The 144179-nt window shown below is 35.3% G+C and overlaps 12 protein-coding genes and 2 non-coding genes across 20 annotated transcripts; 4 read left to right on the top strand and 10 right to left on the bottom strand.

Annotated features, from left to right (window-relative positions):
* The first annotated feature begins 1651 nt into the window (after positions 1-1651).
* Positions 1652-4759, top strand: LOC121811313 (receptor-like cytosolic serine/threonine-protein kinase RBK2). Of its 3 annotated transcripts, none has more exons than XM_042212151.1 (8): positions 1652-1953; positions 2475-2867; positions 2954-3205; positions 3317-3471; positions 3714-3793; positions 3901-4036; positions 4134-4283; positions 4377-4759. In XM_042212151.1, exons 2-8 carry the CDS (start codon positions 2492-2494, stop codon positions 4527-4529), a joined length of 1302 nt encoding a protein of 433 aa, XP_042068085.1. In that variant the 5' UTR covers positions 1652-1953; positions 2475-2491; the 3' UTR covers positions 4530-4759. The 3 variants fall into 3 exon arrangements, with proteins under 3 accessions (XP_042068085.1, XP_042068086.1, XP_042068084.1); XM_042212152.1 differs by having other exon boundaries at positions 2472-2867; XM_042212150.1 differs by having other exon boundaries at positions 1652-2867.
* A 1639-nt stretch (positions 4760-6398) lies between these two features.
* LOC121741633 (autophagy-related protein 18g-like) lies at positions 6399-12333 on the top strand. The gene is made up of 10 exons (XM_042134484.1): positions 6399-6542; positions 6669-6937; positions 7479-7937; positions 8400-8819; positions 8959-9195; positions 9305-10129; positions 10206-10366; positions 11106-11239; positions 11472-11933; positions 12021-12333. The coding sequence occupies exons 2-9, from the start codon at positions 6773-6775 to the stop codon at positions 11930-11932; spliced, it is 2862 nt and encodes a 953-aa protein (XP_041990418.1). The 5' UTR covers positions 6399-6542; positions 6669-6772; the 3' UTR covers position 11933; positions 12021-12333.
* A 15522-nt stretch (positions 12334-27855) lies between these two features.
* LOC121810997 (LRR receptor-like serine/threonine-protein kinase ERL1) lies at positions 27856-29694 on the top strand. Its single transcript, XM_042211745.1, has one exon. The coding sequence runs from the start codon at positions 28190-28192 to the stop codon at positions 29384-29386; it is 1197 nt and encodes a 398-aa protein (XP_042067679.1). The 5' UTR covers positions 27856-28189; the 3' UTR covers positions 29387-29694.
* Positions 29695-34496: 4802 nt separating this feature from the next.
* Positions 34497-36402, bottom strand: LOC121741894 (gibberellin receptor GID1B-like). The gene is made up of 2 exons (XM_042134841.1): positions 36140-36402; positions 34497-35774 (listed from the first exon to the last, which is right to left on the bottom strand). The coding sequence occupies exons 1-2, from the start codon at positions 36176-36178 to the stop codon at positions 34776-34778; spliced, it is 1038 nt and encodes a 345-aa protein (XP_041990775.1). The 5' UTR covers positions 36179-36402; the 3' UTR covers positions 34497-34775.
* Positions 36403-53836: 17434 nt separating this feature from the next.
* On the bottom strand, positions 53837-65000 carry LOC121741832 (nodulin homeobox-like). 2 transcript variants are annotated; one of them, XM_042134759.1, is made up of 18 exons: positions 64837-65000; positions 64480-64561; positions 63860-63985; positions 63618-63776; positions 62782-62865; positions 62574-62705; positions 62211-62429; positions 61263-61391; positions 61006-61101; positions 60403-60564; positions 59203-59303; positions 58992-59083; positions 58784-58906; positions 58637-58706; positions 58323-58386; positions 55163-55675; positions 55008-55042; positions 53837-54856 (listed from the first exon to the last, which is right to left on the bottom strand). In XM_042134759.1, the coding sequence occupies exons 2-18, from the start codon at positions 64549-64551 to the stop codon at positions 54058-54060; spliced, it is 2976 nt and encodes a 991-aa protein (XP_041990693.1). In that variant the 5' UTR covers positions 64552-64561; positions 64837-65000; the 3' UTR covers positions 53837-54057. The 2 variants fall into 2 exon arrangements, with proteins under 2 accessions (XP_041990693.1, XP_041990694.1); XM_042134760.1 differs by having other exon boundaries at positions 64483-64561.
* A 3462-nt stretch (positions 65001-68462) lies between these two features.
* LOC121742025 (sister-chromatid cohesion protein 3-like) lies at positions 68463-76499 on the bottom strand. Of its 2 annotated transcripts, none has more exons than XM_042135037.1 (22): positions 76249-76499; positions 75953-76145; positions 75296-75408; positions 75109-75201; positions 74734-74894; positions 74418-74654; positions 74144-74288; positions 73872-74050; positions 73547-73692; positions 73350-73477; positions 72570-72743; positions 72224-72385; positions 71914-72114; positions 71703-71840; positions 71423-71626; positions 71157-71301; positions 70643-70755; positions 70159-70293; positions 69792-70054; positions 69388-69512; positions 68816-69106; positions 68463-68721 (listed from the first exon to the last, which is right to left on the bottom strand). In XM_042135037.1, exons 1-22 carry the CDS (start codon positions 76291-76293, stop codon positions 68708-68710), a joined length of 3405 nt encoding a protein of 1134 aa, XP_041990971.1. In that variant the 5' UTR covers positions 76294-76499; the 3' UTR covers positions 68463-68707. The 2 variants fall into 2 exon arrangements, with proteins under 2 accessions (XP_041990971.1, XP_041990972.1); XM_042135038.1 differs by having other exon boundaries at positions 68816-69100.
* Positions 76500-82670: 6171 nt separating this feature from the next.
* Positions 82671-87183, bottom strand: LOC121742564 (RNA-binding protein BRN1-like). Of its 2 annotated transcripts, none has more exons than XM_042135737.1 (9): positions 86848-87183; positions 86616-86698; positions 85152-85203; positions 84857-84982; positions 84656-84735; positions 83932-84108; positions 83432-83774; positions 83208-83351; positions 82671-83130 (listed from the first exon to the last, which is right to left on the bottom strand). In XM_042135737.1, exons 1-9 carry the CDS (start codon positions 86990-86992, stop codon positions 83003-83005), a joined length of 1278 nt encoding a protein of 425 aa, XP_041991671.1. In that variant the 5' UTR covers positions 86993-87183; the 3' UTR covers positions 82671-83002. The 2 variants fall into 2 exon arrangements, with proteins under 2 accessions (XP_041991671.1, XP_041991672.1); XM_042135738.1 differs by having other exon boundaries at positions 83432-83726.
* Positions 87184-89893: 2710 nt separating this feature from the next.
* LOC121810262 (mitochondrial substrate carrier family protein ucpB-like) lies at positions 89894-93363 on the bottom strand. The gene is made up of 9 exons (XM_042211039.1): positions 93235-93363; positions 92900-93004; positions 92371-92432; positions 92023-92259; positions 91791-91958; positions 91636-91685; positions 90721-90853; positions 90349-90386; positions 89894-90263 (listed from the first exon to the last, which is right to left on the bottom strand). The coding sequence occupies exons 1-9, from the start codon at positions 93257-93259 to the stop codon at positions 90167-90169; spliced, it is 915 nt and encodes a 304-aa protein (XP_042066973.1). The 5' UTR covers positions 93260-93363; the 3' UTR covers positions 89894-90166.
* Positions 93364-94965: 1602 nt separating this feature from the next.
* Positions 94966-98269, bottom strand: LOC121810947. Its single transcript, XM_042211694.1, has 4 exons — positions 98204-98269; positions 96564-97427; positions 96358-96477; positions 94966-96262 (listed from the first exon to the last, which is right to left on the bottom strand). Exons 2-4 carry the CDS (start codon positions 97386-97388, stop codon positions 95342-95344), a joined length of 1866 nt encoding a protein of 621 aa, XP_042067628.1. The 5' UTR covers positions 97389-97427; positions 98204-98269; the 3' UTR covers positions 94966-95341.
* A 2063-nt stretch (positions 98270-100332) lies between these two features.
* On the bottom strand, positions 100333-104938 carry LOC121811333. The gene is made up of 8 exons (XM_042212170.1): positions 104800-104938; positions 104116-104440; positions 101673-103819; positions 101307-101576; positions 101146-101226; positions 100842-100950; positions 100656-100722; positions 100333-100503 (listed from the first exon to the last, which is right to left on the bottom strand). The coding sequence occupies exons 2-8, from the start codon at positions 104414-104416 to the stop codon at positions 100464-100466; spliced, it is 3015 nt and encodes a 1004-aa protein (XP_042068104.1). The 5' UTR covers positions 104417-104440; positions 104800-104938; the 3' UTR covers positions 100333-100463.
* Positions 104939-105054: 116 nt separating this feature from the next.
* TRNAP-AGG lies at positions 105055-105126 on the top strand. Its single transcript has one exon. It is a non-coding gene; the product is annotated as a tRNA-Pro (tRNA).
* A 1477-nt stretch (positions 105127-106603) lies between these two features.
* On the bottom strand, positions 106604-106675 carry TRNAP-UGG. Its single transcript has one exon. It is a non-coding gene; the product is annotated as a tRNA-Pro (tRNA).
* Positions 106676-107195: 520 nt separating this feature from the next.
* Positions 107196-111594, bottom strand: LOC121810875 (bifunctional 3-dehydroquinate dehydratase/shikimate dehydrogenase, chloroplastic-like). 2 transcript variants are annotated; one of them, XM_042211598.1, is made up of 7 exons: positions 111198-111594; positions 109173-109278; positions 108321-108947; positions 107940-108195; positions 107719-107867; positions 107473-107635; positions 107196-107364 (listed from the first exon to the last, which is right to left on the bottom strand). In XM_042211598.1, the coding sequence occupies exons 1-7, from the start codon at positions 111395-111397 to the stop codon at positions 107321-107323; spliced, it is 1545 nt and encodes a 514-aa protein (XP_042067532.1). In that variant the 5' UTR covers positions 111398-111594; the 3' UTR covers positions 107196-107320. The 2 variants fall into 2 exon arrangements, with proteins under 2 accessions (XP_042067532.1, XP_042067534.1); XM_042211600.1 differs by having other exon boundaries at positions 109242-109278.
* A 10897-nt stretch (positions 111595-122491) lies between these two features.
* On the bottom strand, positions 122492-124165 carry LOC121741045 (probable indole-3-pyruvate monooxygenase YUCCA10). The gene is made up of 4 exons (XM_042133728.1): positions 123513-124165; positions 123097-123330; positions 122877-123002; positions 122492-122771 (listed from the first exon to the last, which is right to left on the bottom strand). Exons 1-4 carry the CDS (start codon positions 124116-124118, stop codon positions 122601-122603), a joined length of 1137 nt encoding a protein of 378 aa, XP_041989662.1. The 5' UTR covers positions 124119-124165; the 3' UTR covers positions 122492-122600.
* Positions 124166-144179: the final 20014 nt, after the last annotated feature.

Genomic DNA, 144179 nt, shown 5'->3' with positions numbered 1-144179 from the left:
CGACCCGAGGCTGGTCTAGTTCTTTTTAGACCACCACCGTTTCCGCGTCAGCAAGCCAAGCAGGACGACACCTCGTCAATATGACGCGGTAAAGCCAACGTGGCTGACACGTGATGAAGTCCACGTCGTGAGCGAACCTAGACGCATAAGCGTGTCCCGATACGTTCGTCCAGGATCAACCTCTCAGCTCATAAATAGGCTAGTCATTTCATGCATTCCACACACATTCAAAAGCATCATTTGCATCATAAGCTCTCTCCCTCTATGCATTGTCTTTCTGTCGAAGCTCTGACATCTCCTACATCCAGTTCGCCGGAGCTCTGCTGATAGCGGTGCTGCTTCACCAAAGACGTAGCCGTTTTATCTTTGGGGACGAAACGCCAATCCGAGAGCACTACCGGGGCGTATCTCGTCTTGCGGAAAGAGGACTCATCGACTCGGCAAACAACTTATTCACGGTTTACTGTTTCTTTTTCAGTTGTAATTTCGTTTCAATTTTTCCATTTTATATTACTTCTTTTGGGTTTCATTACGCCCGACTTTTATATCTTGTAATCCAAAAACCAAAAATATTATCATTTAATTTTACATTCCAATATATTATTACTCTTATTATAACATCCGATATAAATTCTAAATAAATTTGACAGCCTATGGATCAGAACAATTCATAAAGTTGGTCCTTTTCAAAAGGCATTATATTGAAACACTAACATGAATGCGTAATCTGTAAGACAACAAAATCGACTTTCCATACCCACCGATATAAAATAAAGCTATATAATATAACAATGATAAGAAGAAGAAAAAAACAACTGCGTTATTCAGCTAGAACAAGTATTGCTGAAATTAAAACAGTGGAAATAGTTATATTTAAGGATCATACAGATTTTTTAAACCGCGCGCGATATATACATATTTTAATGCTCCTATGTTGGTGAAATTCATATTTTTGACTCTAGATACGATTCGACAACTATATACTAAATTGTTCCCATTTGCGTTAGCGAAAATAATTAAGGAATATTAAGAAGTCAATAATTAACTCGATCAAATTTTCAATTTATTAACTAGAGAATTAGCGTTTGTTTTTCAATAGCTTGCTATAATTAAGGTTCCAAAGAGCTGTGTTATCATGTTACTTAGTTTTGTTAAATTCATTAATAGACTGAAATTCAAATCCTAATTGCTAAAAATGTGACAAAATTAACAATTGGACCGTTGCCTCTATTTAAAAACATATTCCAAGAATTGACATTTAATTTAAAAAACGAGCTCAATAAATTTGACTCAAAATAGAAGCAGAAATAGCACGTGGGCGGTTTTCAGACTCGGTCTGACTCCACCGATCAGTTGTTAGGTTGCTGACAAATCCAACCGACCATATAAAAATCGGATAAACACACAAAATAAAAAACATAGTAAAATCATATTAACAAAATATTAGTACTACTATTACAAATATATTTTCCTCAAGATGAAACCAATTTTAGTAAAATATTATGTTGATATTGATTAGTTGACTATAAGTAATTTTTTTTATATAAAAAAAAAGAAAGTCTGGTTTAAAAAAGGGAAAATTGCACGAGGACTAAAAACAGTAAAAAAATTACTACTGCTACAAAGAAATAATGAAGGTGGGTAGTGAAGCAAGCGTAGCAGCAGCTTATCTTGGAAGAATAACATCACATAATCATCACCATCACTCTTCTTCCTTCATGCACACATTCTACCACCTTCACCAATAATTTTAACCCACAAATTTATAGAATTATAAAAAAACGATCTTGATATTTTGTCGGCGTTATGAAAACTGAGAAGCTATAGATAATTTTTTGGTTTTGTCACAACAGAGCAAGAAAACCTCTGTTTCTGATAAATCTCTGTCTTGGCTTTCTTTCTTGTCCGAGATTCTTCAATAAATTCCGACAAACTGTCAGCTTCCATTCTGTGGTATGCGTTTCTCTACACTTTTCATACGCAGTCCGTACGTATTGCAGCAAATCATGCTACTCTCTCTCAGTCCCATCAAGAGTTCTTGTTAAAGCTATGAGCTGTCGTTGTTTGATGGAGGCGCAACGTTGATTCTTTCTTTAATCATACTGAAAATAAAGATCCCTTTTAGATCTGAGCCATAATTATGCGAAATAAATACGTTTTGTTGTGTTCCCTTTTGTAATTAGCACAAGGTGTTTGATAAAAAGTGGCAACCATTTCCATTTGCAAATCCAATTCTGTGTTTAGCTTCAAAATTGCTTGCTCTTCCTATTATATTATGCTTCCATTCCTGTAAATTTGTTTTTCCTCATTTTTCGTTCTATTTTTGGTGACTTCTTCATTTTGCTGAAAGAATTGTGCTTTTTGTTGTTTGTTTCTTCACTTTCAAGCGATGAATGTGCTAATTTTTCAGTGAATTATGCATACACTAGTGCCTCATTTTCAATTTTGCTGAAAAGTAGTGTTATTTTTAGTAGATTTGTGTTGTTCAAGTATGGAGAAGGAGAAAGAGATAGAGAAAGCAAATCCTAGCTCACCAGACACTGTTCTTGAGGATTTCTTGAGAAGTGCAGAATCTCAAACTGATTCCTCAAAAGCAAGCACCTCTGAATCCCTAGTAGAGATTGATCCTAAGCCAACCTCACGGTTGGCCTTATTTTTCAAGCTGTTAAGATTCAAATCCAAACGGCAGCTAGCCACATTGCAGCCCCTCAATGCGCTTAAATTGTCGAAAAGATTTAGTAGCTTTAGGGAGCAAGTTAGTAGCGCGCCAAATGCCCTTCTTGATCCTAATATGAACTATTTTAAGCCTCAATGGAAGAACTTTAGCTTGTTAGAACTCCAAACCGCGACCAGCAACTTTTGCCAAGGTTAGCTAGCTTTACCCTTTGAGATTTGCAAAAGATTGATCTCTTTTTAATCCTCGAATGGTGGTGTTTGATGGTATTCTGAATAGGTTATCTGATCGGCAAGGGTGGTTATGCTGAGGTGTATAGAGGGCGTTTGCGTGGGGGTCAGCTTGTTGCCATCAAACGCTTGACAAAAGGGGCTATGGAAGAAAGAATTGCAGATTTCCTCACAGAACTTGGGATAATGGCGCATGTGAATCATCCTAATACTGCTAAATTGATTGGTTATGGTGTTGAAGGTGGAGTGTACCTTGTTCTCGAGTTATCTCCCCTTGGAAGCTTGGCTTCTATGCTTCACAGTTAGTGCATCATTGCAAAATTCCTATAATTTTCTTTCTAGCAGTATTTGTATGACTGTCTAATTTAGATCAACCTACGTTGTTTCCCTGTCCTTTTTTATAACGAAACAGATCCGGTGGAAAAGGTGGAGTGGAGTACTCGTTACAAGGTGGCGTTGGGAATTGCTAAGGGATTGCTGTACCTTCATGAGGGCTGTCAAAGGAGGATCATTCACCGTGATATTAAGGCTGCAAACATATTGCTTAGGGATGACTTTGAACCTCAGGTAGTATATCAAGAAAGTGTGCAGTTTTCTTTTATTTGCTTTGTTTGTTAGGCCAATATCTCTTTTTTACATCTTTAATATTGATTAATGATTTGCATATATACTTGGAGGATCTATTTTACCAGTAACGGATATGACACAAGTCAGATTACCTAGTTTCGACATAAATGAACAGCCCATCGTAATTTTGTAGGTTTGTCATGTGTTGAAGATTTAGTCCTCATGGCTTAGTTTGGTTTCAGATATGTGATTTTGGCCTCGCGAAATGGCTGCCAGACCGATGGACTCACCTCACTGTTTCAAAATGTGAAGGCACTTTTGGGTACGTATGTGCACCATGAGACGGCCTAGAATTTGATCAATTTTAGTTCACCACTCTTGTCCAATTTTCAAGAAACATTGGTCCTAATTCTCATGTCTGCTCTGCAGTTATCTAGCTCCCGAGTTTCTAATGCATGGAATAGTCGATGAGAAAACTGATGTATTCGCCTTTGGCGTACTGCTATTGGAACTCATCACCGGGCGTCGAGCCCTTGATTATTCACAGCAAAGCCTTGTTATTTGGGTAAGCCTCCAGTTTGAGTTTGAGTTTGAGTTTGGACCATGCTTTGGCTATTAGTCCAGTATTTAATGACCTGTTATTTCCACTTACCTTTTGCTAGGCTAAGCCTCTGCTGAAGAAGAACAAAATCCAGGAGCTCATCGATCCATCGCTTGCAGAAAACTATGATGCTGTGCAAATGAATCTCGTGATCCTAGCAGCTTCGCTGTGTGTCCAGCAATCCTCAATCAAACGTCCACGGATGAGCCAGGCATGCCTCTTTAAATTTTTGCATTCTCTTGAACTGTATAGTGCTCGTGTCATTATCGTGTGATAACCGACACAATATGACAAAAAAATGCAGATTCTGTTGCTTCTGAGAGGGAGCTGCGGCAGCCTAGAGCTGATCAGGAAATGCAAGAAACTGTCAATCTGGAAGAAGTATTACAAGGAGCTCTTCAGCACGGAGAAGTACGGAGGACTGGACGGACGACCGCGGTGGGCCAGTGAAGCTTAAACCGGTAAACAACAATATTGTTGAATTGGTGCATTAGGTAGAGAAATTAGGCACGTTGTGGGACATCCGAATATACCAAGTATATGTGATTAAAGAGTTATAGGATCAAAGTAGCAATTAATGTTACAGAGAGAGAGAGAAAAGTAATATGGCTGTAAATTGTACATATGATTTTGTTTTATATTAGTAGACTATTTATAAGTTGGATAGTATATTCGATTCGAGATCCATGTGAAGTTCGGGTTGGTTACACCTTACTAAAGTGGATGTGGATGTCGCCATTTTTGCACACCCCACCCCACCCCACCCCAGAGAGTGGATGTAGATCATAGTAATATTTTTGTTAATAACACCAATGTTCACCTATTTGATGTTAGTTACTAGTATGTTCTACTATTGAAGATGTATCTTTTTGTTTTTCTGAGGGAATCTATTGGGAATATCTTAAAATGGTAGTTGGGGCATGTTTAACAATATTATTGAACTGTCATATTTTGTTGTGCAAATTAATTATATGCACGACTTTCTGAGATATTGTATTAGGGCGGTAGTACTAGTAGATGTCGTTATATTGTGTTCTTTTAATGTGTCAAATACGAGAGGCGAACTTATGGGTTGTTAATCCTGTATTGTTTAGAATTGACGATAAAAAATGGTGGAGGTTTTCAAGATTTATAAGCATAGATCAACTTAAATAGTAGTACTTATTTGGTTTCAATTATAGTCCGTGAAATAGACTATAACACTTTATTTGTGCACCTACACTAAAAATTAGGGACGGGGGTAGTTTCGTTTCTGTACTCAATATTTACTCGTGCGTACATGTTCAAGATCTATCAATTAATTCAAAATCAAAATGAACTTAATGTGATATTGTCCAACTCAAAATTAAAAAAAAACATGGGGATACATATATATTTGTGATTATTGCATTTAGTGACAATATATCATTAAATTGTTGGTATGTAGTCATAAAAAGAGTTGTATAATATACTCCCTCAGTTCCAAGTTATTTGGAACATTTCTTTCGGACACGAGATTTAAGAAATTGATTTGTTAAAATTTAAAGTAGAGAGAGGGAGAGTGAGAAAGTAAAAGAGTGAATAAAGTTTTTACAATAAAAGGAAATGACTCAACTACTTTGGGACAAATTAAAAATGAATACGACTCAACTACTTTGGGTCGGAGGGAGTATTGAAATACCTTTATATCACTTTATATTATTGAACAAATATTTTGAATATCAAAAGTATACTATACTACTAGTTACTAGTACAATATGATATCGTACTGAAAGATTTTGATACGATAATAATATAAACATTTTTATATTGCTATATCGAATTCGATGTATGTCATAAAATACGTTATGCTGAAAAAGTTAAAACAATTAAACAAATGTAAAACATAAATAATTTTAATTAGATGTTATCTAAATATTCTGAACATTATTTTCTATATATCCCATATGAAATAAGATTTTCGGTATAACATATAGACTAAAGTTTATTCTATATACAAAACATGTTATTTTTAGGTATTAATATCTTTAGTTATATAGTACTACTAGTAATAGATGACTCTAAAAAGACTTTGCTAGGTTCTTTAAATTACATTACACGTATAAATATAAAATGATCCATACCCATACGTGAATCGTGATATTGCATCATAATGGTTCACGCCACGCTAAACTAAAATAATAAGATTACATGATATATATAATCCAACAATGATAAAAAAAAAATCCTCTTTATATATAAGTGACTACAATCCATATGCATCTTACCAAAAAAGGATACAGTCCAAAGTTATGACACTAAAATAAGAAACCAACAATTATAATTATCACTTCATTTGAAATTTCAATTTTGGTGCAAGAATAGATTTGGCCAACCCCAAAACAAGCATTTGAAGGAAGAGGAGGGAATCGCGTGCGGCTGCATCTCTCTATATATATACACACATAAGCACAACTATATAATCGAACCGAGCCCATTCACAGTAAACAAGGTATTTCTCGCTTCCAAGTCAAACCCCACAAATTTCACCAATTTTTTTAACAAAATTATTGCTGCTGTTTCGCTTTGCTGTCGTCATTTCTCTCCGGCGATCGTACAAATTGATGATCGACGGCAGCTCGGCCTGTACGCGACGGTGGTGGAGCGGTTTCCGACCTCTGCAGCGAGGTGGTGGTGCTTGGGAAAGGCTGATTGAGGATAGGAAGTATCTCTATTTGAGCAATGAAGAAAGGCAAGGGGAAGAGCAGCAAATTGCTGCCTAATTCGTTGAGGATTATCTCGTCCTGCATCAAAACGGTGTCGACGAATGCTAGCACCGCCGTGCGCTCTGCCGGCGCCTCCGTCGCCGCCTCCATTTCCTCCCCTGGAGACGATCGGAAGGAGCAGGTCGATATTCCTAACTTCGTTTCTTGACTGTGTTGTTGTCTCTGCCGCGTAATCGTTTATCATCTTGCTATACGGGACTCTGGTTTGAAGTCGATTCTGTTATTGTATGATTTGTATCTAGTCCTTTTCCTGTTCTTGATTGAATCCGAGACGGCAGTTACTTGTTTATTTGTCGTATAAGTTTGGAGAAATGACCAAACTTGGTTTTTTCGCCGAAAGTTGATCCGAATATTTAATGGTCATTACTAACGGTTGCGTGAAGTAGATCTTTCATTTTCTGGATTGGTTTAATGCCTTGCCGTATTTTAGGTTTTCTAAGTTGATTTCTATCTATGAATTTAGTCGTACTAATTTCTTGATTTATAGATTTGACCAACTTGTCATTGTTGTTTTATTTCTTGTTTGCTGAACATCAATTTTTTTTTTTTTTGCTTTGTAGTTGAAATTACCTTGTTTATTTTATATGTCAGTTTTCTTGAAGTATTTGTTGAACTAGAATTTGGAACCATTGATCACACATAAGTTTTTTTTTTTAAATCAGGTTTTGTGGGCTGGTTTTGACAAATTAGAACTCAGTGCTACTTCCGTCAGATGTGTGCTATTACTTGGTTATCTGAAAGGTTTTCAGGTCTTTGATGTTGAGGATGCATCTGGTATAAGGGAATTGGTATCTAGGCGTGATGGGCCAGTTACCTTCTTGCAGATGCTTCCAACTCCTGCAAAGAGTGATGATAATGGAAAGTACAAATCATCACATCCTACACTGGTGGTGGTTGGTGGGAATGAGAACGAAAGAACGGCATCAGCTCAGTATACTGGGCAAGGCAATAGTAGACGTGGTTCGACAGATACGTCACTTGGGATCCCGATCGAACTCCCTACTGCTGTTCGATTTTACTCAATGAAGTCAAATGAATATGTAAAGGTTATTGACTTCAAATCAGCAGTATTCATGGTTAGATGCTGCCCCCGAGTAGTAGCTATTGGTCTCGAAGAACAAGTAAGCACCCATGGACATAAGATTTATTGTTTACAATTTGCACCCGAGGGCACCACAATCCCCTGCCCCCAAGAAAAGGAAAAAAACAAGAAGCAAGGCTGCCATTAACAATTGCATGAATTAACATGGCAGTGTAAATAGTGATTGAGTAAAAAATGATATTCAATTGCTTGATTGGTGGAATTTGCATTTTCTTCCCCTTTCAGTTATGTGATGTGGGTCGGACTAGGTACTTTTCTTTTGGCAAGCCTGCCTTCTGTCAGAGGAACTTGGGATGATTTCATTCAAATGGGAAAGTTACTTAAATTGGCGGGTCCTAGTATATGCAATATATAAATGATTGTTATAATGAAATTCTTTGCAAGTATGATTTACCAGATGATTGAGCACTAATGTCCTTACTTCAAATTTTTCATGAACCTGATATCTTAGGGATACTTAACTTATATGTTATTTTTGCAGATTTACTGCTTTGACACTCTTACTCTTGAGAAGAAATTCATAGTTATGACGTATCCTGTACCGCGAGTTGGAGAGCAAGGATCATCTGGAATCAACATGATTTATGGTCCAATGGCTCTAGGTTCAAGGTGGTTGGCTTATCCCCCTAATCGCCCATTTCTGTTAAATACGGGGCGGGTGAGTCCAAAAAGCCTTGCCTCTAGTGTAAGTCCATCAACATCTCCAGGTAGTGGCACCATAATGGCTCGCTACGCAGTGGAGTCTAGCAAAAACTTAGCTGCAGGATTGCTCAACCTGGGGGACATGGGATTCAAGAAATTTTCCAAGTATTATCCAGAGCTGCTTCCAGAGAGTCCTAGTGGTTCTCCTGGCTGGAAAGCTGGGAAACTAGCAGCATCTGAACCAGAGAATGCAGGAGTGGTAAGTGCAAATTAGTGATATCTTGGTATTTAATTAAATTTGGTAAAGTTAAGGTTTGTATTTAGTATTCCATCATTGAGAGATATTGAGTTTCTATATCTACTCAATTGTTTTCCCTCGCTGTATTAAATTATTACAGATTGTTGTTAAGGATCTTGTTTCCTCGGATGTCATAGCACAATTTAGGGCTCATACAAGTCCAATACTGGCTTTGTGTTTTGACCCAAGTGGAACCCTTCTGGTTACTGCCTCTGTGCATGGAAATAACATGAACATCTTTAGGATAATGCCTCATAAAGGTGGGGCATCAGGTTCTGGTGACTGGAGCACTTCCTATGTGCATCTTTACAAGCTTTATCGTGGCATAACAAGTGCAGTAAGTATATGCATGCCGATCGTCGTCTACTGTTCACTGATTCCCTCCTCTCATTCGTAACCCATTTCTTAACCTTCCCACCTATGTTTTTCCCTGTCTCATTCATCAGGTCATCCAAGATATCTGCTTTAGTCATTGTAGTCAGTGGATTGCTATTGTATCAGCAAGAGGAACTTGCCATATCTTTGCTCTATCTCCTTATGGAGGAGATGAAGGTTTTCATACTTTACATAAACCCGGACAAGGTACCTCTCTGTATTTAGCTTCCACTCAGCCATGGTGGTCTACATCATCATTGACTGTAAATGAGCAGCCTTCTTTGCCTCCACCTACGTGCACCCTCTCCGCCATCACCAGGATAAAGTGCAGTGACTCTGGCTTACTTAATTCAGTAAGCAACACTGCTGCTTCAATGGTGGGTAAGTTATGGGTGCCTTCTGGAGCTGTTGCTGCCATCTTCCATAATTCTAACTCTTCTGGCTCCACTGGTTCTCGGGATGTTAAGTCGACTAGTACATCACTGGAGCATATCTTAGTTTATACCCCATCAGGCTTTGTGGTTCAGCATGAAATCCTATCCTCAATGGGCCCTGAACTGATTGAGAGTAGAACCGGATCTTTGTCAGCACCACAAGCTAACCCTCAAAATGAAGAGTTAAGGGTGAAGGTAGAACCCACTCAATGGTGGGATGTATGCAGAAGATTGGAAAATACGGAAAGAGAGGAGTGTATATCTGGAAGTATCTTTGATGGACTGCATGATGCGGAAATTGACAAGGATTCCAAAATGGTTTCTCAGGAGAATGCAAGTTCTGGTGACAAGAAACTGGCTAAGTCTGATTCTCTGAAGTCACCCGATAAATCTCACTGGTATTTGTCAAATGCAGAAGTACAAATAAACTCTGGCAGGTTACCATTATGGCAAAAGTCAAAGGTATGCATTTATAGATCACTGGCATTTTTGTGATTAATGATGCTCTTGTTTAACTCAATATGCATTCTTGATCTAGATGCATTTCCACGTAATGGACTCTCCAATCGAAGAATGTGGTCCAGGTGGGGAGTACGAAATTGAGAAGGCTTCGTCAGATGAGCTTGAGATAAGGCACAAAGATTTGGTGCCAATAATTGATAATTTTCCTAGAGCAACAAGATCTGGCTGGATTGACAGGTCGGTACCTCATACTTGGCTATTATTCTCTCAGTTACATCTAGTATGTTCTTTTTTCCCTCACGGATCATATTCAAAAATACAATCTACAAATGTTGGATCTGTCAGTTCCCAACTTCCCGGCAAACTCCTTGTAGGCTTGTTAGAGGAAAGGAAACTACCCACTGCTCTAAAAGAATTTGAGATAAGCAGCAACAAAGGTTACTGCATAGTATAGTGACCACGTCTTTGATTGAAATACTCTTAGAACTCTACCACATCTCAAGTACGTGAAATGCGATCTTTTTGATATACGAAATTTTTTAAGTATATTTTGTTTGTGCGCTGACAGTCTCATTAAATCGTCAACTTTCCGCGTTGCATTTTCATGAGTGAATAGTATGGATGGATGGCATGTACATAGGGTTAGATGGGTATGTTAGTGTTTCTAAATGCAATCTCTCAGAAGATGCAGTCTATATTAAAGAGGTACTGCTGAAACCTTTAGATGGTTACGGCTCTCATTTCTCAATCGTTTTCCCATGAAATGCAATTGACAGCCTCTTTGATCTATCCTTTTAGTGGAATGCTAGTCATCCATTCGCTGCTGGCACAACATTAAACAGCTCTTTATGATGGTTATTTGGTTAGCTGGTACATAAGTCATTTTCTCCTGTAATTTGTTTTTTGTACTCTGATACAAGGTTAGCTGCAGTATATATTGTTTCCTATCGGCATTTCACTTGGTTATTTTATGCAGTTCTATACCTTCTGACGGGAAACATCTTAGTGATTCCGGGAATAGTGATCAAACTAAAGAAAAAACTGATGGAGCAAGTATTATTTCTCATTCCAAGCCGCCCTCTTTTAGCTCTACAGAAAGCTCAGAAGGAGGTAAGATGCATTACCATTTAAGTTTTGTGATAACCGTGTGTTTCCCCCTATGGAACTTTGATTTGTTTTGGGCCCTGCTTAAAATGTGAAGATTTGTAGTTTATAGTTTGCAGTGATACTACTTCCGGATGATAGTTCCATTTTCGTCCATTTATTGAGATTATGCGTTTACAGTATCTTTCATCTTGAGTTATGTCACATGATTAACACAAGGTCTGTACTTTTACACCAGGGTCATCCAGACGAATGGAGAATTTGCTTGATTTGGATCACATGGCCATTGATAGACCTCAGACTCTTGGTGGTCATGCTGAGGATAAGACCGGTCTCAAGGGGGAGTCTAGGGCAATTATTCCATACCCTTCACTAAACACCTGCAGCAGAAATCTTCTTGTTGATAATGCTGCAATCAGTAGGTCATCCTCACTGGGGAATGAGATGCAGTCACTGCATATTGACAATCCCAACTCAGACATCCTTATACCTAAGAGGATCGAATCAACTGTAGATTTTGGTCCGTTGTTTAAGGAGGGATACTATAACAAACCAGAGCTCCTCGATCGCTGCCAGTCAACTGAGGTTACTACCCATGAAGCAAAGGCTGGTGATGACACCCCTGAGGAGAAGTTGGAAGACGAGGAAGGGCCTCGAGAGGAAGGTTGGATTAGTGGGATGTTCGATTTCTCTGAATAAGGTAAGACTGCTAGAAAATCAAAGCTGCAGACATCCTTGATGCCTTTCTTGTGCTGATGTTAAATGTGTTTCTCTGTGTTAATCGCAGGTTAGTTGCTTATTCAGAAACGGGATCACAGCTATATACCAGATACTACATGATAAGCATCTGCACCCTACTATGTATACTGTTGTAAATATAACATTCTTGCTGTTTCTGGAGAAGGGTTGATACAAGAAGATGAATTTGGGGATATGGTTTTCTCACGTTTGCTGTATTATCGATGTTTTTGATCGACCGATCTTTTGTACAGATGACATAACCCAGTTCCAATCTGTGTAACATTTGTTTTCCATGAAAAGAAAAAAGAATGAAATGGAATTACAGAAAAGTAATGGAATCAATATTATGCTTTTTTATCTGCCATTTTGTGTTGGAAAAAATGAAATATTTCATGATTTTTATGGCTGATTTTTAAAGCCTCTTTCTATCTTTGTTGTTCCTTACTTATACATGGATTGCATGAAGATAAGCATTTGAGATTCCAAAGCTTTAAGTATTTTTCTTTAACGTTCCTTTTATTTTGTTTCTATCTTCCAAACCATAAACAAGCCATAACCCTTTAAGTATTTTCTCTTTACATGCCTTTCTCTTTTGGATCCAATTTCTAGTCTTTTCTTTTTAAATCTCTTTTTAAGGAGTAGTCTAGTTATTGATAGATACCTTTATTATATAGAGTTGCAAAATTCCATATGAATCAGAGTAATATTTCTTTGTTTTGTGTAAGAGAGATTATATGCAAGTGCAGTTGTGCTGTGAATGTGAATCTTTTGTTTTTATCTTTTTATAGCATGCTCAGTTTTGCGAGACTTTTGCAATTTACAGCTACAATTGTACCTACTTTCCCCTACAATTTTTCCATTCACGTTAATCCCATTTTAAAAACTACTACTATGCAGTTTTGTGATAGTCTTCGAATCCAAGTAAATGTTACATTTAGATTAAATATCTCGAATTCAAATTTCATCAATATCTTTTAAATCGAACTATATGACTCTTCATAAAAAAGGGATTCTTGAATACTAGTACTACTTCATTACTCATTAGTATTTGATTATCATTGGTACCACCAAACTCGAGCCATTTTCACTATTTAAAGGAAAACTTTAATCTCTTTTGTTGTACGCATTAATCATTAGTATTTGATTACTATAATATTCATTTGTCCCCAAAAATAGTATACACTCTAGAATGTTACATATCTTAATATACATTAGATATTGAGTTTTTTTTTAACTGAAAAAAGAGTTTTGTTTTATTAATTTCTATGTTAGTTAATACATATGATAAGCCACATTTGTTTTTGTTAAATATAATAATGATGGTAAAGTATAAATTAAATGTGCCATAAAGATAGAAATTAAGAAGTAGGACTGTGTAGGAGTACTACATATATACGATTAGAGAAATGTTTTAGAGACATAATGGTCATGTCATAACGAGGTTAAAATAGTCATTTTAGATTGTTTTATGTTTTTATTTAAATATATGTTTTGTACATATACCATACTACCCTTATGCATATAAAAACATTTATTTATATTTAAGAATTACTTGCTTAGGAAAGTTGTGTGTATTTATATGGATGGCTTGATTTAAGCAAATTATATTCAAATTGTATGAAGTGTATTAAATACTCCAATGATGCTAAGTCACGAATTTTTTTTAAATATAATTTTAAATAATGAATTTAAACTTTATTTAAATAATACATTATAAATTAAGTATATAACATATTTATACTACTACTATTTTACAATTTAGAATTTTACACATTATTTATAGAAAAAAAATAATTGTATGTGAATGACTATTATTATTTCATTGGACGACAACACTGAGAAATTAAGCATGTATATGCATGTAATCATTTTTACGGTTCAGAATTTTAATAAATATTTAATACTAATAAAATAATTTGATGAGAATGACTATTACTATTTCGTTGGATGATAACAATTAGAAATTAAGTGCATATACACATGTAATTATTTTTATGACTTAGAATTTTAATAATTCTTTGATACTAATAAAATAATTTGATGCGAATGACGATTACTATTTCGTTGGACGATAACACTAAGAAATTAAGTATGTATATGCATGTATTCATTTTAATGACTTAGAATTTTAACAATTATTTAATATTACTAAAAAAATAATTTGATGAGAATGACGATTATTATTTCGTTGGACGATAACACTAAGAAATTAAGTATGTATATGCATGTAGTCATTTTTATGACTTAGAATTTTAACAATTATAATATTACTAATAAAATAATTTGATGAGAATGACTATTACATTACTATTTCGTTGGACGATAACACTAAGAAATTAAGTATGTATATGCATGTAGTCATTTTTATGACTTAGAATTTTACTAATTATTTAATACTAATAAAATAATTTGATGCAAATGACTATTACTATTTAGTTGGACGATAACACTAGAAATTGAATATCTGTACTCATTTTAATGACTTTTATATGCAACTTTACGGCCAAACAAATTGTCTTTCATAAGCTTCCAACAAGAAGCCGCTAAGACTTTAATACACACTCACATGTCTCACCTATATATATAATCATTGAATGAATAATAATTTAGTTCACACCGTTTTCTTCCATGATTTGATCCACACCTTCCTAAGAAGATCGTCATATAATTTAGTTCAATTTATTGTGTCAACCCGAGGCTACCGAGCTACAGATATATGCACACACAGTTGACCATTTCTGTAATTACTGCACTCTCGTAAAAATATTAATCCATGTATTCGTTGTATGTTAATATACGTGTATTGCGCAAAATACAAATAAAATACGATTGTTATTTGCTTAGTTCAAGTATATATATAAATATACATATAGGGGAGTGATCAAAGTATAACTAATTTTAAGTGTATAACTAGAGACCAAATCTCAGCCACACATCTTAATACTCCAAATTAATACTATGGCTTAAACAAACTTTCAGATTTTTATAAAAAAAAACTTGTCCAAGGGCATTGATGTGAATTCTATGGAATTCACATCAATGTGAATTCATGAATAACATATAATCATTGTGAATCCATGCGCCGCGCTAGCTGTCTCTGTAGCGGAGCTGCCGCAGGCTCCGCCCACTCCGACGCCTTCTCAGATGGCTTCGGCGGCTGCACCGCCGTCGTCGTTGGTGATCTCGTCGACTTCTTCGGCTCCGGCGCTGTATGCATCGTCCGTCCGTCGGTGGCTGTACCTAAATGTCGGACTCACCGGGATCAGCGCCGGCGGGAAATCTCCGAGGATCCGTCTTCTTGCGACAAGACGATGATCAAAGTTGTGTTGAATCATCTCACCAAAATGGAAAGTGAGAGCGATGATCAGATGAGCTGTGTTGGTGGCATGAAATCGGTCTAATACATGTAGCACCAACTAAGTTTTGAATTTTAACATTTTTTCGTTTTTCTTCTAATTTTAACTATTTTTCAGATTAAGATTTACTAAAATCTAATTTGAAAAACTCCACTTAAATTCCAATTTTTGAAAGTCATGAAATAGATCCACTCATTTGAGAAGAAGATAATGATGACATAATTTAGAATAATAGTTGGGTTTTTTCTCGATTACTAGCTAATTTACAAACATTATATTGATGAAGTGTAAAAAAGTAAATCAATGAATCTCGTTCGAATCGAATAAATAATATATATAGGAAAAACATTGGATACACTCGGAATCATAAATCAACCCAATGATTTAACAACCCTGTCTATTATTAATTGTGACTGTCAATTTTAAACGTTTTTATAAGTATTTTAATTTACAATAAATTATGCGTTGCATGTACTAACTCTTAGCATGATTTTACTTAACTATTGTTTTCAAAACACATCACTCTTAGCATGATTTTACTTCACTCTTGTTTACAAAATACATCACTCTTAGCATGATTTTACTTCACTATTGTTTTCAAAACACATCACTCTTAGTATGATTTTACTTCACTCTTGTTTACGAAACACATCACTCTTAGCATGATTTTACTTCACTCTTGTTTACGAAACACATCACTCTTAGCATGATTTTACTTCACTCTTGTTTACGAAACACATCACTCTTAGCATGATTTTACTTCACTCTTGTTTACGAAACACATCACTCTTAGCATGATTTTACTTCACTCTTGTGTACAAAACACATCACTCTTAGCATGATTTTACTTCACTCTTGTTTACGAAACACATCACTCTTAGCATTTTACTTCACTCTTGTTTACCAAACACATCACTCTTACTTCACTCTTGTTTACGAAACACATCACTCTTACCAAACAAAATATAATTAAAATCTTGCCATCTACCAAATTTCTATTTTCAGGAAATTTTCAGGGGATGAGACAACATGAAATATAAATAACATTTGAAATTTTATGTTATTTTATTCAGTTTGAGGACGTATTCTAGTTGTAGACATGCACAAACCAAACCGGCCCGGCGGTTAACCGCCGGTTCGGGCCCGCCGGTTCATGAACCGGAACCGGAACCGGAACCGGCGGTTTGAACCGTCCGGAGGGTTGCCGGTTAACACGGGCCGGTTCAGGGTCGGCGAATTGTGAACCGTGAACCGGCGGTTCAAAACCGGCGGTTCGGCGGTTTGAACCGCCGGTTCAACCGAATTTAAAAAAAAAATTATTTATAAAAATTGATTTTTATATTTAAAATCAATTTTTACAAACAAATGAATACAAGAAATTCGTAATAGCCCATATATATTTGATGGGCTTACGAATTTATGAAACCATTCTTGGTTATTTTTCTTTTATAGAAACATCCTTGAATGTTTTATGTTCCACTTTCGATGTGGGACAAAATCATTCTTGGTTGTTTCTCTTTTATAGAGACATCGTTGAATGTTTTATGTTCCACCTTCGATATGAGACAAACTCATTCTTGGTTGTTTCTCTTTTATAGAGACATGCTTGAATGTTTTATGTTCCACTTTCGATGTGGGACAAACTCATTCTTGGTTGTTTCTATTTTATAGAGACATCCTTGAATGTTTTATGTTCCACTTTCGATGTGGGACAAAATATGTTGAAGTACTTTCTTTTATAACTACATGTTTAGAACATTCATTCATCTTTTTCCAATGTGGGATACAAAACTTTCTTTTGTCTTCTACTTTTCTTCATATTTTGTATGATATATATAAACAAAATTATTATTCAAATATATTTTTGATTGATAAAAATAAAGAATTATTGAGAAATATGATTTGTATATAGAAAATATTTATTTGTATAATAATTATTGTTAGGTTTATACAATTTGTATAAGAATTATTCTTTCAATGTGTATAATATTATTTATTAGTTAACATATACATAAATTTATAAACATAAGCAAATCATTAATGATAAATAACTAATGAATAATAGTTTATGTAATAATATTTGTTATTATTACATAAACTATTATGTCCTATTAAGTATTGATATTTTTTTAAGTATTGATAATAATATTGGACATAATAGTTTATGTCCAATATTATTTATGTATTTATAAACTATTATGTCCAATAATATTCTATAATAAATTTATGTATTTATGATCAAAGCAAATTATTCTATTTCATTAGTTATTTATGTATATATTTATAAAATATCAATACTTAATATTGGATATAATAGTTTATGTAATAATAACAAATATTATTACATAAACTATTATTCATTAGTTATTTATCATTAATGATTTGCTTATGTTTATAAATTTAGGTATATGTTAACTAATAAATAATATTATACACATTAAAAAAATAATTTTTATACAAATTGTATAAACCTAACGATAATTATTATACAAATAAATATTTTCTATATACAAATCATATTTCTCAATAATTCATTATTTTTATCAATCAAGAAAAATAGAAGACAAAAGAAAGTTTTGTATCCCACATTGGAAAAAGATGAATGAATGCTCTAAACATGTAGTTATAAAAGAAAATACTTCAACATATTTTGTCCTACATCAAAAGAGAAACATAAAACATTCAAGGATGTTTCTATAAAAGAGAAACAACCAAGAATGAGTTTGTCCCACATCGAAAGTGGAACATAAAACATTCAAGGATGTCTCTATAAAAAAGAAACAACCAAGAATGATTTTGTCCCACATCGAAAGTGGAACATAAAACATTCAAGGATGTTTCTATAAAAGAGAAACAACCAAGAATGAGTTTGTCCCACATCGAAAGTGGAACATAAAACATTCAAGGATGTCTCTATAAAAGTGAAACAACCAAGAATGAGTTTGTCCCACATCGAAAGTGGAACATAAAACATTCAAGGATGTCTCTATAAAAGAGAAACAACCAAGAATGAGTTTGTCCCACATCGAAAGTGGAACATAAAACATTCAAGGATGTCTCTATAAAAGAGAAACAACCAAGAATGGTTTCTTAAATTCGCAAGCCCATCAAATATATATGGGCTATTACGAATTTATTGTATTCATTTGTTTGTAAAAATTGATTTTAAATATAAAAATCAATTTTTATAAATAAAAAATATTTTTTTTTAAATTTTGGTTGAACCGCCGGTTCATGAACCGGAACCGGCGGTTCAGTCAAAAAACCGGCGGTTTTGAACCGCCTGGTGAACCGGCGGTTTTTTGAACCGGAACCGGAACCGCCGGGAGGTAGGCGGGCCGGTTCAGGTTCAAGCGTTTCTTGAACCGTGAACCGCCGGTTCATGAACCGGAACCGGCGGTTCGTGACCCTTGTGCATGCCTAATTCTAGTTGGAAATCTTGTCTCAATTAGTGATCGAAGAGAATAAATGATTTAGTAACTAGTAATATCGTTCTAACTTTTATTTTTTTTTCAACAAGCTCGTGCTAGTGTGAAGACACAATGCATATTTTAATATTTATAATATCATCGTACAGTTTCTATTGTTGGATTTTAGTTGTAAAAGACCAACAAATTTAGAAGTTTCATTCTTTAACTTATTTTTTGTTTCCCTCAAAATGAAAAAAAAAAGTTCAGGCATGGACAAAATTGATGTTGTCTTTACATTTTCTACCAATTACAATGAAATCAATTTCAAACTGTTATAAATGTTTAGGCTTACAATTGAATGCATAATTTATGAAGCCGACGTTGTAACGAATTAAAAGATGATTGATTTCAAACTGTTATAAATGCCGCTATACTGGTTTCGAGCATATGAAAAAAATTAAAAGATGATTGATTCAAATCTTCAATGAGCAATACCAAGTCCCAAACATGGTATATATTTGTATTCAAGACCTCATTTTCAATTTCCCATCTAAAACCCCAAATCCAAATAATAGTATTCTCTTTTTGTCCCATAAAAAATAAAATACTTTTATTTTTGGACTATCCCATAAAAAATGAAACGTTTATTAAAGCAGAAACAACGTCATCTCTACTTTTTTCCCTCTCTTACTTTACCATATTTTCAATAACTTAATGAACAACACTACAAAAAATCACGTGACATAAACCAAATGTTCCATATTAAATGGGACGGATGGCGTAGTATACCACTTTCCTCTATATTATTAGTGTATTTCATTTTTATTGTATGTAGTAGTAATTCCCCCGTCTCAAGAAAAATGATCCCATTGTTAGACGACTCAAGATTTTGTACAGTGTTATTTTATGTGTTAGTGGATACAGAATACAATAAAGATATAAATATTTTTATTTTTAATAATGAATCATCTTATTGAAATAAATAAATAAAAAGAATCATATTCGTTGAGATAAATAGAGTAGATTTTATATCAATCTTGAAATCTGAGCCATAAAAGTACGACATTAATTATAGACAAATGCACATAATATAATACCTTCTTCGTCCTAATTTAGTTGAGGCGCTTTTTTTCAAAAGAATTGAAAATTTGTGTGAAATGAAATTAATACAGATAAAACAAAATATGAGGGATAATAAAGTAGATGAGATAAGAAAAAGTAAAGTATAAGATAAAATAAAGTAAAAATAATTTGATGTTTTATTTATTGTCATAGAGGAAAATGACTCGACTAAATTATAACATCTAAAAAAGTAATATTAGAGCATCCACAATGGCGGCGAGCGGACCGGCTAGCCGATCTCCGGCGCTCGCCGGTTCGCTCGCCGAACCATTGTAACCGCGAGCGCTGGGCGATGCGCTAGCCGGTCCGCTCACCGCCATTGCAGGCTCCGGACCAGCGAGCGATCGGCGAGCGAAATTTTCTTTCTTTTTTCTATTTTCGAAACACTATATATACGCGCTTTGCACGTCATTTTCATTCGCACCACTTGTTTTAACGAGTACTCTCTCTATCTTAATTTTTGTACAAGATCAACAACGTGAAATGGAGTACAACAACGAAGGTACTCCAATGACGAGTGGGTCTCAAACTCCCCCGGTACCCGTGGGAGGTGTATGGGGTCCGATGCTCGGGTACTACAACATGTACCCGTGGCAGCAGATGATTCCCGGGATGGCAGCCGGGGGGAGATCGCCGGGGGGGTGTATGCCAGGGGGTTACCGGTGAAGCCGGGGTAGGCACCCGGTATGCAGATGATGTCGGGGTGGGCACCCGGGATGCAAATGATACCGGGAGAGGTACCGGCGACGCAGGGGACGCCAGGGGGGGGGAACGTCTATCGCCCCAGTTTTGATTTTTCGACTGCTTCTTCGCACACATTGACCCCAGCGGAGGCGCAGTTCACGCAATATGAGACTTTCTCCTTAGAGGAGTTGGGGTTTGATCTTCTCGGTGTTCCAGAAACTCCTGTTCAAACGGGGGGAGTAGGGCGGGGTCGGGGCCCCCCAAAGAGGAAGGGCAAGAGGGTCGGCGAGTCGTCGCAGCCGGTTGAGGACGACTGCTCGGTACGGAGGAGGTGGACGGATGCGGAGAACGTCGCGCTGTCCAAGGCGTGGGTGAGTGTTTGCGATGATCCCCTCACTTCGAACAATCAGAGGATCGTCAACATGTGGGCCAAAATAGCAGCAGCCTAAAAGGCATTTTGCCCGGAGGGGAGGCCGCGCAACGGGGAGGAGTGCTGGAAGGCGTGGGACCGAATCAGGGCTGGGGTCTCCTGATTTTCGGGCTTGTACGCCAACGCCCTCGGCATGCAGAGCAGTGGCCAAACGGAGGATGACTGCAGGAGGATAGCGGAGAAAGCCTTCTCTCAGCCCGGGTTGTATAAGGAGTTCACCTACTGGAACTGCTATGAGGTGCTGAACGACTCCGAGAAGTTCCGGGCAGGTGTCGACGCTGGTTGGCCGAAGAAGCAACGACTGAACTATACCGGTGATTACAGCGGCAGCAGCGGTGGTTCCCACAACCTCCCCGAGGGTGCTCAGGAGCTCCCGTCCCCTCCATCGTTCGCTAGCCGAACTCGCCTAGTTGTTCAAAGGCGGGCGCAACGGGAGGCGAGGGGGGGCACCGGGGGGTCCCAGGAGGTCCAGTAGGCATCCCCCCTTGGCCAGTCGACAGAGGATCTCAAATTCTTCGCGCGTCAACAAACGCGTGCTCAGATTGTCAAGATCTTAGCCGATTGGAAGGCGGCAGAGGATCCCGAGGAGAAGAGCTTTCTTCACGCATTGCTCGTGAGCATGCGTGACGATTTGAAGACCGGGGGGGACGGAGACGAGTGGTGAGGCGGAGGTCGGGGTTTTTTTTAAATAATGTAATTTTTTTTTAAAATTAATGTATTTTTTTAATGTACTTTTTTTTAAAATTAATGTATTTTTTAAATTTAAATAATATTATTGAATTTTTGCTTATCTGTGCCGTAAATTTAATTCTGTATTTTGTGTGATTGTCAATTATTTGTTTTATATAATTAGGAGTTATGTGGCTAGGCTATTGCTGGGCTATTTGCTTGTCCTGATGATGTGACAGGAGAATTTTTAGTACTGATGATGTGGCAGGAGAAGTTTGTGGTTGGGATATGGCTGGGCTATTGCTGGGCGAAAGTCATTGTGGATGCTCTTACGACTCAATCATGTTGGAACATAAAATAATACTTTTAAAAGATACTCATTTCATTTCCTCATAATTGAGTCATTTTCATTTCGGGAAGTTCCTTATAGTTGAGTCATTTCCATAGTATTTTACTCACTCTTACTTTATTATATCTACTTTATTCACTTTTTACTTTATTCTCTTTCTTACTTTTTTATCTATTTACTAACACATTCAACATTCATTTCTTAAACTCTGTGCTGGAAAGTTTCGCTTCAACTATGAGAGTGTCCACAATGGTGGCCACCATTTGTGGCTCTCTTGTGGCCCTCCGCAATGGTAAATTAACAAAATTAAACAAAAACAAAGAGGGCCACGAAATGTGGCTCTCTAAAAAAAATAATTTGATTGCCTTTTTAAATGATATTTTTAATTTAAGTTCAATAAATTTTATTAGACTACAATTTATTATATTTATAATTTTAATTAAAATAAAATAATTTGGAATCAAAAAAAAATTCATAACCTAAAAAAAAATTAACAAGAACTTCGTTGTATTATATTAAAATAGAAAAATTATACAACGAAAGTTTTCTACGGTTCCAGACCTATTCAACCATATCAGCCTGCATTGATGTATGCGGTATTTGGCTCCGCATATCGGTGTACCGCTGGATCAAGTATTCATTCGTACGTGGTACACCCATCTGCAGGGGCTCCATGGCAGTACCCGAGCTCGAACTAGCACCATCTTCCGGTGTCCATTGCTCTGCAGCAAATCCTTCGTCAGCTATTATCATATTGTGCAATACTCCCTCCGTCCCGGGCTACTCGCTCCTTTCCTTATCGGCACGGAGATTAAGGAATGAGTGTATAGGAAAGTAAAAAATGACGGCTGTAGGTGAAAATTTTTACTAAAAATGAAAAGAGTGCAAGTAACTTGGGACGCCCAAAAAGGAAATAAGTGCGAGTAGTGCGGGACGGAGGGAGTATGATACATGCAGTCATGATGTCTGATACATCATTTTCGTGCCATTGTCGAACCGGGCACCGTATGATGGCCCATCGCGCTTGGAGGACACCAAAAGCTCGCTCAACATCCTTCTAGCACCCTCTTGTTTTTTCGCGAAGTAGGTTTGCTTCGGCCCAACGGGTTGTCGGATCGACTTCACAAACACGGGCCAGCGAGGGTATATCCTATCAGCCAAATAGTATCTCATGTTGTACTGCGTGCCGTTGGCCATGAATCTAACTTGCAGACCCTCACCCCGGCTCTCGTCATTGAACAGGTGGGACGAGCGTAGAACGTTGATGTCGTTGTTCGACCCAGCGACCCCAAAATACGCATGCCAGATTCGCAAGGGATAATCAGCAATGGCTTCCAGGATCATCGTGGGATGTCGGCCTTTGAAACCAGAAGTGAACTGCCCCTTCCAAGCCACCGGGCAGTTCCGCCACTCCCAGTGCATGCAATCGATGCTCCCCAACATCCCTGGAAAATGATGTACCGTCCCGTGCATATCAATCACTTGCTGGCAATCATCGGCCGTTGGCTTCCATAGATACTCCCCTTTGAAGATATCCTTAATGCCCCTACAAAACTGCCTCAACGTCTGTAGGGCAGTCGTTTCGCCCATCTGTAGGTATTCGTCGAACATGTCGGCGGGCCCGGCATAGGCAAGCTGCCTAATTGCCACCGTACACTTCTGGTATGTCGACAAGCCGGGTCGGCCGGTGGCATCATATCGCAAGTTGAAGCACTTGAACCGCTGCGCCAAACAGGTCGCTATATGGACGAAGAGATTTTGCGACATTCTGAATCGCCGACGGAAAATTTCTGGCCGATAACGGGCGTTCTCGTTGAAGTAGTCTTCCATCAACCAGCGGTCAGCCCCGACATGGTCACGGTCGATATACCGCCGATGATAGAACGGCCGAGGGACCGCCACCACCGCCGCCTCCGCCTCGTCAGCTTCACGTTGCACCGCTGCAATAAGGTTTTGGAACTCCAAATCTAACACTTCTTGGAACTGTTCATCGTCGGAATCCATAATTCAAAAGTTGAATTGAAATAGATTGGAAAGATTGGAAAGAGTGGTGTTTGAATTGGGGATTGGAAGTGTAAAATGGAGTGGAAAAAATGGAAATGGAAGTAATATTTATAAAATAATTTTTGAAAATTAAAAAAAAAATTATATCGCGGCCCAGCCGCGAAACGTGGCCCGTTGTAGTGGAGGGCAGCGGCTCACACGGCTCAGCCGCGTGAAGGCCGCGGCCGTGGCTCTCTCTCGGCTCTCGGCCCTCAGCCGCGTCTCTCGGCTCTCTGCAGTAGGGGGCCGCGCACCGAGCCGCGAGCCGCGGCTCCCCCACTGTGGACACTCCGAGAAAACGGATTGAGTAGTAAATCAATATGCACATATAGTATATTACTCCACAAGTTTAAAGACGTCAAATTTCAGTGAAGCTCTGAGCATCTCCAATGGCGGACGTCAGGTCGGACATCCGGTCGGACGTCGCGACGGGCGATCGGGACGTCCGCCATTGTGGCGTTTAGGGTCGGATACGGACGTCCCGTGAGGACGTCGGCGCGACTGGCGGGCGGACGTCCGCCATTGTGGCGTCCAGTCGGACGTCCCGTTTTTAAATTTTTTTTTAAACTCTATATATACGTCTCGTCGATATCATGTACGCATGTATCATAATGCACAACATGATTGTCGAAAATGAAGCTGCGGAACTGACTCAGTGGACCAACGAAGATGATACGGGTGCAGGTCCAAGTCACGGTGTGGCCACCGCGAATGTGAATATGGGGGTACCTCATGGAGAGGTCGCGCGGCTGCGTGCATTTGCCGACATGTGGCAAACAGATGCCCATGTTCGACTTCAGCAGGATATCATCGAAGAGGTTTGGACTCGGAGGGGTTGACGTGATAATGTATGAAGTTTTTTTTTATTAGTATGCAATTTTTTTTTTCGAATCATGTATATTTTTTCCGATGAAGTTGTTAATTTTTCCGATGAAGTTGTTAATTTTTCCCGTATTTTTTTCGTATAATGTATGAGGTTTGGACTCAGAGGGGTTGACGTCAAATTTTATTTCCGTAAATGTAAATTGTTTTATTTGTAAATGTATGATTTTTTTTTATTGCGGGATGTTTTAGTGGGAAGGGCGGACATAGGAGGGGATGTCCTAGTGACGTGGCAGTGGGATGGGAAGTCCTAGTGACGTGGCAGGAGGTGTTTTTGGGATGTCCTAGTGGATGTCCTAGTGGGATGTCCGCCCACTGGAGATGCTCTCACACATACTTGACAGTCAAGTCTGTCAAACTTGACAGGAAATCAGTTAAGTCAATAAACAAACAAAAGGTACAAAACTGCAGTTGTACCATAACACAAATACTCAGTTCTATCCTGCACCGCGATACAGAAGATCACAGCAGAGCTGAAGCGGGACCACCTCCAGCTCTTCTCCCTCTTCCAACGTGGCACCATCTAGGCAGCGGTCATATTTATTACGTGCCTCTACACGTCACCATCATCCCACCCCAAATCTAAATTAATTTAATTTTTCCATTCAAAAAGTTGAGATTATGAAACTAATTCGGAAAAGGATTAAACGGAAAAGCCAATAAGACCATCAACAATAGGCGCCCAGCGACCGCCCAGCCGAGTGCTGGCGCTGGGCGGTTCGCTGGGCGGTCTATTGCAGCCGCCCAGCGGCTGAGTGGAGAGAGAAACCGCGCAGCGCTGGGCGGTTATGTGGCGCTGGGCGGTCGGCTGGGCGGTCCGTTCGGCGCTATTGCAGCGCCCGGATCGCTCAGCGCACCGCCTAGCGCGAAAATTATTTTTTTTTTCCGAAACACTATATATACGCGCTTTGCTCGTCATTTTCATTCGCACCACTTGTTTTAACGAGTACTCTCTCTATCTTAATTTCTGTTCAAGATCAACAACGGGAAATGGATCTCAACAACGAGCCTAGTTCCGGGAGTAGCGGGTCACAAACTCCGACGATCCCTGTGGGAAGTGGATGGGGTCAGGTGCCCGGGTACTACAACATGTACCCGTGGCAGCAGATGATGTCCGGGGCCCCAATGGGGGGGAGTCCGCCGGGGGGGTTTCCGCCGATACCGGGGTGGGTACCCGGGATGCAGATGATGCCCGGGGGAGCACCGGCGACACAGTGGACTCCGGGGGTCGTACCGGCTACACGGTGGACTCCGGGGGTAGTACCGGCTACACAGTGGACTCCGGGGGTCGTACCGGCGACACAGTGGACTCCGGGGGTCGTACCGGCTACACAGGGGACTCCGGGGGTCGTAACGGCTACACAGGGGACTCCTGGGGGGTCCCCGGCGACGGCGGGGGATGTCTATCGCCCCAGTTTTGATTTTTCGACTGGGTCTTCGCACAAATCGACCCAAACACCCTTGGGGTTTGATAGTTTCTCCTTAGATGAGTTGGGGTTTGATACTCTCGGAGCTCCGGAGACTCTATTTCAAGGGGGGGCAGTGCCGGGGCGTGGCGCCCCAAAGAAGAAGGGCAAGAAGAAGGTCGGCGAGTCGTCGCAGCCGGGTGAGGAGGAGGTACGGAGGAGGTGGACGGACGACGAGAACGTCGCGCTCAGCAAGGCGTGGGTGAGTGTTTGCGACGATCCTCTCGTTTCGAACGAGCAAAGGATCGTCAACATGTGGGGCAAGATAGCAGCAGCCTACCAGAGATTTTGCCCGGAGGGGAGGCCCCGCAACGGGGAGGATTGCCGGAAGGGCTGGAACCGAATCAGGGCGGCGGTCTCCCGATTTTCGGGTTTGTACACCAACGCACTCCGCATGATGAGCAGTGGCCAAACGGAGGATGACTGCAGGAGAATAGCGGAGAAAGCCTTCCCACTGAAGGGTTTATACAAGGACTTCACCTACTGGAACTGCTATCTTGTACTAAGCGAGTCCGAGAAGTTCCGAGTAGGTGTCGACTCTGGCTGGCCGAAGAAGCAACGACTGAACTACACCGGCGATTACAGCGGCAGCAGCGGAGGTTCCCACGACCTCCCCGAGACGACGCAGGAGTTCCCCACGCCGCGTTCGGTCGGTGGCCGACCTCGCCCGATTGGGCGCAAGCGCGCTCAGCAGGCGGCGAGAGGGAACGCCGGGGCTTCCCAGGAGGTCCAGTCGGCATCCCCCCTTGGCCAATCCACCCAGGAGCTCAAATTCTTCGCTCGCGCCCAAACGCGCGCTCAGTTGATCAAGACGATGGCCGAATGGCGGGTGGCGACGGATCCCGTGGAGAAGAGCGTGTTTCAAACCTTGCTCATGAGCCTGCAGGACGAGTTGGAGGCTATACGGAGGGAGACCGGTGGCGGCGGCAGCGGAGGCGACGGCGATGGTGGCGGCGGCGATGGTGGCGACGGAGGCGACAGCGACGGAGGCGACGACGACGGAGACGAGGAGTGAATTGTCACTCTCTTTTATTAATGTATTTTTTTAAAAATTAATGTACTTTTTTTAAATTATTGTACTTTTTTAAATTTTAATAGTATTATTAAACTTTTCCCGTATATGTCTCGTAAATTAAATTCCGTATATTGTGTGATTGTTAATTATGTCATTTTATATAATTGTTATTAGTGATGTGACTATTGATGTGGCTGGGCTATTTATGATGTGGCTAAGCTATGGCTGGGCTATTTATGATGTGGCAGGAGGATTTTTAGTACTGATGATATGACAGTGACTAGGCTATGACTGAGCTATTCCTATTGTAGATGGCCTAAAATGACGCACCGTCCATCCAACTATCAACACTTTGACTCTAATCTATTCCACACGCCTAAACCCTTTCGAATTAATTTCACCCCTAAACCCAAACATTTACTATAATCAAATTTGTCTCTCTTTGTATGAAAAAACTCCACTGCATCCATTTTTCACCTTCTTCCATAAGCTTCATATACCCAACAAAAACAATCAAAAATCTCAAATTCCAACTTGAAATCTTCTTAATCTCTCTCTCTCTCTCTCTCTCTCTCTCGAGTTTCTTTCATGTGAAGCCACTTTTTCTTTTTCCTCAACCACAACCACCGTGCCTGTATTTACACTTATCTGCAACTTTTGATGCTGTCTCCATTTAAGATTCACGGAAAAGCAATTCCGCCACTCCTTTATAACTCATAACCCACCATCTTCTGCATTGTGCTGCGGCGGCGCAAATTAGCAGCATTTTCAAAACCCCCAGCCGAAAAAATGAAGCGTTTGTTCACGAAGGCCTGCGCATACGGCATCGTATTAATGGTATCTCATTTGATCACGACCTATGCGATGCTCGATCCGATCGATTTCCTCACCTTGCAATCGATTCGAAAGAGCATGGATGATTTGCCCGGCTCCAACTATTTCGCCTCTTGGGATTTCACGTCGGACCCCTGCAATTTTGCCGGCGTCTACTGCGACGCAGATAGAGTGATCGCCCTCAATCTCGGCGATCCCCGGGCCGGTTCTCCCGGCCTCACGGGTCGGATTGACCCGGCCATCGGCAAGCTCTCCTTCTTAGCCGTGTTCACCATCGTTCCGGGGCGAATTTTCGGGGCATTGCCTCACACTCTGTCTCAGCTTAAAAACTTGCGTTTTCTAGCAATCAACCGGAATTTCCTCTCCGGAGAGATTCCAGCAGGATTAGGCGAGCTCCGCACGCTACAGACGCTCGATCTCAGCTTCAATCGGCTCACCGGCAGTATCCCCTTCGTCGTTGGAACTTTGCCGTCGCTATCCAACGTTATCCTCTGCTACAACCGCCTCTCCGGTTCGGTTCCTCCGTTTGCATCTCGAGCCCTAACTCGACTCGATTTAAAACACAACGATCTATCCGGCTCTCTCTCGCCGGATGGTCTGCCGCCATCTCTCCAATACCTCTCATTATCGTGGAACCGGATCACCGGCCAGGTCGATGGAATTCTATCTCGATTGAACCGTTTGAACTACGTGGACCTGAGCTCGAATCGGTTCACCGGCAGCATTCCGGGAATCGTATTCAGTTTTCCGATCAGCAATCTCCAGCTTCAGAGAAACGAATTCTCCGGTCCAGTCCAACCATTAAATGAAGTGACAATCCCTACCGTCGATCTCAGCTTCAACCGTCTCTCCGGCGGAATTTCGCCGCTGTTCGCTACGGTTTCAAATCTGTATCTGAATAACAACCGGTTCACGGGGGAGGTGCCGGGCAGCTTCGTGGAGCGGTTATTATCTGCCAGCATAGAAATTCTTTACTTGCAGCATAATTATCTGACCGGGATCGAGATTGATCCGACGGTGGATATACCGGTGAGCACCTCTCTATGCCTACAGTACAACTGCATGGTGCTGCCCGTGGAGACGCCTTGCCCGTTCAAGGCAGGGAGGCAGAAAACAAGGCCAACGACGCAGTGCATTCTATGGAAAGGGTAAGATGGGGATTTCATCTTTTTTTGCGTAACTGAACGCTTTTTCCTATTTTGGAAATAAATATTTTTTTGGGATAAAAAGATTTATTTATTTTGGGTATGGTATTAGTTACATTTCAACTGTGGATAATGACGGTCACAGTCTTGTTGGCACTGACTTTTTTTTTTAATTATGTGTATCATTATTTCATTTTCTTATTGCGTTTTCATCTCATACTTACTAATGTTGCTTCGCTCCTAAAGAAGTTACATTTGCTCCTTAAATTTGTAATTTTCTTATTTGTGTTATTATATTATACTCGTATATTATTATATTCGTGTGTATTTTGTATTTGTCTTTATTGGTATGATTTTAGAAGAAGTGGTTGATAAGAGGAATAGGATGATGTGGTGATAAAATAACAAATATACAAAGCCTTCTTTATGGAGAATATACTTATCTCTTTTGCTTTACATTAAAATAATAATTCATAGAATTTGATGACAAAAAGTTTATAGGTATCTCCTTGTTGTCTTCACTCAATCATTTGTTAATGACGATCTAGACGGTCAAAAAAGAGATTATTGGATGAAGGGGAATTGCCTTAGCAACTAAATTAAGAAAGAATAAAATTCTAAGAAAAAGTTAAACACTAATGCGTGTAATTACAGTTTCACTCTGTTTAATTGAAAAGGGATTGTATGAGAGAGTTAAAGGCTTGATAAAAACAATTTAAACTCTTAAATAATTAATTAATGTACAATTAAAGTCCTACAAGTAGTTGAACCGATGCTCGTTCACGTGAGTAACACGAGATTAGCATAACTCGTCTTTAGCTTTTGCATTATCTAAGCAAAAGATAACTCGGTAATTCATCTTTACCTTTTGCATAACTTCTCTTTAGCTTTTGGAGTATATAAGTAATTTAGTTGTCTATGCCTTCATGTCGTTTTAAAATGTTATGTTTATAATGTTTTCAAGATTAGATAAAAAAAAATACTACAATTTGTAAATATGGAACACCCCAAAAATTATACTACTCCATATACTATTGATCAAACAGTAAAATTGGGACAGTTATGTAAAACAAGAAAGACTATAATTAAATATGGAAATAAAACTATCCCTTAGGCCTCGTTCGGTTGGTTAGATTAAATAGTCGTGAGATATAGTACTATGAGATAGCTCAAGATGGCTTTGTCTAGGATAAAATTAGTATTGATTTTGATATTATTGTTTGGTTGATAAGATAATTAATTATATTTACCATGTTAATTAATTATGAAATAGTAAATTCTTATAAATGATTCAGGTGATTAGTAAATTATGTGACTGATCAGTTTATGTTATAACTAAGAGAGAGAAGAGGGGTGAGATGAGTTAATCGGAGGGTTAGTGGTGCGATGAATTGTCTGCCTTAAACACTGAAAATGGCATCATTGAGATGGGCTTGACACGGGCTGAGATTAATTTGGATGGCAGAAACCCAACATTGAATTAGTGAGTAGGCGAAGCACAATCTAGTCTCCTTAAACCAAGTGCTCTAAGATGGGATTAGAAATGGAAATCAACAAATATAATTTCTCCAATATTCTCATTTGATTTGAACAATTTGGACACAACTCTAAGATTTACATCGGAAATAGTTGTAACTTGTAAGTAAATCAAGCAAAAAAATAGTAATATATTCCATTCATCCCACTTTAGAAGTTCCCATTAAAATATTTTATAAATGTCACATTCCATTAACCTATATTTTATTATAGAACTAATATATAAAAATGAGATTTATATTTTATTTCCTAATTCATCCCACTTTAAGAGTATTTTTTTTACCAACTTTCATTTATATTTTCTTAAAATGCGCACTCAATTCAATGGGGACTGCCAAAGTGAGACGGATGGAGTAGTGCTATGAATTTAAGAAACCTAAACTCCTCTTATCCAAACATTTGTAAAATAATGAGATGATGATGAATGCCATTTACTCATGATTTTTGGGTTATGTAAACTCCTTGAATCATTTCACGGTTGGGTAGAGAACCAGTCACCTCACCTGCCCTTAACCAACATAAATAAAAAAGGTGGAGGTGCATATCTGAGCACAGAGTCAAAAATTATTTGATGCAGCTGTTATCATAATTACTTCAACAAACATGTCAAATAAACATGAGAAAATCAAGCTCATATTCTCAAATCTCAAGATATGTGGACACTTAAAACTTAAAATGGGCTGGACTGGGCCAGACTCTTTATATATATAGCTGGGTCTAGTCCAAGTCCACTTGATAAGTAAGTTGGATTAGATTGGGCCGGGTTTTGTTTCTATATAAATTGATATAACCTAAAAAAAATCTCTAGCTCAGTTGTTAATGGTTAGAAAAGTGATTTTTTTTAAGGTGAAGAAGTTTAATAACAACTTAAAAGGCGCATCGAATGCCAAAAATGGTTGTAGTCTAACTTGAAAACCAATATTTCGGACATGCTAAAGTGATACAAGTAACATGCTAGAACAAGTAGCCCACCCCAATTTAAATATGCATCAAACAAGAATGCAAGAGTTTGAATTAATATGTATGGCTTGGCTTTGGCCAAGACCACTTTCAACAAATTCAAAAGAAAATTAGAAAAACTAATCTAAGCATGGGTACACTTCTGAATTCTCTTAGCCCATTGATAATTAGTACACATATTTTTGTGAAAAGGGTTCGGGCCATCCAGTTTCATCGTGGGCTACGTCGAAATAAATATTGGGCTTTGTCAACCCAGTTCTGAATGGTAGTATAATAATAATTGGGCTAACAAGCACTCATAGATGATAGAACTGCACCAGCCAATATTAGTACAAATGAATGAACTAGTTAGGAATGAAATTAATTTAGAAATATGAAATGAACATGGGAATTGAATAGAAAATTTTCGGATCTTATAAATTTAAATTTAAATAAAATACAATATTTCGATTTTATTTACAGGTAAAGAGACAATTTAAGTAATTGTTTTATAGTGTCGACACTTGACCTTCTCTAATTAATAAACCAACGTTTCTCCAACGACAAAAGTCATCGAAAGAAGATAAAAATGAAGTTAAATTAGATCAAAATAAGTATTTCTTCCTCACCACCCAAGTTCAAAAGGCCTCAAATATATCTTTTTCGCTTTTTTACGTTTATTGTTTTTTTTTGGTTTTTGCTATTAAATTTTTTATTTATTTTCATTCCCATTTAATTAATGTAATTGATTTTTTTTTTAAATTTGTATTGGTTTCAAATGGAGAAAAATATTAAGTAATTTAAAAATGCTATATTTTTCAATTGTTCGCATTAATTTAAGATATACACAATATTATTAATTATACGAAACAAGATAGAACTTTTAGTAGTAGTATGAAATAAGAAAGAATTTAAAAAGCTAAAAATGAGACTCATAAATAATGATAAAAGACGAAAAAATTAAAGACATTGTGTACATAATGTCCCAGTCCCATCTTGTAGTTGTATTTGTAGTTAAGGTGTATTTGATTTTTTTTATCCTCCCATTACAGTTGAATTATATATATATATTGAGGAAAAATGGTATTTAATTATTTATTTTATTCTCTTCATTTATCTATTATATCTTTTTTAATAATACTTTATTTATTATCTATTTAATTCATTAAATATAATATCTTATTTTACATGTGTAAAAGAAACAGCTTATATACAGTGGGATGAAGGAAGTATAGGCAAAGATTGAGAGTGTCGTGGACGTTCCAAGAACATTAATCCAAGAAAAAGTGAAACGTGTTTTTATCATTTGTTGTCATTGTCTAAGCTTAGCTGTTTCTCTTGCCATTTAGTACTCCTAACACTCACGATTAAAGCAATCCCAACAACCATAATTTTAAAGGATTTTATGGGGATTTCAATATCAATGTGGTCCTAATTATGTGTTCAAGTTTTTTGTTATCAAGAAACATACAACTGTGTGCATGCTTTCTCTTTTATTTTCTTTTTTTTTTCATTTCACTTGATTCATATGCACATCCCAAAGCCCTAATAATTTTATATGGATTCCATGTCAAATAATATTTTAATCGAATATGATTAATAGAGATGATCGTAGTATAATTGGATCACAAATATGTGAATAATTACTATAGTCTCGAGATTTGGTCTAAAAATATAGTATCAATTTTTCAAGAAAAATGTCCTATTTTTTTTAATTGTGTTTACCAAATTAATTTGAAAATTGTGGATTGGCTCAGTAAGCATATCAATAAAGCATTTAGCACCTACTAAAAATCGATTGAAATTAAAGAACTTACTACTACTATGATTCAGTGATATCTTAGTTTGTGCAAGGCAAAAAGATAACAATGAAAAATAGGATTGTGATTTGTTAGCAATGAAAAGGGGCAAAATCATCTAGAAGAAACCATCAAGAATTAATCAAATCAGGGGCTGATGATTGTGAGATCCCATTATTTGGACTAATGTCCAATCAAACTTTATTTAATTTTCCATTTCATATAAATTTATCATTTTTGTTTTTGGCATGATGAATCAAGATGGCGATATGTTCTCTTCTTTGGTGGACGGGGTTCGTTGCTTTTAGTTGTGGGGGTTCCTTGGTCCACCACTTCTTTATTACGCTGTTGTGAATTTTATAGCAGCCGCCCATTTATACATACATACATACATACATACATACATACATAAAACAAACAAACCATAAATAAAAACAAACAAAATACTACTCCTACTATATCTATACGTCTTCATTTGTTGGTTTTAAGGTAGTGCGCTGAGGCTATTAATCCATCATGGGATACACTAATCATTAATAAGACATGGTTGAATTCATATAAATCTTCAACAAATTCTCTTTCTATCTCTGTGAAAAACAGTTTATATATGCAGGAGAGGGGAGATGATACCTTGACAGTTCTGAGAGTTGGAGACTTTGTAAGAAACAGACACAGTTACACAACAACGAATGAAACATATGATACTCTACTTTTATGGCAAGCTTGGTCCCATCCCCATTTTCCCATTTCAGGAAATTTTATACTATAATCATACAAATTTGGAACACCAATTTTTATAGATTCATCATATATACTAAGGCCTACATATTACATAGTCAGATGTAGATCAAAAATATAACATGCCCTTCTAAATTACTCCATATTTACTGACATACAAGTGGAAACCAAAGTAGGCTTACTAGTTACATAAAGGCAAACAATACTAGTATAGATTTCTATAGTACACAAGATTATAACACCATGGATTTGCCTAATCCATGTTGCCCAATTAGCTTCGCCCCCATCGATAAATCGCCACGATGTCATGACTTATGGTTATCCACCAAAAAAGGGGGGAATGGTGTAAACTAGACACCAATGTATTAACAATAGTAGTTAGGCTTAGGAGTGGAGAAAGGCCTTCATCTCCTCCATCAAGCAATGGAAATGGTCATTGTTTGGCAAGAAGTAGAATCCAATGGTGGCCTTTTCAAGATACAGCAATTTCACCTCATGCCCCGACTCCTCCAATCCTTTAACATACCCTAATTGCCAGTCTTGGACGAGATCGAGCCCGGCCACAACTACGAGGCTCTTCGGGAAGCTCAGCCCCTCGATGCTCCGGCTGCGCCCTCCAAACACGTTGCACGCCGGGTGATCCCGATCCTCACCCTCGGGCAAATACGCCCGCCAATACCAATCCCGATCCTGAATCCGAACAAAGTACTTCCCGTCCAACCGCATCTCCGACTCCGTCCGCTCCTGGCCCCCGAAGAGCGGGTGGAGGAGGATGTTCCCGAGCACCTCGACGCCCTCCTCGGCCGCGCGGACGGCCACGTGGTGGGAAATGTTCCCTCCCGAGCTGTCCCCGGCTAGGTACACGTGGACCCTCGCGTCGTCGTCCTCGGCTCCGCTCCGGAGCCACGACCGCGAGTGGACCCACTTGAGGGCCGCCCACCCGTCGTCGTACGCGCACGGGTAGCGGTGCTCGGGGGATCGGCGGTAGTTCACGGAGACCACGGCGGCGCCGCACGTCCGCACGAGGCGGCGGCAGAAGGTGTCGTAGATGGCGCTGTTGGCGGACGAGTGGACGAAGCTGCCGCCGTGGAAGAAGACGATCACCGGGACGATCGCGGTGGTGCTGAGGGGCTTCTCGAGCTCGGCGATCCCCCAGGGGGCGTCGGTGTCTCCGGCGGCGAGGTAGACGCGGTTGACGAGGCTGGTGGCGCGATCCACGACGTCGAAGGAGTAGACGCCGTCGACGGGGACGGCGTTGGCGGGGACTTTCCGGTCAAGAAATTCGTTAAGGTCACGATTGAAAGTGCCGTCCGATCGGCGGAGCATGTTGTAGGCGAGCTTGAAATTGGAAATCAAGATCCATGTATTCAGGGGAACCACTCGCTGCAGCGGGAATTAAACGGTTTTTACTGTGAGATTGATTGATTGACAAACATAAACTGAAACAGAGCTAAGCTAATCACAATCATCAATTTGGGAAAAAGGCTAAAAGAGAAACTGGAAACAGAGGAGATTAAATTGGACGTACATAAAAAGAAACGAACCACCCGAAAAAACCCAACACGCGGGCGTAAAATCGAGTTATGGGGGCTGCTAAATTGGTACAAATAAGCAAGAGAGAGAGAGAGCACAGCCAAAGCCCTCAAAATCAAATGTAAAAATCGAGTCTTTACGACACAAATCAGAGCCCTAAAAAAATCAATTCTTCACCACAAACCCTCGTGATTAATCGCAGAAAATGAAATTACCTTTGATTCATTAGCATTTACTTCATTACTGCCCGCCATCAGAGGAATTACACTCGCTGATGATCGAATATCTTTATGAATTTTTGACGAGCTCGCTGCTATTTCTTCTCCCGAGTGTATACAGTTTCGCTGTACTTGAAGACAGAAAGAGGGATTGAGCAGCTCGGCCACCCAAAGAGAACTAGAAAAGATCCAAAAGAGAAAACATAACAAGAAGGAGAGAGAGAGAGAGAGAGAGAGAGAGTGATATATAAACAAGCATTTACCAATTAAACAAATACAGATGGTGGATAAAGAAGAGTGGAAAATTGAAGGTAGCGTGCGAAATTACCATAATAGAGCAGAGAGAGGGTCAAAGGCAAAAGAACGACGGAGCGAAAGGAGGAGCCGAGAGAGACGACAAATTGGGGCGGCCGAGAGAGACTGTGTAGGTGGGGCCCTTATTTTAAATATTTATTCCCAATTATGCTCATCATTTCTTTTCATTATTGTCTTTATTATTATTATTATTATTATTATTATTATTATTATTATTATTATTATTATTAAGGTAAACTGTTAGAAGAAAAAAAAAACTAAAGTCGGATAAAAAAATTTCATCCAGTAATTTTAAAAATCACCTAAAATTATGAAATTTAAATTTATTTTTAATTATCAAATTATGAAAAAATCTGGTCTTACTACTATTTATATATTTTTCAACCAAATGGTGTTGTTTTCTTTATTAATAACAGATTATTTAATCAGTCTGGTCACATATAATTTTTTAATTGTAATATCAAATACTCCACATTAACCAAAAAAAATTATACAGTATAATTGAAAATTGAAAAATAAATTTAAACTCATAGTTTATCTGACGAATTTAACCAAATTTTCTAATTTTTCAACAGCCATTACTATTATTATTATTACCTTCCGTCCGCAAAATATTGTCCACATTTGACTTGACGCATGTGTTTAAAAAAATTGAGAGGTAAAAAGTTGGTGAAATGTGGATTCCACCTTTATAAATTAGTTTTATAGAGTAATATAGAATATGAGTGTAATGAGTTAATGGAAGAGGAAGTGGACTCTATTTACTAAAATGGAGAAAAGGTAAACTGGAGTATAATTTTGCAGACGGACCGAAATAACAAAAGTGTACAACATTTCACACACAAGTGGAGTATTAAACTCCTAAGCTGATTTTTCTAGTTGTAATTCGTAATCAGTACTTCCTCCGTCCCCAGTGGCGGACACAGCCAAAGGAGGAAGGGCTTAAGCCCTCTCCAAATTTCTTTTTTTTATAAATATTTTGTATTTCAAAAAATTTTGAAATTTCTGAAAAATGTCTTTAGCCCTCACCAAACTAATGTATTTGAAGTCTAAAATGTAAAAAATTGAACAAGAAGGAGGGGCTGAAAGTTGAAATTGCATTAGGAATTTTTTTTAAAAATGGCTATCGTTGCTGCTTGAGGAAGAAGATGAGATGAGATAACAAGACTAATTAAATTAATAAGAATAGTAAAATTGGCAAATGTGAAGTCCCCTACCTATAGGCTACGCCTATATCACGTGTTCTACTTCTATTAGTACTTTTTTAGTGTATTAAAAATGTTTAATTGTTGCACTGTAATTAAAAAATGTACTAAACATGTTTTTACTACTCTTATAAATACAATAAGTTCAAATATTTATCATTTTGATTCATTAGTTATTTTAAAATTTTAAAAATCTTTGCATCACTTATTATACTACTAATGATGTAGATTTCACTACCACTAATACTAATTCAACTAGTTTATCAATTTTTGTTTCTAACTATACCAGTTTCACTTTAAAACTCGTGCCGCCATAAAAATTTCCACTCTTAAAAGACGAAAGAAGTGTATGTTAACTAAAAAAATTTATTATACAGCCTCTGCCATAAAATATTTTTGTGTCTGCCACTGTCCGTTCCTAAATAATATGCATTTTTAGTTCGGCAAGAGATTTAATGTAAAATTAGTAAAGTAAGAAAGAGATAGAGAGAAAAAAATAAATTAAAATATTGTTAGTGAAGATTGAGTCTCACTTCATTAGAGATAAAGACTTTCCAAATTTTGAAAGTACATATTAATGAGGGACGGATGGAGTAGTATATTACTACAAAACCGGAGCTATGTTGTACTGGTACATGAAAATAAATAAGAACGAAAATAAGAACGATTGTCTTATTTTGGATTAAAAAAATTATAGCCTAACTTTCTAGTTGTAAATACTACTCCACTTCTTATTAGATTTGATTTGGAACACATAATTCAGTATCAGAAAGTCTGAAGCTACAAGTTTTATGCATTTGTCAACAATATTTTTTTCATTACCGAGATTTTAGTAAAATGCTGCAGATATGTGAAAACTCTAAAGAGCCTATATTCTTTGAGTGATTATGTATTGTAAATTACTACTAGTACTATGTTAATTTTTTAACTAAAACATTATTTGTCTTATGTTTCTTAATTTCGTCAGTGCTTTTGTTTGAATTGCGGCCCTTACTTTTGTGAATAAAAACTAAGTCCTTTTTATAAACTTTTGTTTATGTTAAAAATTCATCTTTATATTTAGAAAACATAACATAATTTGGCTATAAGTCAAAGTGTAAAGATTAAATTCAATATCATGAATCTAACTTCTGCACAATATCTAAGACGACTATATAATTTAGCAAAAAAAGTACTCCACATGATAATATATAAAAAATATTAGAAAGTACAGAAGTTAAATGGTTTTAGGCAGAAAAAATAGCAATAATAGTACCTGTGACCTCACTTTCTATGAAATAATAGTGGCAAATTGTAGTAAAAATATAATGTAAAATATTGTTAAAGAAGTTATCTTTGCCGCAAGCAAAAAAGTTTATTAAAAAGTAATTTAAAAAAGGGCTAACGCCAAACTAACTTTTGGCAATTTTGTTTTTAGCGTGTTACTAGTTGCACCCATTTTTGTTTCATTTTTGTATATTTTCTCAATTTCTTCTAGTTTTCTTAGCCATTTCAATAGAAAAGACAACTCAATAGAATAGAGTATCAATTTCGAAGACAAATTGTTTTCCACCATGTAATAGATTGCTATGACTAATCGAAAGAATGTAATATTGTTCGTGAAGTTCAATAAAAATACATTTCCCCCATTGTCGATTACTATGATTTATGAACATAGAATTTTCTAATAAGTAATTAATTAATAATTGAATTACTCCATATTTCCTTGTGTACCTATCTATTTGTCTAATTTGCAAAGTTCGTCTCTACATAGACGATGTCGAATGTTGATGTCTTAACGCCACATAATAGGCATTGTCTTTTCGTAGATTATAAATATGGAAAATTAAAAAGTACTAAGAAATATAAAAAGAAAATTACATGCCTCCTAGCTCCTAATAATACAGTGGAAAAAGATGATAGAAATATAAGTACGACTAACAAGAGAAAATACCCTATTCTAGCCAAAGGCATATTGTAAAAGGAAAGTATATAAATCCAAAATACCCTATTCTATCAAAGGTAAATTTTATAAGGAAATAATTCAATTTTATAGTTTATATATATTATGTATATACATTCGGATAAAAGTTAAAATTATGAAAATGGTAGTCATTGTTCCCAAAATACCCTTGCAGCAACACTTCATGTTATTTTATATGTTGCGGAAATTATGCACTACTAACATTTTATTTTACATTGATATGCAATTTTGTAAAAATCTTAGTAAAAAGACAAAACGACGACACAAAAAAATGGTGCAATAATGCTAAATATACCTTATATTTGGAGAATGCTCTACACATATAAGAAATGATGCTACATCCATCAACAAATGATTGGCTTAACGGCTTAAAAGTGCTAGATGATTTTTAATAAATTTGATTTAAATATTGTGAGTGACAAAATAGTTTTTTTTCTTTTTTGTTAATGTTGATAGAAATTCATGGGATATATCCTAAAATCATTTCATGATAGGAGAGATCCATGAGATTTATATAGTACTCTAATTTTAGTTCTCTCTTTAGATAACATGGAATAGTTACATTTTTACATTTTAGTTTCAATTGCCAACACCATCCCTCTCAAACCTTCAAGGTGAATCTTAGAGCGATGAGATCTTTCAATCAATTGTACCAGTAGCCTAAATTTAAAGCCTAGATATATTGTTAGAACAATCATTTTTTTGTTTCAATTTAGATATATTATTGAATTAGTTAAGTTTGGTCCACAGTCGTCAACTCGCTCTGATACCATCTTGAATGCTATAGACATCATTAGGGTTTTTTTACCATTAGGTGAAGGAAGAATGTAATTCACGGTAATAGCTTGATGATTTTATTTAATGATATGTACCATGTATAGGGTATTACAAAGTATGTACACATGGTAAGACTTGTTCCATGGAACAAATTTAATTCTAGTATGTAATCAACCTATTCTTGGACTCCAAGCTAAAATCTTTCTTGGGCACCAAGCTAATATCTTTATTTTTTCCAACAAATGTTATAAATCATTAATTTCTATGAATGGTTGAAATATTATTTTTATCTTCGTTGCTAATACTATTTCTTTTTTAGAATGAACCACTATGCCCCTAAACTCATAACGTAAAAATAAACTAGTAGAATGATAAATTAATTAGAGACACTGATAACGAAATATCCAATCCTTATGAATTTGCAACTATGTCTACATAAAAATAATAACTCTACAGCTCCTAATATCGTGACACTACCACGCAACATTTTAATTCGTTATCATGTGAGAAATAATATTTCTCCCATTTAGTCGGCCTAGCCTATATATTTCTAAGACTTGGTCTATCGTTTTCCCTCTCAATTAAATCAATTGAATTTACACCTATAGTATGTGGTTTTCAATGAATATATGTCCTATAACTTATGTAGTGGTCAAAAGTATTGATATTGGATCTCGTATTTATTTTCAATCTACAAGTGGAAAACCAATTAATATTGTAGACTTGTCTAACATGTATTATAAGGCTCTTGGACTCCTATGGTCTAGGCAATTTAAGGTGGCGGAGTTGATTCACTTAAACCATGACAAACCATGACAAAAAATTTGGTCTCTTGTCATACCAAATTCAAAAATTGATATGCAATTCATGATATTAAGTAGTAGTATTATTTTTTCTTTACATGCTAATAACCCTAAAAGAAATGGAGTATTAGCCTAGCTAACTTATGGGTACAATAATTTCCATGTAAATTATTTAGGAAAGTAAAACTAAGAGCGTCCACTATAATGTGGACGCGGCGGACGCCGCGTTTGGGGCGAAAGCGGGGTGGAAGCGGGGCGCCTTATAGTGGCGGAGTTGTCCGCCCCGGAGGCGGACGCGGCGAGGGGGGAGGGAGGCGGCGGATGCAGGATAGCCGCGTGCGGGGCGAGGACGCGGCTGAGGGTGGCAGAGAGAGAAGGAGTGGGGCTATAGCCGCGGCTGTCTATTGCAGTAGCCGCGGCTGACGCGGCAGCGCGGCGGTGGGAGGGGCTGTCCGCCCCCATAGTGGACACCCTAAAGATGGCCTAATTTTGAATCCAAACGCTCCAAATTGTCACATGGTAACCACGAGGAATTTCCCGAATAATTCCAAAAGGTAAAAGAAAAAGATGTTTTGGAAGTAGCCAAAAGGGCTTGTGCATTCACACAGAAAAATACGTAAATAAAAGCGCAAATTCCACCCTTCGGACGCACACGTGGCATCAGGGCGGAGCTCCTCGTCTGTACTGACCATTATGCCCTTCCCTATCGCCGGAAATCACAGCACGCGACACGTCTTTTGTCGCGTAGCGCCAAACGCGTGACGGCATGTTTTTTGTCAGAAACCCGGACGTGGGGCCCACGGCCTTTATTTTCGCTCCTCTCTCGCCGCCCCCATTCACACTCACACCCCCCAGCTTCTATTTTATTTATTTGTTTGTTTTTTCTTTTTTTTTTAATTCCTGAGAGGTGCTTTGAATTTTGTCGTGCTCTGGGATTGGATTGTCAAAATTTAAAATCGAAAAATATATAAAAAAAAAAAAAAGAAGAAAATTTTGACTGACACGTGCTGGACGCACGTGGGTCCCGCGTGAGGGGAAGGGACGGCGGGGCCCGCTTTCGTGTTTTTAGGGGATTAAGTAGTGGGACCGCGTCTTTGTAGGCCAGAGCTTCGAAACATGGCTTCCTTATTTTAATTTAGACATTTTGCAGGGAAGTCCAAGATTTTTGGTTTAGATCGCCTCAAATTCAATCCTTGATAGCATAAATTAAGTGCTAAATTGCACTTACACCCATCTATTAACGAATTTTCCGCTCTACCCCCCTTTCTAGCTTTCTATCAACTAGACAGAAAAATTTGACCCTAGATTAAAAATACGACTAAAACCTTAACAATGCTGGAAGAGTTCAGGTATTCGTATGGTTTTTATTTTCAAATCATTTTTTATATCACAATGATGCAAGGTGTCTTGATTCTCGTGGTTTTGTTAAGAAGTTGTAAATTTAGAGGTGTGAGTGCAAATTATAAAAAATCGTTTATTCTGAGTACAATGATGGATGGGTTCTAACTTCTAAAGTAGACCCCTTGGAAACCAACAAAAATCTGGTATGTGAAGATCACGCGAGAAAATGGAAATATGGAGTATTCCATTAATATAATTCCAACATAGCTACAAAATTTTGTCCCATGCAAATTGTTCCCATACACAATTTATAGATGTTCCCCAAAACCTAATTAAAAATATGAAATAATCTCTTAAAATGAAAGAGACCCATATTTGTTTTTGAGGGGAAGGATTTTTGCGATTGTGTTAGAAATTAACATGGGATTTTAGGCCGTAAAAGGGTTGTTTGATTTTAGTAAATGGATCTTATAGTAATTAACTACCTAAATATATAAAATCTCTGTCTATAATTACATGAAATTATGTGTAGAGCAATCTCCAAATGACTTGGAGCATGCATTTATATTTGTGATTCGTTTGGTAGGGGGAAATGAAACATAATAGGTAAGAAATCTGGATGATTGATTGCTCTATTTTCTCTTGCAGAAGCAAAAGATTTTTCCATTTGTTCGTTACAACATGAGCAAAAAGTAAAAATCACTTTCATTACAATACATATCTCTATTACCCATAGTCCGAATCCATTTTCTGCATCAACTAGCCTGCTTTCTAGCTAGCTTCTATATAGTCTGTTTTTTTTTAATATCCAAAGTCAAATTATGAATTTTGTGTATATTCTGTAAGTCTTTTAAGAAAGAAATGACATATTTATTTTTATGGATTTTTATAGATTGATCTCACTATGCTCGTGATTGTGTAATTTTATGGGAGCATGTCAATTAAGGTTGATTTGAATAAGCGTTATTCGGATTTGATATTTTATTAGCTTAATATAGCTCTCAAATAAAATATACTCCTATAAATGTTCAAATTCCAAGCTAGCTAATCGAAATAAACCTTGGCTATTTGACACGTTTTTGTACTATTAGATCAGTCGCTTTTTCTTTCTTAATTTCATGTTTCACCCTATTTATATCAAGCTAGTTCATTTATTACATAATTTGTAAAAAAAAAACTCGAGACAAACTTTGAATTCTTTCAATTCGTGACAATCATCTTCAGGGCACCCGCAACGCGTGTCGCCGGCGTTCCGTGTGCCGTTCCGCCGGAACGGTTTCGTCGCGGAACGCGTTGCGGCGCACCATTCCGCTCCCATTCCGTTCCGGGTGCCGATGGCACGGAACGCGGCACGGCTTGTGCCGCCACGCGCTGGGGCGACGTGGCGCTCCCCGCTTCGTGCGTGCATCCCACTCGCCGGCCCGCGAGTGGGACACGTCAGCGATGACGCAATAATTAATTTTTTTTAAAAAATTGATTTTTTTTTTTAAAAAATTTTGTTAACAGTAATATTACTGTTTTTTTTAACTTTTTTTAATTTTTTTAATTTTTATTTTTATTTTCTTATTCTATAAATACACCTAATTTATTACATTTCACACACACAACTACACATCTACTCTTCCTAAACCAACATCAATTCCTCTCCAATTTTCTATTTCAATCTCCTTCACAAAATGTCCGGCGACGGGAATTACGGCGGTGGCGGCTCCGGTGGGTGGGATCTCAACGCGTTCGGCGATTGGGAGACCATGTACAACACATTTGGTGGTTCCGGGTCGTCGACACCGGGCACCCAGGGGTCGGCGACGCCGGGTGGGTACCAACCACCCACTTTCGATGTGGATGCCTACGCTCGACCACCCGGCTCGCGGCTTTCTCAGGGTTTATCCCAGATTCGGGAGGATATCCCCGTTGAACCCACCCAGGGAGGAAGCCGAGGCGGTGGAAGCTCTAGGGCTGCGTCTGAGGCACCCGAGGAGGAGGAGGAGGAGGAGGAGGAACTGGAGGATCTGGGCCGGCATCCGTACAACAACGAAGAAACTAAGGCGGTGTACACCGCCTGGCTCACCGTCTCGTACGATCCCATCGTCGGGAACCAACAAGCCGCCAAGTGCTTCTGGGAAAAGGTCCGTGATGTCTACCACCAGACTAAGCCGAAAGTGGCCCGGAAGCGCAAATATACAATGCTCCGTGCTCACTTTGGCCGAGTCGACGCACAGGTCAAAAAATTTTGCGGCATCTACTCGGCCGAAGCGGCGAACTACCAAAGCGGAGCTTCGGGCGCCGACATTCTGAGGGCGGCTTTGCGCGTCTTCTACCAGGACACCGGTCTACAGTTCAAATATGTTGATATTTTGCAGCTCGTCAAGGACAAGGAAAGGTGGGCCGGCGGTGTCCGCTCGAGCTCGGGCTCAACCTCAAAGCGCACGAAGCACACGGCGAGCGGCAACTACTCGTCTGGTGACACCGGTGAGGCCAGCGAGGGTGAACCGCAGGTGTTTGGGGGTACGGGGGATCCAACGCCCGACGAATACGGGGGATCCAACCGTGGGCGCCGTCGGCCGCAAGGGACGAAGGCGGCGAAGGCGGCTAGAGCGAGGAAGGGCCGAGGCGAATCAAGCCAGTCGGCCTCGGGATCGGGCTCGCGGGGAGGCTCGGACACACTTATGGTGGCGTACATAACCGCCACAATGGCGGACACTTCCCGCTTCTCGTACGCCCAATTCACGGCCTGGTGGAACGGAATTGTGCATATGGCAGGAATTCTTGGTCTTCCTCCTCCCCCTAAACCTCAACCGCCTCCGGAGGATGATTCGCCGGCGGAGTAGTTTTTTTATTTTCCCACGTTTAATTGTGTGTTTTTTATTTTTTTTAAGGTTAAGTTGAATTTTTTTTAATGTTGTGTGTTTTTTAATAAAGTGTGTTTGTTTTTTTATTAAAGTGTGTTTATTTAAATTGAATTGGGTTGGAAATAAAAAAAATGAAATTGAATGAATAGTAATTTAAGGAACGGTTAAGGAACGGAGGGTTGCAGGTTCCGTTCCTTAGTTAAGGAATGGAGTAAAAAAGTACAGTGGGGCCCTCAAATAGTGGTTTAAGGAACGGTATAGGAACAGCGTTGTTTATGGCCACAACATGCAATAAAAGATTATTTTTTAAAATCATACGATGTTCAATTATATTTATACATGGTACTTACAAATTTAATTTAAGCTCCTGAATGTTTTTGTGATTTTTTAGATATCCTTTCGATCCTTTTTATTTATTTAATAATGATTTAGTTTTTCCTTTATGATCCGTGAGAGTTTTTCCACTTTTAATATTGAGTCACATTATTTTTCGCATTTATGGTTTGAATCATACTTTATTTTATCGATCACGGACGCAACTTTATTCCTAACTCTTAACATGGTCTCAATTCTGAATCCTCAAACTTAAGATTTGAACTTTGAACAATAGTAGTACTATATTAATGTTGATTTATTACAACCCCAATAGACACTAAATAAAAGTGCTAGTAATTAATACCAATAAAGTAAATATTAAAAAGATGCGTTGTTTAAAGTCAAGTCTTAGTGGGCATCTGTTTGTTTGAAAAAGAAGAAGAAAAATAAAATAAGAAATGAGATATAGATGTTGTAATAAAAAAGGGCACAGTTGAATATAGTAATCCTAAGATTCTATTCCTTTAGACGTGCTGTCTTTTGGGATAATGCCTTCCAAGTCCACGACTCCACGCAGCTATGTTTTCCACCTTTCTATCCCAAACATAGGTGTGATATCATCATATTTCTTATTTACAAAATTAAATAAAAAATAAAAAAATAATAATGTTTGTGCCCAAAATGCATTCAAATTCAATGGTTGAGCCAACTCACTTAACACACCTAACAGCAACATTAATTTGGGCACTTTTAATTATTCTGGACAAGTGTCCAATAAAGATTGGCGACTTTTTAAGACAGCTAAGTTCACTTCCGTTTGATTTTCGTATTATTATAATTTTAGGTTGTTTAGTCAGCGACAAGACACATTTGAAATTATTAATTTGGCTATTTTAGTTGATCGAAATAAAATCACTGGATTGTCGGATTAAAATGCAAAGTATTTTTATTTTGTGCGAGACAGCAAAGGGAGTAGTATATTTATAAAGATAACGCGAGACAGAATTACAAAATGAGACAAGCTTGCTTATAGTACTATGTGAAATGTGTATGAAGGTACCAACAAAGAAAAATAAAAGGGAGAAATGTAATTAGTGTAAATTACAATAATAGTTGTAATTAAGAAAGTGGAGGGACAGTGGTCGGAAATTAGTGATTGGTTGTCGTATATGGAGGTGTGGTGGCTAAGCATGTGCCACACACACTCACACACCAAACATTTACCTCCACGACACTTGTCATTATGTTATTTGTCGTAAACTAAATATATTTTTAAATTTTTGAAAAGAATAAAGTTATGCGGCCACATTATGACCAGCCATAAATTAATTAAATAACAAAAAAATTTGATTTTTTTTCAAATTTTTGGTTTAATACTACTTGATTTTACTTTTATATCATCTTCATTATATGTTGCTCAACATGTTAGTGTTGCTCTTTCGTAGTTTTTGCTCAACTTATTACTACTGTCATTTCTTGATTGTTGCTCAACGTATACAGTAAATCGTGATATTAATGTGTTTTACGTAATGGAATTCAAAGATAAGTATCAACTTACAAATCCATTCACACACATATAAGTTTATATCGGTAATTCTAATTTTTTTATACATGTAAATGGACTAAATTAACTCTTTATGGCCGGCCACATTATGGCCATTTAGCATCACTCTTTTGAAAAATCAAATTTTAAAGTAATACTCCTAGTAGATTGAATTGATTGAGTAATTTGGCATGGACATAAATTAAAAATTAATTAGTGTGATGGATAATTGAAATTTGTTAGAGAGTTAATAAATGAGAGGTGGGGGCTCACAAAGAATTTGGCCTCTAGTGTGTTAGGTCAACAACTGGGAACAGCGTTTTGGCTTGTTCTGCAATTTGGGGTCAATTTCACCTACTAGCCTCTCTTATTTAAGCATATGTTCTTTTTAGATCAAATCATTTTCTCTTCTCACTATTTCCCTTTTGTCTTTTACTAATTCATCCTCTTCTACCATCTTTCTTTTGTTTCTCTAAATTAATTAATTTATGCTGGTGGTGTACATGTATTCTACATTCTCAAAGACCTCAACGCCAGACACATTATTATTATAAGATCTTCTGTATTTTATACTACTCCTACTTGACAAAAAATTATTCCAATATTGTGTACTGTATTTATGAATACAATCACGTAGATTGACTTTAAATACACTCATACAAACGGAAGTTCAGATAAAAAAAATACCTTATTGTTTTATAACCATGGACCAAATTATAATACTATACATACAGTAATTAAAAAAAAGTACCGGTATTAATAAAAAAAATATTATTTCATGTGAAAATCAATCTGATCAACCATTAAATGATCCAACAGTATTTATTTCGAGTGTGTGAAATGATCCAATGAATCCACTAAATGCAGTGTACCAAAATACAAAGCAATCTAAATCACTGAAATTGAAATCGTTGCTAATTTCAAAGTTTGACCTACGACACTTCTTGAGTAAGTTAAAACTTTAAAATTGATATCTATGCCATCTGACAAATTCGTTAATTGGTTACTTGTTTATCAAAAATTATACACAAAACAGAAACCTAATTGATGTCTGACTATGAAAATTAACTTACACAACACACGAAAAGTTGATATCATATGAAAAGAATTAACACACCAATTAGTAAAACAAATACTACTAACTTAGTGCTATGTGTATACTAAGAAATCGGCCAAAACGAGAACAAGGGTATTTTATATGTACGGGAAATTTTTTTATATTGGCAACCTTTTATAGGTTCATGGAAATGCTAATTAATGAATGAACCACAAGAACAAAGTTACGTTTTATTTCGAAGCATTAGATTTTCAAAAAAACATCACACTCTATTTTTGTACTTTCAGTTTTAAATTTAGACCCCAAATGCAAGCATGTTAGTATCATACTTAGTATGTAGACATATCGCATATATAGGGTGATGATCCGCTAATGTCAAAACTTAATCTAAGAACTAAGAATCAATCCAGATTATTGAATTGTAAGATAAATGGTGTAGGCATGTAGGTTGTTCGTATATCTTTAACTGATATCGATATTCAATACTACTTATTCATATGTTTTGAATTTGAAAAATTATGTCATTAGTGTAAAATATGATAAAGTTTTTACTAGAATATGTTTAAAGTTTTAAATGATAATGATGTTAATTTGAACTAACTGGTATGTTTTGCTTTGTAAACTAATATGATCAATTATACTATAAGTGTAAAAATACGATGACATTATTGCCAAGACATGTTAATAGTTTAACTGGTATTGATATTAAAGAGGTCTGTTATATTTTGTATTATAAACTGATATGCTCAACTATATTGAATAATGTCGTCTTCATTTATTAGGGGTGAAAAGGCAATAACATTTTGACAATATTACCCATTTTGAATAATTTTTTTTTAAAAAAAAACAGAAATTAAATGCTCAGTGATGCATGACATATATGAGCGAGATTAACTGGAACTTGATATCCAAGGCATGCAATTGATTCTTAGTTCCATAGGAGCATAACTAGATTTGTTATTGCATTATGTTAATAATAAAATATAACTAGACTTGTTATCACATTCTACTAACTTATTTTATCCACATTGAATTATAAAATTATTATGCAAAATTGTTTCATACTATTACATTTAACTTTTTTTCACTCATACTCCTATTTCTTAAAATTCTTATTAATCCCAAAAGGATATTTAATAAAGGATAAATAATATTATAGTTGCATCCAAATATAAAAAAAAATTAAGCCAATTACGTATAGTTATAAAAGGTATTTTTATTTTAGCCAAACTTAATATTTTAGAATTGTTGAGCTAGTTTAACATACTAATATGAAGCACTGTTTTAAATGTAATGAAATGCCCGTAGTAAAAGTTTCAACCAAAATAGGTTTTTTTTTAAAAAAAAATAAAGTATGCACAGGAAGCAAGATCAATTTTCAATTGTTCATACGCAAGATAATATACCATAACAATATTCTTTTTAGTAGTAATTAATTAATTATATGAGTCAAGGTTATACACGTAATTTGGCCAATAAATAATTCCAACCGTCCCTTTATTCAACTCTGGTATCAATATGCACATGGCTTGAATTGTTAAGACTCCTTTATTACAATAAACTAAACACCATTACTACATGATGCACCCTTTAGTAATTATGAGTTAAGTCGCATCGAGATTAACTTGAAAATTCTAGATTGTTGTAAGATCTGAGGGGCAATATGGTATTTTGGTGTTATTTATATAATTTGCCATGCTTTTAACTCTATATAATTCCGTCGCAATTGGCTTGGTTTTTTGTGGTATTATAGTAATAAATGATTAAATGGTGGCCACAAAATGAGGTCATCACTACGCACATAATTGTTTGAAAAAAATACTAGAAAAGTGTGTGAAGACAAAAACTTTGTCCAAGTGCATGAACAATGCTCAATTATGTTCTGTATAGTTTCATAGTTTGGTGTGTGGATTTTGTTGCGTTGTGAATACAAAGAAAAGCAACAAAAGGGATAATTTCATGTCTTATTCTAACATTGCGTTTTACACATTTAGTCAGAGATTAATTAACAACTAATTACGCCTCACTGTCCTATTTTGTGTTTTTCTTGTTGCTTTATGTTTTTTTCCCTGCCGATTAATCCATAATCACGCACGACCACGTTGTTACCACTTTCACTTTTATATTCTTTCCACATTTAAATTTAATGAAGTTTTTCTCTCTCTCTTTTTTTTTGTGTATACTAGTAGTATTTTCTTAATATATATGGATGTGGGGGTTTATGCAATGCACCAATATTAGCATAGAGTGTTACTTTCTTCCTCCAATAGTCATCTTTCATATTTCTTGAAGTAGATGTATTGTCATGTCTTTGATTTTTTATATGACAAGCAAATGCTTGAACCTTTAGTTATTGAGCCACAATTCTAACAACTAAACAAAAGTAGGAACAAAAGTCAAAAGCAACAAACTAACTACCAAAATATATGAATTTTAGGAGGGCAAGAAATTATGTAAATTAATTCAAATAACAAAGAAACTTATGCACTGATGCACACCGATCACACTAAGACAATGACTCAATACCCAAAAAGTCTCAACTAAAAACTAAACATGTATAGGAAAACCCACAGACTTGTGATTTCTGGTCTTGATATCTTCAAGTTGAGGGTCCAACCTAACTTCGTTCATATAAGATGTTTTTAGGGAAAATGTGTTAATTACTACTTTCTTCTTAGGTTTGGACATAAATTGAATAATTGCAGTATTTAGTTTAATAGTACGAATTATTATGATTTAAACGTTACACTTAGATTTTCGATATTTGGAACTACAATCATTAGGTTTAATTTTGGACTTATTAGATATATAGATCTAAATTAGGCTGAATCTTATCCTATAGTATTTTTTTTTTAGATTGAGATTATAACTAATAAGAAGGTATTTATTTCGAGGTAAGCCCAACTAACTTGTTTATATGTATTTAATTCAAAAAGCACGTAGTACTATATATGGGTTATGAAAAGATTAAGCCCATGGTAATGTACTTTTTTATGGCATAGCTAGTGTGATCACTTTGTTAGCTTTTGGGTGTTTTTTAGTTTGATTGTTGTTGTCAGCAGTGAGGGAGTTCTATTAGTTTGGATAGGTAATGTACTTTGCTTTGTTGTTTTGTAATCTTAAAGCTCATCATTTATGACTTGAGCTTTTACCTCTTAAGAACAAAATAGTAATACTTTGCGACCAAAGTTATTTATAAGTTCGTGTAAAAAAAATACTAAATTTCGATTATAATTTTGTGGTTTTAGAAATATTACCCCTAATAACATCTTCTTCTTCTTTTTAAGTATGCCTAAATATCATGATAGGGAGTAGTACATCTTAGTGCTATTTTAATACTAAAGCTAACAACTTCATTTCGGAAATGATTAATTATTTGACTGAACTGAAAATTATTAGACTAAAAAAAGAAAGATAAAGGTCTAATGAATAAAAGGAAGTAGTGATATTGTTTTTCAACAGAAATTTATGTAGCAGTAGAGGAAAAGTTAGTATATGTCAGAACTTGAGTAAATTTAACAAATTTTCACATTTTTTTTAGGAATCCGCCATTTATATTGTGACAACACAACATATCTTTTGATTTCGTTTGACGTTATAAATGTTGTTTCTGATGAAACGTAACAGAATACACTGACCCTGCTTGTTTTTAAATTATTGAAATCAAACATCAAACAAATTATAAGTATATTCTAAATCCTAATACATGACACGTATGCATGAATGAAAGAGGTAGTACTACATGTATTATTGGCGGCCATTAATTGTCAATTTTTCTAAATTATTTTTGTATAGATAAAGAAAAAGAAATTGTGTAAGATTGCAATATCGAAGTGATGAGAGTTCCACTATGAAATGCGAAATGACGAAAGATTGGAATATGGTTTCTGGTTTTCGGTTATTGCTATAATTGAATCGAAATTTCGGAATTTGGTTCAACTCAATTATACAAATTTTGGATCACTGATTGCTCTAACGGAAGAAGCAAGATCATTTATTTTTGTTTGTTAGTACAATGTGAGAAAAATATTCATTTTCATTATAGATTAATAGTTTTCTTTACTATTCAAATTAGGAGTGGGTTTTAATAATCGAGAGAAATTTTGAAATTTAAATAGTGAAATGTTGTTTCGAAGAATATTATTTTTTCCTTAATTAGTAAGCAGTATTACATGACTCACATAATTCGGCCCAATGGAATAAGTAATTCATAATCTGTTTTAATTTCTATGATTGGCAGCTAACAATTAATAACGTACTATTTCATTAAAAAGTTAAAATAGTTGGGGTCTAAACTAAAAAAACTAACAAGTACTACAGTATATAGTATTTGGACAAAATATGATCCAGTTTAGATTAAACAGAACAATCTTATTGCTAGATTCACACGTGAGCAAGCAAAAGGAGAAGAGTCCTAAACATGCTTATTAATGGGATTAAGGGATTATACCATTGAAGACTCGAATATTGTGCATTTGTGTGGATAATATTGTTATCTAGTGTTGCTAAACAAGAAAAGAGAGAGAAAGAAAAAATGTAGAAAAAGCTTGCACAGATGAACAGAAAAATGCAGATTTTTTCACAAGATTCAAAGCAAATTTTCAAGTGAAAACGATCATTCTTTTACACTGTGAAAACCAAGGTTTTTGAGTGCATATTTTTAAACCTCGTGATGGAGGACACTGAATCAGTTTTGAAGGTTACAAGAATTAGTACAAATTTTCCGTAATAATTTTATTTTCTTCTGCAGTGTATTTGCAATTGGTATTTATTTAACCACAAAACAATTTTCCTCTCTACATGCATTTGCATTCATCAAGCTATCATTTCAAATGCAATATTATATCTCGATAACTTTTCAATGTGTCTGATCCCACTTGGAGATGTTGATTTGAAGCTTGTAGAAATCTAACCAATGTGATTGTGAGGGGTTGTTGAAGATAGCCCGAAAATAGTAAACCCAAATCTATTTGTTAGCTCGTCCTTCTGCTTTTCAAATCTATAGTTTTTGTATTTATATAAATTTGTTTTGCTCGAATCTCGGAAATCCATCAAATTCACTGATATCAAGTAAGTTTGAGGTGCTTCTACACGCTAGAAGAAAATAGTTATATTCCACTTCTATTGTTCTTTTACTTTTATTGTAAGATTTAAAGAGTACTGCCTACATGTACGCAGCTTGGGTTTCATCCCATACTTCCATTTTATGTAATGAAATTAATATTCTTTGTTATCATCTTCAATTTTTTATACTGATTTTTTTCATTAGCCAAACCACATGTTTCTTGGGGTGTGGGGGGGGGGAGAAAGAAAATATGAAAAGGAAAAAGAAAAAGAAAAGAGAAAAAAACAAGATAAGATCTAGAGTGTAGGAGAAATCTGATAGATTTGAGTGGAAATCTTGCATGTTATCAATTATCAAATTTCTAGCTTTTTTAATTAACTGAATTAAAATGTCGTTTAAATTTTAAACTGTGGACTAGTGTTGAAACTAATAATGATTTCTAAACATATGCCGACAACTTTAGAAACCAAAATTGACTTTTTACTAAGAGCAAGTCAACAGCAGTCGGAGAAAAATCATGGCAGAATTTACTTGTGGATTACAACAACAGCAAAAATATTCTCCATGCTAACCATCAAGCCGCAGCGGCAATTCACAATAGATACGGATTCTACATTTGCTTGCCGGCATATTCTGAACTTGACGAGCAAAGTGAACCTTAACATCGAGCCCCTGTGAATCACCGAGGTGGCAACCGCAAGAGTTTGTCTGAATCCCACAGAACTCTCATCACACCAAGCCTTTTCCCAGCCTGATAAAACTTGTTGCCCGTGGCTTCCACTGGATGCGGAAGGTCAGCAAATGCCTCTATTGATAGTTCCGTGATGTCAACTACGCACATACCAGATTGCTCCAAATCCTCCCCACACCATTTCCCACGTACTTGAAACACCTTGCCCTTCCCAATCTCCTCTGCTTTGTCGCCTACAAGCATCACGTGTTCCCCAGACTCAAAGTAGAGAAAGAGTTTGTTTATATCCCACAAGACTCGCATCAAACCAAATCTTTTCTCAGCCTGAGAATATGTGTTGCATGTGCCGTCCACCGGGTGTAGAACATTGGAAAATATATCAACAGAGAGGTTCTTGATGTCCACAACACACGTGCCAGATTGGTCCAAGTCATTCCCACACCAAAGTCCACCAACTTGAAACACTGCACCCTTCCCAACCTCCTCCCTTCTCTCATCCACAAGCATTACATATTGCCCCGGTTCAAAGGACGGGCTTGGCGTTGCAATATCCCTAGGTGCAGCATGTGATGTCTCCACGTCTTCATCAGCATTAGCTGACACTGCAAAATCTGTAACCTCATCACCATTGCTCCCTCTTGCAGAAAATGAGACACGCGCATCATCCATAGAGCTCCGCGGTGAGTCAAGATGCCCAGAGCCTCCTAGTCTGTCAGCAGTGTCTCCATCATATGATACACGGATATCTTTGGCTGCACGTGCCAGCTTAGCTTTCCGATTATTAAGCCTGAGGATTTTACACATAGTATAATTAATGTATAGCATCCAATTATTCGATGAAAACATGCAAACCCAATTTATGGCAAGTAAGAATGTCAAACATTTAACCAAAATAATATTAATAAAACATGAAAAACTCACAGAGTATGAGCCCCTACCAATTTTTTAGTCTTGAAGTAGTAACCTCAGCTCCCTGAGAAAGATATATTAATAATGAACTTAATAGAGAATAAAACCCATAGATTCAAGACAAATATTTTTTTAGACAAATGATATGATGAGTATATCACAATATAAAATACTATTCACTCACATGAATACTCAATTTATCAGCCCACAACCGTAGAGCGGTTGCATTGCGGTGCATATCAGGTTCATCTATAAGTGCAGATTCAATAAGAGCTATCTGTTTATCATTCATTATAGTTCTCTTGCGTTTCCTTTGCTGCTTCTCTTCAGAATGTAGAGGATCAGTCTTTTCTTCTTCAGCAGTTTCATCAAAGCTACTTCCCTTGATATGATCAACATCCATGCGATCAATGTGTGTCTTTCCTTGAGTAGGACTGGAATCCGACCCACTACTATCAAAAGCTCGACCATCTTTCTCATTTTCTCGCGAATTTATAGAGGGCCCATTGGATTTTTCCTGCTCCATCATCCCAGAGTTTTTCCTATCAAAAAATTGCTCCCCTCTCCTGTTGGCATCAAACTGAACCACTTCTCGGAAACCAAGATCCAGTGTACCCTCTCCCATGTTGACAACATTATTGCCATGACCTGAACTCATTTCTCGGTGTAAGGAACGCACCACTGCATTTTTCTCATCCTAAACCAAATACGAAAATAAAAAAAATCAGAAAGAAGTTACAAAAGTTGCAAGAGAACTAGAAATCCTGATCTAGGTGGACCATGTGTTAGAAATTATGTAAATGTCCAAAAAGGAGGGATATGATCATTTTGTACCAACATCCCTCAGTATTCAGCTTTAGGTAAACTATTGCAGGAAACAACTAGTTTACAAGTGAAATAAAAAACCAAATGACCAAAATGATACAAAAAATGATTAGTGATATACATATATATATATACAGGATTTTGATCTATGAAAACTATATTTAAATACAGAAACACAGAACGAAATCATATGTAGGGCATTTTTAGGTCATAGTTAGTTTATTTTTAGGTCATAGTTGATCTATGCAAAGCCCATTCTTAATACAAAAATGCATAACCAAGCATACAAAAGTCATTTTTAAGTCATTATAAGCTTATTTTCACGTCATTATAGTAATGATGACATAAAATGATTTTAACATGACCTCAAACCCGAATTTTATAATATGACCTGAAACTACTTTATAATGGCCCTCCGTGTTTTTACTTAATTATTGACCTGAAACTACTTTATTGGTCAGGATTTGGTCTGAATTTTGTATTGAAATCAATTTTTGTATTGATCATTTTCTCATATATATATATATATATATATATATATATATATATATATATATAGGGATGTATTCATTTCCTTTTCCTATATTTTCTCCTTTTTCCTTCTTAATATCAGCCATTAGATTAGAGAAATGGACGGTCCAGATCAACATTGGGTAATTAATCCCGTGTTGCATTATTTGTCCTATTTTGTGCATTATGAGGGTACAATAGTAATCTAATGATGGCTGGAAACCGCTACGAATAATGCACCACATGGTCACGAGTAATGCATATAATTGCCTATATAATGCACAATATGTGAACTGCAATGCATACGAACAAGATGTGTTGTGTTATGATGTTTGACACACGTTTCTTGTTTCCCCTAAGGGTTTAATAAGCTTAGGGGCTAGGGTATATTACGTAGACATGTATGTAATCTTCACATGGTAACGAGTAATGCATATAATTGACTATATAATGCACAATTTGTGAACTGCAATGCATACGAACAAGATGTGCTGTGTTATTATGTTTGACACACGTTTCTTGTTTCCCCTAAGGGTTTAATAAGCTTAGGGGCTAGGGTATAGTACGTACGCATTAATAACAAATTATAAAACGATACAAATAATTCACCAAATTGTCACGAGTAATGGATGTTATTAACTATATAATGCACAATATGTGAACTGCAATGCATACGAATAAGATGTACCATGTTATGATGTTTGACACACGTTTCTTGTTTCCCCTAAGGGTTTAATAAGCTTAGGGGCTAGGGTATAGTACGTAGACATTACTAAATGCACGTATGTAATCTTCAATCTGTTGATTAACCCATATACACAATACCTCTAATAATGCATAATATACTGAGATAATGACAATTAACAGCTACATAATGCACTACCTAAACCAAATAATGCACATACGTATATTCCAATAACAACAATTTGTTAGTAATATCTACGTACTATACCCTAGCCCCTAAGCTTATTAAACCCTTAGGGGAAACAAGAAACGTGTGTCAAACATCCTAACATGGTACATCTTATTCGTATGCATTGCAGTTCACATATTGTGCATTATATAGTTAATAACATCCATTACTCGTGACAATTTGGTGAATTAATCGTATCATTTTATAATTTGTTATTAATGCGTACGTACTATACCCTAGCCCCTAAGCTTATTAAACCCTTAGGGGAAACAAGAAACGTGTGTCAAACATCATAACACAACACATCTTGTTCGTATGCATTGCAGTTCACAAATTGTGCATTATATAGTCAATTATATCCATTACTTGTTACCATGTGAAGATTACATACGTGTCTACGTACTATACCCTAGCCCCTAAGCTTATTAAACCCTTAGGGGAAACAAGAAACGTGTGTCCAAACATCATAACATGGTACATCTTATTCGTATGCATTGCAGTTCACATATTGTGCATTATATAGTCAATTATATGCATTACTCGTGACCATGTGGTGCATTATTCGCAGATACCAAAATGTGGCAGTTACTTTTCCGGTAAATGTCAATAATAACCCTGTAATGCATACAACCACCTTCTATAATGCAACACGGAACCAGTTTTATAGAATCAATCTGATCCGTTGATGCCTTAGATCTAACGCGTAATATTAAGAAGGAAAAAGGATCTAAGATGTGAAAAGGAGAATAACGCTCCCCTATATATATATATATATATATATATATATATATATATATATATATATATATATTAAGATTTGGGTTTAATGTCATGTTAAGATCATTTTAGGTCATGCTTTGTTAGCATGACCTAAAAATAAATTAACTATGACCTAAAAATAAATTAACTATGACCAAAAAATGCCCTACGTGTGATTTCGTTCTGCGTTTCTATATTTAAATCTAGTTTTCATAGATCAAAACCCTATATGTGCTAAGGTAAAGATCATTTCTATTAAGATCCCAAAAACAGATGCACTTAACATTTTATGGAAAAAGATGAATGACATCCATAGGTTAAGCCAGAGAGGTTTTACATGGATTAAAAGATCTTCAGATGCAGCACGAACGATCCGGGACTCAAACTGACTTATAAATAACCTACAAAGAAGATTGCCAATCTTAGATAGCCTTAAAAATATTAAGTACATAATGCACTCATGCGCATAATGAATAAATGTGGTGAGTGAAGCAGGTTTATTAAATAAAAAAAAGGGCAACTATAAGAAGCAGCAAAGTGACCATCAGCCAGAATGTTTCATTATCTAAATTGCAAACTAAGAAAGATAGGACATGAACAAATAATTAATGCCCAATTTCAGAATGGAAGGAAGGCATATATTTAAATTACCTCAGCAGTTGTACATCATCTTCATTCAAAAATCCTGGAACCAAAGACTCTGCATGACTTAACAGCGAACCTACGTGCAATAGAGTATTAGAGAATAGAGGCATGGAGTACTTGATTAACAAAGGGAAGAGTTAGAAGCAGGCATACATAAGTTCTTGTTAACTGTGGACACTTTGTCAGCTTCTGAGGTAGAGAAGAATCCATCTGACAGTTTCTGATAGTCCTTCCGTATGAACCGAATGAACTTGTTGAGAAACAGATCCTTCTCATCTGGGGTTGAAACAGATGTTATTAGTTAAATAATAGTATCAAGCAGTATACCCTAATTGAAACCGGAAATTACTAAATCATTTACCCTGGCATACATCAGGAACAAAGCAATGAAGGTTTGCAATCACTTTAATCAACAAAGACGTTCTCTGATGAGCATAAGATGACTGAGGTATACTGCAAGAGGTAAAATCAAATTTAATGTGTCGATATACATTGTTGTTTCAGACCATGCAATAGTTGTAACACTAATTTGGTGAAATAAGACTTATCGAGGTGGTGTAGATAATACATACTCTAATGGTGCATCCTCTTCACAAACTAGAAGGTCAGACGAGCACCAGCCAGATACAAACTCTCCATGAGGGAGTAGAAAGATTGCTGCTAAAGCTTCCCTCTAAAGGAACACATTTGTACGGTCAGGAAAAAAAAATGCACAATTTCCTTGAGAAAAGATTATAACAATTGATAAATTAAAAGAATTGTTATGTATGGTATGGCATACCAATTTCCATTTACCCTCGAGAGATTAAATGTCAAACAAAATAAATAACTAACCATCATACATTGACAAACAGTTGAAACTCTTCCTACTAATCATTTGTATCTCTTTGCAATGACAAAAACCAAATGAGGAAATGATGCACTAGAACAGTTCGTCGTAGTTTTTCAATTAGATGATTAAAATGACAAAAAAAATTATGCTGGTAAACTTACAAACTCAATGTGTGTGCTAAGTGACTTATGAACATAGCAACTACAGTTTGGGAAGCCCTCTTTATTCCATTTCACAAGATACCAGCATATACAAAAAATTACTCCCTCCGTCCCTCTGTAGTAGAGGTGTTTCTTTTCGGCATGAGATTTAAGAAATTGTGTTAAAAGTGAATTAAGTGAATGAAGAATAAAATAGGAAAGGAAAAAGGGAGAGAGATGAAGAGAGAATAAAGTAAGAGAGAGTAAAGTAAGAAGAAAAGTTGGTGCTTTTTACCAAAATAGGAAATGACTCAGCTACAGTGGAACAACCAAAAAAGGAATACGACTCAGCTACTGAGGGACGGAGGGAGTAGTTGGATAGGTTTGAGTTCAGAAATTTGCCACTAGATCCACGGGCACACACTATACTTGCAAATAACATGCAAAATACAAATAAAAGATTGTCCTCAGAATATATAGTACTACCGTTTAAGATAAGATAAGCACGGAGGTGATCGTCAAGTCTATGTTATAGCAAGTGCTCAAACTCTCACCTTTTCATTTGAAAGTTAGTACTTTCATAAAATTAACATCCATTTGTTAAAACCAGCAATTTGATCTCAAAATCTCTTCAAGCACATCATTAGTGTGTTCAAATAGGCAAAGACATTTTCTAAGAAACTCAGATGTCATGCTTCGAGTCTTTTCGACCTTCAATCATAAAAAGCAAAGACACCATACAGTGAAAACAATAGCACTCTATAAGATTTTAAAATTAGTTGTACTGATGGAAAGCTTACAAAGTTTATCATGATGAATGACCGAAAATTTGAATCATCTGAGAAGACATCCGCCAAGCGCATTGCATTAAGTTCCAGTTGCCCCTTCCGGTAGCATGCCTCAGAGGGAGCATTTAACTGTCTTGAATCTATACCAAACATTTTTTTCAGCAACGCAAGAACCTACACAAAACAGATGCCCGTGATACCACCAAGTAAGGCAAAATGACAAATTGACAACTGCATATGTATAGAAGAAACAATCTTCTCAAAGTGCAGATATAGCAATGCTTATTTTACAGTAAATACTATAAACTTTGGTATAGACCCAATTTCGACTGGGAAATGCTACAAACTAGGATTACAATAGGCAGTTAAAAATCATAAGAAAAAGTTTGAAATATGCCGTATTTGGGTTTTCTCGATGTGCAAAACTTCTGCAGCACATTTAAGATTATTTCAATTTCATTTTCAGAGTACAAACTTGCTGGTTTTTCAACGTAAATGTAGCAATAGATCTAAAGGGTCTGGGAAATCTTTTTCTATTATGAATGCAATGAAACATGTATCTCTCTGAGAGTTATGACAGAAACAGCATGATGCTTTGATTCTAGAAGCCAATACCTCGAGTCCAACAGACTTTGCCATATCCTGAGTTGCTGTGTTGCTGGCCACCTCATCCAGGTAGGATACACTTTCAGCTTCACAAAGGTGCAAAAGCTGCAGCGGAAAAAATCACATTTACTTAAAGAAATAAGGGCATGTTCACACAACCAAACCAAGCACAAGCACATAAAAAATTTAAGGAGTGCTAACTTTACCATCAGTTGTAATATTCAAAGACATATTATCCACTTATCTTAATGGGAAAGTGCACTCACAATAGATAAAGCTTTAGATTTTAGGCGGGAGATAGCAGCCATGTATGAGGAAATATTGTCCGAGGCCGATAACTTTAAGTTCATGACGGCCTGAACCAGAATAAGAATGCCACCATTGCCACACAACTCCTGAATTAATAAACATGTCACAGGGAAGAAAACAAATACTAATAAAGAAACAAAAAGGGGAAAAGGAAAAGGAGAAAGTAATTAAAAATGAAGAAAGAATTCAGAAGTGTGAGATTTTAGTTAACGATTGAGATTTAGTTATATGTTCTATTAATAGAACTTGTAAATACTAATACACAGTACTAATCTAGCATTCTAGCTAAGTTAACAAAAAATAATTTGACTTCCCAACATTGTAAAATCATTTGGTTCCACTGATACTAGTAACAATTACTCCATCCGTCCCCCAATAGTATAGCACAATTACTATGTTTGGTGTTCCCCAAAAGTTAGAGCTTTCCATTTTGGTCCATGACCCACAATCAAGTTTATATTTCAACCTTCCAAAGACACATTTATCAAAACACCACATTTTTTTTCTACTTAGTGGGACCCTTTATCCACTCAAACCACATCGACCAACCATCTTCTTAAAATCCAATAATCCATGCAAGCCAAATGTGCTATACTATTGGGAGACAAGGGAGTACATTCCTTCGTAGCTAACAGCAACTTTTTCACCCAAGCTCAAATGTAACAAACAAATCCTAGGACATACAGGACACCAACAGTCATCAGATAAAGCCGCAGCCAGATAAGCATATCAAGCTGATTATGGAATCTCTTACTATATCACTTGGAAAGAAAAAAATGAAGTCCTAGGTGAGTGAATTGAGATGTATAAAAAACAGAAATTCCAGCTCATGTTTCCTGGGGCAGCAAACATGTATTCACCACATTTGACGTTATAAAGAAATGCCAATGCTTATCTAGAAAAACCTTGTTCTTAACAACGCATTCCCGGAACAACTTTTGCTGACACAGGGACTGTAGAAATTGAAGAGAAGAATCACACTGCTGGCAGAGGTGATTCAAGGTCTCTTCAGCAGTAGGGGAAGCACTTCCAGATGAATCGTCCTGTTGAGCACACAGTTTGATCTGCAGAAACTTGACATCCACACAAACAGCAGCAAATGCTGCCTCTATGAATATGTCCACCTGCCACCAACTCCACTTACTCAGCCACAACATAATTTGATTACACTTTGAAATAACAACAATCAATAAGATGGAATAGGAAGATTAATAACATTAAACAAGTAATTTAATGTTCTCAGTTTTCCCTGAATCCTGGATTGCTACCTTGTAATATGCAGTCAATGCTTGAGCAACCTCTTGATACTGTGGAGAAACAATGACCGTCAACAATTTTAGACTGCAAGCTACCAGAGCCGAATGAAGAAGAACCATGTCACTGGGAATGGTGTGAGATTCCTGGATACGAAGTAGTAAGTACATATCTACAAACAACAAAGGAAAGATCTAAAATTTCAAGGAAATGAATATTGACCTGTCTGTATGAACCAAGTAGAACTAGCAGATAAAATACCAGGTCAATCAGTTGTTCTGATATCTTTACATCATCAAGCAGTATCTGAAGATAACATATGATGATATATGAATTAAGGGGCATACAGAGGATGTATACACATATAACCACATCATATCACACGTAACAAGTACGTTGCCAGAAGTTGAGAATGACAATGATTTCCAAGTACAAAAAACAGGGAAGATAAATTAAGAAAGAGCTAGGATCAATGTGAAGATAAGGTGCTGTGAATCATAGTTATTAAAGGTTAAAGACCAAAAGGGCACTGGAAAGGTGGAACTAAAATACCTATAATGCATTAAGTAGCTCATATCATAGAAATGATTGATGAGTTTATGAGCTTAGGAAGTTGTGGTTTATGCAAAAACATTAGCAACTACAATGAACTAAAACTAGAGGAAATTAAGCAAAAAGGTTGTCAGGAAAACTAGAAAAAAACTTGTTAAAATACTTTTAAACCTCTATCTATTACAATAGTTTCCAGACTGCAAATCTCATAATATTGAGAGTTAAAAATGAGAAGCAACCTAAAGCAAAAGAGAGGAAAGCCAAAACAAACAGACTGTTGCATGATGCTGTGGAAAAAACCACTCCAAGAGAATACAAGTCACTAGTAAAGCAACCAAGTCAAATAAAGATTTTCTTTCCGTCCGTTTATGTTTGTCATCTTGCATCAATCAGCACACAAATCCAATTATAAGTGTAATATAGGGCTTTTGAAAATTAACGAAAAGTTAGACCAATGTCATCTGCTTGATATGATGATAGATAAATACAGTTTGACTTCTGATAACCTGTTCAATTTTGGGCACCCGAGAGGCAAGATCACACATGGAATGCAAGAGAAGAATTCCATACAGCAAATATCTTAATGTGGCTTTGTCCCTTTCCCAAGCCATAATCACTGCAATAAGGTGAAGAGGAAGATTCCTTGCCAATTTTTCCAAGTCAACCTGCAATATTCATATGATTCCAACATGTGCATTCCAAAGTTAAATAGCAATAACAATATAGCTATTTATTTCTTCCTAATAACCTGTATGCATGATCCATCTTCGACAATGTGCCTAACCACATTGTTCCCTGAATCTCTGATTAGTTTGCCAAGCTGTTGAGGACTAAGCTCATGCAGTCCCTTGACCGCAGCAATTAAATCAAGTGCCTTTATTAAAAACAGAACAAAGTCATTAAGGAACCTTATGGTTTCCAAATGTATAGTCTAACTAATTCAATGGCCTAAAAGGTTGACTGAAGGAAGTTTTTGGTTGGTTATAAAATGTAGTTGATTGGTTATTTACTTTCCACATAATTACTAAGTTCAGATAATTTTTTGGTCCAAATCCAATCATTTTTTTGCAATACATACTGCACCACATTAAATGATCCACACCGCCACTTTAATACGAAGATAGTGTGTGTAAAATCACCCCCGAGGAATCCAAACATAACACCTCAAAAAGAATCATAGTTAAAGTATGAACAAAGTTACAAAATAGTTATTCAACATTCCAATATGTATTCAAAGTAAACAGGAGTTGAATTAACTCTCTAGTGCTCATGCATAGGGCCTAATTTCTTAATTAATCATTGGATTTCATTTAATAACTATTGCAAAAATGCTAACGGATCGAAATAAGTCTCTTTTAGTCAACTTACAACCTCAGGCCGGCCTCGAAATAAAGTGCTCGCCAGCTCAGTGCTGGTAGACGCTTCGTTTGATGCCCTCATCCTTCAGAATCTATAACCACATAGCAGTTAATTTAGGGGAAATAAGACAATTAGCAACTCCTTCAAAATAAAACACTTTTCAAGATTGTAAACACGCAGCAGCATGTCAGAGCATATATTTCCACTTCAAGGACAATTATGCATGACTGCTCTATGCAAAACAAGCGCGACTGCAAGCAAGTTCATTGGCTTTTCTCGTTATGTACGAAGCGAAACCGGCAGAATTGACATAGGGATTTTCTGAAAAAGAAGAGACAGAATTTAAACCCTAAATATACAACATACCTCAAAGGGATGGGAGCCGAAGTTACTATTTGGAGTAACGAATTGCAGAGAGCGGAAAAATGGAGGCAATTTAAGTAAGATAAATAGCGTTGGTGCGAAAACCTTATTCAATTTTGTTTTTCATGAAATTGATGGTTTACGGAGTGTGCAGTGCACCAAGTAGTGGCACACGATGCTACTGTGCACCGTTGTGGCGTAGGATAATTAGCTTTAAGGGAAGCACCTATTGGGCTAATCACAGGTTTCATATAAAATGTTTTACCATTATTTCAATTTACTACAAAAAGTATTAAATTTATATATTTTATACAACAAATTTATTTAGTGTTCCAAACTAATACATTCCGTTAAGTCCCTACTAACACCGTTACTTCCAATTACATCATACATATAAAAAGTTTCATCAATGTTTCAAATTTGTACAAAAAATTTTAAATTAAAACTTTCCATTAATTATTTCAAACACAATTATCTTTATTATTCACAAAAATGAAAAACACTCAGAAAAAAAATCATCACTCTTCGCCATCAAATTAGCGAATTGGATTTTATTATCGAAGGTTTCTAATGTAACAATGGAGAATACAACTAAAAAGATATTGAATCTTTTTTGTAAAAGTTAAATATTGATTTATTGACTGTTTGAAGCTCAAATTAATCATTTTGTAAAGATGAAATATGGAATTATTTGATATTGTGTTATATAAAGAATACAATAAAAAAATATAGTATATTGAAAAATAGAATCTTTTTAAACCACGATCAATTGGTGGAAGAATTGACATTGACTGTTATTTTTTTAAAGTGATTAATTATATTAAATCTTTAATTATTCTTTTATTATGATAATAAGTTGGACAAATTATAAACTAACTAACGGCGTTTAAAATATTTAACGGAATGTATTAATTTAAAACACTAATATAACTTTTTGTATGAAATAGGTAAACTTAATACTTTTTGTACTAAATTGAAACAAAGGTAATACATTTTGTATGAAACGTGTAATCACCCCCACCTATTGCGGTGGAGCCCACAAGGACGAGCGCGCGTTAGCCACACGCCTCCATTCTGGCGTGTACTATAGTGGATAGTTGAACCCGTTTGATAAGAAAGATGGGAACAAGATAAGAAATGTGGGTTTCATGTCAAGATATGCGCAGATAAGATTTTTTTTCATTGTTGTTTGATAGAAAATAAATTATCTAAATTTGTATAGTATATTAAATAGGAGAACTCATCATTTAATTGCTAACTACAGCTAATTTAAGACCATAAGATTTTAGAAATCTTGTGGTCTAAAATTTGTCACGTGTAATTTTTATTTTTATTAATTAAATAGAAAAAAATAAAAAAACTACCAAATTAGGATTTTGGATGAAAATGTCAATATAGTGTTTCGAAAATATCTGCTTTGAGAATGTTAACACATTGCTTATATTGACATATTTTATATACTATGTTGACATTTGTTGCTATACAAAAAAATTGAAAATTTTCGGGTTTTTTTTTTTTTCAAATTTTGACATCGGAACATATGCAAGTGAGATCTCGTTAGAATCCTTATAAAATTATCTTTAATTTGATATATGTTGTGCGAAAACATAATTTAAATCGAGAAAGTTATATGCGTTTTAAAGTTATGAGATTTTTTCAAAAGTTAGTTATAACTAATTTGTCGTAAATTGACATTAATACTCTTATTCACGTTTTTTTATTGACATTCCGGGGCTGATGATCTAGGCCCTTTATTTGAATATCTAATGGCTATTATTTAATTGTAGTTAGCAATTAAGTATTGAGTTAGTAATATAACACTCTCATACTCCTCTGTCCATAAAAAAAATCTGATTTATGGACCGCATGAGTTTTAATACCAAAATTGGTAAATTAAAAGAGAGAACGAGAAAAAGTGGGTAAGTAAAAAATGAGAAAAAATGGATAAAATAAAAATAAAAAAACTTTTTATTTTAAAAAATAAGATGTGAACGGAGGTGTACCTATTTTCCGATTGTAGTTTTTCTTACATTTACTAATAATTGTCATCGCTTTGTTTCACATTCATTCATCTACTTTCAAAATTTTTCTTTATCATTTCAAATTCACACTTCTTTCTTCATATTCATCACCTTAAAAAAATATTTTTCAATAACTTTAAAAATAATTTGATCCATGAAGATCAAATTTGGTTTCGGGTTAAGAATATAAATCTATACGCCGAGTCAATATTGGACAACGACAATCCATTCAATTTTTTTTTGAAGATAGAGTATATTGTTATTGAACAATATTATATCTGTACTAATCGATTCAATCGTTGAAATTATTAAAAGGCCAACAACTGTGAAGAAGAATCGCAAATGATTACAAAATAAATCGCCACAATATATTTTCCAAACCACGATGTCACTCGGTTGAAAAAGCAATTCTATAAAATGCAAAAAACAAACTAAATTATTTTGTAAATGTATTATAAACATGAAAATTAAGAGAAATAAACCATATGTGTGTATGAGTTTTGTTCAAAATATAATTATGACAATAGAGCCCACCATTAATCAAACCATAAATAGATACAGAGTAATACAGTATGAAATAAAAATAATATACAGTACTATATATTTATATTGTGAGCAAAAATAATGATGGTTTATTGCTTCAAATATATAAGTTTCGAATATTTCGATAATGATGTAGCAGAAGAATTTATCTGTATAAGACTATAAACATATGTTAAAAAAAAAGCATCTATAAAACCAGTATGTACGGAAAAGAACGAATACTAAATAAAAGTAGTACTTGTGAAAAAAAATACTCTTATTTTGATACACCTCTATTCCACGAAAGTACGCACTATTTCCTTTTTAGTCAATTTCATAAAAATATGCATTTTCTAATTTTTAAATCTTGTTTTTTTTGCAATGAGATGAAACTCATTATCTACTAAGAATACTTTATTTACTTTTTCTTTATATTTTACTCTTATTTTACTTATTGTGCATAATAACCCGTGATCAACTAAAAATGCATACTCTTGTGGGACGAAGAGAGCAATGTTTTTAGAACACTGTACCCATAATGTTACTTCAGTTTTTGTTATACTATATTAGTGCCAAAACGAGAATTTAATTTGTTTTGAATATGTATTTAACAACAAACAAAAGTGTGCACGCAAATAGTCGAACACAAAACAAGAAAGTAATTGCAATTGACCAACATGAAAACGAGTAGATAGGTAAACAAATAATATTCGACGAAGATTTCAATAGGCCTCGAGTAAGATGCTATATGGAGTACCTAGTTTCAGTTTCCTAATTTTATTACTACATGGCTAGATCTCAGAAAACAGAATAGGAAATCTAAATAAAACCCTTCTTGGTATGATGGAATGTGATTCCTACTTCCATTCAATCCATTTGCTTGGTACAATAAAATGAACGAGAAAACAAAATGAAAATGCAAAGGAAATGCAAATAAATTGTCATATCATTCCTACCTTCATTTCATTTCATTCCATCCTCGTCAGTCATCACATGTCATCGTACCAAGAAAGGCATAAAAGAATGATCAACTATAGTAAGAGTAAATAAATACGAGGTAGTGAAAAAGATCAACCAGCAGCAAAGTTTCCTAACAGTATCATAGATTCATAGTACGAAAATAGAACATGAATTTCCTGTAGCAAATTTGTACACCTGCAGAATCATCTTTTGGAATCTATGAGCAAAAGTGGGACCAACAAAAATACACATAAAAACAGTAGCTTCATAACTTAACATGACACGACGCAGAGGCATGTCCCAAGTATCATATGAGAGAGGTTCCTACTCTTTAGTATCCAGAAATTGCTTAATTTCAGTGCGATGTTTTCCTAACTGGATGCCCCTACATCAAGAAAATGTAATTTTATATCAGTGAAATGAAACATAAAAGGCCTTATTCTAGTCCTCAAGCGGCAGAGGCATAAAACAATATGTACCTGAAGTTTTTGGGGTCGCCAAGTCCTCTGCTGCAAGGCTACTGTCTACTGTTCTTGTCTGGCTCTTAGAAACCCTTAATGATCTTAGCTTGGATGATGCTCTAAGTGAATGTATCAGTAGTTCATCCTCTTCTTCCTTGTCTTCAGCATCTACATCCTGATCAGACCCACTAATCGGATCTTCATCTTCACTTGAACTTTGATCATCAAAAAGTCTTTTTCCTTGTAGAGTCTGCTGCTTGCGTGGACGACCACGTCGTCTCACAGTTGTGCCTTCTTTACCATCTGCAACTTTATTCACATCAGGTTTTGGTAATTAGTGAAGTATTACCCCAAGGTTAAATACCACAAAATTCTGATACCATTATATTAGTAGTTAGTTAAACTAAATGTTATCAATAGATGGATTTACATAAATAGAGAGCAAGAAGTTGTATCAGACATTATGCTTTTAAGGCAAAAGAAGCTGTGACTTGACTTGCATATATGTTCTCAAACTCGAGCATTCCACAGAGACCCCCCCCCCAAAAAAAAAAGGAATGTTAATGACAGACAAAAATCTAAAGCAGTACCTTTGGCCGCTTCATTTTTCAGATATTTCTCCCGAAGGGTGTCAAGAAATGTGTAATAAGCACGCCAACCACTTGGATCTTCATCTGTCTTCACATTTTCAGTTCTTCTCTCAACTCCTTTCATACTAGTCAGACAACATGTAAATGTGTAAATTTATTTGTCGAGAGCAATAGAAACATGCTATCAGAAAAGAATCAGACCATTTGACTCAGAGGTAAAACACAGATTCCAATGTATATAAATGAATTAAATAATCAATCAACAACATATTAATCCATTTATAAACTGATACTTTCAACCAAAAGAAAAACTGAAAAACATAATTAATTAATAAGTGCTCTTATGTGATTAGTCTCTTTTGTGCCTTTTTAATGTCAGTAAAATTGGAAGTACATGCTCTTACATGTCAAGTATGTCAGGCGGAGGAAGTTTGGATACAAAAGGCAGCATTGCACCATCGAGAAACAACAGCTGCTTTGGTGCTTCTGAAAATGCAAAACTGATTCCTTCTCTGACTACATTCAAAATTTCAGCTTTATACTTGTTTCGAGCAGCACCAACATACGGCCCAGACAGACGAGCAGCAAGAGTTTTACACTCCTGAAATTGCTTGCTTGATGTTTCATCATCACCAGAGGAAATCGCCGCCAGATACCTTTGGTATGCCTAGTCAAACCATAAAAAATATTGTAAAGGAAATAGAAAAAATGAAGACATTGAAGCTTTAAAAAAATAAAGACCATAAATAAGTGGGTAATTTGTAGCCATACCCTTTTCAAGGCTTCTAGAAGAATATTTGAGATGTCTCCCTTTTTCTTTAAGAGAGTAATTAGATGCTTAACTATCTCAGTGACACTAGCACCATACTTCCCCAGATGAGAGATGACCTCTGGGGCAAGATGTTCCTGCATTCAGAACACAATAAATATATCATCTATGCACAAACAAGTCGTGACACTTTTATAGTTTAAAATAGCTTTATCTTTCCTCCATCCACAAAAAATGGTCTCATGTTTTTAATGCGCAATTGGTAAAGTAGGAGAGAGAAAGAGAAAAAGTGGTGAGAAAGTTTCCATAAATAGAAATTGGACTAATTTTGGTGGATGGACCAAAATGGGTAAATGAGAATATTTTCCATGGACGGGGGAGTATAAGCAAAAAATATAGCCAGTGCCCAGTACATAAGAACCAGCATATGGATTGAAATAAAGAAATTATATCAATATCTAGAAAGAAAACAAAAGGTTGAGATACCTTAGCAACTGTATCAGTAGCCACTAATTTGGCCAGAGCAAACATAACTGTGTCTGCATTAGTATCCTCAGTATATTCTCTGTTTTCTTCATCTTCTTCATCTTCTGCATCATCTGCAGCGAAAAATAGATTAAAATAAAAATTCAAAAAAGAAAAAAAAGAATACATTACATCACATATTATATTATAAGAGAAAACAAACATGCTCCCGTCAAACTGTTTGACAAGTACTTTAGGGATTGAATTCATTAGTCAAAGTACATCAAAAGCAAGCAGGAAGGCAGGACCAGCAATATATATGATTTTACGAAACCAAAAGAAATACAAAAATCTAATAAGGGACAGATTCAGAATGGTGGGACTTCACCACAGCCATCAGGGTAAACCAAATCACTTAGTTGGAATGCTATGAAACTTATGAGCACATGCATAAATATTCACACAGCTGAAAAACAAGTTACAGAATAAATACATCTATGAAACTGTACCAGTTAGAAGAGATACAGGTGACTACCTGAAACATCAAGCAGTTGCTCGCACATCCTCCAATACTTTTCAATAACTGTTACATCTGGAGTGTACCCTAATATTTCCAGCTTTGTCATAGAAAATTTTGCCCTTTTAAACAAACACCAGGTATCTGCCAGAATACCACAGACCTACAAAAAGTATATGGCAGTGTCAAACAAAATAATTCTAAAATTCTTTAAAACACCAAAAAAAGTAAGGGGCAAAGAAGGCAGGGAAAATATGTTTAGAAATCGTAGGATGAGTACTGACCCAATATGCCAGCTGAGTTTTGGACCTACTTTCACTATGAAGTTGAAAAGAGTTACGTAAAAAGTAATCAAGTTCCTCCAACAAGGCATCACGCTTCCCTAATAGAGAAGATAAAGATGTCTCTGAAACTGTTTCACTTGATAGAATGGAGTGCAGGCACCAAGAGATATGAACGAACATATTCAGAAACAAGAAAGAAACAACCTGTGTAACAAAACCCGATGTCAAGAAGCATTATAGAAGAAAATGATCATGCAATGAAGACATTTAATTTGCAGACCTCGTCATCTATGTTCCTGAAACTCTTAAGAATATGCACAAGGTCTTGATACAAGCTGTCTAGAGGAACTTTGTGCAACAACTGGAGTTCATGCAACCTTTTCAGATTTACAAGCAAGGAGTATTCATCCCCTCCATTCTGCACATAAGAAGCAAGTCAATCCCCAGATCAACATGCAATACAGAAAATATTAGCTTTGTTAGATTTCCACCATAACATCTTTCATAGCCGATTTTAATTTGGCAACCAAATCATCTTCAAGATCCTTGATCTGATTTTGGGCAAAGTCTTGCAATTCCCCTTGACTCTCAGAGGAACAGAACTTAATTGCCTTCACACATGCTCTCAAATTATCTTTCTCCCCGTGCTTGAAAAAGGCCTCTCTTATAAGTTTAAGAACAGCCCTGAAGTTCTGCAAAAGACAGAACACGACATATATCGCATCACTGTTGCGTTAAGAGAGTAGCATGCCTTGTAACACTACACAGATGAAACTTAGTAAAGCAATTTAAGATATTCACCTGTTCCTGTCTCTTAAGAGAATAAAGCTCAAGATTCATGTGGGGAATAATTCCTACTAAAGGAGCTACTTTGTCCTTGTCAGGCATAAATTTGCGCAAGAGCTGGGGATAGGTCTTCATCATGGCAACTGTTATATCGCGCTTACTGTTTTCAAACATTTCCTGGTAACCGTAAAGCAAAAACAGGCAATTGGTTATTGTTAGTGATAATACATTGTACGGGATAATATGTTGATAACTGTGATTGAGGAAATCCAATAAACCGCTGCAGTATATTAAGAAAAAAATAGAATTGGAACTCTAATAGAATATTTGACAGAATATGAGAAAACTGTTATTGTATAACCTTCTGAGCTTTGGTATGATGTGGGTTTCTATTGTCAGTAGCAGGAACAATCCTCTCTCCAACAGCTTTCCTAACTGATGAGAAGAAGAGCCGAATCATATTTGTAGCATCTACATCATCAAGCTCGGCTGATGGATTATCTGCCAGAAGCATACGAATGATGCACTTCCAATCCTGCAAGGATTCACTCCTTCATGAGGCAGCCAATTTATCAACACATACCAGTATGAACGCAAATCCATCTGATTCCATTGAACTTATTTAAACAACTTTATTCCAGCCACAGAATTTGGAACAGCCGGAAGATGATTCGGATAAGGGCCATAAGGCAATACTAGATCAGGCATACTTCCAGGAACGAAAGAACGTGAAAAGAAAAAAGGAGAACAAGCCAAAAGAGGTAATGCAAGAAGTGAGGACATCAACAATGAGATAGTACAAAATATAAATATATAATATCACTGCCTTCAGAACCTAGAAAGAATCACTAAACTCACTTTATTTTGATGATTCACGAATCTGTTGTGCTTCTAAACCCTAGGTGAATTAATAATGTAGTTGACATTAGACGGGGCCTCGTTCTTTAGATTCCTTATTTCTTTGTCAACGAAGTAACAGAATGAGGAAGGGGAGAGAAATATACATTCCAGCACGCCAAAGTAACATCATAGAAACCATAATATATACTACTATCATTTTTATGTTTCCAACTACTGTTCTCTTAATGTTTTAATTGAATTTATAACACACATACACATGCTATCATTAGCAGTGACGTACTTTCATGGCCCCCATGTAATCCCAGATATCATCAATGACATATGAACTCAGAATGGGATCAGCTGAGAATTCTTTGAGTATCTTCAGCATTCTATTAATGTGGACCTCTGGAGAATCACTATCACTGCCTGAAAGAAACAAAATAGGTAATCAGGCAAATCAAAGAATTAAAACATATATGCATCTGGAAATGGTACCTGTTGAGTGAGATTGTGAATTGTTAAATTTCTGAGCAATCAAATGATCATGTACTAGTGCTCCAATGGCACGTCGGACTTCAGGTGGGTCATCAATTAATAAGTCGTAGAAAGAGCCTAGTTCTTCATCAGGCACAAGTTCATGTCTGCAACATACCCAACACCCCTAATCAGGAAAAGTTTTATGTATGATAACCATGCATTATGTCTACTTACTCGGGAAGCTCCCCCTGCTCAACCCCCCCCCCCCCCCCCCCACACACACACAAAAGAAAAGAAAAGAAAATAAACACACGCGTACACATATAATCGCAAATTGCTGTACCTTAACAACTGTTTTACGAGGCCTATTGCACATACTGAAACAGAAATGTCAATATCATCAGCCAGCTCAAGCATCCTTCTGTAGAATCTCTGAGTGAAAAGATTCAGAGATGGCACATTGGCATCCACCTCATAAAGATTTTGCAATGCCAGGACAGAAATCTTTCTAACACCAGAACTCTTCAAACCAGATGGAAGATAAGAAAATGTTCAGCATTTGGAAGAAAATAAAGCCTCGGACACTGAACAATGATTTAACAAAATGTAACTTACTTTGTCATTCAATGTCCATCCAAGATACTTTAAATATAAATCCTGCAAGAAAAATGAGGGATATGACAGTACCCACACGCCAAGTGACTCGATGCACGACATTCGAATATCTGGATCAATGTCTCGGTAGCGATGCACGAATAACCTTTACAAAAAAATATTCAAGATGAACTTACAGCATTGAAAGGATATAAGTCCCTTAGAGGGCGTGAAAACTAAATAACAAAATCTCATCACAGTTACTGAACAAAACTTCAGCAAATAGATAACATACCCAGTAAAGATTTTCCTCATCATCTCTTCCAGCGTAGTTATCTTCTCATGTGTCATTGATAACCTTTTAGTGAGCGACTCCACTCGAGGTCCTTCAATATTCTTCTTCTTTTCAGCATCTAACTGTCTCTGAGTGGTTTCCCTCTGCGGACCAAGGATTTTAGCTACATTGACAAAGGATGTGACAAATTGAAGTCCCATCAAAGATGCAATCTGACGATAACTTCTAGGAGGAGTACTGCCAAAGAAAACCACAAGCTTAACAAAGCTACTTCGTTCTATTTAATATTCATGGTAACTTGATTTCATGTACTTACCATGACAAAGCAATGATGTAGTCCAAACATCTGTCAAATAATGACTGATCAAACAGTGGCCCATTCTGACATTCGCTGACCAAATTGTCCCAGAAATATACAAGATTTTCTTTGAAATTCTTGAAGCCCCTTTTGGAACTCTGATAGTCCTCAATTTCCCCCTAAGCCATAATTGTCAAGAAATTTTTTTGAGTTTCAATCTTTTTATTGATAGTATTGTCCACAGAACACTCGTCTGTTGTGACCAAAAAATATCCTCGTGCTAAAAAACAAAATATTCTAAAACATGTATAAACACTTTTAAGAACCAAAGAAATGTGTTACATTAAAAAGACACATATATAATTCATCTGATTCGGTATAAGCAAAAGATACCCTTTTCGCCATGTTAACAAGAGCAACAACCACATCGTCAACATCAGTCTCTTCAATATTCTCTTCTAGGATACTATGTTTTGCTCCACAAGCCTGCATGAGACAGTGCATTTAAGTAGTAGAGCAAACTGATGAAATATGAAATCTGGTCATAGAAAGAGTGATAGGGGCACAGCATATAATAAACCTCAAATAGCATAGTTAAGAGTTCAGCCATTGCGGACTTTTGGTTCCTCTCATAATGTTCAACCCATCTTTTGACTACCTCTGGAATCTCCTTCCCATCACCTTTGATAACATCTGAAGAACAAGAAAGCTGCATTTGTCTACACATGATATAATAAATGCAATAAGATAAAAAAAAGTAGAAAACGGCTCAGTCCCTTCCTCTCCAGACTGTATATACTAGAGGGTAAGAGAACTAAAGTCTGCAAAATTAGCCTGAAACATACAGCACGCGTAATTTCATTCTTGAGGCAACCCAATACAGCCAATACCAGTTAACCCCAAGAGGGAAAAACGGAGCACAAGACAATAAAAAAACGATTAGCTGAGCATACAATAAAGTACACTCGGTCTAAGAATATCAAATCTTGATATTATCTCAGCCACAACTTATACTGGAGCTGCAATAGGAGAAAAAAGTGACATATTCGCTTGTAATTAAGATACGAAGTCCTATAATTAAATTTTTTATGCACAAGATCAAACGCTCGAACCCCTTGGAAGAGGTCCTACAATTTAGTTCAGTGGTTGGAATTTTGAATAGATATTTACATAAACCAATCCCAAACACCTTAGTGGTTTAAATATCTCTAACTGACTACGAGGAAAGTGGCGGTACCGATCAAGCTGATGTCGGCTTTACGACTGGCTGCGGCCGAAGTTGAAGCACCTTCATTAGGTCTATTTCTCTTAGCTTTCGGGCGAGGTTGTTGAAATTCATCAGAAGATTCTTCCCTCTCATCCTCCAATTCGTCTTCAATTCTGTCTGTGCGAGTGAAATCGGCTTGCCTGACCTCAGCCCTAGTCCTTTTCTACTCGAACACAAACATCAGCAATTACGCATAAGTCAAAATTAGGGTTCAGAACGACATCAAGGAACCATCAAATCTGCAAATTATAGTTTAATCAACTAACCGAACGACGAGTAGCCGTATCCGGCGCAACTGGCTCCTCTTCCATGAACAACTGTATATCTGTAAAGCTAATTCACTGATAATCAAATGTCACGGATTAGGGTATGCCAGAGTAGAGAGAGAGCGGGCGAAAGAGAGAGGAGGGGGTGGAAGGAGAAAGAGAGATGCGCTTCGATTAGCCAACGAAATCTTCCCGCCAGTTGAAAGTAGTGCCGGAACTTGGAAGTGGAGAAGTGGAGCGGGAAACCAGAGTTATTTACTCCACAGTGAAACTTTTATTTTATATATTTATCGATTTATCGATTAATTCTATTTATATGAGAAAATGATTACTTATTTCGTCCCAACTAAGCTGAGTCGTATTCCTCTTTGGGATGTCCCAACTAAGTTGAGTCATTTCATTTTTTAATAAAAAACAAAACATTCAATCACTCTTATTTTATTATACTATATACTTTACTCTCTCCTTATCTTTTCTACTTTATTCATCTTAATCTTTGTGCTCAAAAGTTATGTCTCAACTTAGTTGGGGACAGAGGGAGTATTATTCAAATTTCACTTATCTCTTTGTTTGTACTAGTACTTTTTAAAAAATCTAAATACATGGTGTTGACTGTACAAAACATATTGCAGTCTATAAGCTGAAGTATGGCAAAACAACGTGATGGACTATTTGACACATTTCTAGATTTATATACTGAAAAGGTACAATTTTTCATCGTAGTTACTCCCTCCGCCATTGGACGTCTCACTTCGTGTAGACACGAGTTTTAAGAAATATTAAGAAAAATGGATAGAAAAAAAGTTAGTGGAATATGAGTCCCACTTGTTTATATTGATTTTAAATGAAATGTGAGTGAAATGAGTCATTGAAATGTGTGGCCCTACCATTTATAGCAAAAACGAATTAGGACTTCTATTCGTGGACGGACTAAAATGAAAAAACGAGACTCCTAGTTGGAGACGGATGGAACATTTCACAAAGACTTGCTAAGTTAAGAAAAAAGGAGGGAACAAGCACACTTGAAGAACGCAACACAACATAGAGTTGCATGTTGGGTTCAAAAAGAATGAATCAATCCCAAAAAGGAATCTATTGATTCCCTCCCAATTGGTTGGACTGTGGTAGAATGATTTACTTCACAGGCGAGGTCTTAGAATACAAGACCAGAATGGCCGAGCTGCACTAGAGGTGCCTACGGTTTCGGAATCGGCGGTTACGGTTCGAAACCGCCGGTTCTGATTTTGGAAATTACCGAATCGGAACCGAATCGCGAAGGTGTTTAGTGGTTACATTTATAGTTCCAAAACCGCCGGTCGGTTTCAAACCGGCGATTTTTATGGTTTTTCACGTTTTTGAACCACCAGTTTTTAGCGATTTTTTGTCGTTTCAGCTCATTTCATGATTTTTCGATAGTTCTTCGTGGTTCTGGTTTGGAACCGCCCGGAACCGACGGTCCCGGCACGGTTTTGGTTTAGAAATTTTCAAGCCTGAACCGAGCCACGGTTCTAAAATTGACGGTTTCGGTTCGATAAATTCTCAGGGTTTCGGTTCGGAACCGTAATCGCCGGTTCCACAGTTAACCGACATAACCGTAAATATTGGGTACCTCTAAGCTGCACTAGAGAAAATAATACTCCATGCATGCTCCACTTGGCCCGAGGGCCACCGAGATTCATAGATATTGCAATGAATTGTAGTACTCCCTCCGTCTGCGAATATGAGTCTCGTTTTTTCATTTTAGTCTGTTCGTGAATAGGAGTCCCTGTTCACTTTTACCATAAATGGTAATAGGGTCTCAACTTCCACTAACTAATTCCACTCACATTTCATTTAAAACTAATAATACAAGTGACTCAACTTATTTTAACACAAGTGATACCTGCAAGTGTACGGGGCTAGTGTAGCAATTAGCAAGCAAGAGTATTGTATCCCACAGAGACAAGATTGTATCAACTTAACTACCACGAACAAACGTTAACTACTATCTATACAATCGGGAAAAAAGTTTGGTTTGTTCTAACACTACTGAAAGCATATAAAAAGCAAGTAAACACGAAGTGATAAGATAATATGGAGAAAATTGTACTCCCTCCGTCCCGCACTACTCGCACTTATTTTCTTTTTGGGCGTCCCAAGTTACTTGCACTCTTTCCATTTTTAGTAAAAAAATTTCACCTACAGCCGTCATTTTTGACTTTCCTATACACTAATTCCTTAATCTCCGAGCCGAAAAGGAAATGAGCGAGTAGCCCGGGACGGAGGGAGTATAATTTAAGGATCTGATGCACAATTCCAAGCTCTTATCCAATCAAATTGCCTTACCTTTTGGTGTCCCTAGAGTTATTAAGTCGACCACAAATATAGATTAAACTCCCTCCCGATGTGAGAAACCTGTAGATTAGGTGCTAGGATTGAAGTCCCCTTCTAATCCTAAACCCCTAACTCCTAAAAGCTCGATGAGATCAAAGACCTCACTCAAAACCTCAACTCTCTCGAGTTCTATTGTATTAAGGTGTGATTTATTCTTATTTACAGATTAATTATTTCATTTTCCGATTAATCTAATTAACCCTACACAATCAAGTGGTGATCAAGCAATTGAAAAGAATAAACACAAGAATAATCAAATAACTACAAGAGCAAGGTAACAACAAAAATCAATTGGATAAAAACTATGAAATTAATGCATCATCACCAAGAATTCTACAAAAAGGGTTTAGCTACTCATGTTCTTCATAAAACCATGTTTGAAACAAAAGATTCTAAGAAATACATGGGAAAAGATTAAGATACTCCAGTGAGAATGAATCTATGGAATGACAACTTCAATCTTCCGATTGGAAGTCTTCAATCTTCAATTACCTCTCTCAAAGATGTTCTTGGGGGTGTGTGTGAGTGTTGGAGGCTGTAGGTGTAGAATGAATCTCGTAGACAGCCCTAACATTTTTCTTCTGATATTTTTTCATCAAAAGTCTTGATTTCTTCTAAAAGGCGCGTCAAATCAAAGTACATAGCCGGGTAGAATATTTGAGCTGGAAATTCACCCGGTCGGGTGTCATAATTCGGCCTCTCACTAACTCTTTCACGCTGCCCGACCGGGTGGAATTATTATGAGTAAAATTCACCCGGCCGAGTGGTATGTTATTCTGCTTCGCTGCCTTCTATACACAACAGCCGGATTTTGCATCCTATTCCATCTATTTTTCCTAGAACACTCAACAAACACATAAAACTCCAAGAGATAGAATAATTGGCTGGACAAAGACAGTTCGAGTGATAAACTCGGCATTTACCACTTCAACAAACCAATTAAACCGATACAATCATGAGTTTGTCAACAAGTAGGACCTCTTTTCCACTAACTTTTTTCCACTCACTTTTCTTAACATTTCTTAAAACTCGTGCTGTCAAGAAATGAGACTCCTAATGAGGGACGGAGGGAGTATAATACTTATCTAATTAATGAGTTATTTGGTGGAGTATTAGCCTATTTATGTTTGATTAATTTTTTGTCAATCCATTGCATAAATTTTTATAGACAAACGCAAATAAAATACATTCAAATGTTAAATTTATGCTCTTGTATTTTAAACCAAGATCTTGGTTTGATAATATGAAGTTTGCGGTAAAATTTAACAAATCAAAATTATGACTTTATATGTGTATAGATTACTAAACATTGCTTACCATAACAATGATCGAAAATTTGTGTATGTTCTTTATAAGGAAATCATGTTGTATTTTAACATCACATGAATTAAAGACATAGTACTAGTTACCAGACAAAAAAAAACAAAATTGTTATTTTTGGTTGTTGAGGCAACCAAAGTGGATTTTTGGCTTCAAATAATACATCAACTTTCATTTGTATTTTATTATTTAGATAAGAGAGGAAAGCAGCGTGAGCTGGAGGGTGCTTGTATTTCATTATTGAATTCAATGCAACAATTAAGCTATAACAGTACTGATATGACCTAGAATCTAGATGGTGCGGTCCTGACTCTAACTTCTATTCATAGTAATTATGTTATGCTAAAAATGAAATTTAAAACTACTCCGTAAGGCTTAACAAATGGTCAACTTCCCGCTTGCTTCCAAAAGGATTAAATTTATAACAATCTGTTAAGTATAAATTCAAACAAACACTGAAATGGATTCAATTATTATATTATATTATATATACTCCATTATATTGGACAAAGCGCAATGCATTGTGGATGAACTTTAAATTTTAATCACTTTAAACATATAAACATTTTTATTTGTTAGATTAGAGAGACCCGAGGTCCAATTTGGGTTATACAAATGCGTACAGTACAGAGTATTTACCAGGCCATTTCACGTTTATATGGAGTATTGTTTAGTGATGGCATTCGTTATACAAAAATTTACGATTAAATCTTGTTTTTATACCTGAATCTACTGGTTTGGATTTCATTTAACAAAAATAATCAAGTAGTTCCAAGGGTGAAAAACAGTGAAACAAGTAGAATCAAATTCCTTACTTACTTTTCTTATTTGATAGAAAATAAACCTCACAAGAATTTAAATTTCTAGAACCAGATTACTTCTAAGTTCTAACTTATCCATGGTCAGTTTTTACTTGAGAAGGATTTCATATTCAAGTAAAAAAGGAAAGGAATTCAGACTTGAGAAAGGAAACAATTTACTTCACCACTAAATAAATAAAAAAATGATTAGAAAATAGAAAAGAGATTAAAAGAATGGTTGAAAATCCACCTCCTCATGGAGCCAGTATAACAAATTGACGACTATCTATCATTGTACCGTCCCAATGAGAACTAGAGAATGAAGTGTCATACATGTACTCATGGGTGGTGCAACCTCTACTATTCTGGTTCATGGTTTCTCTTGGCTACATGGGTTTATCCTAGGGAGAGATCTGAGTTTCAAAAAATAGCTGAACAACTGAACTGAATGAGTGAAGGTAAGTGAAAGCGACTAGAAAATAACAACAAAAATTTCAGAATGAACTCATGCCACCCATGTAAATGAGCTTTCATAAACTCGACCACTATCAGAATGTAAAATATGGCAAGCATAACCCACCTTTGATGAGATGGGATAATTTCTCCATCTCTTGACTTAAGTAGACATGTCAGGAACTACACCACCACGCAAAAACGAATAATCACCCAAACATCTACAGCCTTAATACCAAAGAAACGAAATCATAAATAAATGCCAAGTTTGTGACTACGACAGCAAAAACAATGATTAAGGTGCAGACCACAGATCAAACAACATTCTACTGGGAAGGTGGATTGCGCTTGGATATGCAAGACTCCAAGAATCTCACAGCATATATAACTTTACAAATAGAAAACACAATCTTCCTATCAACAGAATAATTGTAACTGAAACAACTGGACAAGTAAGGCAACCAGCCCACCATACTTAAAAGGACAAACTAATTCCTCTTTATTACCAGCATAATAACGAAATCCTTCATTTAGTCGTTTGTGTGATTAATAGAAATGTCACTTAAACACAATCCTGATAGAGGCAGTGAGACAATAACAAGCACTGCTGCCTTGTTCAAACTAGAGAGTTACATAAATGGTGACCATGAAAGATTATAAGAGTACAAATTGTTTACCTGAATAGCAAGGCATGCTCTGATAATTTAATATATCTCAGTACTTCAGTTCTTGGCCTGAATAGCAAACTGGTCAATGACATGTGCAACACATATAGGGCAAACCGAAACTAGTCCATTAAACACGTAGCAAGTTTCATTACATATAGTCACATAAAATATTGGGTGGTTGTCAATATCAGGGGCTGGATGTGCTGTTACTGGATACAGATAGATACATGGGCACATGATGTATATAATACACAAATTGTTATGAAATCATGAAAATATATTCACTCGATCCTGTAAAACATATCTGGCAATAATAGATACGCATATTTCAGTCATGCATCCATAAATAATGTTAGAGATTAAAGTCTCATTACTGAGCTTCATTACAGGACGAGACAAGGCACCACCTGAGGAACTTTTGAGCTCCTGCAGTCAAACAAAAAAAAAACTTGGATACTCAATATTAAACTAGTGCCTGCAAGCAAAGAGGAAATACATGTGATTTAACAAGCAAGCAGTGCACATACACATTAAACATGGACAACAGATGGATCAGTCAAACCAATCACGACACCAGATGCTAATTATGACATACAGATGGAATAAAATTTCATGAATAAAATTTCATGCAAGTTTTCAGTACACCTGGATATTCAGGCAAGCGGCTTGAGGCAGCTTTTTATAGAACCTATCAAAAATCTAAAGACTTTTAGAGGCGATAGCCCACCATCATGGAAGCTGGGAGAGAACAGTTTCAAACTTCTGTATATTTGAGAAATGTGAAAAGTGAATCCAAAAGGATCAAATATTAAAGGAAAGAATGACTTTGTGAATGAAAAATGATCAAATCTTTTCATGGTATTCACATAAATTTTACAAAAAAAATAATTCTTGGAACAACAATTAATAAACTAAAAATGTAATGTCTAATTGTTATTCATGTTACAGACTAAAGTACAGTGGCACAAATAAATGAAGAATTACAAGTGTCTTGAACTTCAATCCAGAAGGATGGACAGTATTGCATGCGACTGTTGAATCGTCTCACATCCACCCCCAGTCACTCAAATTGCATCCTTTTTGGAGAAATTCTGTGACCATCAAGCTTGTGAGGTTTGCTCTCATCCATAACTTACCTTGTTAGTAAGGCTTGTTTTGCTTATTATCTCTCTTAAGTTGAACTTTCAATTTCTTACCACCTAACTGAAAACCATTCATCATGTTAATGGCATTCTGTGCTGCAACTGGAGAATCGTAACTAACAAATCCTGGAGAGAAAAGCCGATAAAATGGTAAATACACGTGTAATTGAATCAGCTCAGTAATAACTCAGGAGTAATCTTACCAAAACATTTGCTAACCCCTGTTGCTTTGTCGACAAAAACTTTGGCACTCAATACCCTACCAAAACGCTGAAAGGCGCTCGCAAGCTCATCATCACCAAATTCTTGAGGAATGTGGTAAATAAACAAATTAGCTCCAGGTGGACCTGCTTTCAAGGAGAATTGCTCACACCTTTAGTATTTCACACATAAACACACAAATTGACAGGCTAACCATTTCAACAACCTTCATTCTGCCCGCCTGAGCTAGTGCTGACACTTGAAGATGCTGCAGATTGACTATTTGCAGTAGATGGTGATAGAGAACCAGATGGACCACCAAGTGGGCGGTTACTAATCATTCCTCCATGATAAGTTAAGGGATACTGAACCCCATGTACAGCGGGATAAGCAGATCCAACATAATTAGGTGATACAGAGAAATTTCTTGGAGGCATTCCCGATGAAAGATCAGGTGTTACTCCACGTATAGCATTTCCTTGGTTTAATGGTGGGATAAGATTGTGGTACGCATGCTGATTCTGCATTGGCGGCAGGCGATAGTGCATGAGGCCATAAGTTCCAGGAGTCTACAAAAGCGAGCAGAATCTAATATAAATGTGCCTTCAGCATCAACTAGCAATACCAATGGAAATACTCCAATTAAATATATAATTTCAGTATGTAAACCTTAAGGCATACTGTATATAATATCCAAATTCTTTTTCGACTGTAAACTTAACAAACCTGATAACCATATCCATTGTATGGAGACATATAACCCATTGGTAAAGCACCATATAAATGTTGCCTGGAGTCTGAATTTGACACATTAGATGCCAATGATAGAGCTTTCTGAGCCCTCCTTGCCTGTCTTTCCTTTTCTGTATCAGCCCACTTAACCACCAATGGAACAGTTGAGCCCTATACAGACACTAACACCATTAATACCAAACAACTCAGTTGATCTAAGTCATAAGGATTACTTGAAATTAACACATTTTGCAAAATAACATATAGATATTTGGAGTTCACAAAGGTATAACTGCAAATATTTGTAGTTCATGAAGGTATATACAAACTTTCCTTTTTCCATTAGATATATTTGATGTAAATATCTGCAATGGTTTTTGAAAATAACCCATGCACTGGTCTCTCCAAACTTACAAATAAGTCATCTTCATGAATGTTTTCTTTGGAAGTATAAATGACATTGTCTCAAGTGTAAGTTTAGATTTCCAGTGAGTAACATAATCTTATAGACAAACACATGTGACAGGAGCTGAAAGCAAGAAGAACATGCATACAACTAAGATCCTGCAGTACTCAAATGTCTATAGAAAAAGGCCTGTTGAAATAGATGTGCAACCTTAAAGATAAGAGAAGAAACACATAGAGTAGTTTAATGGATAACTTTCACGCACTAAGCAAGCACGTTAGTGCAGAGAGTAACGGCCAAAATGGCCCACACCTCAATCTTATGCTTTCCATTGAGGGCTTCAATAGCTGCGAGCGCTTGCTCTTTTGTCTCAAACTTTAGAAAAGCACAACCTAGAGCAACAAGAATGTTTGACAGAATTTAATCAGATCCAAGAAATCCTATGTACAAGTATAAAGTTATGCAAAAACAGGATAAAAACAAGCAGAAGGCAAAGAAAACAAAAGGCCTTACCTTTGCTGGTTTGCTGATAACCTCTAAGAAGTTGCAAGTCTTTTATTGTCCCATAATTTGAAAACAATGCAGAGACTTCAGCATCAGAAACATTTTTCGGAAGCATGCCGATAAAGAGTTTGTGCTCTGACATTTTTCCAAAAAACAAAGTGAAGTCAATTATGCAAATAGAAAAAGCAAGATAAGGAGAAAAAGAGAAGACACATAGGACTAACTAAAGGAAGATAGCTATTGGACAATTGGCAAGACCCGTCAAAGAAAAACATATAATACGATATTGAAATTTATATTACACCTAGCCTTTCCAACTCTCCATCAGCGTACTTCACTTGCAATGGACTAGATGCCTGAAATGGACACAGACAACATGTGGGTTTTATATAAGAAATCGAACAACAAATATCACATGGCAACAAATATGAAGTAAAGATCTTGCATGAAAGAAATGGTTGATTTACACAAGGTTAGACATGCCAATCCAGTTTTACACAAGGTTAGGCATGCCTATCCAGTACCTATTCTAATTTTTAATAATTGGGATATAAAGTCATAGTTGACTGCAAAGTTTTTTTTTTTTACTTGAATATAGAGTACTATAAAGGGAGCAGAGCTTAGGAAGTTATTATACACTACTAAATTCGAATAACTTAACAAAATAAAATCAACTTCCAAAAGAGACCTTAATGGTTATCAATTATCATATTGAGTTTTTCTTTTAAAATGCAATGCCCCCCACTGCCTGTATAATATTAGCAAATAACTCAAGAGATGATGGTTAATTTAATGGATTTATTTTCCTTTTCAGCTTCGGCAATGCATGAGGGATAAAGTTGTAAAACCATTTGAGCCAATTTGCGACCTACATTTACTTTTCAATATTCCTGCCAAATATTCTCTTCAACATCATGTCGTATCTGCCTGCTTCCATTAGTGAGCGTACAATTTTGGTTGAACATTAACATCCAAACAGAAGAACAGGGAGACAACATCTTTTTCACTAATTTACCAAGACACGCAAACTCAGTGAAACTATATGTATAAAGTGAACAAGGTACAGCCGCACAAAAAGCCTCATATGGCTTATATCGGAGGTCAGAGATAGGAAAAGAAAAGGGGAGACAACAAAATTAAGGCTATGACATACAAAGGCTGCATTGTATGCGTCTTTTTGCTTCTGAGTTGAAGTCAAGAGAAATTAGATTAGAGCAAATTAACATTAATGACTACATGTGAAACTCAAAATAGAACCCCAAGCTTCTTGACGAACTGGGTAAGTAACCTGTTGCGTGCACAAACTCACATACGAATTTCTGTGACAAGTCCTGAAATTTCTACCGATTCTCTTCACTAACATCATCACAAGCACAAACAGTCCAATTGAGAGAATGCATATTCACAAATATTAATTTTAACAGTGACTACACGGCGTATAACTTTAATTAAATCTAGCAGTGTAATTAATGTATGCATAATCAGAAAATTAAATTGTAATCCCTTCATTATGCCAAGAGCCATTTCTCATTCCATTATTCCATGTGTATCAGAATTAATGATATAAGCATGATCAATTTTGTGATTGAACGATTTTAAGCTCCTTTCAACTCTGGGTGCAAAGTAAAAACAACTCGTGCCGCAGAAGGTGTTCCTAAAATCAGATTTCCTTCTGCTTAATCACTTCCCCACTATGAAATTGAGTACCGGAATAAAACATTATGCAATTTAGAGACAAACAAGGTGGGCAGTAGACAATAACACTAACCCCAGGCAGCGTCTTCTTATTATGGCACTCGCTAATCGCCTTGTTCGCTTCCTCTCTCGACGGACATATCACAAAACAACATCCTGCCACAAATTAGGGGATTCAACACCACGAATAACCCCAAAATCAAAAAACAAACAAAACGGAAAAATACCTAAATCACACATTGCGATCCATCACACAACAATTCGTACAAAATCATGCAATGAGAAGTCAACAGGAAAAAAATTACCTCGAGAAGCGCGCGTGGCCTTGTCCTTGATAATGTTGACTTCGTCCACCAAGGCGAACTCCTGGAACATTACGAGCAGCTGCGATTCCGTCATGTGCTTCGGCACTTGACCTACGAACAACTTCACGCTCTCCTCCTCCGCCATTATTACACCGCGCCGGGAAGACTTTCTCTCTCTCAATTGACTCCCTCTCTCTCCTCAACAGCACAAAAAATTCTCCTCGACGAAACTACTCAATGATGATCCAAGTGCATACTTTTTTTTTTCTTGTTGCTCTGCACCGAGTCTTCGCTCGTGAAAAAATTTAAAAAAAAAACAAAAAAAAATGTAGGGAATTGTCTAGATTGCAAAGTTGGGATCTTCTCCGTGGATTTTACTTATTATTAATTGAATGGAGCGATATTGCCCTCGGTTTTGAGTGTTAATTACGGGGTAATGCCACTCGCTTCGGTTTCTAGCGGTTGAAGAGGGTGGGTTGTAAATTAAAATGGAGATCTAGCATAATGACATAAATGCCCCTCGACGTTTGTTTGGTGGATTAGGATTAGGATTGGTGAGTTGGAATTTGAAATTCCTACCGCATTGGTTTAATTTATAGACAAATTCTATGCGAAATTGACAGTAATAAATTTCGACTAATTATAGTTGAATTAAATTCATAGTCGTTCTAAATACGTAAATATTAATAGTAAGGGTAGTTATACTTTACACATAATTTTTCTTTATCTCTATTTATACTTTATCGGTCATACTGCTAAATGTGACACATTTGCTTTTCAGTTACATTATTTTATAGTATAATGATGTTTTGTGGGTTAAATAGATATAAAAGAAGCAAGAGGAAAAAATAGTATTTATATTATAACGAATATATTATTTTTAGTAAAATAATCTATGAAAACATAAAGATATTATTTATGAGATAAATAACTTTTAGTATGACAATCTAAAAAGAAAATCATGTTGTTTATGGGACAAATATAATTGTGTAACCAAACACAATCTATTTATGTCCTTTTTTGGCATCTTCTTCTATTCTACTTATTTGGAAGATGTCAACCCATCTATGTAAAATCATTTTAGGAATGAAAGTTAGTTTGAGATTCATGGACATATAATAGAGTACGTGTTATCCTTCTGTTTTTTAACGATAAATTACCTTTTCTAAAAAAAAAGTCATAAGAAATTATTTACAAATTGGATCTAATATGGAGAGAAGTTAGTGAATATGCATTTAAATCATAGTAGTAATAAGTTTAAATATACTCTCCTTAGATATCTCTAAAATTTCTACTATATTCTTACTCTGAACTTGAATGCTATGAGAATGATAACCTTTGAATCCAATGCGTCTTCCGAATTGTATGTACGTTATTTCTTATTTTACTTTTTCATATCCTTCAATGTTAAATTGATTTTGAAATAGTAAATGTTACTCCGTATACTATATTGGAGAATATAAATGGGGTTAAACGATCTTAGGTTGATAAGTTGATGGATGAGTTAAAAAGGTTACAATTAAGTGAAAGAAGTGACGTGTGAGTCTTTTTTTTATGTTCAAACTATATATTGAACATCATCATTTTAGCGTCGCAATCAAATAAAGTTTAGCCAATTAGGATGAAATGAATAAGAAGGTTCAACGCTATTTTTGTGAGTTGCTTAAAAGTTAAAAAATGAGAATGCAGTCATTTCAATAGGGAGACATTGGAATATGACATTGTGTCAAAATCAATTAATCATGTCCTATAATAAAAACACCACAACTTTAGGCGCCAACACTTTCACTAAATATCAGCTACTGCTTGTTTGATTATGTAAAATATAACAAGATATTTAGATGTTAAAAAATATTTTGGTCAAATTTTAGCATCGAATATAGTAGCCTTTATTTAGCTGAGATATTTTTAAATTGAACAATAAGAGTATCCACAATGGTGGCACAATCACATCACAACTACAAAAAAACTTGTCCGCTTATTCATCACCATCATGCCTCAGCCAAAAAAAACTTGTCCAGCCACGCCTCAGCCACAAAAACACATTTTATCAATTGTTGATATATTTTAATTGAGGTAGAATAAAATTAATTCGACAAAAATAAAGAAATAAAACATAATTCATTAAAGAAAATTGAACCAAATCTTCGTTGTATTAAAAATTTTGAAAAATTATACAACGAAAATTACACAGGTAAAAAATGAGGAAGATGTTGTATTTATAGAAATAAATTAAGCGCCGCAGCGGTCTCGCGGTGTGGCAATAGGCCGCCGCGGCGCAACCGGGCGCCCTAAGTGTCCTCCGGGTATTCGGCTCTTCCACTCCCGCCGCGGCACTTCGACGGTTTGTAATAGGGCGGCGCGGCTCACCTATTGTGGATACTTAATACGGAGTAAGTATTAAGTAAAATGACTTGTGGATCTAGATAATCTCTATGAAATGATACTTGGAAGACAAAAAAATTCAAACAGCCCAATTATTTAAGTTTTAAATCCGAGACCTCTCAATTCAAATAAATGTATTATTGGATCGTGCTATGTGTTGTTGAATGTTGACCAATAAATTAATAAGGTAAAAATAGGGGAATAGGACAAGCATAAATGAGGACAAAAGTAGAGTGGAAAAGGATAGAGAGAGAGAGAGTGGCAAAGCAGTAATTAGACGAAGAAAAAGAGGGCGAATATAAATGTTGCCAACTGTCCCGCCAAGTCTCCGCCAATAAAGAAAATAACAAAATGCAGCAATTTCCAGGCCATCCGACATTATATTGTCTCTATTCTTATTACTTGGCAATATTTAACGTTAAATTCCACTTTATCCACTGTCCACTTCCATTTTTTTTCACACACAAATCAACCAACTTATGCAATTTGTTTTTAAATTACGACACTGATGTTTTTAAGATCTCATATTTTGTTTGCTGATTAATACGGAGTACTATCGACTTCTATCACATAAAAAACAGAACCTAAGTGGAAGTGCAATTTAATGTAGAGACAGTTCAACTTGAGCTGTAAAAATGTTGATGTTCAGGTGAGAGAGGGAGAAACAAACACCATTTTATCATTTTTACCTCGAAAAATAGTCATTTTCACCATCGTTACAATGAATACAACAACACGCCTAAAAATGGCCCCACAATCAGATAATACCCCATATACAGACTGTCCCCCTAACTACAAGTAGCACCAATCAAGGACAGATTTATCACATTTTATAAAACAATATACCAATTCCAAACACAGGTTGGGGTGACTTATACCTCAAAAATGTCTATCCATCTTCAGTTATTGAATCATGTGTAAATCCAAGAACGAGTCAGAGCGCATTGAGTCCTGCAAGTCCGCGCAGCTGCTCGCAGACTATGAAGGTAATGGTTGTTTGCTGGCCCAGTCTTGCAAACATCGCGAAGCCCCTAGTTGATTTCCGATGGATGGTTAGTTAGGTAATCAACCAGTTCCAGAGTAATGCTTGTGAAATTAACAACGAGCGGTGCTCACCCTTTGTAAAGACCACGAGGACCTTCTGTTTGCAGAACCTGGAACCGTACACAAAAAACGGATATCGGATGAGTATAATGGCTTTAAAAACCCCTTTACTTTTGTGTTACATGCAAGAAATACGATCACATGCAAGCATTAACAATTTTTTTGACAAGAAATGCAACTTGTTCCAAATCATAAACACAGCTTTCTTATCAGACTTCTCATTATGCATCTAGGCAGCAGGTTCAAACAAAAGGACGACTATCGAATCATTTGGAATAGGTGCTCAAAGCTGAATGATTAAGAGTGGCAATTACTTAAAGAACAAGGTAACCCTAAATGTACTCAATTTTAGGCTAAATGAGAAGCAAGGAATAAGCCAACAACCTGGTAGGCACAGTGGAGGCCATTTTTATAGCTTCCAGCACTTTGAGATTGTCGTTGCAGCATAAGTCTTGTTTTAACCATATCAATCGGTGCAGTCATGATGGTGCTCACAGTGCCAGCTATAGTACTTGCACTATATTAATTGACAAGTTACAGAATTAGAATTAAGAAACAGAAAAAAGATTTATACTCATACAACACATGATTAACCTTTTTGCTTTAGAATTGAAGCATACGCGACTCCCGTAAGTTAAATAGTAAATCACAGCCAAATCACTAGTTTTTTCTACCTCAATATCAATTGAATTTTTTCTACATTTAGGTATGACTAACCTACAACTAACCATGCAACTTAAGGCATTTCATCAAGCTTTTCAACTCCAAGCTAAATCAACTTATTCATGCTTCTTTGTTACTTTATTATACATGTCCATTATTCTACACAACTACTTATTTAATTGATGCAAAAATTGTGATACCTAGCTTATTTCAGGCGGAAATTTGCAATTTTCATGTAAAGAGATTTGATTGCAAATCACGTAAGCAAGAAATGAAGAAACACAAAGAAATTATCCTTATTCATTACATAAGGTGGACAATTAAATATGGATAACAGGGCACCATATTCCTTGAAGGTTCTAGCAGTTTCTTAAGCATTTCAAACTTATAGTCTTCTCCCCATGTGTACTAGTATCAATACGTATGTGTCAATCAGTCCAGAAAGCAAGAAGTCTGGAGTAGCAATGACTTACTAGATAGAACGGAATATATTTTCAGCATATCTCACACTTCAATTAAGATCATACGTTAGTTCAAGACCATCCACTGCCTAACCCAGCTAAGGAAGCTTCCAAGTTCCACAGTAGAGTAAAAGAAGCACAAACTATTAAAATGTACAAAGGGAAGTCAAGTTACGTGAGATGCAGATAAAATCCTTCCTGAAGAGAAGTCCATTTCATCAACATCTGAAAAGCGGGATGACAAAATTAAAATGTGAGAGATTGCCTCTAAGCAAGAGAATAAACTATAACAATGAAAGATTAGTATTATCACGACAAAGGGTGGTTCACCTGCTTGGATTCATCATACGTTGCCAGCTGTGATGCAGTCAATGCAGCAGCTCTGGTCATTGCAGGACCAAGCCCCTTCCATAGGGCTGCAATGCCCTCTTCTGAAGCAATTTTTTGCAGTTCCTGGATTGGCCCACGAGTGTTTGTTCCTCTCATCTGCAACCGTACCTAAGAACAAAGAGAGTTAGCTGGAATTTTCTAGAGGGAGTTGGAGATCCATTATGCCCAGTACCTTCAACACTTCCACTGGATTGGTAAGTGCTGTTGCAACAGCACCAGAGAATGCTCCAGATGCAATCTTCATCAAGACATTGTGGGACTCAAAAGCCAATTCACACACATATTTTGAAGGTTCGTATAAGCCTAAACGGAGACCTCCATAAAGAACTGACCTCATTAAAGCAGGTGTCAATCCCAGATACAAGGCCCTGAGTCCTTCACTTTTGACTGCTTGCATAGAAATTTGTCCCTACGCCAAACCATGAAAGAGAAAAGATTATCCTCAAATCCTTCATCAGCACTGGTATAACTAACTAAGAAGCGCCTTCTATTAAAAAGAAAATCAAGTATGGATGCATACCATGCCAGTCAACGGACCTCTTTGGCCGACTAGTTGCATTTGCAGCCTGACCTTGAGAACATCTGTATTCCAACATACAACATACACCAAATCACTTATTCCCCAAAAGATACAAATAATTTTTTTAAAAAAAAGGGAAAACAACAATTTAGACTTGACAAGCTAATTGACGGCCAATCAAATATCGATTTAGGACCAATCTACAGTTCTATACACAAGAGCTATCAATTGGCTTTGGTAATTCACGAATCTCATCTAAGAATCTGCCTTAAATTGAAGCAACTGACATCCATATCAAAATTGCAGTGACTGCTTAAATGCTGTGAGTAAAGAATCAGATTATCAACCTACTCATCAAAAGCACGTAGTTACACTTATCACAAACACTCACATAAGCTAGGAGACATTAAACCGATTGTAAACCAATTCTCGACAATTCTTCTCTTTATGTGAAAAATAACAGGAGGCAGATATCATCCGCAAAGATTTAGCATACATATTAAGAAGAAGAAATAGAGAAAGAAATAACCTAAAGGATGAGTAGTTACGGTTGCAGTAGCAACAGACATTCCACTGGTGCCGAAATGATAAACCACATCGGATGAGGATACTCCCCATTTTGCTTTCATTGATCCTACATTCATCACATATAATCTACACTTGAGAAATTAACTCAAAACAACCTCAGCGACCAAAGCAAATAAACAAAACCATCATTATATCTTCGAAAAATCAACAGAAACAAGCCGATAAATAATGTGGCCCAACATTATGAACCATTTGCATAAAACAATTAACAATAGGAATTGCAACTTCCACAGATGACTTTCAATCAAATTTTCGAAAATATTAACGCAGATTTACCAGGGGAGGACGAAGAGCTCGACATTGCCAATTTGGGCGGTTCAATCTTTTTGCAGACGAAATTATTGAAGTTGCATCGAGTCCTTTTTGACGGGCGAAGTTTTATTGTTGGAACTTTTTATATACATAATATTTCTCACGTTTTCGCAACGAGTTCAATACTACTCCATTATATAGGAATATATTCTTTTATTCTACTAATTTCGAAAAAAATTCCAATATTTTCAAAATTCATACAGTCCCAATCAAAATACTTCGATGGTAAAAAATAATTGATGTGACAAGCCGACATTCATGTGAGTATGTTTTGGACATGTCTGAAGTAGGAGTGCATAAAATATATTTCAGACACGCAAGAAATGTTATGGAGATGTCATAAAATAGTTTAGCACTGAAATTTCAATAGAGGTGCGTCTGATATCACAATCTTTTTTTAAAATTGATTTCTTCTCACAAACTTTGAATATAGCATAAAATATCACAAACTTAAATAGTTGTTCAATATTTTCCACTGACGACAAAATTCAACCACATTTAAATGAGATGGATAACCATATATCAGTATATGGTTTGTAGAAACTTTGTAATCACACTATCATTTTTCGGTGATAACCATATCTTATGTGATGTAGTAACAAATAAATTGTAGTTGGATTTAATCGCTAGTGGAAAAAATCGAACAACTATTTAAGTTCGTAATATTATATGTCAAGTTTAAAATTTATGAAAAAATCAAAATCATTGAAAAGTTTCCTTTTGTATATAACCAGATTTTCGACTTTATCTACTTTGTGCATTTTTTACAATTTATAGCCCAACTTTGATTTATTTTTAATACAGCTTAAACTTTGAAAATAAATTCAACTATGGCAGCTTAAAAAAACATCACCAAAAGTATGACTGAGGTCCGAGATGAATGAGTATGATTTTTTACTTTTCACAGACAAAATCCGACGTATTTTCCACATTCTCAATTATTTTTTCTCAAGTTTGATGCTAAATTGTGTTTAATTGACTACAATTGTAAATTTATTTAAATTTGAGGCTATAAATTGAAATAAACAAGTCCAAATGAAGATTATAAAATGAAAAATGTTGAAGCTGTTGCTATATACAAAAAACAAATCAAATGAGAACTTCTTTTCTGCTATTCAAAGGTCGTGAGAAATCCAAGATTTTGTGACGAAATGAGAAGTTGCAATGATGGAAGACCAAACAAGCTCGTTTTATAAAGTGACACAATATACTTGTTTTGTGTATTACTCTAATTGGATGACAAATAACTGATTATCTAAAATAAACATTATGTTGAAGGCTAAGAACATACCGTTGATCTAACTAGGCTAGGCTGATTTATAACGTGGAACCGATCTAAATTGAATGGCAGTTTGCCAGTTATTAAACGTGGTTTACACTTTACAATAACATTGCAAATAATTAGTTTTGAGACTGCACTTGTTGCTTTAAATTAAATTTACTCAAGGAAATGTATGGGATTAAAACTAATCAACAACAAATGAGATACACAAACTCATATGAAGGTTTATTATAGAGTATATGATGACAAAACCATGGAGCCAATGCTGCAGCTAAGAGAGATCAGGTATGCAGGCGTGGTTTATAGGTGCCTTGAGTCCCACGAGTTCTCGTAGCTGCTCGCAGAGGATGAAGGCGATTGTTGTTTGGGGGCGTGGTTTATTATTATTATTATTATTATTATTATTATTATTATTACAGAACAATAGATATGAATTTATTTCAGTCAAGAAACGCCTACACCTCAGTTACATTACAAGTAGTTATTGTCTAATTCTAAAACTAGAACAATATATCTGTACATGCAAAAAATAAGAAGTGAGGTGAAAACTGGTGGCTCAACTCCATGGCATGCATATATGTTTATGCACAATATCAAGTGATAAGAATACGTCAATATATAAGCTTAAACAACACAGGATTTGACTGTCAATGAAGGAAAGATAGCTAATAACATGCAACAAAGTCGCAGCAGATCATCGATGCTTCTCCGATGAATTCCAGAAGACACTGATACTCGCAGCAAAAGACTTGTGAATGGATAACAAGTATCCAAGAGAGTAAATTAATCTTATCTGCGCTGTGGTAGAGAAGGTCCTGCAAAGGAATAGCGGTGGGAGACTGGTGCAGACATTAGATCAGCTTCATGGTGGAGACCGACTCCCCGACTCTGCTCTGATGGTTCGCAAGAAGCATTCAGTGAATATGACCTTTGGTTGAATACTGATTGCTCTTGAAAATTATGGGGTAAAGCTCTATGTCCATCATGGAATGTCCTGGGTGGATGGCTTAGCATTTGGTTAGTGTGGTTCAGATCACCGAAATAACGCTCCCTACCAACCAGGGGATATGGTTCTGCTGGAACTGCTGTTGCCATCGGCATAGACAGATATCGATTTACCAATGAGGTGGTGGCCTCATCATACGGGTCACATGAATCATTGCGAGGCTCTGTCATCATGGGAGATGCCACATTTGGCACTACAGGAGGCTGGGGTAACCGGAGGCCATGTATGCGGTACTCCTTTTCACTAAGGTAGAGAGAATCAGGTTGATTAACTTCTCTTTGCTGCACAGCTGAATCTACTATACTCGTGGAAACAGGAATCCTAAGTAGATGATTTAGTTCAAGATCAAGCTTTTTAGTCCCTGACAAATTGCTGATATCATCGCCTGTAGCTGATGGCAGGTGATGCCTGCCTTGTCGAAGCCCGTTACTTCTGTATTCTTGCTCAGAAAGAAAAAGTGGATCCCGTACTGGAACTGGGCTATGAATTACATGGTTGCCGGATAATTCTTTCTCATGATGAAAGGGGGTAGACGTTCCTTGTATATCAGAGTTGCTACACTTAATCAAATGTCTTTGCCTCCGGTAATCCTCATTAAATGAAGTTGCTGGTGAATTTGAGTAAAAAGGTGGTTCTTGGACCATGGATTTTCCATTTGGATGCAGCAAGGGGGCGGGATAGAACGCGCCTATCAGATTTTTCACCTGCAGAGAAAGACGGAAGAAGTTAGTGTTCCAAAGTCTTTCTGGAAATAAAGAATCTCAGTAATATATTCGGGATAACAATCTATTAATCGTACTTGCATTACTGTCAACTCTGTTTGGAACTTGCGTTTCTTTTCATCATAGCTGTCTCTGATTGCTTTCTTAAACACACTCTCGGGTAGTGGAAGGCATGCTTTGTGAACAATGAAACGAACCTGCAGAAGAAAAAACACAATAAATCAGATAACACAATGCAAATTATGAGGGTGGAAAAAGGTAAATCTATAAGAGCATGGCTGACCTGAGCTGGGAAAGCCCCATTAAAAGCTTCTGGCTCAAGTTTCATTCCACCGGCAGATGATGCTTCAAAGACCCCATACATGAGCTTGAGATCATAATCATAAAGGAAAAATTTAAGACCAGGCTTGATGCTCATAACAACCTCTTTCTTGTGTGCTGGCACACCCATTATTTGGTATTTGAAACAATCTGGTTTGGTTTTGGAGTTGCACATAAAAATCAATCCACCTAGTTCTTTCTCAGCTTCATCATCAATTTCTTTGATAAGGTCTTTTTCTCTGTCATGGCGACGTGAATTTAGCTTTTCATTAGTAAACGGATGGGAATGACCTTTTTTTCGTTCATTTTTTTCATCTCCCTTCCTCTTATTGTCTCCTGGGGTTTTGACTTCTGCGGAAGGCTCTGCTTCCTTCCTATGGCGACGTAAATTTTTCTCTTCATCAGTAACCACCGGATGGGAATGACATTTTTCTTCAAATTTGTCAATTCTCTTACTCTTATTGTTTCCCGGGGATTTGACTGTAGCAGCAGGCTTGGCTTCTTTGCCTTGTTTAGAACTCTCAAGAGATTTGCTTCCAAATTCAGGGTTAAGCCTGTCAAGCTTAAGCCATGTACAAGGCTTCCTCACTTTAGGAGTTGGAACAGGTTCTTTTGCAACATCGCCTTTTTCATCTTCAACTATATTCTTGTTCGATACTACCTCTTCTGGAGTAGTTTCAGAATCAGTAATAGCTTTTCTCAGCCTTTTCAGCGGTCTCTTGCTAGTAACATCTTCTTTAGTAGGTTTAGTGGCTGCACCAGCTCTTCTCTTGCTTTTCCTCACCATGTTTGTACAGGCTAACCTACCTCCACGTCAAACGCGATACTGCAAAAGAAATAGTACGTATACAATTGTTTTCCCAATTGAAGACGAAAAAAAAATTGTATTGCATACTAAAACAACATTCAACCAGTGCAAAACATTCTCATTATGCGACTAAACACTGCATGACAATACTGCAAAGCAAATTTGAGGCATAAATTTCAATGAGATTGTGTTTCCAGTTTTTCAGAGCGGCGGCATTACTATGAACAAAAACTAGTAACGTCGATATCTCGATTTTCAAATAACCTAGGAAGGCACGAGTTTCACAATTGTTCAAGAGTTATATCTCCTTCAGATCAACAGATATCCACTTCCCTTGCATTAGTTTTACATCCAGCTTCAAAATATGGATTCAACCAAAATTCATATACTCCATATGTCTGAGGATTCACATCCACCCAGTACAAACCTCACACTCTATCCAGTTCAAAATCAACGGAAACAACGAACTCCATCAACCTTTTCTAGAAATATCAATGCATTACAGCTAAACCCTAAATCATCAAAATATTTTTCAATCGCTATGATCACCTCTAGACAAAAATAAACAATGTAGGTACTAATTGCAGAGTTGGTTTCTGAATCAACAATATCAACACCGAATTGCAAAAATCATCAAACTACATATCATGAAAAATAGCCGCAATCCAGACAAATATATTACCTGGTTTGTACTTAATATTTTTAATCAATTGTACACTCTCCAATCCTAAGTAGCTCAAATACCCAAGAAAAAGGATAATTCACCAAAATTAACGATGAATATAAGAACCTACCATGAAAGTTTGCGGATTTTGCCGCCGAATCGGTGTCGCGAATGAGGGCAGAGGGAGAGTAAAATCAGTACTGTACAAATTTTCGACTTATAATAGAATTCGGGCCCGTTTAGTGTGGGCTGGGCAACTAGATTGCACGTGAAAGGCCCGAATGCAAAGTCAAAAATTTCTTAAAAATTAAAACTGGTTCGCTTTTTTCTAAGAGGTCATTACAAATAACAATATTTCATTCAATTGTAATTCAAAACGATTTTGCGTCCTTGTTTTCAGAAAATTCCGTTTAAAGAAATTTACGAAATTCTGTTTCTCTAACTTTTTCTTAGATATTCTTTTCCTAAATTTAAGATTCTCATATACTAGTATTTAAGTAGGTGTAGTATTTTATACGGAGTATGATTTTTATTATTTTATACAACTATATTAATATTAATTTTAATATTAACATTACTATTAATACCTAATTATAATAGTAATAATATTAAATAAATAACTATAATGTTAATAGTTAATTTTTTAAGATAATTTTAATGTGATTATTTAAATTATGAATTATTATGAAAATAATACAAATTATTATTCATATTTTGCTATAAACTAATAACTAATTAAGAAAGTCTTAATGTAATTTTAATAAATATTAGTATAATTATAAGTGTTATTATAGTAATTGTTATTATGTTATCAATTAATAACTTATTAGTAAGTTTTAGTGTAATTATTATAATTATATTCTTGATAGTAACTTATTGAGTAAATCTCAATATAATTTTAAAATTAGAGACTATATTTTTATTATATTAATTCATAAATTCTTACTTCAATTATTACATCAATTAGTTAAGTATTGCTTAATTTTATTTAATTGTTTCATATAAGTTCAAAATCCTAAAAAGTTTCTTAATATTTATAAGATAAGTAATTTATAAGAATTCTATTCCTTATAATCATATTCTGAAAAATCATAATCCCAACAATATTAATTTCATAATAAACAAACGAGCCTTAGATGTATTTATCTATAATGCAGCTTTTGCCATATTCTGATTTTACACACTAACTTTAAATTCAGCCACCGATTTAGGAACTTAAAAGCTTCCGTTTTAGATTTTACCACTATATTAAGTGGTGAAATTGAACATGTCCAAAATTTTTTTGACGATTTGACTCCTAATTTTATCTACAATGTTTTTGCAGATAGCATGGATTTTGATCATCATCTATGCAAAAATCAATCTTAATACAAAAACACAGAACTAATTATATGGAGGTCATATTTAGGTCATTGTTAGTTTATTTTTAGGTAATTATAGCAAGAATGGCCTAAAATGATCTTAACATTATCTCAAACCCAAAATTTATGATATGACCTAAAACTGCTTAATAATGACCCTTTATATTTTTGGATAATTATTAACCATCAGATTGACAAATCTAATGGTCAACATTTATTGATCATTTTTCCTAACAAGGGTTATCCTAGTAGTTCGGTGGGAAAAATGTAATAATACTACAATATATTGTCAAGCGAAAAAATGTATATATAGTATAAATTAATTTGTGTATTTCATATATGTTGGGATACAATTATTAACTCATGTACATATCACGAGTTTTAATAGAAACTTATTCTCATTGTCGAAGTTCAAATTGAAGCCAATTAATACATTAAGATTGAAAACGATATAAGCATACACTCCCTCTATATGTGTTGGCGCGATACCCTTCATTAAATATTTGAAAATGATAATATTAAAAAGCAGTAGAACATGTGGGTGGACCATATCAGGTCGTTGTAATGCAGGAAATAAGGTCCCTCGCCAAATAAAACGTGATTAATTATCTTAATCAAGAGAGGAAAAAATATATTTCTATTTTAAGAAAAAAATTGGCATCGTTGTGAGATTTTGACTTCTGCGCAGAAATAACCATCAACAATTGATCACGTGTATAAATTGAATGGTATTCTTCTTAGTAAAATTGGGAAAATGCAGATCACTAACTAAATATCACTCCGTATAAAGTATAAACTAAAAAGAAAAAGGAAAATCCTAAAATTTTGAAAAAAATATTCTTAATTAATAATTCAATAAGTTATTTTTTTTAAATAATCACAAAACTGAACACTGAAAACTAGCCATTAATAAGCATGAAGAGCGGTACACATCAGATCCTGCTGTGGATTCAGGCATATGAGTTAGGATATATTGCAATTTCCATATTACTATAATACATGATCACCATTTGCCCTTAATGACAGATGTCAATGGCCTTTCTCCTTCCTATCTTTGAAAAGTCTATATCTGTACAAAGAAAGGAGTTTGTGAAAACCAAAAATCAACACAACACCACGGAAACTTATAGATGCATTGTACCATGATGTTTGAAGTCAGTGCATGTCTTGATAAAACAAAATGAGTATCAAATTCTTGGACATATTATTAACTTTACTGACCTCTCATATTGCAGTTCCTGGGTTACAATACCATTCAGCAAAAGCTCTGAGTCATAGATGGAAGCTCCTGCATATCGAAATTCAAAGATTAATGTTATGTGATTGCTGTAGCATCCAGGAACAAGTACATCAATCAAAAGGTAAATAAGCCAAAATGGTAAAAAGAGACTTGGCCAAGATTGGTACCTTTGTGGAGATATTGTAAGCAAATTGTATAATCTTCCACAGAGGAGAGGATTAATACATCATTGTGAATCAGCTGATCCTTTTTGGCTTTCAGTATGCTTTGGACCACCTGAGGAACATTGATAAAACTATGATTTTAGATTTGAGTTACCAGAAACGACAGAAATATTCTGCCTGGTCCACTCTAACCCAGAAGTTTAGGTTGTGTAGTTCATGACCTAATTATAATTGTTTGATTTTAGAATGCCTCATCTTATGGGATGTAACATAGCAACTTAACGAATTTTGTAGTGACAGCCCTCACCTCTCCTTGAACTGCCTTGACCAAGCTGTTTATAACATCTAGACCAGGTTTCACATTTGGGGTGATCAAGACTCTGCGGCCCTGTAAATCAATGGAAAATAAATTCATAAAGCACACATTTTCACTGTAATGCTTCTTTCAAAATGTAATTGATGCATCACCTTCAAAAGTGGATGCTTACTGGCACGCATGAGTGTAACATGCATGTTGAAACCAAATTCTTTCTCCTTTTTCTCATCTCTGAGGATGTAACTCTTTTCGTCAACATTATAGCCAGCTTGTTCGCAGCTCTCAAGCCATAAATGTGTCACCACATGTTTACCAAGACTAATGGCTTCCAACATATTCCTTGTCCGTACAAATCTATCAGCTACAAAATGTGTTGCATCAGAGGAACATGATGCGATTGAAAATCCTAATCGTGTTACAATCTGTATTAATGAATATATTAGTAAATACGGAACTCATAACAACAACAATACGAGGTTATATAAATAATTGACTGTTGATTGTGTAGCAGAAAGTACCCTTTTCTGCTGCTTAAGTTTGCTTGTGTCCAAGTTCTGGCTGAACAAAACACAAACTTTCTCTGTAGCTCTTCTTCTTCTTGAATCTTTTGGCAGAAAATCAGGCATTGAATCAGGGTAACCCAATCTTGTAAGCTCTTTCATTAGGGGAGATCTTGAAAGGGGGCTCAATGATAATCGTTTCCTTTTGGCTGAATGCCCCTTTGACAATAATAAGTCTACTTTCATGTGAGCTAAGGCATCATTTGCAGTTTCATCATGCTTTACTGGTTTGTTGGAATCAGATTCGACAGGAATCTTTACTTCTGTCCCTGGAACCGCACTATCAGTAACAGGTGAACTTAAATTAATAGCCAACTTTATAGAACTTCCTGCATTTTCCCTCCCTAATGACACTTTCTGCCGCCTCTTATGGACTATAAGCTTTGCCACCCTGCCTACTGCTTCCTCTACAGCCAGCTTTTTCAGATTAATATCAGATGAGGAAAATGCAAAACTTTGGTTGCTTAAGCTAACTGTATGGTGTGGTGTGAACACACGTGTTCTTTTCCCCTTTGGATAGACCCATGGGTTTGACCTTGAGAGAGTTGTATTAGCCAAATCCGGATAAGAGTTTTCTTTGTCTTTTGCAGTGCCTGTAACCACTTCAAGAGATGAACCAGAATTTGACTTCAGGCAGGTTCGACTGATGTCTCTTTTTTGTGAACCTTTGCGAAAGCTACTGCTTATCTTTTTTCCTTTCGCAGGGGGGTCATACTTGATACCATCAGCAGTCTCATTTGGACGCCTGCTACATGCACGATTAAGTTTCTGAAACTCTTTAGAGCTACATTTTTCAGCAATTCCATATTCCTCTTGCTGCAGAGTGATCCTTGAAGGTGCTGCAGTTTTTCCATTTATTGTCATTTTTGTACCGTCATTGAAGAACTCCTCAGCCATCAATTTCTTGGTTGTCAAACTTTTGCGTACCCGAGGTCGAGAAACAGTTTTCAGCTGGTTCATAACTCGTTTTGCAGCCACCCTATATGAAGTTTTGTCGTGGAAAGAAGAATTTTTCATAGTTTTTGAGCGTTTCTCTTTGCATATCCAATCTACAAAAGCCACTTCGACACTGGCCCCATTTGATTTAGTCTCATTATTTAACGCATTAGAAGAGTTCAAAAGTGGGTTGTTCGAACCTTGATGAGTGACACGAGCATCCACCCTTGGAGGACTTGCATGTACTAATTCTTCCATAGCTTCAGCAGCCATTTGCGTGTCCAGACCAATACATAACTCATCTGGTGTAAGCCTTAATTGCTCCACATTCTCTGCATTCTGCCTTGATATTTCAGCATCAAGCTGCTCATCCAACTTCATGGAATCAGGTGCAATGAACATTCCGGGATTTGATCCTACTTCTTCCGACTCGTGGGAGCTCAACCAAACTGTATCTAAATTATTTGGAATTGACATATTTTCAGGCAACTTCCCTCCCGACTGAAGATTGGAGATCTCATTTTGCAACTTAACATTGGTAGAATCTTGATTAACAGTTACGGAACCAGGTTTGTCGCCTATATATTCAAAGGCTGAATCCTCACACAGTCTTGGTGAGGCGTACTCAGTCTCATCAATCTGCTTATCTGCCCAGTCAAAAGTTGCTAACTTGCTAGCAGTTGATTCAAGAGTTAGTCTCCTAGCCAAGCTTTGAGCACCTTTTACTCTCAAACAAGGAGGTGATTTAATCATGTCTGTCTTTCTACTTGGGATGTGTTTCTGTGAACCCAAATCACAAACTGATAGGTAGTTTTCTACAAACTGCAGGGCCTTATCTTGAGATTCTAAAACTTGTGAAGATGCAATCAACTCTGGGCGCTTACTGTCATAATTTGTATCCTTCCCCGCATCCATGCACTTAGACTCTTTTGGGGACAACTTTAACGTGAGTAATTTTTCCTCTGTATTCACTGGTTTCATTGAAACTAGCTTTTGCTCTGATGAACTGGCGAAGACCCTCTCCACAGCCATGTGATGTTCTTGAAATCTATAATCATTACAAGGACCAATCCTCTCAGCAGCAGTTTCTTCATCACTCCTTCCACTTATATCTGAATCAAGACGACCTAACACATGCTTCTTAACCTTGTTAAGCCTCCGGAAATAATCTGGGGCAAAGAGAGAACCAAAGTTAAATCAAAGAACCAACATAAGAGAAAGCTGCAAATTTGCATTGAATTGTCAACTACACTTCCAAGCAGAGTTTGAGACACATAAAAACATAAGATTTGTTAGAGAATATTTTTTCCAATGCAAGAATCTCCAAGTAAAACAAGTAAAGCCTTCTTTAGTGCAACAATTAATTGTTGAGTTCCTTCCTTATCAAGAGGGGGCTGACATACGGAACATGTTGTAGCTTCAAATCATCACCTCATTTCTAATATCTAGGTGAACAGCATTTTACCTGCTGGAGCCTGCTGTCGTCTCAGCAATGCTATACCACCCCTGCCAGAAAGCCTTCCAGTTGCACCACAGCACTCATTCGCTGAACTTCCAGCTTCATATCGATTCTCCCCTTCATCATCACTATCAAGCGCTATGCCTTTCTCAAAGCAATCATTCATCTGATAACCCGATTGTTGAGCTGATTCAAATCCACCCAAAACCTGAGTGTTCATATCAATACTCTGCAGCCCGGATTCTCTGACGGGGCTGTCGAGGGCGACTGTGTCCTCCAACGGGAGAGTACTCTCATACAATGACATTCCACCATAAAACTTATCCTTATCCTAGTTCAAACACACAGAGTTAGCAGCACCTTCCGCTGATGTCATGGACAACGAAAAATTTACTGAATCGTGTGCACAAAATAATTTCAACAATAATTTAAAAAATATATAATTATTCTTAATCTAGATTGTAGATTATGCCATTATCATCATCGGTGCCAAGATGAGTATCTGTCACCGTACTAGAAATAATGAAAGAATAAAATCTACACTTACAGGAAAAAAAGCAAGGACTAAATGCTCAAACAAACGGGAAATAGGAGCGCAGTGAAAGCTAAAAAAAGGAATTGCACGAGTAATCATCGCATGAATAACTAAAAAGAAACATTCAAAAATCGACAAGGTCATTAATGATTCACCTCAAAGATTTGGAATGGGTAGCAGCGATGATTCGGTGGAACGTTTGTGGGTTTAGAGTAGTTAGGGTTTTAGAGTGAGGAGCAGAGAGTGGCAAATGAGCAGTGGAGGAAAGTTTGAAGTGATGGAATTAGAAATGCCCAAAACCCGGGGAAGATGATTGTGCTTTACAGTGCGCTGCAAGTTTTGGAGGGAAAGAGGGAACAATCCCTCCTTTAAGAGAACATATATTCATTAAACTTTCAACAAAATCTTAAGGGCATTTGGTCTAGTGGTATGATTCTCGCTTAGGGTGCGAGAGGTCCCGAGTTCAATTCTCGGAATGCCCCTTAAATTGTGTTTTTGCTTTCCAATTTGATATAATGATCTCAAAAGTTTCTTTGTTTTCCTCTTAAACTAAAACGCGACATATTTGGTGTATATTTTCGTTTTGGAATCCAAGCATGCTGGTATGATTTAAATTAGAGGGAACATCTTTTTTTTGTCCATAAACTTTGTCAAAATATCATTTTAGATCCGTTAATTTGAAAATATTATCCAATTTGGTAATGATCTCAAAAGTTTCTTTGTTTTCCTCTGAAACTAAAACGCAGACATATTTGGTGTATATTTTCGTTTTGGAATCCAAGCATGCTGGTATGATTTAAATTAGAGGGAGCATCTTTTTTTTGTCCATAAACTTTGTCAAAATATCATTTTAGATCCGTTAATTTGAAAATATTATTTGAGGTCCGTCGACTATGAGTTAATATCAATCGAAATACTTTTTACTGTTTCCAAGTTTTTTCATACGAAAATACTCTCAATACCTTTAAGGGTACATATTTTTAATAAACTTATAACATACTCATATTTTTTTATAAATATATCTACTATATATTTTTTTACGAATTTTCTAAATACAATTTGACCTTCAATATTATCACTTAATTTCGTGACATGCAAGAAAAGTTCATTCTACATATAATTAAAGACCTTTTTCATATAATTAAAAACTTTTAAAATATTTTTGAGGTATGGATATTCGTAAAAATGAATGTCACGGTCAATAGACAATACATGAATAATGATAAGTATCTTTACTATATATTTTTGAGTGTATATCTTTGACAATATATTAATATTCAAGTATCGTCTATTGACGGTGACATTAATTTTTACGAATATCCACATCTCAAAAATATTTTAAAATTCTTTAATTATAAAAAGTTGTAGAATGAACTTTTCTTGCATATCACAGAATTAATTGATAATATTAAAGGTAAAATTATATTTAGAAAATTCGTCATAAATTATGATAAGTTTATTAAAAATATGTACCTTTTAAGGTATTGAGGGCATTTTCATCCGAAAAAATTTGGAAATAGTAAAAAAAGTACTTCGATTGATATTAGCCTATAGTTGACAGACCTCAAATGATATTTTCAAAGTTGGTGAACCTAAAATGATACTTTGACAAAGTTCGTGGACCAAAAAAGATGTTCACTTTTTAAATTAATGATCATGTAGTTATAGAACTGTCACGGCAACTTGACATATCATGGAAAAAATAGATTTAGAGTATTACATATGACTATATGAGTGTTAGAATCACACATTTCAATTCTCTTATAGTACCACAAATCCTTTTCTGTTAGTATTTAACTAAAAAATATGTACATGTCAAGTGTGCATTTCATGCACTTTTAAATTCATTCTACATTCTGGTGTATTACTGGTAAGAGAATCAAACAATAAATAACACCATAAGATCAAGTATAACAAAGGTGGAAGACAGTTGTACAACAAAATGGTGAAGAAAATTAAGGGGCATTCCGAGAATCGAACTCGGGACCTCTCGCACCCAAAGCGAGAATCATACCACTAGACCAAATGCCCACTCATGAAAACATAATATATGTTTTCAATATAATACTGTGTAGAGTTGGAATAAATCAAGACTATTTGTTGTCGAAATTTTGGTACTGTATATCTTAACATACTAAGCTAAGAAAAGTGTACTAACATCTTTACATTTGCTAAGATTTCTTAAATTCAAATAAGACTCTAACAGACACATAAGCAAATATGATAATACTAGTTCACATCATCAGCTAATATTGAGGTAACATGATTTTGAGTTATGGATCTTTCCGATAATATGATATAGTCAATGCAAAGGATTGAACATATATAATTTGCAGTTGTCACTGAGTATGAGGACTAACTACTTGAATGTCATTCCCATTTTTTAGTGTTTATGATGCAAAGTTTGTTGATGGCATCATTGAAGAATGTGAGCAGACCAACTCTGATGAAAGAATTAGACATTTGATTCTACCTACTCTTTTTCTTTTAATTTGTTGGTTCAGTATCTACTTGTTTAGTTTGTTATAGTAAGTCAATTGTGAATGAGTGATTATGCAAATGGAATATATATTTCAAGACAGCGAAATTTATGAAGTGAGAATACAATCAGAATGCAGGAATTGCTCTAATTTATTTACATAAATCTCTTTTAATGTGCTCTTTTGTTGAATACCTTCAGAAATGCTCTAGCACAACCTTGCGCATAAATTCCTCTGGTGCTGAAATCATCCAAAACAGACAACCAACACGGTAATATAGTATATAGTTACTTAATCATCATACGAAGAAGCAGCAAAGCAGTGTCTAAAACAGAGATAGATGTTTACCTAATCCACGAGTGAAGAGTTTGAACTGACCAAGAGCTTGTCTGATGAACATCTCCACCCCACTCACTACTATGGCTCCAACCTCAGCCGCCTCTTGTAGTAACCGAGTGTTTCGTGGGGTGTAAACCGCATCAAAAACTAGCTCGTACGATGCCAATGCAGCCTAGAAGGCACACCACACACACAGGTTGCAACAAACTAGATATAACGGTTATATATATGTGAAATGAATTGAGATTTCCAAACCTTGGAAATGGGAGTTTGGTCTTCATTTGGCTCCATCCCAATAGCAGAAGAGTTAGCAAGAATCATCCCCTTTTCAGGCCGGAATCCGTTCAAGCACTCGTAGGGCATAGCTTCCCCAGAAACAGCTTCAGCAAGAGCCTTTGCTCTTTCTTCACCACCCAAGAAAAAGATGTCAAACACTCACAAATTATAAGCATAATCAAGAATCCATGCTGTCATACCAAAATTGCGGTTGAAGATAACAACGCGTGCCCCTCTACTCCTAGCCCCGAACGCCATAGCTCTGCCCGCTCCACCAGCTCCAATCAAGACAAACAGCTTCCCAGAGATCGGTGACACATTTGGCGGACGTCCATTAACGCTGCTACCCCTGTATGCATCTTCAATGGCGGTTATAGAGGCCTCGCAGTCCGTGTTGTAGCCAACGAGCAGCCCGTCCGAGGGCCTCCGGATGATAGTATTGACCGCGCCTATCAACTTAAAAGATTAAAAAAATAAAATTAATTAGAATCAAATGCCAGTCCTCACCGACACTTCCCAAAAGGCCTCGTACTAATGAAATTGAGACAACATATAACTTATATACTGCTTGCAACTTGTACCAGAGCTAATGGATCGACTTCATGGCAGCAGGCGAGGGCGGTCTCCTTGTGAGGCAAGCCGATGCTGAAGCCAGCAAAGTCGCTGCAGGAGTAAACACGGAAGAATTCGCTAAGGTCGTCGACCAAGAGGGGGACATAGATGCCGTTGAAGCCGGTGTGTCTGAAAGCAGGGTTGTGGAGGAAGGGGCCTTTGCTATGGCCTACTGGATTCGAGACAACGCCAAATATTTTAGTGTGGGAGTTAACGCAGTCTAGTTTGTATATCTGTCTGATGCTCGCTAGAGGCGGCAGTCCTGGCTCGGTTTTGCCGTTGAGGCTTGCTGAGACGATGAATGCGCCGTATTTGGGGCCGAGGAGTTGGCTGATGAGCCCTCTCTCTCCCACGGCTCGAGCAATCAGTGGCACCTGACAGTGTGTGAACATGCGAAAAATGGGAGCTACGTGGGTGATGTAATCGACGTCGATCACGAGTTTGATGATGTCTGCATTCGTAGATTGCATTTCTACAATCAAATTGCCTAGTGTTTCCGCCGTTAAGTCACATGTGTTTAAGTAATTCGATATGATGACCTTCGTGTCCGAGGATTGTGATCTCTTGAGTTCGTTTACAATTTCCCAAGCACGAACCTGCAAAATTAAAACAAATATGTGTCTAATTTTTTTAATCAGATAGTAATACTTAAATTTGATCAAATTATGGTCTATCAATCTTTGAAATTAGATGTTTCAATTTTTCTCAAATGGTGGGATAAACAAACATTTGGCCAAATATCATAATTTAAATGATTACTATTATTCATCGTGATTAATATGATTATAATGAATATATAAATATTTGAAATTAATGAGGACCTCGTGATTAATCTCGACAAACTCGACACCGGCGGCAACAGCCCGGTTTATGATTTGGTGCCACGTTACCTCTGAGACGGAATGCTTTCTTCGTTGCTTCTTACACCTATGGGCCCAAGGAAAACATCGCTTTTCAAAATCTACATCCATTCCAAATACCAACAAAATATAGAGAAAAAAAAGAGACAAATTTCCTTGATTATAATTAAATGTTTTGGTCCCGGATTCCACGGTGCCGAAAATGTGATAGGGTGTTTCTTTCTGAAATTTATTTTGCCAATTAAAATGAAAGGTTTGCACTAGTGAAGTAAATACTATACTTATAAATGTCTCATATTTGACCGGTATATGATATGAAAAATTGTTTGACAAAGTAAAGTGGGTATAAAAGTGGAACGTGGAGCTTACTTTTATATTTTTGTTTTATAATAAAATGTGAGTAATGAGTTAGTGGAATGCAGAGTCCACTTAACAATATAGTAAAAGTGATATGAAGCATTTATTGATGGACGAATAAAAAAGAAAAAATGAGATATTTAATAGAGTAACATATTTCTTACAAATTGTTTATGATTTAAAAATATATAATTCTTCCATTAAACAAGTGGACTTGGTGAATTGGTTATGACTACAACCGTCTTCGTAGGAGATAGATAATCAAGTATATCTACCAAAATTATTTATATCTAAGGCACCCAATTATAAACATCAAATTTGTGGTAAGCTCTGTCCCTCTAATATTTGCAGTAGTTTTCAGAGCCCACGTCCATTTTTGGAATGCTCAATGAATTATTGGCGCAAAATGTTTAATGCATTTAATCATATAGTCAGAGTAACCACACACTACTTTTTTGGCCCACCCTAGGTTTTTTTTCACCTATCAAAGCAGACATATAATACGTGACATGATTTGAAATTCCGTTTAATTATGATTTTCCTACCGACTAGCTCAAATATGTGACATGATTTGAGATTCCGGTTACTAATTTGGCTCACTTGCAATTTATATATACTTCAACGAAAATAATGATAAAAATTGTTTTCGTATTTTCTGGTTATAGATTTACATTCTTATTACTATATAGAATGTCAATTCTATTTCGTAAAATGTTTTCTCTTTAATTTGATAAGAAAGAATAAGGAAATAATTTCACTTTTCGTTTTTTCTTATTTTATAGTAGTACTATAAAACGATGAAAATATGAAAATTATAAGTGAGAGAATTTCTATTCCCTCATTTTTTTCTATAATAGATTTACAACCCAAAAACATACTCTTATATATAATTGTATTTAAATATTGATACAATATACCGGTCCTTTAATTAAGGGTATGAGGTGAAAATTGCATATATAGTTGGGTAAATACCTTATTATACAAACCACAGGGTAATAACCGTAGGTCTGTAACGAAAATGGCTTGATAGCTCTTCCACATAAGTACGACATAACCACGTGAAAAATGGAGTAGTACTATTAAAATTCGAATTAACAAGAGTCGTGTATGTCCGCTTAAAATTCAACGTAATAATAAATAAATAAAAATAAAATATTATTCATATTTGACATTTGATGATTGTCGCTCTGTTTCAATCAAATATATCTATGGTTGAAACATTTCTATTTTTATCAAATAAACACAACGGAGACACGTGATCGGTGTAAACAGAGCACAAAATCTTGTATACTATCTAAAATTAAAACTCACGGGAATGCAGTGAGTAGATTTTACATATTTTAAAATTAAAAAAAAATATCTAACAATCATTTATCATAGTCTACTCCATGTACTTTTTAAAATTTTACATATTTTATTTATTGTGCTTATTGTCATTTTTTTATTATATCAAAAATTGGCAAACTTAAAATCAAGGTATACAGTGAGTAGATTTTTAAAATTATAAAGACGTTAAAGGTGAATGGGATTAAATAAATATAAATATAGTACTCCCATAAACACTGAATCTGATTCATTGTATTTTACATATAAATATATGAAAAAAGATTGAGGGAATAAAAGAATTACCCGAAGGAGACGATTGAAGGCAAGTTTCTGAGGTTGAAAATGTGTTCAACTTCAGAAATGTGAGAGAAAGAGAGAGAAGCAAGGCAGAGTTCAACAATATCAGCTCCTTGTTTCTTGGCCAAGTCCATCGACATCAGCATTTCTTCCCCTGTTTCGCATTCTAAAATGGTACACACAAGAAGATCACTCTTGAACCCCATCTCTCACACACACAGATATAGAGAATCTTCAACAAATTGTTCTATAGAATCTTCATTGACTGGCTCCTATTTTATAAGCAGGAGACACTGAAATAAGTGCACCAACATTTGATTTGTATTTTTTCTGAAATTGTATTTAGAAGAAGCAATGGTGATGTTTGATGTGACTAATATGGGCTACATCTATTTCACAATGTGTTTCATTTTGAGTGAGAGAATCCAAAATAGAAAATGTTTCATTTATAATGGGACAGATGAAGTATAATATTCTATTCCGTACGAGTGAACTTTGCACATTCAATGCCCCTAAGAGTATATTTCCTTAGTCTTTCTGTTATGCTAGAGACATTTTTTTTGCATGAATTTTAATAAAATTGTGTTAAGTGGATTAAGGGAAAAAATGAAGTAGAGGGATGACAGAAAAAATTAAAGTAGTAAGAGAAAAGAGATGTATTATTTAAAAAAAAAATTGATTTAGCTATCCAAAAAGAATGGAGTATGAAAATTTTGAACTTTGCATTTTGCATAGTAATAGGAGTTGTATACTTCTGTACTTTTTAGAATTTTTTGTTAGCGAAATGGTTTGCAGCCGCTAAAAATGTACTCCCTCCGTTCTATGTTAATAGAGTCATTTTTCTATTTCGGGAAGTTCCAAGATAATTGAATCATTTCCATTTTTGGCAAAAAGTAACTCTTACGTTTACTTTATTCTTTCTTAATCTCTCTTACTTTATTCTATCATACTTTATTCACCATCCATTTAACACACTATTATTAAACTTCGTGCCGAAAAGAAATGCCTATATTAATAAAGAACGGAGGTAATATTTAGGGAATCCACAATAAATGCTCTTAATTTAGCCATCCCCAACCCATAACTTCAAGTCTTCAAATATTCATGCTATCATCTTCCTACTATTTTTCTGCGCTAGACCACAATACCCGATACTACGATGCTATTGCCATCTAGCAATACATCTCCAAAATTTACATTATTCACTGTTTTTAATTTAAATAATTATAAATTTAAAATATGTATAAACAATATTTATATAGCAAAATTAGTCATTAAAAACAATAAATTACCCATCCCAAGGTAATATTAGGGGGTGTTCGGTTTGCAAGATTGTATCCGTGATTAAATTTGTAGTGTGTTTGGTTTATGAGATTCAATCTCACAACTCAATCCTAGATGGATAATCATGAGATAACTAGTCTTAGCTAACCCCCTATAACTAAAATAATTTCATAACTCAATCTTATATTATATCTTGGTATTATTTTATCTTGGCAAGCGAATACCACCTATGAGTATTAAATATGTATGACTTTCCTAACAAAATATTGGTAAACTTTATCGGTGATTTGATATTAATGTGGAAAATTATAATTATTGAATTTTTATAGCAATGCAATGCAATGCAAATTTAAGATGAATAAGAAAGAAAAAAAAGGAGATTGGTGATACCACAAAGCGCGAGCACGATTGATGATACGATACGTAATTTATAAATTTGTGTTATATAAATTAGTTTTTTTAAAATACAGGGCACTTTGTTACTAATTTTACTGTTAAAATTTGAGAGCACATTAAGATTCCAATCTAACACGTACTATTATAGTTGTGAACATTATTCTATTATTGTAAGCATCGTCTCAAATATACACCACATGAAGATGTAGCTTTGTATTTGGGGCTAACTAAGCATTACATATATGTCACATTCAATCCTCTAACTTTTCTCATAATGTGAACTATGTTTGGAAGACGTACCATTATTTTTTTTCTGATTGCACATGTTGAAGATAGGTTGTCTCTCTCACTTGCTCAATTTGTTTTTGTCATATATATATATATATGCAGGATCACCCCAAAACTATAGTACTCCATTAAATTTAATGCTATAACGGTCCTAGCTACTTTTATATTGGACATAGTACTAATAAAGAAAAATATAATAAGTATACACATTGCGAATAAAAATTAGTTATCATGAATTCACTGAGGAACCACGTTTATTTGTATGTATAATTATATTATGTTAGTATTATTTATATACAATTCTTTTCAAGGGAAAAATCAAATTATTGTTTCAATCACGACGTTTTCGTAGTCTGGACCCAACCTTCCCAAATTCATTTAATTTCCATCTTCTTTTAAAATAAAATAAAATTAAGTCATGTACATACACGCAACATTCTGTTTATTGAGATGGATGTTTTGTCTTAATTGTGGGGATATTAATTGAGGGTGTTTAAATGTGTTTTATATTGATTTTTATCGTGATTGCGTGTAATTATAAATTGCGATCGTTTAATAATTTTAATTCATTGATTTTATTATGTGCTATGTTCTGACGGATGTTAATTCGTTTGTATCATCTGTTTTTGTTCCTGTACATATTCTTTATTAATGTATTTGATTATCTAAAACATAGCAATATCTTATTTTTATAAAAATGAATATTATGACACGTATCAATTACGATAACGTGTATCGAACCTGCAAAAATAAAGAAAATAAATAAGTAGGAGTACTATTCTTTTTCTAAGAGGGAAGAGGGCGATGGTTTCTAAAGGAAGACTTAAATAAGTACTATTACTATATTTTTTTTCATTTTTAATTTTTATCAAATATGAACACATACTTATATGATATGTGGAGATAAAAAATCTGTAATTCTCAAATCAAGTTTTTACAATCAATGAAATAAGTGTTAAAATTAGATAAAGTAAAATAGGCATCAATATTACGGGGAGTGTTAATTAATCCAAGCAAATTATCATCATTTACAACACTTTAGGAATTTGCTAAATTAATTTACAAATAAAGGTAGATTTAAATTAATTTCTATATTATGTAGATATTTACTTATTCACACCAGGATTGTGTACAAGAAGAATTTTATTGTTAATATTAATTATTAATAAAAGTTAAATTATACTACTAGTATATGATATTAGGTGAAAGGCTTAATATGCAATCTTGATTTTATACTACTACAAGTATTTATTATGATATTTACTACTCCTTATATCTTTAAATACCTTAGGTGGGCATGTACCAAAATAGCATTCATGGTTTGAAAAAAATGCAAAAAAAGTATTTGATATGGTCGAATTTCAAAGTTGATGAAGTTTCCATGATTCTTTTCAAATATACATATAGTTCATTGTAGAATTAAAAAGCGCAAAATATTATAATAAACGGAAGGAATGCATTGTATTGGATTGCATTCTTTCTTTATTAAAAATGTTGTAATTGTAGCCTTGATTATTTTCTTTGAGGATCTCGTTCTTCTCTTCATTCCAATGAGAGAGATGAGTTTAAAGCTTGTTTTTTCAAAATGGTCAAATCTGGGATTTGATGTGGTGGGCTATATTTTGGGCATCAATAGCAGCTCCATACGGGCCAGCCCAGCACAATAAAGCCCATTTGTACCCTTCCAGTTGTTTGGATAAGCGTTCTTTGCAAGCCCATCATCATTCAATAAATAATAATCTTCCTGCACATTTAAACAAATAAGTACAATTTGTTAATTAATGAAATTATCACACACTTCCCCGCAGGCAACACCTGCATTAACCATAAACATTATTCATTAATCACTAATCATAAATGTTAGTACTAGAATCATGAACCGGCTAACAAACCTTAATCTCTCCAGATTTAATCTTATCCACAACAACAGCAGGGTATTTCCCAATTTCATCTTTGAGGCCTTTGAATTCCATATTTGGATAAGTCTCCAAACACAATCCTGCTCATAATTGTTGCAAATATGTCAGCCCACTTGAGCGATGTATACGTTATTATAGCAATTGCCATAGCTGATATTCTCCTTGACACTACATGAACCTGCACCCACAAATTCAACATGTACCATACGTATTAATTAAAGCAATTAAATAATCACAAAATAGTAGCCAATACCATTTTTCAACTAAATTAAGATAATCCCCTGCCTCCATACCAGGCCTGACCTAGTTGACAACTCTATTAGCCATGCAAATGGCTCCGGATGACTATGGAGGTTCTTGCACCGTGGTCGGACAGATCAACTGCGATCTCTATGCCGGAATTCCCACTTCCGACCTGGAAGGGGGGGGGGGAGAGATTCAGAGAGACGCTCTTTCGTACGTATGCACATAAATTGATCAATGCAAGCGCTCGGTCAAGACACCATGCTTCTTAAGTCCACTAGAGCACAGGGTCCAGGAACTCAAGAGAACATACAGTGCTTTAGTCGTTGGACACTCTCAACTCCCCTTTCAAAAAATAATATAAATCCCTCAACCCGAATACTATGAATTAGTATAGGGAAGTGGGGTCGATCCCACAGAGATGGACTCGCAAAGTAGTGCTCAGAGGCTTTGGACAAACAAATGGCTGCTGCCACGCAAAAGGGTTGAGAATTTTAAACTAACTCTAGACCTAGGCAGGAAATGTAAATGCTAGACCTAGGACATGTTAACTTGTAAATTCAGACTTCGACAGCAAGAAACATAACCACTTCCTGGACAGTGTAAACAACTACCTAATCTAGCTAAACAGAATATAACTGAAAGTGGGGACCATCATTCAAAAAGTGGCAAGTACAGAAAGGACTGCAGACAACAAACTTTGACGCTAGCTCGTAGCACAATGCATCCTCTCAGCTGGATTAAACTTGCAGATGAACAAAACAGAACACAAAGCGAGATTCGAACAGGATATAGAAATTTGCTCGTCGGAAACTTGCCACAAAATGGAAACACATCAGATCTGCGTACACTAGACGGAATGAAAGAAAAACACGTAAACTAGGCATAAAAATCAGATCGAAACTACTTCAGATTCACGCCAGAATACTTGATCCACTCCGGATCCAAGACATCCGAACTCAACAACAAACAAATTCAGCAGATCAAACACGGATTCCTCTACAATCCAACTCCAATCTCCCAGATCTGACCATTAACCTGCAATGACTCAAAAACAGCTGCGAAACGCATCCAACTCAGACAATTTAAAACACCAAAATCTCAACAACGAAACAATCAAACTAGAAATCAACACAATTGCCATAACAGAAAATCAAACTTGCATTAAAACCAGAGATTCTTCGGTAAAAACAGCGAACCGAGCTTCGAACAACGAAGCTCGGCAGGGTAAGTAAAATCCGGAAAGCGAAAGAGAAATTGTTTCTTCGCCCCAAATAAGAGCGGTGTTACACACTATCGAAAGCTAAGATGAAACCCCGGACGTGTGAACTGAAATCTCCGCAAATTAGTACCAAGTGTGTGTATGGAAAAATGAACTAAGCAACAGGCTGTGGTGAGGTCTCCACCGAGAAGATCCCTCCAGCTTGCATGCTTCTGCCTTTTATAGATGCGGACATAGCCCTCGAGTCTTCGTAGAAATCCCTATTCTACCCTTCAACTCTAGAGCTTCCTCCGTCGAGCAATTCTCTTCATAATCGTTCACTAAATCGCCATTTCCTCGACCCTGTGATTTTTTGGTCTTCTTTCCTGGATCTGGCGAATTCCTTCACACACCTGGCTTAAAACGTGCGTTAGCCCCAATAAAATCACGAATTAAGTCCCTAGACCCATGCATGAAATTAGCCTTATCACGACCACCAAAACCTTTTTTCCAGCGAACCTACCGCCGTTCTTATAGTCGGTGGAATGCAGTAGCTCCCCAGCCCCTCGATCTCAGGAATGCTGGGATCGGTCGATATTCCGGTGGCCACGACCGTGTTTTTGCCATAGAGAGGCGTAGCAGTCTTCTCTGTCGAGAAGGATGTATGGGATGGAGAGGCTGTGGAGGTACGCCCACGATGGTCACTGTTGCCTTCTCCATTTATGGTTTTATGTAATTTCTATTGTTTGGAGTGAGTGAGATATGTGCGTGGTTCCCCAACTTTTATAGGCGTACAGAAAATTACTAATAAGGTTAATAGGAGTAATATGGTTTGGGCAAGATTTAGTTAATTTTGATACCCTCTTGGAACCTTTTAGCTGTTGATTTCTTTTGCCATTTAATGTATGGGTCTTTTGCACTTGTACGTTAGTGTAGTCCCACTAATTAAAAACTGTAGTACGTACGATTTTATTCGTTTTTATTTTCATTTAATTGAGATAATTTTATTGTGATTCTAATAAAATCTTAATTACTTATGTATTATAAAAGCTGAAAATTGATAGTGTTGCATATGAACTAAGATATTCATAAGAAAATGATGTTGATCTTCAGCAATAATGATATTGTATTTTGCTTTTGATGGAATGATGTTTTTTTTAAATGATACTATAAATTTTTAGCAATATGATATTGAATTTTGCTTTTAATACTAAAATAATACTCTAAAAAAAGATGATATTGTGCATAATGGAAAATTATACTACTGAGTTTTTGCTTTATGCGCCGAGTTCATAAATAATACTACTGGTTATTTTTTATATTACCCTTTTTGCGTTGTTTGTCAATTTTATCTTATCTTTTGTTTCCTCTATCAAAGCAAATCAAAGAGATAATTATATTTTTTTATAAAACTTGTGAAATGCAGCCTAATTATTTCATATTTCATCGGTCTATATCATGTTAGGTATCGAACTATATTTGTTAATTCTTAAAATCTTCTTGTATGATAGTTAAGGAATCGGGTTTCTTTATTTATTTGTTTGGAGTATATCACAAATTATGATATATTGAGAGATATTATTCATAGTTAAATATGCACCTTAAGATTAAAGTCATTCTGTAATTGTAAAATGACAGTTTAAGAAATTAAAAACCACTTCAATAAAAATAGAACTACAGTTACAAGTACAAGAAGAGCAATTGTTTCAATCCATACTGCTAATATTGTTTTTATTATGAGATTGATGATGCTATAGATAAACATTAAATGGAAAAGAAAAGTTCATTATTATCCAAACTTTCAAATTTTAAGATACTCTTCAACTTTGTTCACATGTTTCTTCTCTAGCTTGCTTTACAGATGGATGAAGTCGTAACTAACTTTGTTTTCTTTTCCAGTGTCAAATAAAATTTGTTTTATTTAATAATGAACACATACAAACATTTCTCTCTTTCTCTTCTCTCGTTGCTCTCATAAAAAAAATAGATATGGGTACTTAAATGGTTCTCTGGTTCTCGGTTAATCGGAACCGGAACCGGAACCGGGACTAATCAGTCCCAATTCCGGTACCAGTTCCATTTTTTTAAAAGAACCGGTTCCGGAATCATGAACCGGATTACAATTCTATTTTATTTTTCTTATAATTTAATATACTAATAAATCTAGCTTAATTTATCAAATGTTCCGTTTTAAACAAAAAGTCACAACAAGATCGATTAGTATTGGAAATTCCATTGAATATTTGTTTAGCCAAAAAAAGGGAAAATGAAATTCAATTTTATAATTTTTTTTAAAAAAATAGCTAAAATTTAGAACTCCATTTTTCAAAAAAAAGAAATGTCAACATAAACTAGTCTTACCTACTGTTTGTTAATTCGTTTAATGATTCTTTACAAAATAGTAGTACTACATTCGTATCATCCTTACCCATCAATTAACGACATGAATATTATTGTATTGTTGGTTTGTATGTTTTGTGTGTTTATTTGAATTTTTAGGTATTATTTGTTATATATTTTTAGATGTTGGATTATTATTTTTTCTTATTGAATTATTTAAAATTAAAAATAAATTTGGATTAAAATTACACATCGGTTACGGTTTGAACCGGAACTGACCGATTCCAGTTTCAGTTCTGAGATTTATGAAAAATTGAAATCGGTTAACCAATCAATTGGTCCGACTAGAACCGGAACCGGCCGAATAAGCAACCTTAATTTTAGACCTTCTTTAGGGACACTTTTTAGTTTTCAAAATATTATTTTATACATATAATGTTAAATAATATAAATATGTATAGTTCAAATTTGATAAAATAAAACTAAAGTTTTGTATAAACAATACTACCTCCGTTCACAAAAAACAAAATGATATGAATTTTTATGTTCAATTAGTAAAGTAAGATAAAAGGAGAAAAAAGGCGGTGGAAATATTGCTATTGTATTGTGGAGTTCACATTTAGAATTATGCGTATGGTTAGTATTTATTTAAAACCTTTTATATTTAGAATTTGTCTAATTTTGGTGGATGACCCAAAATAGTAGTACAAGTAAAATTAGACTATTTTTTGTGGACGAAGATAATACGTTTTTATTTATTAAAAATATTTAGGTATAAAAAAATATTAAAAATAAAACAAATCAATTAAGTTTATACTTTATTCGTTCACAAAAAATAGGCTCATGGATAACCGGCACAAGATTCCATGAGAAATTGGTAAAGTAAGAGATAAAAATGAAAAAAATTAGGTAAAGTATGGGAGAGGGGAAAAACAGTTGGATGAGATTATTTTGTTGTGGCCCAAAAATTAAAAAAAATGAGACTATTTTCGTGGATGGATGTATATTTTTAAAAAATTAATAAAATGAAAAAAACAAATTGATATGCCTAAAAAATTGGTAAAGTAACAAGAAGTTGATGTATTATTAGTGGAAAATAAAATTCACCCCATTAGAGAGAAAACCTTACAACTTAATCGATAGAAACTAATTTTGATGGAAGACATAAAATGGTACAATATGGCTATTTTTCGTGGACGGATGTAATATATCTTAAAACCGCGTCGTTTTACAATACATATTGTTGTTTTAATTAACACTCTAAATAGAATAATGTAATTTTATCCAAAACAACATTGTTTTGTTGTCATAACAAACTTAATTTTGTTATACTTCACTCGTCCACAATAAGGGATTCATAATTCATTTTTGGGACATCCCAGCAAAAATACATTTTCTTTTTACTACTCTTGTAAACATTATTTTCTTAAATATTGTATTTAAAAGAAACGTGTCACGACGGATGGAGTGTTATATTTGCTTTGGAACATTGTGGAAAAAATGAATAGTAATACTTTTATATTTAAATTTTAAAAATTATAGGAGTGGTGAGAAGTCAAAGAAAAATTATAATAACCGACAATTTTCTCAATTTATAGAGATCAAAATTTCCATTTAAAATAAAAGAGTCTAGAAATTTTGGGCTACTCTCTGGCCTCCATAGCCCATTATAGGCCAGCCCAATACAAAGAAGCCAGTTTTCACCAATCCTTCACTTATGGAATTAATTGGCTATCTTCAATTAAAAAATTTGTCAATGCGATCTTTGTTTAATTAGAGTAATTATTTTTCAACAAAAGTTATTAGTTTATATACTACACTATATATCCTACCTTAGTAATCATTTAACAAAAAAAATAGAACTATTAATAGTACTCCAAGTATCTCATGTCCTAGATCTCCATGCCGGAATTTCCACTTCCAACAACCAAAACCTTTTTCCCGGCGAACCTCTCGCCGTTCTTATAATGAACGGAATGCAGAACCTCCCCAAGCTTTTACGACAGTGAGGCATGAGGGGGAGGCTCAATATTTGTTTGGGGTTATGGTATGGAGGGGACGCAGTCGTATGTGTGCTTTTGTAACTATTTCTTCTTTCTCTTCAAAGTATTAATTTTTTCTTGTAGATTTATTTATAGATAGAATCAGTTGTAACTAACTTTGTTTTCGATCAACTTTGCTTTTTATAATTGTTAGTAGTGTTAAACTAGTTGTTGAAGCACCTAATGCATACTCAGCCCCATGAACTTATCTTGCTTACGGCACGGCACTTCTTTTCAGACTCTCCTTCTGCTTCATCTTCATTCTTGTTAGCCTTGGGTTTGCCCCGCTTATCACGACAGGAAATGAAACTGCGGTCGGTCGGTCTGCAAGCGAGACTCGATTGTGACTCTGAACTGCCTCTTTGGAGTGAGGGTCCGACTGCGCTGAAGCAAATCGATTGCGGCTTCCTTTTTTTCTGCTTCCTCTCTGCTCCATACCCAAAATTCCACATTCTCACATCACTGTGCTGCTCTCGCGAGAGAGAGGAGGGGGATGATGACTATGAGCATTAAAAATCCTAATGTACTACTCCCTCCGTTGTTTAAAAATAGCAACTCTTTCCATTTTAGCAGAACGGATCCCCTACTCCCCAAATCCTACTCCACACTCACAACAAAATAAAATAATCCATCATCACTTATTAAATTTTGCCCATGGTTATAATATTATTTTATTTTGTTGTGAGTAGGTGGAGTAGGCGTGGAGTAGGGGATCCGCTCCGCCATTTTAGTCCGTTCTTTAAAAATAGCAACTTTCAAACTTTCTATTTTGGCAAATATTTACACCCTATACATCAATTTATTTAACACTTAAACCTCCCTAATAAAGTAGATCTCATAATCCACTAACATTAATTCTATTACTTTTTTCTCTCACTTTACCAATTTTTCTCTACCTCTATCTTGCTTTACCAATTTTTCTCTCCCTCTCTCTTACTTTACTAAATTGTGTATTAAAACCTATGCTGTTCCAAATGTTTCTATTTTTTTTAAAAAAAGGAGGGAGTAACTTTTAAAGGCGTGTGTTGTAGCCCGGCCGATCCACAAAAATTATTTCCACCACATTTTTCTCTCTCTTTCTTATTTTACAATTTTATCTATTTTTTGTACTCCATGTTTTTAGATATATAAAATAACAGTAGATCCAAATATTTTTAAATGTTTCTATATTAGGATTTTAAATAGCTCAAAATCTTAAATATTTAATTTTTACTAATATACAAAAATGAAATGTAAAAGAAATTTTAAAAAAATATATGTAAAGACTGTATTGTTTGAATATATAGTTTTTTTTACCATCAAGTATCAATATGGACTAGTACTGTTTATCTGCAAGTAAAAATTCGTAGTATATCTAGCCCAAAATTAGTGGATGGGAGGACTAAATAATTATATTTTGTACTGTTTTGTTGACTTATTTTTTACACAATTATTTTTAGGTATCTATAGAAAAGTGTCAAAGTGAATCAGTTTTTGATACAATCATGAACGAATTAATGATTAATTATTGATCAATATCATGTTATAAAATAGAATTAAAATATGTGAAAAATAAAACAAACATAGGGACTATATTATATTGGATTGAATTCTTTTTTTTATTAAAACTGATCTGACTGTAGCTTTGAATATTTTCTTCCATCGTCACTCTTCATTCTAACAACATCGACAGTTGAAAGTTATTTCTAAAATATGATTAATGAGTAATTTGAGATTTGATGTGGTGGGCTATGTTTTGGGCATCCATAGCAGCTCCGTACAATCCTTTGCGGGCAAACCCAACACAATAAAGCCCATTTACACTCTTCCAGTGGTTTGGATAATTGACCTTTGGAAGCCCATCTTCATTTAATAAATTATCATCTTCCTGCACATGTAATGTAAGCAAACACAATTTGTTAGTTAGTGAAATTAAATACAAGAATCTAGAGAAGGGTGTTTTGAATAATAAAGGGCCATGATTTTATGTTACCTTTAGCCATTGTTTGGTCGATCTTTTGAAGCCTGTGGCAAAGATTAGCACATCATATGAATATCCTTCTTTTTCATTCTCAAATGTCACGCAATTCCCTTTTATAGTACTAATCCCGGGCAATACCTACATTAACCACAAATATTTGTACTTATATTAATTCAATAAAAATAATCAAATACAAATCATAAATATTAAAGCCTTGAATCGATTAAAAAACCTTAATCTCCCCAGACTTGATCTTGTCCACAATACCAGCATCAATAACCGGGTATTTCCCATAGTCATCTTTGAGAGCAAAGGGTCCCTTTTTAGGCCTTTGAATTCCGTATTTTGTTAAGTCTCCATACTCAAATTTGCTCATCATTGTTGCAAATGAGTCAGCCCACTTCCTTGGTAAGTACTTTATTACAACTAATGTCATATAGGCTATTCTCCTTGACAATATGTGAACCTGCACCAACAATTTCAATAAGAAAATTAAAAAAAAAAGCCCATAACTAATAATTCCCCACATAATTGTTAATTTGACGCATCTTTCGTTGACTAGGAGTTGCACTTATATATTGCTAGCACATTTTTTAATTCTTTGATTGGATGATTTGAACCCAACAAAGTGAAGAAAAGTGTCCTTACCGGGCTCCGGATGACTATGGAGGTTCTTGCACCGTGGTCGGACAGATCAACTGCGATCTCCATGCCGGAATTCCCACTTCCGACCACCAAAACCTTTTTTCCGGCGAACCTACCGCCGTTCTTATAGTCGGTGGAATGCAGTAGCTCCCCAGTAAAGCTCCCCAGCCCCTCGATCTCGGGTATGCTCGGATCGCATGTTTCTCCTGTGGCCACGACCAAAAACCTCGAGCGATACTCCTCCACTTCGCCGGAGTCGAGGTTCTTGGCCTCGATCTTCCACTCTCCGTTGTCGTAAGTCGCCGCCTCTACCGACCTACGGTAGACTGGGCGGATGTGGAAGCGGGTGACGTAGTCGTTGAGGTAGTCGAGGAAGAGGCGGCGAGGGACGTAGGTGGGGTAGTGGGGGGGCATGGGCAAGAGGGGGAGGGTGCATAGTTGTTTGGGGAGATGGAGGTGGACGCGATCGTAGGTGTGGTTTTGCCACAGTGAGGCGAAGCAGTCTTCTCTCTCGAGAAGGATGTATGGGATGGAGAGGTGATGGAGGTACGCCGCCGTTGCTAGGCCGGAGGGGCCGCTGCCTACGATGGTCACTGTTGCCTTCTCCATCAATACTACTACTAAACTATATGGGGTAGTATTTTTTGGGGGAGAGAGGGAATGGGATATTAGTGTGTAGCTCCAATGTAGTACTTACTACTCTAATTTATAGCCGAAGAGGAAATGATTTAGGCCAGTTTGGTGGTTAATAGTAGTAATAGGGTTTAGGAGAAGTTTAGGTTAATTTAATACTCCGCACAAAATAATGTCCTAATTTTATATTTTAGAATGTCCATAATTTAAAATACAACATACTTTTTTTAGATAGTGGACTCTAAATTATACCTTCTTCCGTCCTTAAGAAATAAACAAGTTTTTTCATTTTGGCCCGTCCACAAAAAATAGACTAAGTTCAAACAGAAAAGTTTTCAACCAATACTAACCCTACACATCATTTTAAATGTTGACCCCATAATCCACTAATACTCATTTCACTACATTTTTTCTCCTTCTCTCTTACTTTACCAATTATACATTAAAACTCGTGCTATTCACAATCTTGTCTATTTTTCGTGGACGAATGGAGAACTAATTAAATTTATTACACTCACATTCTACAATAAAGGGTCTACTTTTATTATTTTAGATAATGGACCCCTATTAATAACATATTTTTAATTTTTACCATAAATAGTAAATAGGCTCTATATTCCATCAACTTATTACACATTTAATTATATAACTAATATATAAAAGTAAAATTCATGTCTTTTCAACCTACTTTTCTTTATACTACTCCCTCCGTCCCGGGCTACTCGCTCATTTCCTTTTCGGCTCGGAGATTAAGGAATGAGTGTATAGAAAAGTCAAAAATGACGGCTGTAGGTGAAATTTTTTACTAAAAATGGAAAGAGTGCAAGTAACTTGGGACGCCCAAAAAGGAAATAAGTGCGAGTAGTGCGGGATGGAGGGAGTATTACTTAAACTCGTGCTAGAAATAAATCTATATTTAATGGGGAACTATATAAAAACGAGACTTATATTGCTCTAACCTTTTCTAACATTTTCTTTTACATTTTTAAAATTTGTGGACTATAAATAATCTATGGATGAGGTAATACTTTCTTATGAACAGTTGTTGCTCTCGCGCCGAATCTAAGTCATTCACATTAGGGATTCCATTAATTTAATACAATTACTAATACCAGTAGAGCAATTGCTGCATTGGATAATAATGTAATAAATGCTTATGGTTATTATTAGTATATGAGATTGATGATGATATACATGGACATAAAGAGATGAGCAGCAAATGAAAAAGAGGAGTTCATTTGATTCACAAATATTGACTTTTGAGGAGTTGTTCAACTTTGTTCACGTGAGTATTCCACTGGATCTCAATGATTGATTGTATTTTTTTACATTTAAGAACACACAATGACAAACAAAACTTTGTTCTTTTTTCATATAAGAACACATACAATCATTAACACACTACACACCAACATTTTCTCTCTTATTTCCATTATTATGGAAGTTTATAGATATGCATCATCATTACTTCCTTCGTTTCATAATACGAGCCACATTTTATTATTTTAGTTCGTTTTACAACAAGGATTTTTTTTTCATTTTTACTATAAATAAAAATAGGTGACATTTTATATTAACTTATTTTTAAATAATTTTTTAAAATCCGTACCCAATCAACTATGGACTCCTATTCTCATACGAAATGAACTATAAAAAATGGCCTCAGCGCGGCTTTCCTCATAAAATAAAGAAAATCAATTTGTGACTATATTCCAAGTTCAATATCATTTTTTATTCTATATGGTTAGAGCATCCGCATCGGTGCTTGCGGGGAAGGACAGCGTCCGTGCCGTCGGCGCGGCATGCCCCTATCCGCTGTTGTGCTCTTGCCGACGGCACGGCTCTGCTCGATGCATCGAGCACGTCCATGCCGTTGAGCAGGGCGACGTGGCGCGTTTCTATTGGCCAATGGCAATGCCGTTGGCATTTTCTTTTCTGTTTTTTTAATCGAAAATAATACCAAAAATTCAAAAAAATATATTTTCGGATTCCCAAAAATATAGCCGTTTTATTACCTTTTTTTGAAAAAAATTTAATCCCAAAATAATCTATAAATACACACATTCATCATTCATTTTTTCATACAACTCATCTATGTAATTTTTAATTTTTTAGTAATTAGTAATAGTATTTTGTGTATTTTTAATGCATTTTAATATTGTGTAAATTTTGTTTATTTAAATTGAATAATAGAAATGTGAGACACTTGAGCATGTCCTTGCGGAAGAGCGTGGATATGGGTGTTGTGCTCTTGCCAAAGAGCAGAGAGTAAAAAATAAATAAAAGTGGGTTCGGGCCCACATTCATGCTCTTTGGCAAGAGCATGGATGGGGATGCTCTTAGGTGGTTTTTAGAGAATCCGCAGCGGTGCTCGCGCCAAAGACGGCGTCCGTGCCGCTGGCGCAGCTCACCCCTGCTCGCCGCTGGCAAGGCGCTGCTCGATGCATCGAGCACGTCCGTGCCGCTGAGCAGCTGACGTGGCGGCACCTGATTGGCCAACAGCAATGCCGTTGGCATTTTCATTTTTTCTTTTTTTAAAAAAATCGGATTTAATTTAAAAAATCTTAATTAAAAATATATATTTTCACACTTCCCAATAAATTATATCCGTTGTGACATCCCTAACCCGAAATATGCATTATTTTGCATTTTATCATATTATATTGTCATTGCATATTGAATTGTCATTTTTACTACATAGATATTAAGTGTGTCATAGAGAATATATTTATTGTTATGACGACTCAACATAGTCGAATATATGGATAGTTTTGATTTACGGAAATGTTAAAATAGATGTGTAGTGTATTGTATAATATAAACTAGTATATATATATATATATATATAATAATTATGTTTTTGTGTGTGCATGTGTACCATATAGTACTAGTATTTATGTACGTACATATAAACAAATATATATATATATATATATACACATGTATTTGGATAGATTAGAGTTCCATATATTAAACAAATTCAATTGTGTAGTGCACGTGTTGTTAGTATATAGTATGCATGATATATTTGTGTACTTGACGTGTTGCATTTTTAACTAAGGGAATGACACTTGTATTTATAACTTTCAATGTTAATTGGTATGAGTAAGCAAAGTGGCCGACGTATATGTACAAATATATCTTTTGAATAAAAATAAAAAGAGAGAGTTTGAGAGAGTTTAGAGGAAAATAAAAGTTGAGAGAAAAGTATTGGATCGAGAGTTATAAATCAAGAGTCGAAATCAGGAGCTCAAGAAGTTTACCCATCTTAATTAGGTGTGTATAAATCACACTTTTAGTTTTACATGTGTTATGTGGTTGATTGTTATATGTTGAATTGAAGTGAATTATTTGATTATATGGTGTGAAATTGATATGATTATGAATTGTTTGATATAGATGGTGGAATATGATATGGATATGTGATTGGTGCAATGGATATGATGTTGTAAATGAATTACATGATAGAAATATGTAATTGATGTTTTACATATGGTATTGAAAGTACATGAATCATATGATTAAAGAGGATCTGTGACAGCCTTGTACTGGATCTGAAATTACAGAGGGACCTATGAGTCCAAATACAGGGGGACCTATGTGTCCAAATATAGAGGGACCTATGAGTCCAAATACAGAGGGACCTATGAGTCCAAATCATAATGGGACCTACGGGTCAATCATAGAGGAATCCCGGGCAGATACCAGGCTTGACTGTTACAGAATAATAAACTGAATAGAGTGGCATATGCATATGAATATGAAATAGTTTGTTTTTAAATTATGTTATATATATATTGTTTCTGATTATATGTATTGATGAAAGAATATGCTTGATGTTTGTATCATGTGAGATTAAAGGTGGAAATTTATATATACTGAGTTGTGGCTCATATAAACCACTAAATTTTTCAGGAATAAGATAGCAGTAAAGTTTTGACTGACATGGGTCATAGGAACTCCACGTGTTATTAGGTTCGGCGGCTGACGCATATTGGCAACCTTCTCCTCCTCATCATTTTGCATGTAAATAAATGTATAGTATATAGAGTGGTGAGAGGGTTCCACTACGGTGTAAAATGTTTTGAAATATGTACTTGATATATGTTGAATTTAAAAATTATATAATATGTGTGTTTTATGATTTATACACGTGAATTAATTGCTTTTATGATAAGGGATTTATTTATTATAAGAGTATACGTCAGAGGGGTAGAGCTGTGACATCCGTTTTCTCCCCACTTTTAATTTATTTTTCAATTTTTTCCCCAAAATTCACATTTTCATCTATAAATACCTCCACTTTCACACAAAAAATTTCACACCACACTACACAATTCTCATCTAAATTCTCTCATTTTCTCTTATCAATTCTCAATCTTTCTTTCACTCTTACAAAAAAAATGTCCGGCTCCGACGATCACCCCTCCGACTCCCGTGGTTGGAACCATGAATGGTTCGGCTCACAACCATTTCCTAGTCCGGAAACGCAATTTTCGGTCCCTCCTCAAACCCAAGGTTCTCAAGTTCCGGGTGGCTACCGGCCTTACCCGGTGGACGACCAAGATGCCCCCAATGGGCGATACGGGTGGGCCGTCGCGCTGCGACTCCATCCGCTCCCGCTCCCTTTGTGCCACCTCAACCCCCACCACTCGTTGTGGACCCTTTTGGCAACTCAATTTGGCCTATAGGTCAAATATGACCCCCGAGCAACTTGATTCACATTTGGCAATGATACGGAGTCTACGAATAACATTGGGGATAGGTCCAGAGCAATTGTCTTCCACGGAGGTATTTTTTAGCCTTTAATTATGTAATTTTAATTTGTAGATTTTTAATTATGTAATTTTTATTTTTTAGGAGTTTAATTATGTAATTTTTAATTTTTAGGATTTTAATTATGTAATTTTTAATTTTTTTGTAATTTGTAATAGTATTCCGGGTATTTTAATGCATTTTAATATTATAGAAATATTTTTATTTAAATTGAATAATAGAATGGTGGGACCCTTTAGCATGTCCTTGCGGAAGAACATGAATGTGAGTGTTGTGCTCTTGCCTAAAATCAGGGAGTAAAAAAGTAATAAAAGTGGGTCCAGGCCCACATCCGTGCTCTTTGGCAAGCCAAAGAGCACGGATGGGGATGCTCTTAGAAATTTCTGAGTATCCGTGTGCTCCAAATTATTTTTAATGTTATTTGAATATATCTAGAAAATTTTCAAGCAATTTTCGTCCATAACTGATTTTAGTTGCATTTAAATACTCTTTTAGATTTTTCAGAGCACCAAACTTGTGTTTTCAAGGAAATATCGGAATTATTGATTGGTTGTTTGGTTGCTTCCTTTTTGAAGTATTTTTTATAATCTAAAGTAACTAAGATCAACACTTTCAAGGTGTTTTAACTATAGGAATGAAGTAACATAGTCTTAGGCTGCAATAGGTGCAAGAAAAGGAAAACAGTGGAAAAATAAAGAAAATGATGCTAGGAATGGAAGAAATCCGAAAAAGAAAAGGCTATGATGAATTTCATGAATTATTCCTTTTGTTATAAAAGTGTTAATTAACTTGAAATTAGATAACACCTGTTCTATGCTTTGGTTTGTGTTAAAATTTTAACGTTGTTGGATGTTTCAATATCAATATTTAAGGCCCATTAAGGCCGTGGGCTTTTTACGAGTTAAAACACATTATGTTCCTAACAAAGTTCTCACTCCATCCCAACCCACAGTATAATAAATCTTGATTGAACTAAAAAAAATTAAAATAAAGCCTCAGATTAACATGTTGGCTGTTAACATTACCAAAAATTATAAATTCTGATTGAAATATTAAAAAAAAATTAAGGCACCCAATTAGCATATTGGCTTTTAACTTTCCCAAAAAAATACGCCATAAACTTTGATTTAAGAGTTAAAAAAAAGATTAAAATAAGGCCTCAGATTAGCATATTGGCACATTCATCATAGCAACAACAACACCACGGTATAAACCGTGTCATGCGCATAAATGTCGTCGCAGCTCTTGCCAACATTCTTGTCATCATCACCACTAAAATTTGGGGAAAACATCGATAAACAACAAATTTAGCAAATTGGAGGCGAGGGATTGAAAAGTACGCGCAGAAGAAATGATTTGAAACACCAAGGTAAAAAAGCATTCGATCGGAACCAGAATCTAAGAAAATTGGGGGAATCTAATACACAACATAACATAGGCGATATGCAACGACAAAAAACAAGAAGACAGAAACAAAAATGGATAAGCTCAGTTGTTTAGTGAATGGTGAATTAGGATTTCATGAGGCAGCTCTCACTAAATTAAGGGTTTGTCGAAAACGTGAGTATATATACTATTTAATGGGCCGAAGCCCTTAGCTTAAATGTGAGTTGGAAAGCTTTAAAGCCCATCTATTCTTATTCCTACATAGTGGAGTATTAAAATTTTATATTTGTTGGGCCTAATGTGCAAACCTAAATAACACACTTATTTTTTTATGTCGATGATGACAAGATATTTCTAAGCTTCATTTAAATGTAAAGCATGCAGTAAAATTAGTCAAATTATAACAAATATAATTTGTGAAAATTATATGCAAAACATTAATTTAATATATGTTGTGGTACAAACCATATTCCACATCAAAATCAGTAAAGTTGTAAATAATATAGTATAAAGGATACCACAAATCTATTAGCATTAGGTCTTTTGAAAAATGTCTCAAGAATAAAATTGTGAGAACCTAACTTAATTTAAAGTGGACAATATCATATTAATGTATGTGATGCTAGCAAGTCCAACTTATTAGCACGACAAATGGCTACTACTTATAAATGATATTTGGAGTAATTATATCGATTTAGGACAAGACCAAATACTATATGGCTAAAAATTGCACTCACTAACTATAGGCATCCCAAAGATTATTGCATTTAAAAAATTGTCTCATCGATAACTTTATTTTCCTTAGTTGGTGTGACGGTTGGACAAGTCGTTGTATTTCAAGCTTTTTGTATCCTTTATTTACAACAAAAGTTATACTCCATATTTTGTGTGTATTAATCTTTTGGACCATTCCTCATCTTTAGTGGGTGGTCCATTTTTACGTCTCAAGTGCACAATAAATTCTCAAATGAACCTCAATTATTGATATATATAGCCCCTAGAGTTGGGCGGTAATTTTGTTCCTTTTTATATTTTCGTGAATCATCTAGTTGAAGTAAATATTTTTAAATTAAAGTTGCCAGTATTCTGTACAGTACTTTTTTGTAGTTAAAAATAATATTTTGAATGTGCACACAAAAAGCTACATGTTGTGTGATAGTGAAATTTCTGGAGTTATATGATTGACAAGCTTACTAAATTTGACCAAAATTAACCATCACATGCTTGATTATCAATATTGTAACGTACATTATTTCGACATCGTTTTCAAAAATTGCTAGCTGCAATCGACCATGCGAGAAATTTCGGTGTGTGCGAAGATATAATTAAAAATATTCAGGATTTTGTCAATTACTATAAAATTTGGAAATTCGTCTCGCTCCTTTTAAAATTTTAATAACAAATTATAGAGTTTTAAAAAATTGGTATCATTCCATCTAAGTCATTATTTATAGGTAACACCAAAATTTATGCTCAAGACAGGGTTGTTTAACCACCTGCACTATCATATTATTACACATTTACGTCATTATTCATAAGTAACACCAAAATTTTACATATCTACATTAATTCAGCATCGAATTTGTCCAAATAAATTATCCTGAGACAAACGAGTATTTTTTAAACTTCATAATTAGTCATTCTAATTATAAAAGGTGGGAGACAAATTAGATTTTAGCCAAATTTCATGATTTTTTTAGACAATTAACCCTTAAGTTGTTGTCGAGAAATTACAAAAAAATCCGTATCGTGATATTATTTGCCGGATTTTTTTCATTGGTGGGAAATAACAAACTCGGGGTAAAGTTCATGATATTATTTGTCAATTTCAAAGTTCATGAGAAAAATTCAACCTTTTAAAAGTTCCATGATATTAGATGTCAATATCCCTATTTTTATTAATAATTTAAAGACTTTCAAACTACACAAACAAAAGGCAAAAACAAGACAATAAAGAAGGTAACTAACAGACAACATCTAGCAATACTAAGAAGCTGCCAGAATATACATGGCCTTTAAGTTTCTACTAGTACTATTTATTTAACTATAAAAAAAAGCATACAAAACATATAACCAAATCAACAAAGTAAATACTCCCTCCGTCCGCGAATAGAAATCCCATTTTTTCATTTTGGTTCGGCCGCAAATAGGAGTCCCGATTCATAATTACCATAAATGGTAAAGAGGCCCCATATTCCACTAACTCATTTTACTCACATATTATTTAAAGAGTGAACTACATAAATGGTACCTTATCTTTCAATTTCGCACATAAATGGTACCTGATCTTTATTTTATATCGTTTTTGGTACCTATAAATCACATTTTTTGTACCTGATGCAATTTTCACCCCAAAATGCCCTCTAAACAAATACATTTTTCCATTTGTGTCATTAAGGTTATTTTGGGCATACAAAAAACTAAATACCAAAAGTGATATTATAAATTCTCTCATTCTTCTCACTCTTTATACTATTATTATTAATCAATATTAATATTATTATTTTGATGTTATAAATTAATTAATATCATTCAAATATACTTAATATAATTATAGTTATAATTATATTTAATTATTGTAATAATATTATTGTTATAACACTAAAAATTAGTTGTAATTAATAAATAATTATAGTATAATTATTTAAATTATGAATCACATAATATTATATAGTAATAATAATTATTATTATTTTACATTAAATTAATAACGAATTAATATAGTCTTAATGAAAATTTAAAATTGTGAATTGTATTCATAATGATATTAACAGATGAATATTTTTAGTTAGGTTTTTCAATCCTAAAATGAGTATAAAATAATTCGATAAAAAATATTTATTTGATTTAATTATTTTAAATAATTAATTTAATTACGTGTTTTGTTCTTGATTTATATTATGAATGCAATTAGATGTATGTATAAAACACTAAAAAGAAAGAAGAGAAAAGAAAAAAGAGGAAACATAAACTAAGGAGAAAAAGTGAGAAGAAAGGAAGATAAAATACTAAAAAGAAAGAAGAAAATGAAGTAAAAAGAAAGAAGAAAAAATTAATCACATGTTTGGTACTATTTAATTGAAATTTCCAAAAATATCCTCCATAACAAAAAAAATCTCATGTTTGATACCTAGGGTTATTTTTGTCACTGGGTACCAAAAACGATATAAAATAAAGATCATGTATCATTTGTGTGCGAAAGTGAAAGATCAGGTACCATTTATGTAGTTCACTCTTATTTAAAACTAATATATGCAAGTGGGACTCATATCCTACCAACTTTCTTCCACCCACTTTTCTTAATATTTATTAAAACCCGTGCTGGAATGGAATGTGACTCCTATTCGCGGATGGAGGGAGTACTACTAAAAGCCAAAGAAATGAAACTCTCTTCTTCTCTCCCATTCTCTTAAGAAATCCGGAGCATTAGTCTTGGATTCCGTAGCGAAGTAGAAATGAACATCAATTTCTGGCTTAATCTCCAATCCAAATTCTGATATCTCGCTCAAGTCATCTGTCGTGGGATCCTCTGGGAGATTGGAGTTCGGACACCGGCTTTTAGAGCATCTCCAATAGCGGCGAGTGCACCGGCTCGCCGATTTTTGGCGCTCGTCGATCGGCTGGCCGCTATTGCAGGCTCCCGATCGGCGAGCGGAAATTTTAATTTTTTTTTAATTTAATGTTTTTTTATGAAACTCATTCTTGGTTGTTTCTCTTTTATAGAGACATCCTTGAATGTTTTATGTTCCACTTTCGATGTGGACTTTCGATGTGGGACAAAATCATTCTTGGTTTTTCGATGTGGGACAAAATCATTCTTGGTTGTTTCTATTTTATAGAGACATTCTTGAATTTTTTATGTTCCACTTTCGATGTGGAACTAACTCATTCTTGGTTGTTTCTCTTTTGTAGAGACATCCTTGAATGTTTTATGTTCCACTTTCGATGTGGGATAAACTCATTCTTGGTTGTTTCTCTTTTATAGAGACATCCTTGAATGTTTTATGTTCCACTTTCGATGTGAGACAAAATCATTCTTGGTTGTTTCTCTTTTATAGAGGCATCGTTGAATGTTTTATGTTCCACTTTCGATGTGGGACAAACTCATTAATAAGGATGTTGTAATGTTATTTTAATTTTAATGAAGTGTGTTTTTTTAATTAATGTACTTTTTAAAATTTTAATATTATTATTGAATTTTCCCGTATATGTGTCGTAAATTTAATTCTGTATTTTGTGTGATTGTCAATTATTTGTTTTATATAATTTTGAGTGATGTGGCTAGGCTATTGCTGGGCTATTTGTTTGTCCTGATAATGTAACAGGAGGAGTTTGTGACTAGGCTATGGCTGGGCTATTCTTATTGTGGATGCCCTTAGTACGTGAACAAAGTCTCCAAATAAATCTCTTTTTTTTTCAATTTCCAATATGGCACAAATCCTTGGAAGTTGATCTTATTAAGAATATTCCAAATTCATCATACAATGACATAGAATATAGAAATCTAAAGCTGCTTATCGAACTTGTAAGAGGAGTTGTGTCCGTCCAAGAAATAAAGTGGAGTATATTGTAACTTGTAAGTTTCTTGAGCATGTAAAAGGAGTTGTTACAACGTTGACAACAATACTACTACTAGTCTAACACACACCAATCTTTTGAAGTTTAAAAAATATCAAATCTAAGAAGTCTATCCTTAGATATTAAATCTTCCTTGAATTAACCAAATGCATCCTTGCCACGTCACCGTACTCCCATTATCTTTACATAAATACGGAGTATGTTTTTCATTGAAATTTCAAAGCAATAATATTATCTGAATTTGGTGACGTTAGTTATGAAGTTAATTTCTTTGTATTAAACTTCATACTGAGTCATTGAAAAAGATTTCTACATAGCAATAACAATATAGTACGTACATATAATGAAAAGAAAAGAAGCAAATTGCGACTTTCTTGTAAAATGTGTGTGCGCATATATACATGTGTAAAGTTTTTTGAAAAAATTATATCTCAAACAGTAGGATTGTAGGAAACATCGTCCTTAATCATTAATAAAGAGTCGGAAAATCCCAAATTAATCAATCACCGAAAATATTTGTTAGGTTTGACATTTCTGTACTTTTTTGCCGACCTTCAATAAGATAAACAACTATATATCCAAAAAATCATATCAAATCAAATCATGCAACCTCATTTTTTCCTTCGTTTTGAATAAATATATAGGTATTTCAATATTTGTTTAATTTAGTGTTAAAAAAACTTAACAATACTGCTAAAGGTTTATTTAATTAAATTCTATATTTGAATTTTGCGGAGCTTTCTACGCGAAGTCATCACCGATCAATATTTTTTCATGCAGATTTATAAATGCTTCACCTTATTTATTAGGAGTATGTACTTAGTTATCATTTTGTACTAATTAAAATTAATAATTAAGAATTTACAATCAAATGATGATAGGAGAGGTATTGGAGCAAGTAAAAAGGATTGATTAAAAATTGTTTCTTGACGGAGTATTTAAAATGTGTTTAATTTAATATTGTGTCACTTATTTTTGAAATACTTTTGTTAGGTATAGTTTCATTAGGATGTTAGCACATAGTGATAGCAGTTAGCAGGGTGAGCTTTTATTTTTTTTAATTAAATGTGTTAATCATGTTTCATAGAAGTTAATTAGAGATTAGCTTTTCACAAAAGTCAAATTAAACCAAAAGATCAACTTAATAGAATTTCAGATCTAAGAAGATCAATCTGAACAAGAAAATGCCAAAAATAAAAATATTAAAATGGTTAGAGATAATGTTTAATCCTACGTTAATGAGCTGTGGGAGTCGTAGTATTGGTCCTATTGGTAAGGACCTGTTTGTCGGTGATAATCAAAGTATAAATCATGTTTTTTAATCAAACGTGGAGCAAACTTTTAAAACCTTTTTCTCCCACTTTAAATTAGGGTGGTAAAATATTAAATGATTAAATCTAACATTTTTTAGCATGAGCACACAAAGTTTATACAAATATACGTGCATATTTTAGTAAGTAGAACATGATCTACAACCACCATTTTGAAAAGGAAAAGAGAAGACGAGTGGCTCTCCTCCACCTATCATCAAACTCAAGTCAGCAATTACTTATGTATAGAAATACTGATTTAATCCATTAATATGTTTATATTGGAAAGTATACAAAATTAATCTTGTAACTAAATTTCACGAAATTTTCTTCTCTCTTTTATTAGGCCCAAAAAGTTAGAAAGGACAGTCCAAGGCTGGCAGTAGGCTTATAGAAGGGTATGGGCCCACTTATCTGGTATCCTAATAGATTGGGCCCTCAACTTATTTCTTCAGACCACTATTTAGTCAACTATTTTTTTTCTTACCACTTTCCATTCTTTATCCTTTCTTATTTTACTTTCCTTTATGTTGTAGTACTACTACTTTTAAGCTCTAATTTGTGCTTTTATGGTAAAATACAAATAACCTTATTTATAATTGTAAAAATACTAGTACTAGTAAGTAGGAATAATGGTGGGAATAATGGTGTGTGGCAAATTCGAAAACATATTTTATAGACAATATTTTAGAAATATATTTTAATTTGAGAAGAAAATATTTTATTATAAATTGTAATTGGATTTATCATTTATGTATATCCACACAACAGTGTCCTACAAAAAGGAACAAAGAAATAAGAAGAGTGGGTTTTAAATTCCACATGATTAGTGGGCCACAATATTTAGCTCTATTTATTATGTTTATTTATTGGTCCACTAATTGCATGAAACCCCACTCATTTATCTAACACCTCTATTTCTTCTCTTCCAATAAAATTAAATTTTCACGTCGCTGTACTTACATAATGCAGTTTGGTAGGTCCAACAATGTTCTTGATTGCGACCGATCGATAAATTTAATTCCGAAATTAGTACTATGATTTTTTAATTATTTAATTTGAGGGATTTTAGAAACAACTCGACATTTACAAATGTGCATAGGCCCATTTATCGGCCGTAGCATGTACTCCCTCCGCTTCTTCTTCTTCTTTGTTGAAAAAGCTTTCATTGGCTAAGAGAATAGGTGAAAAAAGCTATGAAATATAGATCTCATTTTAATATAATAAATATAAATAAAATAAGTTAATATTATGCAAGTAGAGTGAGATAATATTTTTATAGTTTTTTTTAACTATGTATGTCATTTAATATTTAACAATATGTATTTCTACTTATTTCATAAAAAAAGTTATTAATACTAGATTATGTAATTATTATAGAATAGTAGAACCAAATTAGATTAAAAGTTCTCAACTTTGAGAAAAAAAAATTGATTTATACTACTACTACTACTACTTATTACAAATCCAACAACAGAATGATGGTCGTGATTCATATACATCTCCCAATTATTGGATGGATTGCAAATTGACTTCTTTATCCAACCTAAACATAGTACAATATGTGATAACATGATACGCCCAAAATTTTATTTTTATTAGTTTATCTCATTTCATGTTCATTGATTTGTATGTACCTATTCATTGATTTGATGTTGTTGCTCATTATTCTCATTTTTACGAAAATAAACCAATGTTCAATGTATTCATACCACACATAAACTAAAGGCCAAAATATAAAAGACAATAATATGTTCAACAATAATTGCAAAACATAACATCCATTGTAGATGGTAGAAAAAGGTGAGAATGATGATAATTCATGGAATATTGCGTATGCCAAACTATGCAGATATATAAACGGAAGGTGTATATATAAAGAAATATTGCAATTACAGAGGTACGACACTAAGATGCATAGCCATTGGCTTTCTTGTTCTCAAACATAGACAAATACACTTTTTTTTGTTGCAAATCCACTAATATTATTGACTATTCACATCATAACCTACCCTACCAATCGTGGTACATGGATGGATATATACAAATACAGCATTTGATTGTAGCTACTTTAATTCTGACCTTTTCAAGTAGCCAAAAATAATATCGAAAGGATAAGTTCCATGCCTATTTGCTTATAAAAGAACAAAAAAGGTGTACATTGCATTATAATGTAATTTCCCAAACATTTATTATCGAAATTTGAGATGCATATTATTACAATGTGTCTTGTCTAATTTTTTTTCATGTACACATAATTGGAAAAAATCTATAATTCATCTAAAATTGTCAAAAGCCAAGCAAACACTCTCTCCTAGCTACTAATTATAGTACTATAATATTACGATGGAAAATAGCATTGGACCGCCAAGAATGGGGGCAAAAACATTATAAAATAAAATAGCTGGATTAGTTAATTAATAATTAACAGTACATAACATTGAAGATTACAAAAAATATTAAACAGCTCAACCAAAGAATGATAAGTTAAAAACCCTAGAATTCATTTCCCAACGATGTTAATGAATCGGAGAGAGATTCCCGGAGAGCCAAGCGTGGGCTTGATAATTAAATCTCACCAATTTAATTAATAACTGATTAAATCTTGATTGCATTAAAGTTTAACTTTACGTGTATTACAACTCAGCAACCTGTGTACTTGATTGGAAATTAATTAACCATAATTAATCAGATTTGCACCTTAATTTCTCAGCTCATTCCATCTTTCGAATTTGAGCATCGCAGGATTAAATACAACTACTACACGACACTATTTAATTAATGAAAAAAAAATGTGTTTATTGGAGCGTATAAAGGGACAGTTTCATGGAGTCCATACTTGGCAGTGTCATCCCATTATACTATCTCCTTTTCATGTGCTGACATTATTACCCTCATTTACACCTGTGGAAGGAATTTATTGTCCAAGTCTGACGGAGGGTGATTCTGTCATTAGATCGTCAAAGGATATCACAGCGCATTTGCAGCAGACCGTCCAGATTATGCAATTGTCGCCCCACTCTTTCTTTTATTTTTATTGCAACTCTGCCTCTACGGAACAAACTGCGTTGTTCATGCGGGCTCATCAACTATTTATTTTTATTTATACAGAACGTGGAGTGTGAAGGTAATTCAATTTAAGGTTGTTTTAGTAGTAAAATTTAGTCGAATGATATCGGTGGTAGTATATGGAGGAAACTTATCTATTTATTTTGTTTTGAGCTAACAACAAAATGGTTTGCAGAATTCATGTTTATATTTGCAATATCTTGGAAAAAAACAGAGGCACTTGACAAAAATTTAATTTCAATTGAGATATGTTTACATTGTTTTCAAACTTATTTTTAGTCCATTTGCATTACATACTGTATTATTTTCGGTCTGAAAATAATGTAAAATTAATTCAAATAAAATTAAGTATTTGAGTGCTATCATTTAATAGTAAGTCAGTAGACCTATATCAAGAGAAAAAAATAGACTAGATGATGCAGACTAATGTTGATTCGAGAGCATTGTTTTCTAACAGTGACATGTTGTACTATTACTATGCGATTCAAAAAGTCTAAGGCCATCCACATCCCAGTCTCTTATACGTCTTTTAATCATCTCATCTCTTCACTATTCATGGACCTTACTGTACTTTTCACCTAATCTCTTAACTAAGAGAGAGCACTTGCATCCCTCCGTCTCTTAACCATCTCATCCCTTAACTATTCATTCAATTTCATTTTTTATTTTTATTTCCAACAAATTCAATTAATAAAAACACAGTTCATTAAATAAAATAAAATTACAACTTAAAATTCTAAAAAAATAAAAACCACATTAATAAAATCCTAAAAAAATAAAAAATACATAATTTAAAACTCAAAGAAGCAAAAGAAAGAGTTGTCTAATGACGATCATGTGCGTCTACTAGTTGCCAAATTTTGCTCAAATGTGCTCAATTAGATCCTCCTGGAGTTGGGCGTGGGCGGTTGAATCACGTGTCCTTACCCGAATAGACAACCGCTCTTGCAAAGACGGATGCACTCCACTGCGAGGCAGACTACTTGCGGTAGAGCTTCCCGGGGTTTCAGGGTCGAACCAATTTCCCGCCTCAGGTCCTTCGTCGGCGAAAATCATGTTGTGCAAGATTATGCACGTATACATGATGCCGACCATATTCTCCATAAACCACGTACGAGCTGGGGCTTTGATAATGTTGAATCGAGCTTGGAGAACCCCGAACGCTCTATCCACATCCTTGTGAGCAGCCTCTTGTTTCTGCTCAAAAAGAGCTTGTTTTTCGTTTATCGGCTTGTTGAACGTCTTCACGAAGGTTGACCACTCCATATAGATGTCGTCGGCAAGATAGTACCCCATTTTATACTGGCGGTTGTTAGCGATGAAGTTGATGGCCGGCGCTTTACCATTCAAAACTTCGCTGAAGAGGTCGGATTGGTTGAGCACGTTGACGTCGTTGTTCGATCCGGGGACCCCGAAATACGCATGCCAAATCCATAGCCTGTAGTCGGCAACGGCCTCGAGTATAACGGTGGGGTGGGTGCCTTTGTGGCCACTCGTGTATGACCCCCTCCACGCCACATGACAATTCTTCCATTGCCAATGCATGCAATCGACGCTGCCAAGCATCCCGGGGAATCCGTGCACTTCTTCGTGAAGTCGGAGCAGAAACTGACAATCTGCGGTGCTTGGCTTCCGGAGAAATTCGTCGGTGAAGGCTGCCCGGACGCCTTTGCAGAAGTTCATCAAACACAGTCTCCGAGTGCTTTCCCCAATGTGCAGGTATTCGTCGAACTCATCCGCCGTTTGTCCAGTAGCAAGCTGACGGATTGTTGCAGTACATTTCTGGAGCGTCGTGTGATTGGGACGGCCAACGGCGTCGAACCCTTCTTGGAAGTACTCTTCCCGGGCTGCCAATGTATTTGCGATATGCAGAAATAGTCGTTTCCGCATGCGGAAACGGCGACGGAAGTAGGTCTCTCCCCATATCGGGTTCTCACAGAAGTAATCATGTACTAACCTTGCGGCGGCTTCCTCCCGGTTACGATGGATGTAAATCCGGGATCGTCTTTGAGGCGGCGCAGCTTCCTCATCCTCCCTACGTCGATCTTCTTCTAGTGATTCTTCCATTATTCGACGCATTTGCTCAAATGGATCCATGAATGGATTATATTTGGGAGAAGTATAATGTTTTGAGATGAAGAATGTAGAGTATTTGAGTGAGAATAGATAGTTTTTTATGGTGGATTAATTTGTGAGAATGATTTGATATTTATAGAAGTGATCGGGGGCTTAAAAATACAAAAAATAAAAAAAATTGTAAAAAATGGCTATAAACGGCTAGTATATTTTTGGAATTTTTTTTCTAAATTTTTTCTGAATTTAAAAAAAAACAAAAAAAAAATTCAACTGAAATAAACGACGCCCACTCGCGGGCCGGCGAGTGGGTGTCACGGACGAACCGGAGCTCGCCACGTGGGCAACGCGCGTGGCAAGCTGTCTCGCGCGCTGCCTCTCCGCGGCGAGACGCCCACTGAGATGAGACAGAGATGGATGGTTGCATCGCCGTCTCACTGACGTCTCGTCTCTCCGAGTTGAGATAGAGACAGCATCGAGACGCGATGCAGATGCTCTAAAACCATGCTAATCAATCATGAGTTACGTTTATCGACACTTTTATTCAAATTATTTAATTTGTTGTATATTGGTCCTATGAAAGTAATATTTTAATTTGTAAGTAAAACGTTAAAACATGATAATAGCTTATCCTCTTAAATTTATTAAGCTATGAATTTTGCAATGAATAAATATAAATGTATATAAATTGTATATATATGTAATATTTTAAAATTTTAAAATTAATTAAATTAAATTAAATTAAATTATAAATTAATTTTGTTATGAGTTATATACAGGGACGAAGATAGCATAGGCAAGCCGACGCTCCAACGGGGGCTTGGCCGGTGCTATCCTCCCAAATTTGTTTGTAGCGTTTTTGGGTTTTATTTACACAGACGGGTTGAGGAAGAAGATGCAGGAGAGAGAGAGGAGAAGAGAGAGAGGGGTAAAGGGGAATAGAGACTAGGGAACACAGACTAAGTTTAAATCCCTTTTTCATGTGATAGGAGCAGTTGATAATTTCAGTTTAGTTTTATAGTTTACTATTTATTCTTCCAGTGAACTGCATCAAATGACCCTAACTTTTGCACTTGTTGCACCAGTGATCCCTAATAAAAAAAACACTAGAGGGGCCTAACGTTAAATATAATCACGAATCATGTTTTTTTAGCCACTTTTTGGACGAAAATGTCCAAATAGCTTTAAGGGCATTTTTGGCAATCCCTAAATTTGCTGACATATGAATTTTGTCACATTTCTGTCAGCAGTTTCTTAAGTGATTTCCTAATAAGTTCGGGTACTTTATACGTGATTAAAGTTTTGTCAATATTTGTACAAAATAATTCTTATGTCCCTCTATTTCTAGTTAGTGGTAACAATATAGTACTTATATCGGGTAGGAAATTCATTGAGAAACAAAAATATGGAAAAGTCAAGTTATTTATGCAATAAAATCCGAATCAATAATACACAGAATAAATAATATATTACACATTTAATTAAATGATACAATAATTATTTTATTGAAAACATTGACATTTAAAATATTATTTCATTATATATCATTGAACTAATTTGTTACTCTAAGCCTAACTTTAAGACGATTTTTATGATTGATATTTTATTGATATAATTTTAATTTAGCTCGAACTGAAATTTTTAACATCATATGAACATTCAATCTTTAGATATAAATTTGCATAGTTTCTTGCCATTCATGATAAAATTGAAACGTGAGTAATATTTTGAAAAAATTCAAGCATGTGATATTAGCTATTTAATCCTTCAAGATTTTTAATAAACAATAGTATTTGAAACAAGACAATGTAAATTTATAAATTAATACTGCAAAATTAGGATATTTTCATAATAAATAAAATTGATCCATAAATCAATGTAAATAAAATAAATTACGGGAAATAATAACACAGAAAAATACCAGAAAACGAGTTTTATAAGGAAGAAATGGTCTCATTTTATTATGTTCATATTAATTAAAGCAGATAATGATAAATATGTGTATTATAAAAAAAATTAGAAAGTGTAAATAATGACAAATTTTTAATTACATATGAAGTACAAAAACTTATTAGAAAATTACATAAGAAGTTGCTGACAGAAATGTGGCAGAAATCACATGTCAGCGATATAATAGAGTGACAAAAATGGCCCTTTATGGCCTGAGAGTGTTTTGGTCCGAAAAAAACATGATTCGTGATTATATTTAACGTTAGGCCCCTCTAGTGCTATTTTTTTTTGTTAGGGGTCACTGGTGCAACAAGTGCAAAAGTTAGGGTCATTTGGTGCAGTTCATTCTTATTCTTCTATCTTAAAAAATGTTTTAAGAATTAATTACTACTCGTATTAATCATCTTAGTTTAGTACAATTAATTTTTTTTATTAATATAATAATATCTCGTATTAATAATCTTATTTATTAATTTTTAATTTAGAATTATTCATCTTATATTTTATGTTTTTTCTATCTGTCAATGCATATTTATTTATCCCTTATTAATTTTGATAAACCCACAATCTACTTATATTTTATTAATATAAAATTAATATATAAAATGATATACTATATTCTACTAACTTTTCTACCAATTTAAATTTATATTATTAATATTTGAAACTGAATCAAAGTACGACAAGTAATCGCGGATGGTTGGAGTACCATAATTATGTCAAATTAATATTTTAACAACTCAATTTGCGAATTCTTATGATATGAGTATCACGATATTAGTATACTTGTATGGAGTAATATTTTCTTTGAATTCGCAAATCGAAAATCCTAGATACACTATTGCGGACACTGGAGAAGACAAGCCACTACAAGAGATTCTAGGAGCATCGCGCA

The sequence above is a fragment of the Salvia splendens genome, chromosome 7 (assembly GCF_004379255.2).
Source record: "Salvia splendens isolate huo1 chromosome 7, SspV2, whole genome shotgun sequence".
NCBI classification, from domain to species: Eukaryota; Viridiplantae; Streptophyta; class Magnoliopsida; order Lamiales; family Lamiaceae; genus Salvia; species Salvia splendens.
Note: the sequence above shows the minus strand (reverse complement) of the source record. Positions and strands in the feature narration are given on the sequence as shown.

Bases quoted from the DNA above. Each gene is read 5' to 3' on its own strand.
- LOC121741045 (XM_042133728.1), bottom strand. From the start codon at position 124,118: ATGGAGAAGGCAACAGTGACCATCGTAGGCAGCGGCCCCTCCGGCCTA. The intron at 123,003-123,096 runs GTTTTTTAATCG...TGGTTAATGTAG, and splicing joins TCAAGTCTGGGGAGATTAAG to GTATTGCCCGGGATTAGTAC. The intron at 122,772-122,876 runs GTAACATAAAAT...TTACATGTGCAG, and splicing joins CGACCAAACAATGGCTAAAG to GAAGATGATAATTTATTAAA.
- LOC121810262 (XM_042211039.1), bottom strand. From the start codon at position 93,259: ATGTCGAGCTCTTCGTCCTCCCCTG. The intron at 92,433-92,899 runs GTTATTTCTTTC...GTTGGAATACAG, and splicing joins CGTAACTACTCATCCTTTAG to ATGTTCTCAAGGTCAGGCTG. The intron at 91,959-92,022 runs GTACTGGGCATA...CTTTGTTCTTAG, and splicing joins ATCCAGTGGAAGTGTTGAAG to GTACGGTTGCAGATGAGAGG.
- LOC121811333 (XM_042212170.1), bottom strand. From the start codon at position 104,416: ATGTCATTGTATGAGAGTACTCTCCCGTTGGAGGACACAGTCGCCCTC. The intron at 101,577-101,672 runs GTACTTTCTGCT...TCATTAATACAG, and splicing joins AACTTAAGCAGCAGAAAAGG to ATTGTAACACGATTAGGATT. The intron at 100,723-100,841 runs GTACCAATCTTG...TTCGATATGCAG, and splicing joins CTTACAATATCTCCACAAAG to GAGCTTCCATCTATGACTCA.
- LOC121741832 (XM_042134759.1), bottom strand. From the start codon at position 64,551: ATGAGGGCATCAAACGAAGCGTCTACCAGCACTGAGCTGGCGAGCACT. The intron at 55,043-55,162 runs GTGAGTGAATAG...TATCTTTCTCAG, and splicing joins CTGATAAATTGAGTATTCAT to GGAGCTGAGGTTACTACTTC. The intron at 54,857-55,007 runs GTAGGGGCTCAT...TAAAATCCTCAG, and splicing joins ACTTCAAGACTAAAAAATTG to GCTTAATAATCGGAAAGCTA.
- LOC121810997 (XM_042211745.1), top strand. From the start codon at position 28,190: ATGAAGCGTTTGTTCACGAAGGCCTGCGCATACGGCATCGTATTAATG.
- LOC121741633 (XM_042134484.1), top strand. From the start codon at position 6,773: ATGAAGAAAGGCAAGGGGAAGAGCAGCAAATTGCTGCCTAATTCGTTG. The intron at 9,196-9,304 runs GTAAGTATATGC...CTCATTCATCAG, and splicing joins ATCGTGGCATAACAAGTGCA to GTCATCCAAGATATCTGCTT. The intron at 10,367-11,105 runs GTCGGTACCTCA...TATTTTATGCAG, and splicing joins AGATCTGGCTGGATTGACAG to TTCTATACCTTCTGACGGGA.
- LOC121742564 (XM_042135737.1), bottom strand. From the start codon at position 86,992: ATGGCGGAGGAGGAGAGCGTGAAGTTGTTCGTAGGTCAAGTGCCGAAG. The intron at 84,736-84,856 runs GTAAGGCCTTTT...TTGTTGCTCTAG, and splicing joins TTATCAGCAAACCAGCAAAG to GTTGTGCTTTTCTAAAGTTT. The intron at 84,109-84,655 runs GTGTGGGCCATT...GTGTCTGTATAG, and splicing joins ATGGAAAGCATAAGATTGAG to GGCTCAACTGTTCCATTGGT.
- LOC121810947 (XM_042211694.1), bottom strand. From the start codon at position 97,388: ATGGTGAGGAAAAGCAAGAGAAGAGCTGGTGCAGCCACTAAACCTACT. The intron at 96,478-96,563 runs GTCAGCCATGCT...TTTCTTCTGCAG, and splicing joins ATGGGGCTTTCCCAGCTCAG to GTTCGTTTCATTGTTCACAA. The intron at 96,263-96,357 runs GTACGATTAATA...CTTTCTCTGCAG, and splicing joins CAGAGTTGACAGTAATGCAA to GTGAAAAATCTGATAGGCGC.
- LOC121811313 (XM_042212151.1), top strand. From the start codon at position 2,492: ATGGAGAAGGAGAAAGAGATAGAGAAAGCAAATCCTAGCTCACCAGAC. The intron at 2,868-2,953 runs GTTAGCTAGCTT...TATTCTGAATAG, and splicing joins GACCAGCAACTTTTGCCAAG to GTTATCTGATCGGCAAGGGT. The intron at 4,037-4,133 runs GTAAGCCTCCAG...ACCTTTTGCTAG, and splicing joins AGCAAAGCCTTGTTATTTGG to GCTAAGCCTCTGCTGAAGAA.
- LOC121742025 (XM_042135037.1), bottom strand. From the start codon at position 76,293: ATGGAAGAGGAGCCAGTTGCGCCGGATACGGCTACTCGTCGTTCG. The intron at 73,693-73,871 runs GTACAGCAATTT...GGTATGTTGCAG, and splicing joins CTCGTAAAACAGTTGTTAAG to ACATGAACTTGTGCCTGATG. The intron at 71,302-71,422 runs GTCAGTACTCAT...TACTTTTTGTAG, and splicing joins AAACTCAGCTGGCATATTGG to GTCTGTGGTATTCTGGCAGA.
- LOC121741894 (XM_042134841.1), bottom strand. From the start codon at position 36,178: ATGGCGGGCAGTAATGAAGTAAATGCTAATGAATCAAAG. The intron at 35,775-36,139 runs GTAATTTCATTT...TTCCCGCTGCAG, and splicing joins TAAATGCTAATGAATCAAAG to CGAGTGGTTCCCCTGAATAC.
- LOC121810875 (XM_042211598.1), bottom strand. From the start codon at position 111,397: ATGGGGTTCAAGAGTGATCTTCTTGTGTGTACCATTTTAGAATGCGAA. The intron at 108,196-108,320 runs GTACAAGTTGCA...TAATCTTTTAAG, and splicing joins AAGTCGATCCATTAGCTCTG to TTGATAGGCGCGGTCAATAC. The intron at 107,636-107,718 runs GTTTGGAAATCT...TGTGCCTTCTAG, and splicing joins ACCAAACTCCCATTTCCAAG to GCTGCATTGGCATCGTACGA.